General features: G+C 38.7%; 1 protein-coding gene across 1 annotated transcript; it reads right to left on the reverse strand.

Annotated features, from left to right (window-relative positions):
* Positions 1-60,481: 60,481 nt before the first annotated feature.
* PPP4R2 (protein phosphatase 4 regulatory subunit 2) lies at positions 60,482-115,241 on the reverse strand. Its single transcript, XM_072598659.1, has 9 exons — positions 114,864-115,241; positions 114,210-114,291; positions 75,673-75,843; positions 67,026-67,119; positions 66,032-66,069; positions 64,362-64,436; positions 63,987-64,130; positions 63,035-63,339; positions 60,482-62,855 (listed from the first exon to the last, which is right to left on the reverse strand). Exons 1-9 carry the CDS (start codon positions 114,895-114,897, stop codon positions 62,539-62,541), a joined length of 1,260 nt encoding a protein of 419 aa, XP_072454760.1. The 5' UTR covers positions 114,898-115,241; the 3' UTR covers positions 60,482-62,538.
* Between the last annotated feature and the right edge of the window lie 18,249 nt (positions 115,242-133,490).

The raw sequence follows: 133,490 nt of genomic DNA on the forward strand, positions 1-133,490 counted from the left end.
TCTCAAGGCGTGTAGCTGAATTAGATCTTTCCCAATCATGTCTGTCCTAGAGAAACAGTACATTGTCCGTATCTGTTAACAGATTGTTCATAACCTGGGTGCATGCCAAGACTTGGTGTTAGACAATGTCAGGTTTGTAGATAGGAGGACAAAGACATCATTGTTAGCCTGCTTTCTACAAAAGCAGATACTCTAACCCTTTCTGGGAAAGGATACTTCCCCCTGGATCAGTATCACGAAGAGCATCATAGTGTACAAAAGAGTCCTGGACTTCAAATCAGAAGACTTGGATGCAAATCCTGTCCATGGGACCTTGGGGAAGCCACTTAACCTCTGCTGTCTCAGTTTCCTCAACTGTACCATTAGGAAGTTGATCTCCATAAAAACTAAAATTTCTTCTTGCATTCTGTCCATGTTTCTATAGACTAATATGAAGAGGATTGAACTAGATGGAAGGAAAGAAACAAGCATTTATTAAGTGCCTTCTATGTCGCAGGCATTGTGCTAATCACTATACAAAACATTAGCTCATTTTATTCTCACAAGAATGCTGGGTGATCTCTCTCTCTCTCCCTCCCTCCCTCCCTCCCTTTCCCCGCCCCCCCTTTCTTTCCCTCTCTCTCTTCCCCTTTATCTCTCCCCCTCCTGCCTCCCTCTCTGTCTCTGTCTCTGTCCTTACAATCTAGATCTCTATCTAGATTTGAAGTGAGAGAGAAGGGGGGGGAGGAGGGAGAGAAAGAGAGAGAGAGAGAAGGAGGGGGGAGGGAGAGAGAGAGAGAAGGAGAGAGAGAGAGGGGGGAGAGAGAGAGAGAGAGAGAGAGAGAGAGAGAGAGAGAGAGAGAGAGCTAACATTTATATAGAGCTCACTATGTGCAAGGCACTGTACTTTACAATTATTATCTCATTTGATCCTAATAACCCTGGGAGGTAGGCACTATTATTACCCCATTTTACAAATCAGGAAACTGAGGCAAACAGAGGATAAGTGACTTACCCAGGTTTGCACAGCTACTAGTATCTGAGGCTAAATTTAAACTCAGTTTTCCTGACTTGAGATTCAGCACCCAACCCACTCCACTCCTTAGCTGTGTTTCAATCAATAATGAGGATGCCACTTTAACATCCAAAAATTTCTCAGACCATTGAATGTCAGTGTAACCTGAGACTCACCGCCCACTGGTATGAGACTCTCTCCTCACTAGTGGAGATCAATGTCCCAGGTTACAATAGTAGTTGATACTCTTGGTGTTCATTGATTGAGAAAATAACAGAGTGGTAAAAATTTGCCATGAATTCAAGAATGCTTTCAAATGAATTTTTACTTTATTAATTTTAACAGCATATATGTGTACATTAGTAGTTATGGCATATTGCAAGGTATTTTCCAATCTGCAAAACAGGAATGGAGCCCAGAACTATGATTTCATTGGTAGAAGAAACTCCTGGATGAGAAAACTCTCTTCCAATTTCTCTGAAATTTAAAGTCAGAGAACTGCGCAGATCAGTGATACTAAACTCAAACAGACCTACAAGCAGCATATTAACTTAGAAAACCACAAATGAATATTATCTGTATTGTGCCATCATCTGTTTTATATTACATTTTAATATGATTCTGTCTGCATTAGGGAGCTTTGCAGGACACTTGGGACCCTCAGACCATGAGTTTGACACCTCTGGATCACTGAGAAGTTAAGTGACTTACCCGGAATCACACGGTCAGTATGTATCAGAGATGCGATCTGAGCCCAAGTCTTCCTGTCTGTGAGGTCAGCTTGCTATTCACTATGCCATGCTACAGAAGGTATGTTTGTTTATTCTTATTTATATACTTAGTCACACTGTATATTTTGTTGATAATGACAGAGATCAAATGACAAGATCTTGTCTGCCTATGGAACTCTTGCAATAATTCCCCAGTCCACTGGCTGAGAACCTTAAAACTAAGTGACTGAGCCCCTTGAAGCTCTAACTCCTAAGACCCCTAAACACCAGACACGAGCATGACCAGAAGTGTAAACGCTCCCTGCCAACATGATGGAAAATCCTCAAAAACAGGTTGTCATCACTTTCAACCACTTCCAAGTTAAAACAAAAAATTTAGGACAGCTCTCATTTAAGTCACTAGGATGTAACTACGAAGTCACAGGCAGATCCTAGCTATGACTTGGAGTCTCCTACAAGGAACCAAACCCCAAATTTGTATCATGGACATTCAGGAAGCTAAAAGAATCGTAGAACTTTCTAGTGGAAAGGTCTTTCGTGGCATTCTAGTCCACCCCAAGAACATCCCCAAAATTAAAATAGTCAACAAGTAGACATCCAACCAGTGCTTAAAGACTGCCAATAAAGGAGAAGCCACCACTGCCTCTGAAGGTATCCCACTCCACTTCTGAACAGTTCTGATGGCTAAAAAGCTTTTTCTTAAGAAGTAGCTAGGTGATACAGTGGATAGAGCATCGGCCCTAACATCAGGACCTGAGTTCAAATCTAGTCTTAGATACTTGCTAGCTGTGTGACCCTGGACTTAACCCCACTGCCAAAAAAAACAAAAAAAAAACAACAACACCTTTTGCTTGGACTACACCTCTATTTATATCTTTACAACTCTGACCCATGTTTGTGACGGGGCCCAAGCAGAACAAATCAAATATATTCACTCAATTTGCATATGCCATAATACTGAGGCCCTCTACCATTCTGATTGCCCTCCCTGGCCATTCTGATAAGGTCCTTCCTATTCTGTGGTGTCCAGAATTTAAAATACTCCAAATATGGTCCAGCCAGAGCAAAGCACCAAGCAACTGTCACCTCCTTATTCCTACATAGTGGCTGTCAAAGGAGATCATATTTATAAAATATTTAGCATAATGCCTGGCACATTGTGGACACTTAAAAAAAAGATTATTCCCTCCCCTCCTCATATCACACCACTGTCAGACAATTTGTCAATAAACGTTTATTAAGCGCCTACTATGTGTCAGGCATTGTATTAAGTGCTAGGGATATAAGAAGAGTTCAAAGACATTCCCTGACTTTAATGAGCTCACAATGTAATGTGACTCATATTAAGCTTTCAACCTACTAGAATGACCAGACTCTTTTCACACAAACCACTGTCTAGCCTTGCCTCCTCCATCTTTCATTTGTGAAGTTGGTTTTTTAACCCATGGTAAGGTTTCACGCATTTCCATCGATAAAATTTCAACTTATTCTATTAATCCCATAGCTCAACTCTGCAGTTCTGATTTTTAATGCTTGTATTCATTGTGTTAGGTCTGTTTCCCAGCTTTGTGCCATCTGCAAGAAACGACAGAAGAATCAATCTACCATATCACGTGTATTTTTTTACTCTTAGATAAGTGATACACACCACAAACTGATTTTTCCCCACATTTTTCATTGCAAAAAATAAACATTTTTTTCACTGCAACAATGATCCCAATATATATCATGACATAGAAAAAAAAAAAGACCTTTGCTTGGAGTCAGGACATCTAGGTTCCAGACTGGGCTCTGTCATTTACCAACTAAGATCGTGAATTCCCATCTCAGAATCTTAGTTTCCTCAGAAGTAAATGAAAATGTTCTCTACAATCTTTTCCTGAGCCAGTAATTTTTATGCTTAGAGAGATGTATGTGTATTCCTATGAGTAATGCCGATCTTGATCCCCTCATGCTTTTTCACCCAGTGTGACTTTCACCCATACATTTCTTATATCTGCCACCAGGTGGGAGGACCTTCCTCTACATTCTTGACACTGAAGAGACAACCAATGGCACTTGGAGGATGTCCATGGAGTTATCCCTCCCTCTTGAGACAAGACTGGTCCATCTTCCTTTCTGTTCTGTCAGATAGAATCCTTCAATCTACTTTTCCTGCACAATGTGTGGTCAGTAACATGCTGTGGCCTCCTCAAACCTCCCATGGTCCTTTGAGTGACCCTCTACTTCAGTTCTACAGAGACTGAGGTATCATATGACTCACAAACATGATCACCTAATGTTCCAAGATTCTACTACACAGGAATGAATAACACAATTCCCCTTTCTTCTCTCATAGAATCATAGACATGGAGCTGAAAGGGGTGGTAGAGGACATCTAACCCAACCTCATCATTTTACAGATGAGGAATCAGGTGAAGAATCTAACCCAGTCATGTAGTCAGTAAGGGGCAAAACCAGGATTCAAACTCAGGTCCTCAGACACCCAGTTCTATCTGGGCTCACACATCCTCCCTAATCTGTTCCATTTATATGTTGGAAAAGGAATAATTTCATAAAATTGTGGCTAATTCCTTTTCTCCTACTCAAATCACAAATGTATTTTCTAATCTCTTAGAGTGACAGAAACTGGAGCCATTATTTTCAGCCAGTGAGTTTCAATGCTAATCCACATTGGCATCAGAAGGCCATATGTCAGATTTCAACCCACTGCAATTGAGAAAAGAAATGACTGAAGGCCAGGTGATAAATCCCTGATATATGAATTTTTAATGACAACCACAGCTGATCCTTTCCTACCTAATGTTATATTGCCCTGTCCTCTTCTCCACCCGCCCCAGCCTTCAAAGGGATGCTTTATGTGGTTCCATTGATTGCTCATCTTATTGGCACCGCAGCTGAGCCAACCCAAGTCAGCTTGGCTATGCAAAAGCCAGGTACTAACCAGTGATTTCCATCCATTTCCTGGAGATTTTGATTGATAGGCCACTGCTAAAGACAACTACATGTGGCCATTTAACATCAGTTTCATTCCCAAGATTAGATTAAGGGAGGGCTCTTGTAGGTTACGTTACAGCACTAATTTTTCATCTCTGGGGACCAGGGTTCAAACTCAACTTAAGACATAAGAGAAAATAGCTTTCGTGGTCTCAGACAATCCCATAATTTGTCAAATATTGGCAGAAGAGAAATGCTTCTTGGGAGACCTTAATCAAAGGGAGTAAGGACACTACAGCTAAGGACAAAGGTGCCTGGGAACCACAAAAGTACCCTTCTTTGTTAATACCATGATATTAGTTAGAGGTGTTTGCCTCCTTTTTAATAAATTCCTCTGGGATCAGAGTCATAATGAGCCATTTTGTCATCCGAACACAAATGCCCTCAAATCAACTTTGTAATTCATGATGTGAAAATAATACAAGTTAATTAAGACAAATTCAGTTGAGCAGGAAGGATAATTAGGTACTATTGCTGCTTCTAGCTGCTAAAGAACTGCTTGTATTCAATTTTTGCACCCTCAAAAATTCAAGGCCCTGAACAAAGACCCAGTTACTCTGACCCTGGTTTAAGCTCTATAAGGAGCAAAGTCTCAAGATGGTTCATCAAAGCGATAAAAATGGCAAGAATGTATGAATACTACTTTGCCAAACACTGCCTACAAAGGTGATCTATTAGCTCAGCAAGTGTCCTAGGTTTTTCCTCATCCCTCCCCCCAAAATAAAATAAAACACAAGCCTTTTCCCCTCAAAAAATCCTTTGAATTTTTATCTTGTATATATACTTCTTCATAAAGCTCCAAGGCATCACCCTTCGAGAGCCAGCCTCAAAGTCAGGAAAACCAGGATTCACGTTCAGTTTCTGATACATATCAGCTGTGGGACAGTTTCCTTCACCCCTCCCCACATCTGGAGCATCTCTTTTGCCCAGTTCCCCCAGATGCTATGCCTGCCCTTCTAGGCATCACTCTACCCTCTGCACTATTTCCTATAGAGACCTCCCTGTCCTGAATCCCCTTCCCAAATGACCTGGCAGATGACAGTCTGGGCACCCTGATCAATTCTTAATGCAAAATATTCATCAAAATAGTTAGCATCTATGTAATATTTTAAGGTTTGCCCTTTGGGGGAGTACCTTTTCTCATTTGATCCTCACCACAACCCTGTGATCTACGTGCTATCATTAGCCCTATTTTACAGATGAGGAATCTATGATGCTGGGAAAGTCACTTAAACCTCTCTGTGCCTCCCTCCCCTCTCTTAAGATGCAAAGTTATTGAGCAGTTATTGATGCATTGATAGAGGAAGTTTCCTCTTTGGGAGTTCCATATACCAATGAAAACACAAGTCTATGTGCTTTCAACTATGTCTTTTAAATAACAATAATACAACCGTCGGGCTACCAATGGCCATTTTACAGATGAGGAGACGTGCTGAGAAAAATAAAATGACTTTTCCAGGGTCACATTGCTAATAAGCAGCAGGTATAATATTAGAACTCAGGTTTTCTGATCCCTGGATCCCCAGTGCCTTTTCCACTAAGTCACTCTAACTCGTATGATGTCTTTTATTTGAATATTTGAAAGCATAATAGCATCAAAGCATTTTCAAATACAGCATAGGATCATAGAATTAGAAAGGACCTCAGAAGCTGTCCAATGCAACCCCCTCCTTTTACAGATGAGGAAACTGAGAAATTACATGACTTGCCTATGGCCGTATAGCTGACAAGTGTCAGGGACAGGATTTGAATCTAGGTCTCCTTAACTCCAAATCCAGAATTCTATCCATTATGCCGCACTGCCTTAACATCATCTCATTTGTTCCTCAAAACCAGTGAAAGAGTGAGGAAAGGTCTTTTCATCCATTCCCATTTTGTAAAGAGAGAAATTGCACCTTAGAGAAGTTATCACTTTACTAAGATTTCATTCCAATTGATTTGAACAAGAACTTGTCTATTGTCTACTACACTCCAGGCACTATGCTGGGTACCAGGGCTTAAAAATAAAAAATGAGTAGTCCCTGCCCCCCAAGAGTCTTCTATTGAAGACATCATAGAGCTAATAAATGGTGACACTGGTTCTCAAACTTCTGACTTTGAAGCCAGTGGTCTTGCCTCAACACACTTGTTTCCTCTATACACCATCAGGATAATGTGTTCCCAGATTTACCCAGTTTCCAAGATCATTACTATTCAAACCATCTGGGAAGGTGAAGTTTGTCCCAGATGAATTATAAAACTATCTCCAGAAGCTGGTTTCCTACCAGGACCTTGCTACCAACAGGACACTGAACAAGGTCATTAAATGAGGTTTGTCTCCCTCACTACAGTGATAGCCCGTGGCTTTATTCTATCCCTCTACTCTCTCTCTACCCCTCCCCTTTCCAATTACCTGCAGCAACTCCACTTTTTTAAATTTCCCACCACACCCCAGAAGAATTCCCCACCAATCTGAGTGTACTCTATGGCCAGGCATGCAGCTTTCTGGGAAATGGAGTCCAGGGAATTTCTTCCAATGACTGTTGATCTCTTTGTCCTAATTATCATAGGACATGAAGTCACAGAGACTTCTCCTCAAGCATCTCAGCTACATGGAAAGACTTCATGGAACAGGTAAATTGAGTTAAGGTTGTCCCCTACATACAGGAGAGATCATGCCTGGAGTGAGCTTGTGGCGGTGGCTGCATTCCCAAGAGAAGGGGACAGAGCAATCCATCAGTCCTCTCAGGCTTCTTCCTCCCTTATATTTCCTTGACTTTCTTAGCTAGGCAGATGAAAATCACACACAGCAAAATAACCCTCTTTCATGAATCCCTTAAATCACCCACAAAGTACAATAGGTAAAGAAAGCTGGTAAGCCAGAGTGTAACTTTAAGTTAGGGATTAGATATAAGGACTGGGCTTGTCAGACTGGTGGAACAAGAGAGCCTGAGCTCTACAGGCAGAGAGACAAAGGCTCCTTCTCTACGCTCCCCTTAGCCTTCCCCTGCCCCTGCGGTAAGAGGCTCTGTTGGAGTTTGGGGCACAGAACTTTAGGGACTGGTGTAGATAACCATCTCTCATCTCATGCCCACATGTGGCATGATTTCACTGAATAGTATGGAGGACAACGTTGCCCACACTCTTTAAAGTGTTCTCTCTCTGAATGTCTCTTTCTGTATCTGTCTGTGTGACTCTATCTATATTTCTCTCTGTGTGTCTTTCTGTCTCCATTTCTCTCTTTGTCTCTGTCCTGTCTGTCTCTCCTTTCTATGTGTGTGTGTGTCTTTCTCTCTCTGTCTCTCTGATTCTGTCTCTGTCTCTCTGATTCTGTCTCTGTCTCTGTCTCTCTGTGTCTGTCTCTCTCTCTCTCCCCTACATTGTTACATGCACCTCACTAAATTGCTGCATGCATACATACACATATCCCACAAAAAAATTGTCCTTACCCCTATAGTGTTGGCAAGGTAGGCTGCAAACACTAGCATAAATTCTGAGCAGCAATAAGTGAAGTGGGCAGTGGGTTTAACAATTACAGAATTGCCGAGTGAAACCCCTTACTGTCCACTCCCATGACCCAGCCCTGTCATCAACGTTTTCGTTATAGCAGAGAGTCCTACTTTAAAGGCAAAACCAACACATTTACTCCTAAGCACCTGAAGAATCGGCCAGTCCACCCACTTGTCTTTCTCCAAATCAATCCATCAAGGTTCTCCTGAAAGAGGCATAAAATGGAGCCTTGAATGTGCCACAAATGGATAGCTTGAAGCTGCTGCAGAAAGTGGGACTCTTATGGACAAACTTCAAAGGTTTGAAATGAAACACAGCCATCTCCAGAAACATACCAAGAACATATCTCTGAGTAAATGCTAGGGGGCTTCTATTCCTGGCTTAGTCTTCAGGCCAACAGCATTGTGAATCTGTAGCTTTACTTGCACTACATTAAAACATCCCTTTGGGACTGGCTTTACAGACATGCGGCCCATCAGAACTCAGACCTCATCAGTCCTTTATTTCCCAAAGACAGTGTCTACTTCATTTCCCTAGAACTCTAGCATCTCTCAATTCTCCAGTGCAGCTGGCGGCAGGAAGGCCATTTGGTGCATCTATTATCCCTCAAGGGAAAATGTGCTTCTTGACATGTTTCTCCAAATTATTTCCCCTTTAATTTCCACTTATACCATTCTATCCCATAAGCCCATTGATGACAATGGCCTTTTACCTTGAGTTTCAGGAAAGACGTTCAATTGCAATCTCCTCTTGGCTGTTTTCCACATATGCAAACGAGGAAAGCAGGGCTGTTTCACCCCCTCCTATTTGCTCCCCTACACAAATTAACTCACCAGCATCTTTTATCCCATGTCCTGCTGGGCTATTACTGTGAAGGGTTTGCATCATTCCAGTAGAGGTTGCCTTTATGGGTTTCTTTTAAACCTGGGTTTTCGGGGATTTATGCCTTGATTAAAAATGTGCTGTCGGGTGAAACATGCCAGCCAGAGGATGCTGATTTTTTAATTAGCAAAAAGAAATCAGAATGCCTCTCATAAAGTTTTTGCACTTTTTGTGATTTCAAGATGGTTTCATTTGAAACAGAAGGTTTGCTAATGTTTTTTAATAAAGTTTGACAAGCTTAACAGTAGCACTATAAAGACAATTTGTTCTTATGTGCACTTGAAAGGAGCAGGTGGGCCAGTAAGTGAGGCTCTGGCCCTGGAATCCCATGACTTAATTATTTTTACCTGAGCCAGGACTATTCGATCAGCCTCCCACACTAACTATCTTGGGCGATCTTTGGCACTTTCCTCCTCCTCACTTCTCATAGCCGATCAGTTGCTAGGTCCTGTCAATTCCATCTCTGCCATACTTCTCAAATCGATACCATGCTCTGTCATCCCACTTCATTCCTCCTATTACAGGTCTCCCTTATTCCCTGCCTAGACTATTGCAATAACCTCTAACTTAGAAATTTTTCCCCCTCTGCCCACCCCACCCCCAATAATCCATCTTTCACATTGCTGCCTGAATACCAGGAAGGAGATCTTGTCCCTTCGATTTATTACCTGTGTGACTACCTTGGCTAGGCAACTTCATCTCACTAGACTTGTCTTACCATCTGTAAAATGGGCTAGATAACCTCTAAGGTACCAGTTCTAAATCTATGAACCTAAGAGCTACAAGAGAGACCTGCTTACATCAACAATGTTCAATGGCTTCTGATTGTCTTACTGGCCAAATAGTCCTAACTCCTCTGTTTGGCAGAACAACCCAGCACCATCCTGCCTTTCCAACCCTATCTCAAAGCATTCCCCTCCAGGATTACCATGCTTCAGCCAAACTAAGCCTCTGTATCTTTGCTCAGTCTGTTTGATGTGTCTAGAAATTCCTTAGATAACATCTAAACTCCCTTGCAGTTCTAAATATGTGGATCTAGCTTAACCACCAGGGGCTATCACCCCCAACTATTCAGGTCTTAGTCAATAAGAACAATCCAACTCTGGGCCAGTCCTGTTCCCCAGCTAGTTATCATGCATTCTATCCAGCTCAGAAGGAGTTCGGGTTTAACACCAAGCTCACCTTGGTTCTCAGAGAGAGTAGCTGTTTACCTTCTATCCAGGAGTTTCTAGCAGCTAGATTGCTCAAAGTTCTGGGTCTGAAGTCAAGAAGACCTGAGTTCGAATTCAGCTTCAGACAATTACCAGCTAGGTGACCCTGGACAGTCACTTAACCTTTTGAGCCTCAGTTTCCTCATCTGCAAAATGAGGCTAATAACGGTAACTACTACCCAGAGTTGTTATGAGGATCAAATGAGATCATATTTGTAAAGCTCTTTGGATAACTGAAAGTGCTCTCTATAAATGCTAGCTATTATTGCTATTATTATCTTTAAAAATGATTATAAAGGCAGCATGACATAGTGAATGAATCACTGGGCTTAGAATTAGGAAGACTTGGGTTTCCAAATCCCACCTCTGATGCTTCTTAGTTGTATGACTTCCCCTCCGAGTCTAGGGACCCTACCAATTATTTATCTACTAAGTCACAGAAGGCATGGCTTCTAGAACCTGTATTAGGCAGAAGTTCACACACAAGAAATTCTTTACGCTAAAGAAAATCACAGATTCTTTGTGTATTTGAGCATAAAAAAGGATATTAAAAAAAAAACTTCATTGCACCTCCCTACATGCTAGACAGCTGCATATATTACCTACCCTTATTCTCGGCTTTGATGTTTCAAGTATCTTTTGGTCTAGCCGAAGAGCTCTGAGATACGAACATGAAAGATAATTTACAGCACGTATTGGCTAATGATAAAGGGCAAGATGAGTGACGCGAACAAGAAATTTTCAGAGAAAGGTGTTCAGAGAAGGCAAGTGCGGGACAAAATGATCAGGGAAAGAAAGCTTCCTAGAGAAATAGGAATTGGAACAGTCATTTGAATGTCTCAGCCCCTTAGAAAAGCAGAAATTCAAAGAAATCAAGTCACAATTCACTTAGGTGATGGGAAGTGGCAGTGAAATACAGATGAATAAGAAAGAGATGTTTTGCCAACTTTCCTTTATCTTTCCTCCCAGAGGTGCCAATCTAGGACTCTAGTACTTCTAGGGGGAGACAAGGAGCATGAAAAGGGGGTGTGGGGAATATTTAATAAGTTACTATGTTATTTTATTGTTTTAATTTTAATTCCATTTGCATACACATGGTGAGTGCTAGTATGTAATTCCTTCTATATTGAATAGTGGATACAGAAAGATTTACTGAGAATTAAGGGGTATAAGGACCAACAATGGTTGGGAACTCTTGCCTTAATGCTTAAAAAGAAAAGATCTAGTGTCTTGATCTCCCTCCAGCCCTCACCAATCCAACCACTGCTGGTCCCAAATTGCCTTGAAGCTAGGTAGACATTCAAAGACCTTCTCCCTCCCTGATAAAACATCTCATCCCTGTAAGGGCTCCCCAGGGCTCACTCTATAATATTGGGCTCGACATCCCTGCTACATGACAGGCTGTGCCAAGAGGCTCCCAAAGAGGTAGTGTGAGGATGTCAACCCCATTCCCTTGGCAGCCAGCAATACCTTTGGCAGCCGGAAACCATTTATCTTCATCTGTCTGTCAATAGGATTTGGTTGGGGAGGAGACCAGTGTGCATAGGACCAGCTGAGACCAAACTGGCAAACATCTCCCAAAGATAAAACAGGAGGGCTTTCTAGTCTATGCCAAAACATCCCTGGTATAGATGCTAGCAGCCTCCATAAAGGCCATCCAAAGCTGCCCTAAATCTCCTTACTTCACCACTGGGCTGAAAAAAACCCCCTGCATTTACAGGGTGTTTGTATTAACAAAAGTGCTTGGTTAGAGAGGACAATGTTCACTTGGTTTGGACTCCCATTTTAATTCTAGGCCATTCCCAAAATGAGTTCCTAAAGAAATGACTAATTTTTAAAAGTAGCAGTAATAATAATAGCTACTATTTACATAACACGTTAAGGCTGGCAAAGCTCTTTACATGCTATTTGATTAGCTCCTGACATCAACACCATGAGATAGGAGCTATTATGTCCATTTTACAGATGAGGAAACTGAGGCAGACAATAGTTAAGTGACTTGTCCAGGGTCATATACCTAGTAAGTATCTAAGGCAAAATTCAAACTTGCCTCATCTTGACTCCAAGTCCAGAGCTTTTATCATCCAAAATCAGTCAATGAGTCAGCAAGTGTTAACAATTCTTAATGTGAGTCAGTCACAATGCTAAGCTCTGGAAATACAAAGAAAGGCAAAAGCTGGTCCCTGTCCTCAAGGAGATCACAATCTAATGAGGGAGAGAAGAAGACGGAAAAAAAGTATATACAAGGTATTAATGGAAAGCAATCTGAGAGGAAAGGGGATACCAGGAAAGGCTCCCTTTTGAAAGTAGGGGCTGAATCTTGGAGGAAGCCGGGAGGGAGAATACTTCCAGGCACACAGGATAAATTATCATACAATATTCCATCTCCTACCTCCGTACGCTGGTTGTTCACCCCACCCCCCACCCCAGCCTGCAATGCTCTCTCTCCTCATCTCTGCCTCCTAGAACTCCCAGCACATTTTGAGGTTCAACTCAAACACCATCTCCTACAAGCATCTTTTCTTGACTTTCCCAGTAGTAGTGTTTTCCTCTGTTTGCGAGTAAATAATTTTCGTATTTACTTATCGCCTAACCCACCAATACAGCATCAGCTCCTCTGGGGCAGAGATGATTTTGTTTTTGTCATAGTATGTGTATGCCTAACGCAATGCCTTCCACTCTTGGAAAGGATCATACATTTAGAACCAGAAAGGATTTTAGAGGTCATCAAATCCACTTTTCTCATTTTCCAGATGAGGAAACTGAGACCCTGAGAAGTTAAAATAGGCACAACCTACTTTTTCTCTTTTAGGAGTTTTTGTTGGGGGGAAGAGAATGGTCCGACTTGAAATAGGAAAGAATGAGCAGCATTCTGTCAGAAGTTAGAAGATATAGCCTTGACAGATTTAAAACGGAATTCTTACATTCAGGTGCACTAAATCCCAAAGGCAAAATTGGCAGTCTTAGACTCGGTAACTATGGAAAGTGCGATGTTTTCTTTGAACAGGATCTTTCTGCTTTTCATCACCCCATGTCTGAAAATGATTTGACTTTAGAACAGTCCTTGGATTTCCAAAGAAGATTTTCAAACGAGAGGAGGTGGACAGAAAAAGGAAGAGGGAAAGAAGCCTTCCTTCTCAGTGAGATGCTGAAACCAAGCTGTGGAGTCACCTTAGGGATCAGAGAGAAGCAGGCAAGGTGCCCTTCCAACCTGGCCCTGCAGAGGTTACCCAGACTGGGCAATACCAAACCCATGCTGAATTGAGCTCCGTGCCTTGGGGCAACAAAAATAGCCTCAGAACAAAAACATCCACAGAACTGGGGGACAGATGGGATTCCCTTGAGAGTAGAGAAGGATTCTGTTTCTCACAGGACAAACTGAATCAGACCATTTCTGGCAGATCACCTGTGTGGCAGACGTTTGGTTATTGCTGGGGGCTATTCCTTGATAAGCTGAGAGGATGGAATTTCACTGTCCAGTTGGATGAGTTCTAAGCTCCTCTGACTAGTTAGGGAGCCTTCGCTTTTCCCAAATCAGCAACACTATAGGAACAGGGAATGAGAATCAGCATAACTTACTTTCAAATGTACATTCTCTGCTCTGAGACTCACCACAGTCTTGTGAGTTCGATACTAGAGGAATCGCTCTCCTCATTTTATAGATGAGGAAACTCGGAGAGATAATTCTAGTGTCTTCCCTCTATTAAGTATTTCCTCTTCATCCCATATGTAGCTTATTTTGTACATAATTGTCTGCGCGTAGTCTCCTCCATTTGACTGTAGGAGGGTAGGAACTGTCCTTTGCCTCCTTTTGTATCCCCAGGACTTAGCACACTGCAGTAGCATATAGGAGGCACTTAATAAATGTTTATTAATTGATTAATTACTCTGGTCACACTGCTAGTAAATATCCAAGGTAGGATTGGAATGTTGCTCTTCCTGAATCCGCTGTGAGTGGTGAGTTCTTGGTCTACTACATCACATCCCTGCTTCTCATGCAGATAACTAGCAGTGAGGGAAAAATAAGATGCTCTGCTTCCCTCCTGGTGGCTGAAAAATAGGGAACTGCCAGGGCAGAATGTTGTATTCCTTGCCAGATATGGTGTCCACATCAGGCATTTTTTCATAATTGTTTTTCTTTGTTATGAGGAAACTTTGATCTAGAGGAAGAGTTCGTAGCCTGGGATCTACGCACCTGTTCTTTTGATATTTTGGTCACTATATTTCAACCTAATTGGTTTCCATTGTAATCATATGTATTTTATTTAATGCAGCTAAAAATATTACTCTGAGGAGTCCACAGATTTCACCAGACTGCCAGGGAGGTAAGGCGAATATAGGACACGAAAAGGATGAAGAACCTCTAACCCAAAGGGAGATGTGTGTTTCAGAAATGACTGTGAGGTGACATCAAAGGGCATACATTGTGAAAAGAATAAGACATCCTGGTATTTTACTCTTCAAATGATTAAAATTAGACCCAACTGGCTCTTTCCAGTTTACTCAGCAGAAATTAATGCAAAGGGTACTGTGGGAAGCCTTTTCTTAGAGAAACTGTTTCTTTTTTTTCCCAGACTGAAAATGACTAAAAGTCAACAAATCAAATTTATTTCACAAATTCTACATCCCAAATAGAATTAGAGAAGCTTAGAGTTGGAAGAGACCACCCCATGGATACGTAGACCAACCATTGCCTAAAAAAGAATCCCTTCAACCAAACCAACAGATGGTTGTTCAATCTCTGCTGAGAGTCCTCATGTATTTAAAAAACGCTGAATGAATGAAGGCCTCCATTGAGAGGAAACTCATTTGCCCCCTGAGGCAGTCCATTCTACTATTCTGATAACAAGCATTTATTAAGCTCCTACTGTGTGCTAAGCTCTGAAGGTACAAAGAAAGGCAAAAGACAGTCCCTGTTCTCAAGGAGCTCACAATCCAATAAGAGATAACACACAAACAGCTATGTACCAACAAGGATACACAGGATAAATTGGAGATAATTAACACAGGCTTCTTAAAAGAAGGTAGTATTTTGTGTTCTAAATCACTATAGATTAGAGAGATGCGAATCCAAACAGCTCTGAGGTACCACATCATATCTATCAGACGACAAAACAGAAAAATGATAAATATTGAAGATATGGGAGAGTTGGAACACTAATTCATTGTTGGTGGAGCTGTGAGCTGATCTAACCTTTCTGGAGAGTGTGTAGGGTACAGAGACTCATATCAATGAATCAGAGACTCAGAGACATTAGCAAAACGAATAGTTCATTTATTGACTTTCTCGAGAAAGGGCTCCCTCAGAGCACCCCAAAGATGGCCACCAACTGAAGAGAGCGGAGGTGTGCCCAACTCACTAGATTATATAGATCCTAACTGCCATCCCCCCTCCCTAACCAACTTCCTCAGGGCTCATCGGGTGCAAGCCCTGAGGGTACAATCTATTCTAAGCTATCTACCCCAGCAACAGAGAACAAAGATAGTTTCACAAACTTGCCTGGAGACCAGGACAAGCAGGAAGTTGGGGAGGGAGGTGCTATTCCTCCCTGCTAAGTGCCTAAAAACAAGGAGGGGAAGTCTGGGAAAGTACAAAATATGCTGAAACATTTCTTTACAAAGTCAACCTGTTGCAAATGTTTCAATAAGAAACAATTAACTCTTTGAGAAGGCTTCACTCCTGAGAGATCCTCAGAGATCATCTCTCACAAGAGCAATTTGGAACTATGTCCAAAGGGCTAAAAAAATGTGAATACCCTTTGACCCAGCAATACCACTTCTAGGGCTATATTCCAAAGAGATCATAAAAATGGGAAAAGGATCAACATGTACAAAAATATTTATAGCAGATCTTTTTGTGATGGCAAATAATTGGAAATTGAGGGGATGTCTATCACTTGGGGAATGGCTGAATAAGTTGTGGTATATGAACCTAATGGATTACTACTGTGCTATAAGAAATGATGATTAGGCAGGCTTCAAAAAAACCTGGAAAGACTTAGATGAACTGATGCTGAGTGAAGTGAGCAGAACCAGGAGAATATTATACACAGTAACAGCCACAGTGTGCGGGGATTGATTTTGATAGACTTAGCTCTTCTCAGCAATGCAAGGACCTAAAATAATTTTGAAGGACTCGTGATGGAAAATGCCATCCACATCCAGAGAAAGAACTATGGAGTTGGAATGCAGAGCGAAACAGACTACTTTTTGTTTTGTTTTGTTTTTCTTTCTCATGGTTTCTCTCATTCATGATAATTCTTCTATGCAACATGACTAATGTGAAAATGCATTTGATAGGAAGGTATGTGTAGAGCCCATATAAAATTGCATGCTGTCTTGGGGAGAGAGAAAGGAAGGAGAGAGAGAAAATTTAAAACTTATGAAAATGAATTTTGAAAACTTTTAAAAATTAATGATTTTTTTAAAAAAATTTTTTTTAAGAGGTGGGGTTTTAGCTGGGGCTTGAAGGAAGTCAGGAAGCAGAGGTGGAGAGAATTCCAGGCAGAGGCATTGGGCATCTCTAATTGTTAGGAAATTTTTCCAACATGAAGCTTAAATTTCCCTCTTTGAAAGTTGTACTCATTCCTCCTTGCGCTGCCTTCTGAGACCAAGCAGAACATGTCTGATCTCTTTTCCATCCACGTAATAGTTCACATGCTTCGTGAGTCTTCTCCAGGCTAAACCCAGAGTTCCTTCAATTGCTCCTCGAGGACATGGTCTCAAACCCTTTCAGCATCCTGGCTGCCTTCTTCTGGATGGTGTCCAACTTGTCAATATCCTTGCTAAAATGTGGTTCTGAGAATCGAGGAGAAATTCCAGTTGGGGTCCAACCAAGGCAGAAGGACCAGCCCTGTCTCCTTCTTCATGGAAGCTATGATGGACTCTCCTGACAACTTAGTCACACAGTTGCTTCATTGAGTCTGCAGTCCTTTGAAAATTTCCAGCTCGGCTTCCCAGGAGTTCAGATGATTTTCTGAGCTTTGGTAAGATTCTTACCATTAACCCTATTGAAGTTCATCGTATTTGATTTGACCCTGTTGGATCTTCCTGAACCCTGCTTCTGCCACCTGGTCTTAGTGAATCTCTCTGAGCTTTGCATCATGTGGACATTTGATAGGTATGTTATCTATACTTTTACAGGAGTAAATGAAAAAAATGTTAAATAGCACAGACCAAGTACAGAGCCCTAAGGTGTTCCACTGTAGACCTTCTTCCAAATCGACAGCAAACTATTCATGACTAACTAAGACATTTAACCAAGTTCAAATCCTGTGTCTCTCCATTTTTTTCATAAGAAATCATGAGAAACTGTCAAATTTGCTAAAATCTAAGTAAACTAATGACAAACAAGTCATTTAACCTTTTGGTGCTCTAGACAGCTCTAAGACTACAAATTACAGATGAGTTGCTATCTGCATTAATGAAAGAAGTTACCACATCAGGGAATTCCCACATAGAAGAAGAAAAACAAACCAAAAAATGTAATTAAGCATGAAAAGTCACAAACTTTTTGAATCCTTTAACTCAGAGGTTCCACTAGACATATAGCCCAAGGAGATCAAAGAAAGATCACATACACACAAACAAAGAGCATATAGTTGATGAATATATTATATATGGTTGACATACATGCAAATTCATCGGAGCTCTTACTATAGGAGGGGGGGAAAGGAAATAAAATATGTGTTTATCGATTATTAGAAAGGGCTAAAGTGTACCAAAATTAAATAATATTGTGCCATAAGGAACAGAGACTATGAGGAATTCAAAGTAACATGGAAATGCTTATATAATACAGAATGAAATAAGCAAAACCAAGAGAATAAAATATACAACAGCTAAAATAATGTAAATGAAAAGAACGCTAAAAATGAGGGCCAACACTGAGTAATTGCGATTACCAGCTTAGGGACCCAAGAAGAGGTAAGAAAGCAAGAGAGAGGTGGGGATGTAAGAGTCCCCAATGTCTATGCTGCTAGGTATGGTCATTATATCATTAGTCATTCATTCCACTTCTGCTTAACTCTTCTTCTTTGTGAAACGGGAGGGCTCCTTTCCCCTGGGGGGAGAAGGAAGAGTTATGGAAATGATGGTCATGTATGAACAAAAGGTAGTAATAAGGCACTTTTTAGAATAAAACAAAACCTAGGTAAGCCATGGCTACAGCATTTACCTAATCTTCTAGTAAAGGAACCCTGTCAAAAGAGGAAATAGGTGTGTCTGATACGACCCGTTCTTGATATGGACCTGTTCTTGAAATCCATAGCTTTTCTTTGGTCAGGAAGTCCAGGAAGACGGGTTAGGGAAATCAGCTGGAGAATGTATTTTAAAAGACCGAGGCATGTTTTAGCAGCAGTAGCATCGACAATCCTAAGGCTAAATGTGCAAAGGACTTTCTCAAAACAGATGGGAGAATCAGAGGAGATGTTGAAATAAAGAGGCGTACTGGCGTCTGCGTCTTCCTTGGGGGAGCCAGGGAGTTTATCAAGGAAGAATTACATCTTAAAAAAAAAAAACCCTGAAATGATTGGAAGCCAGCCATCAGCCCATCTTGCATCTGACAGTGGCATATGTATAAGGAAGATAAACTCTGATGAGCAGGGCTTAACACTTTACACATCTTCCCATTTCACAAACTGCTGGACTGTCTCAACTGTTCTCACATCTTCAAATCATCCTCTAGTCTTAAAGTCAGCATTTGCACCCAAATCGCTGGCCTGCTGTTCAGTCCAGAATGTGTACTCTTTGCCCCTTTATGACCACTTGAGACAAAGATCATTATCTAATAAAAGCACGGTAAATTAAAATCATCATTACCCCTTTGGAAGACTTAGAGCTGAGAGGGACCTTAGAGGTGAGCAAATTCAGTCTCCTCTTTGTACAGATGAGAAAACCGAGTCCCAAAGATGGGAAGTGATTTGCCCATGGTCACCCAGCTAATAGGTGTCAGAGACAAAAGTCTAATCAGTTTCTGATCCAGTTTTTCCCCTATACCCTGCTATTTGCAACACTTATTTATAGAGAGATTCAAAAAATTTACTAGACCTACGAAGCTGTGTAGTTACTTATTCAATAAGAGCCAAATAAGTAGCCATTTCCTGAAAACTTACTGCTAAAAAACAAAAACCAAAACAGTTCCAGCCTTTACTGTACACAGGCTTGAGACGGATCACTGCTAATTATTCAGGCAACTTTAATGTAGGGACGTGTTGATGTTTTAAATTCTCAAACTTCTAAACCAAGTCGCTCTGGCTTTATCTCATTAGCTTCTCCACATGTGGATGGTAGATTACAACTTTTACATTATTCAAAGGTTTGTTTCATACATTAAATATTTTTCCAGATTCTGAGTTTCTTTCAACTAATTTAGAAAGCATGTTGCTCCCCCTCGTGACCATTGTGCACATTGCAAGCCAAGGCTTTCTCCCCCACCCCATGCACTTCACACAAGGATCTTGTTGATCTCAAAATCTGTTTCCTGAAGGAATTCCTTCACCTTCAGTACAAAGATGGTAGCTCAAGTTAGTTTCACCTGGATTATCTAGGGCGATGGTAACTTCCAGGACCGAACAGTATTCTCTAGGGGAAAGGGAGGAAAAAGAACTTTTCTCCAAATTTAAGACACACCTAAAATTTGATGGATGGCTCATATTTCAAAGCCAACTTGAACCTTGGGAAAGATGGGGAGGGAAGCTGGAGTTTGTTTGTGCTTGGAGAGAATCGACGGCTTCCTGTTTCTAAAAAGGGGGGCTTGAAAGGCCCCTCTAGATCCTCAGCCCTCCAAAAACTGTTACACAACCACACTTTGATTACTTTAGTTGTAAATGAATCGGAAACATGTGGAGTTAATTTCCCTGAAACTACACAAGGGATGAGAAGTAAAGGGGGAGAAGGGCCTGGGGCCAAAGATGGAGCTGGGGCTGTGCCAAAAAAACCTGAAACAGATAGCTTCTGATGTTGGACTAAGCCCCAAACACAGCCAGGTGGATCCTACCCTGCGCCAATTTTTATTGTTTCGGTTGCAAAAGCTCTCCCGCATCTGCTCACAGTAGGAAATCCCGAGAGGGCTCCCTCCTCTAACTGCTCATCTTCCTGGCTTTAGACTTTAGGAAGCTTCCTAACCAGGAACTGCCTGCCTCCTCTCCCACTGTCAAAGACTATTGCTTTCTTTTTCATATGTTGCTAAACGTAAGGCTGTGCCTTTGGAGCTTTGTCCCAGGGTGGCAAATTAAGAAGATGTCAGTAGTACCATCCTGGCCCAAGGAGGTAGCCACAGTGGCCTCATCCCAAAAGGCTTCTTCCCTTTCTTGGCCCCACCTTGCCAAGGTAAAGGTAGTGACCTCATCATATAATAAACTTCCTCGCCTTACTGCAGCACAGAAACTTTGTGGTGACCCAGACAATGGTCCCCCCCCTCCCTCCAGCACTGTGTCCAGGCAACTCTCTACCTCTAGTTGCCCCAAGGGGGAAATATTGCTAGTCACTACTCTGTTAAACTCTAATAAACACTCATGTAAGATATGTATGTCCCACACAGGTTATCAAAATGTATAGACATATGGTAAGTGGGTGTCAAGGATAGATATTTGTGGAATTTGGAATCTACCCACCTGCAAGGGAGATTGGGATTTCCACCTTGAGGAAAACAAGAGAGGAACTATGATTGGGTGCTTCCTCCAAGTGCCATCTCCAAGAAAGATATTGGGCTAGAGAATATCCTCAAATAGTGCTGGTTTAAGAATACAAGTCCAGTTTAAACTGAGTTGCTTCCCTGACCACTCTTAAGGGGCAGAATAGCCCTACGCTTACTTTCACCAGCTTAGTCCCTCCCTACCAAATCAGTGACACAAAAAACCATAATAGTGCATACATAGCAAGTAAACTCAAACATTTACCCAACCAAAAAGCAAACAAAAATTTAAGATGTTATGTAGATTAGAAAAATATAAAGTATGTGAGTGAAAGAGCTCTTTAGTTGGGAGCAAGATAAGACCTTAGCTCAGACCAAGCGCTTTGAGAAAAATTTTCTCTCAGAAGACTTAGGAAGGCAACCTGGAAATCAGAGATTTGATCAGGAGCCAGGTTCCCTTAAATGTCAGCACTATCCAAAGTCTTTCTACTTCTATCTCTCCCCAAATCTTAGAAGTTCTGACACCAACTGTCCTTCTCACATAGGCACATAGGATCATGTCAGGAGAGCCCAAATCTGGGTGTGTGAATCAGTGTTCCCTGAAATGTATTACCTTTGTGGAACACAGAAAACTACCAGTCTGTGCAGAAATAAACCTATGTCCAAAATAAAGTCCTTCTCTTTGCCACTTTTTTTCTTTGAATCCCGATCTTACCCTCAGCACAGAGCCACGTAGGCAAGTGGAGCACTGAGATTTGGTGTCAAAGGATCGGGGTTTGAATCCAACTCTGCTTCTTACTGTTATATACTGCAAAGAGTATGAGGACCAGTGTTCACATTCCAGCCTTGTCACTTCCTGGGTGACTTTGGACAAGTCATGTCACTTCTCTAGGACTCAATTTCCTCTTCTATAAAGTGAAGGGATTGGATTAGATAAACTCTAAGATACCTTCCAGCTGTATATGACCTTTCCCTTTGTGACCTTCAACAAGTATCTTAATGTCTCTAGACTCAGTTTCCTAAAGGGATAGGGGAGTTGGAGTAGTAGATGGTCTCCAAGGTCCCTTTGAACTCTGAATCTTATGAACACAAGTGTTTAAAGTCATCTCTGACACACACACCCCCAGCCCCCGCTTTCCTATACTTCCAGTTGCATGTTATCTTTTCTACCTGGATAATACCTCCTTCGTCTTCTCGACTCCCAATCAATCAAATGACAAGCATTTATTAATGGGTAGGTACTTATATAATTAATGGCCTTTATGTATTAGATACTGGGCTAGATGCCAGGGATATTGATAAAAAGTGAAGCAGACCCCAATCACTTTTATTCAAGCCACTGTCTCCTCTCCTTTAGACTATACACAAACATGACTCCTGCCTTAGGAACAGACTGCATGTGGGATCCCACTGGTATGGGGAATTCCCTCTACCAGTGTGGCACTTTTTCTGTAATTCCCAGTCTTAGAGAGTAGTCTGGGTCATTGATTTGTGACCTGCCCAGGGTCACCCAGTCACAATGTGTAAGAGATGAGGCTTGGACCCAGGTCTCCCAAGCTCCAAGCTCAGCTCTCCATCCACTGCTCCATGTTGTTCCAGTCATCTCCTCTCTAAATGGCACTGTCACATTCTGTCAAGTGATCTTTCCATCATACTTCTCAGATAATGCCTTTCCTTTATTCAAAAATCTTCAGTGTCTCTCTGGGGTGGAAGTGAGGGGAAGGGGAACAAGCTTCGTTAAACACCTACTTTGTGCCAGGCATTGCACTAAACATTTGACAAATATTATCTCACTTGATCTTCACAACAACCTTGGGAGGTAGGTACTGCTATTATCCACATTTTACACTTGAGGAAACTGAGGCAGGTTAAGTGACTTACCCAGGGTCATTCAGTTAGATTTGAACTCAAACCTTCCTGACTCCAGGCCCAGTGCTGTATCTACTTCACTATCTAGCTGCCTAGGACTAAGGAGTTTATACCCTAACTTGCACAGACAGTCACCACCATCACTATCTACTGAAGTCTACCCTGTCTACCAGGTCCTAATTCAGGTGCCATATCCTCTAGGGAAGATCTTGAATCTGATCTTCCTTCTGCTCTTTACAAGTACAAATGATTTCTCCTCAAATATGTCAGCATTTCATAAGATGAGAAGAGCATAGATTTAGAACTGAAAAAGGTCTTTGAGATCATCAAGTCCAAACCTCTCACTTTACAGATGGGGGGACTCAAAGCCCAGAAAGGTTAAGGAAATTCTCTAAGGTCACGCAGGGAGTAAGCATCTTTGCACACAAACTCCCTTCTATTTTACAATTTGTTATATGTGTCCTACTTATACTATGTGGCCCCAGGGCTTTACACATACACAAGAGACACTTAATAAAAGCATAAAATGAGTATAACACCCCTAACATCTCCCATCCCCTTTGCATATATCATAATGCAGAGCCATAACTAGGAATTTGTGTGCCTGGGGCAAGAGGCTCAATTCAGGCCTGGGGCAACTAGTGAAGGGTACCTTCAGGTGTAGACAGAGAGGTAAGCAATGTGGAGACAGATGAGCTGAGTTCGAACCTCACCTCTGACATTTACTGCCTATGTGATCTACAACAAGTCACTGAATCTTCTCATCTCCTTGCCTGTAAAATGAAAGGGCTAGTTCAGATGGCTTCTTATCATATGACCTAGATCCCAGGTCACCAGACAACTTCTGGAGAAGTTTAAAAATGTGTGAGGACAAGAGGGAGTCCACACTAGGAGTCCCTAGGAGCTTCTTAGCTCAACTAATTCTCATCAGCCAAGTGTCAAGGGTCTCGGTGTCTCAGGGTTTTACAGCAGTTCATTGTTTAATCTTTGATGGATTAATTCATTCATTCCTAAGGTGCTATTGTCTAGCTGTTCATAGAATCAGACTTGCAGAGCTTAAAGATGAGGGTTTGTTACTATTTCCATTCTACAGTGGGGGAACTGGAAATGTGTAAAGTTTAAGTGTATAAAGTTAGAAGCTCAGCAAGTGCTCCCTAGACTTTTGCTTACCTTTCATTAGCTGTGGGCAGTTCTTAGAAACTAAGAGACTCCTGCTTCCTGCTTCAATCCTCTCTGTGAGTAAGGTTTCATTCTACCTTGAATTGACTTGCTCCATTGATCACCTGCTCAGCTCCTTCTCCTAGCTGCACAAACAATATCTTGCTAGGTTACCTATCTCTTGGTTCTACCCCACCCTCCCAACTCAGACAGGAAGGTTACAGGTTGGATTCTCAGGGACAAGGACTACCTCAGATCTAGGGTAATTGATGGGTCAGTACTCCCAAACTAGAGATCAAAAGCCCCCATGGGTACATTCACCGAAAGAGTCAGACCATTGATTTAAGTATCAAAGCAAAGCATTTACTGAGATAGCATCACAAGAATCATAATAACCAAACAGCCCTCCTCCCCTCAAAACCTGAAGCACACTCTCCCATAAATATCCACAGCGTCATTAAGAAGAATAAGCATATACATAGAGGATTATAGTGAGCCGTACTCATTGGGAATACATGTAGTCAAGACCACTTATATCTGTTACTTGACCCATCTGTGATTTAGCCAACCAGCCAACTAATCAATAAACATTTATTAAGTGCCTACTTGTGCCAGGCACTCTGCTAAGCACAGTGGGCAGAGAGTAGAGGCGAAGAAATCAATTGATCAGTTGTGTCCTGACCAACCCTTCATGCCTCTAAAATGGGCTTATAGATTTGGGTTGTAAGGAGACTTAGAGATCAGATAGCCCTGCTCCTCATTTTACATATAGGGAAATGGGAGGCCAGAGAAGCAAAGTAATTTACCCAAAGTCGCAGAGCTTGTGATCAGAAGAGCTAATACTCAGCCTAGATCTCCTGGATATGGCTCCATTGCTTGGGCTACTTTCCTGGCTATATATAAAACAACTCTTACCCAGAAAGAGCTTAAAAAAAAGTTTGAATCAAATCTTAAAAAAAAAAAAAAAAAGAATGACCCTGTGGCAAACCTAGTTCAGGAGAGCTCTCCAAATAACAACACATACTCCAGGTACTCCCTCTACAATTTTCCAAAGAATCTGAGGGATTTCTGACACCTGATTTTAATGGTAGGGAATTAGAACCAAGAGATAAGTAACTTAGCAAGATATTACTTGTGCCACTAGGAGAGACAGCTGACCATGGAACAAACCACCTGAACAATTCAAGGAGGAATGGAAACTTACAAGCAAGGAGCCAGCAGTCTCCTGGCTTCTAAGAGCTACCCACAGCTAATGGAAGCTAAGCAGTCTACAGAGCACAGACTAGGCTTCTAATCTTTGTAAACAGACATGAATCTGAAGCTAAAGGGAATATCTCCAACCCTGGTCAGAGTCAAAAGCAGGTGATAAATATAGAGGCCATATGGTGTCTCAAAGTGTCGAACATTCCAAGAGCCAGAATCAGATTAAAATGTAATATGGGAAATATTTAGCAAAATAACATTGTTTGGTCATGTCCAACTCATCATGACCTTGTGGACCATACTGTCCATGGGGTTTTCTTGCAAAGATAATGGAATAGTTTACCATTTCCTTCTCCAGTGGATCAAGGCAAACAGAGGTTAAGTGACCTGCCCAGAGTCACACAGCTAGGATTCTGAGACTGGACTTGAATTCAGATCTTCCTGACTCCAGATCCAGTGCTCTATCTACTGAGCCACCTAACTGCCATGTTAGAACATGGATAATGTCAATATGTGGTTTTCTAAGCCAATATGTAGCAAACAGGGATCTGATTTAGAGGCCCCTATTTCTATTTGTTTGACACAAGTGTAGTAGATAAAGTCTTGGAATTAGAATCAGGAGAATCTGAGTTTGAATCTTGTTTCTACCATTTATGATCTATGCTACCCAGAGTAAATCACATTTTCTTTCAGCCTCACTTTTTTAATCTGAAAAAAAGGGGATAATATTAGCACCTTCCTCACAAGGCTGTTGTGAGACTCATCTAAGATGTATGTAAAGCACTTTAGAAATTTTAGAGAGCTCTATCAATGTGTGCTATTATTATTATTATAACCATAGCAGGACTAGAGAAGCTAGCCCACCACCCTGGATAAAAGAATACTGGAGAGACATGCATGAGAAACAGAGAAAAACACACCTTGATTAGACCAAAAAGTGCATGAAGGGTAGAGATGTCTGATACAGCTGCAAAGGAAGGTGGGAGCCTGGTTGAGAAGATTTTTGAGAAGTAAGGATCACAACTATACTACTATGAAGTCATAGCACACTTGTAGGACTCCAGTGGAAAGAAAGGATAATTTGCTTTTTGAAATTAGAATGGCATGAAGTCATGTGATGTGCTGGAACCAACTTACTAGCTCAGGAAAACAGATTGTTAAATGCTCAGTGTGAGAATTTACAACTTGGAAACTGACAAATGCTAAAAATTTAGGTACCTAGGTGGTGCCATAGTGCACAGAGCACTGGGCCTGCAGTGAGAAAGATGTTTTCCTGAGTTCAAATCCAGCTTCAGACACTTCCTAGCTATGTGACCCTGGGCAAGTCACGTGACTCTGTTTGCTTCAATTTCCTCATCTATAAAATGAACTGCAGAAGGAAATGGCAAACCACTTAGTATCATTGCTAAGAAAAGCCCAAAGGAAGTCACAAAGAGTTGGACATGACTGAATAACAACAAATCAGGGCTTTATTTATTGTTTGGTTGATTATCCAGACTTAAGAAAGTGATAGACAAAATGCAAATAATACAGATTAAATCCAGAAGGGTTTCATGGGTACGTTGTTTTCCCCAGAGTCAGTTGTTAAACATTTACCAGCACACTCCTACATCAAGTTCACATTAACATTTCACACGCAACTTTACATCTGTATAGCAATTTGAATCTTTTCAAAGATTTTTCTTGTATTTTATGGTATTTGATCCTCACAACCACCCCAAATGCAATGAGAAGATAAATATGTTAGTGCTTTATAGGTGGGTGCTCTGCATCAATCAATCAGCCATTTTGATTCAATCATTACAACAGTTTCAGAAAGCAATTTGGAATTAAGCCAATAAAGTGATTAAAATGTCCATACTCTTTGACCCAGAGGTTTCATTACTAGGTTTTTATTTTAAAATTTTTTCAAATTACATGTAAAAACAATTTTTTACTTGTTTTAACTACTGAGTTCCCCCTTCTCTCCCTCCCTCCCTGAGATGTCAAGCAATTAGATATAAATTATATATGTATACTGAAGCAAAATATATTTCATTATTAGCCATATTGAAAAAGAAAATACAGACCCCGGCAAAAAAAAAAAAGAAAGTTTTAAAAAGTATGCTTTGATCTACATTCAGACTCCCGTAGTTCTTTCTCTGGAGGTTGCTAGCATTTGTTTTTTAATAGTCTTGGATCATGTATTGCTGAGACTAATTGAGTCATTCACAGTTGATCATCATACAAATATTGATGTTACTACATACAATGTTCTCCTGGTTCTTCCCACTTCACTTTGCATCAGTTCATGTAAATCTCTAGGTTTTTCTGAAAACATCTGGCTTGTTGTTTTCCATCACAATCACATACCATAATGTCTTCAGCCATTCTATAAACATTTTTGTACAGTTGATCCTTGTCTCGTTGAGACACAGACCTTACTACTAGGCTTATACTCCAAGGAGACCATTGACAAAAAGAAATAGACATTATATATAACATATACATACATACATACATGCATGCATGCATACATACATACATACATATATACATATATATACACATGTTTTTTTTGTGATAACAAAGAATTGGAAACAAAATAGATGCCCATCAGCTGGGGAATGGCTAAGCAAATTGTGGTACATTACTGTAAGGAAATATTACTGTGCTCCAAGAAATGACAATTGTGATAAATGTAAATTGTGGAAAGATCTACATGAACTGACTCAGAGTGAAGTCAACAGAGCCAAGAAAACAATACACAATGCCTAGAATAATGTAGATGTAATGACAACAGTGACAACATAAGTAAATATTGTGAAGTTACAAAGAATAAGCAGAGAAAGAAGAGATGTGGGAAGACACCCCCACCTTACCCCACTGTGGAGGAAAGAAGTCCAACAAATGCTGGACATGGTGCATATTTTCAGACTTTTTTGATGTATTCAGTAATTACACTAATTTTTCCTCTCCTTTTTCTTTTATTTGTCTTTTTTAAAATATAATTTGTTATATCAGATGGCTCTCGGAGAGAGGGTGGGATCCTGAGGGAAAATATGGTAATATAAAAACAAAAGACATCAACCAAAACATTAAAGTGATAATAATAGCAATTACATAGCACTTTGAGATCTGCAAAGTGTTTTATGTCTTACTTCTTTTGGACCTCACAACAATCCAAGGATGGGAGTGCTATTGTTAGCCCCATTTCTTTCCTGGTCTTCCCAAGTGTCCCATAGCTAGTAAAGGCTGGAAGCAAGATTCAAACCCAGGTCTTCCTGACTCCAAGCCCCATGTCAAACTCACACAGAAACACAGCCGTTGAGCGACACCCAAGTATCCCTGCAGGCTGCATATTGATTGGCTTAGAAAACCAAATGTTCATATTACCTGTGTTCTCTTGTGTTTTTATTGATTTTGTTAAATATTTCCCAGTTCCGTTTTACTGTGGCATGTGGCTTGAATGTCGCTATTGCGTCGTTTGCCACCTCTGCCCTACGCTGTCTCCATTCATTGCCTGTTTATATTGTCATTTTTATTTTTAAAATATAAGAACATGTTATTACAGGATAATTTGAGGAAAAAGAAGAAGGAAGACCAAAAAAAAATGACTTGGCTGAGTACGTGGCACCTGAACTGAGGCTTGAACAAACATAAATCTCCTGGGAGAAGATGTTAAGGGTCCTGGAGAAACATGGACGCAGAACGTGGGAGACTGAGTTCAGTGAAAGGCTGGGAGGCCAGCTTGGGAGCATTTAGGGGAGAGAAATGAAATGGCTGAAAGGTGGGCAGGGACCCAAGGAGGGAAAGTTTCACTGTCAGGCTGAGGAAAGGAACTGAGGCAGGGAACCAGTTGAGACTCCTGAGCAGAGAAATGACATAATTAGATTTACTGGTTTGGAAGCTCTATAGAGCATGCATTAGAGGGATTTGGAGGGGTGAGGAGAAGCTAGAAGCAGGAAGACTGTTTACAACAGTCAACAGAAATCAGGAAGATGCAAGATGGGGGGAGATAATGAGTTCTGTTTTGGAATACACATACACACACACACAATTCAAAATACCTACAAGGTGGTCAGTGAAAGAGGGTACTAGCAGTTATGAGGAATCAGGAAAGCCTTCATGAACAAAATGGTGTCTTGAAGGAAGTGAGGGATTCTAGGAGATGAAGATAAAAAGGGAAGGCATTCCAGGCATGGGAAAGAACCAGAGAGAAGGCACAGAGATGGAAGATGGAAGGCTGTAGGTGAACAACAGAAAGAAAAACAGTTTGACTGAACCATAGAGTGTCAGAAAGGTAGTAATATATACTCTATCAATTGGATCCAGGGTGTAAAGGACTCAAAAATCCACAGATGAGTTTATGTTTTGCCATAGAGGGCAGCTGGATAATATAGGGAATAGCACCAGCCCTAGAGTCAGGAGGACCTGAGTTCAAATCTGACCATGGGCAAGTCATTTAACCCTGTTTGCCTCAGTTTGTTAATCTTAAAATGAGTGGGAGAAGGAAATGGCACACAACTCCAGTATCTCTGCCAAGAACATCCAGGTGAATTAGGTGGTGGCTGTGTGAGTAAAGACTAGCAGCAGAAAAAAAAGATTGGACAGCTGGTTGGACATGCGGGATAAGGGACTCTGAGGACTCAAAAATAACACTGAAGTTACAAATCTGTGAGACTGAAAGGATGAGGGTTCCAGGGAAGTTTGGAAGAAGGGTGAATTCGGGAGGAAAGATAGTGAGCTCCATTGGACATATTGAGTTTAAGATGTCTATGGGACATCTTAAATGGCTGGAAATGTCCAACAGACAGTTGTTGATGAAAGACTGGATCTCAGGGTACAGACGGGGGCTAGATGTATAGGACTATGAATCTTCTGCATAGAGAATACAACTAAACTGTGATGAAGTCACAGCAAGAGAGTGTCTATAGAGAAAAGGATGCTCAAGACTGAGCGTCAGGGGCTGGCTACTGTAACGGTGGAGACATTAGAGTGTCAGTTCGAGTGGATAAATCAAGGTTAGACTGTAACAAGGAGAAAAACATTCTCTATCCTGGTCTTCAATTCATTGCCTAATATTTTCATAATCTTTGGAAATTCTTTGCCTAAGATTTTCATCATCGGGGGGCGGAGCCAAGATGGTGGAGTAGAAACACACAAATACGCCAGCTCTGAACCCACAGCCCATGAAATATCTGTAGAAAAGAGCTGCCAATAAATTTGGGAGCAGGAGAAGCCACAGAACAGAGGAGCGGACAAGATTTCTGTTCCAGAGAGCCTGAAAACCTCTCACAAAAGGTTCTTCGTGCTGTGGATGCGGAGCAGAGCTCAGCCCTGTGTTGGCTGCCCAGCACCAAGAGGAGCAGATCCCAGCGGAGAACAGATCCGAGCAGGCTTCAGGGACAGAATCTCCAGCGGCCACGCAGGTCCCTCCACCCACAGGTGACAAGGGTCGGTGAGAGGGTCTCTTCGGCGGGTCGAGAGGGGAGTGGGGAGCCCCCATGACTCAGACCCCCTCGGGAGGCACCAGCAAAGGTGGGAGCAAACCAGGGATCTCCAAGCAGGCAGGAGCCCGGATCCATTGTTGAAGGTCTCTGCATAAACCCCCTGAGGGAACTGAGCCCAAGAGGAGGCCCTGCCCCCACCCAGGCAGCTGAACTTGATCTCACACCGAATAGCAGCCCTGCCCCTGCCCAAAGCCCTGAGGCTGGGAAGCAGCATTTGAGTCTCAGACCCCAAGCGCTGGCTGGGAAGATCCAGAGGCGAGGTGGGTGTGAGGAGAATATTCAGAGGTCAAGTCATTGGCTGGGAAAATGCCCAGAAAAGGGAAAAAACCAAGACTATAGAGGGTTACTTTCTTGGTGAACAGGTTTCTCCTCCCCTCCTTTCTGATGAGGAAGAACGGTGCTCACCATCAGGGAAAGACACGGAAGTCAGGACTTCTGTATCCCAGCCCACTCAATGGGATCAGACCATGGAAAAGCTCAAAAAGAGCTCAGAAAATTTTGAAAATTATGTTAGAGCAGTGGAGGAAAAACTGGGAAGAGCAATGAAAGACATGCAAACAAAGTATGAACAGCAGATCAGCACCCTGCTAAAAGAGACCCAAAAAAATGCTGAAGAAAATAACACCCTGAAAAATAGGCTAACTCAATTGGCAAAGGAGGTTCAAGAAGACTCAGCCTCAGGATGGGGACCACTGGATGTGGCTATTAAGAGATCCCTGATGACTTTAGAAAACAGTTCCATTCCAGAGATCAAAATGGAAGCCAATTTGAAAAGACTCTAGGCATGAGTGGAAGGACAGGAAGTGGCGACAACAGGTATAAAGAGCTGTTTCCTAGGAATTTGTGAAAGGTAGGAGAGGTATAAGATGATAGCTTGGGGGTCTGGTAAGGTCTAGTGAGGTTTTTTATTGATTTAGGAGAGATGTTTGAAGGCAATGGGGAAGGAACTAGGAGAGAATGAAGATTAGAGAAAGAGGTGTAGTGGGGGAAAATCTGCTAGAAGAATTTATAGGGGAGTGAGATCAAGGGCATGTGTAGAGAGGATTGGGTTTGACAATGAAAAAAGGCAAAGACAGGGAATAAAAGAGGAGAATAGGTGATAATGGCAAGCAACTGTGAGATGAGGAAAGAGAAAGAAGAAAAAGCTTATGGGAAATGGCCTCAGTTTTCTCTGTTTAGTAAGATGTCCTCAACCAAGAAAGGGAGGAAAGAAGAAGTATGAAAAGCTTAAGGAGAAAAAGGAAATGTTTGAAAGAGTTTCTGTAGGGAATCAATTAGGAAAGACTAAAATGATTGCCTTGTTGTAGTGAGGGCCCAGCTGAGGTTAGGTAATAAATCTGTAGAGGACTAACTCAGTACCTCAATTTTGTGATTTCTTCCAATTTCATTGAGTAACACATGAGTAGAAATAAAGGAAGTGGATGGTAGGAGTATTCCAGAATCAGGGTTCAACAAGGGATGAGTGGTGATAGGACAAGAAGACAAACAATTCTAGAGTTCATGACAGTGTAGAGTTGAACTACTTAATGATAGACAATGAAATTTAAAAGGGAGGAAAATCAAGTCAGAGAAGTTATAATGGTCTGAAAAAAGAACAAGCAGGATGGGAAGTTATGATGAGTGTTTAGTGAGCACTCATGTTTAATGGTCAGGAGATGGGTGATGATCCAACAAAAGAATGTGGATAGGAGCAGACAGAAGGAAAACCAGTGGTGAGAAGAGCCATGAAGCCAAGGCAGGAGGCAACACACACGAGGAATAAGTGGTCAGTGACATCAAAAGAAGTCCAGCAGAAGGGGGACTAAAAGACTGCCATTGGCTTTAGCTGTTGAGATCATTAGCTACTCTAGAGAGAATAGTTCCATGACAGCACAATTTAGGTGCCATCTTGTGCATGAAGCCTTACCTGATTCCCACCCTCCCCAACTGCAAATGCTTTCCATCCCAGACCATGTTGGAATCAATTGCTTTGTTAGGGTCTAGTGAAAGGAATTTTTGTGGTTATTGTTAGTTGTTTGGTTGGTTGGTTTGGTTGAAACCCTGGCATGTTTGAAGGTAACTGGGAAGGAACCAGGAGAAACTGAAGACTGGAGACAGAGAGGATGATTGAGGAGGGAATCTACTCAAAAAACCTGGAGAGGTTGAGATCAGGGGCACTAGAGAGATTGGCCTTGAAAATGAAAATAACAATAATAATAAGCTAACATTAGTGCTTACTCTGTGCCAAGCACTGTGCTAAATACTTAACAATTATTATTTCATTTGATCCTCACGACAACCCTGAGAAGTACATGCTATTATTATCCCTATTTTACAAATGAGGAAACTGAGGCAAGTAGAGATTAAATGACCTGGACAGAGTCACACAGCTAGTAAGCATCTGAGGGAAGATTTACACTCAGGCTTTCTTGACTCCAAGCCTGACCCTGCATCCACTGTGCCACCTAACTGCCGCCTCAGCCCCAGAGGGTAGAAAGGAGGCAAAAGCGGGACAGTGGATAGAGCTCTGGGCCCATAGTCAAGAAGACCTGAGTTCAAATCTGCCCTCAGATACTTAATAGCTATGTGATCCTGAGCAAGTCACTTAACCTCTGTTTGCCTCAGTTTTCTCAACTGTAAAATGGAAATAATAGCACCTATCTCACATGGTTGTTATGAGGAACAAATTATATAATATTATAAAATGCTTAGTGCAGTGCCCGTCACACAGTAGGTTAGAGCAAGCATTAATGAATGTTTATTTCCTTCCTCTCCCATTTGTATTTATTCACTTTACATTTGTGATGTATATGTAGAATGTCCCAATAGTCTTAGTGCACTTTAAAACCTTACCAGTTTAAATAGTGTGTAATACAATATGATATATTGAATATGTAACCCAAGTCCCAACATCCAATGATATGGGACTCTCTCCTCATCGATGGAAATCAATACCCTGCACCTATGTAAGGAGTGGGGTAGAGTTGGTGAGTGGGAGAGAAGAGAGCTCTTTGGGGATTTTCTTCAAGTCTTGTCTATTTTTTTTTTTTTATCTGGGGCCCTGAAGTCCCTCCAGGCACTTCTGGCTTCCAGCTTCAAGAGAGAAGATGGAAGAGGCCAACCCCACTTCAGGCTGCTGAAGGAAAAAACTCTGGGAAGAAGTCAGTACGGGAGGAGTCTCCATCGTGTCCCTGTCCCCAGCTTGCTGTGCTGTAGAATTCAGGGAATCTCCTCTTGGATGTGATTTAAGACTTTCTCTCATGATTGAGCTGAGCTCACTCACCACCAGTGGGAGATACTTTATAGTGTGTGGTGTATTGTCTCCTACGAATACTTTACCTGATTTCTGTTTGGCTGTCAAACTGGATAAATGGGTTTCTTTGCTAATTGCTCTGTGTGTTCACTGTGGAACTGGTATTTGGTGGGAAATTCTCCATTAAAGAAACAGAGATCAGAAGTTGGCTTAAACCTGAAAACCATATCCCTTAGACTTATAATATGTAAGGGAGCAGTCAATGTAGTTTTATGCCAATAGATATAATTCAGTCCATATAGAATTTAGATGGATACAATTCACCAGTCAGTGCAGACGGATCTGATTCTAGCCTTGTACCCTTCTTTCTGTGGACAACAGTGGCCAAGTTTCTGACCTCAACCTCTTGTTTCCCCTCCAGGGAAGAAATAAAGTCTCCCTTGAAGTAGGGTGGGGGAAATAAGAGGTTAGAGATGTCATTCTGTCTTCCTTTGAGACATACAATGACACCTCTAGGTTTCCATGTAAGGGACAACCATTGCTATGTATGTAATAGAATATAATATAGACCACATGCCTAGTTTTCCCAGATGATCTCTCCAAAATGGGGAATTAGACATGTAGGGAATAGACAGAGGTATCAACGAACAGTTATCCCTTCCACATCGGACTTTCCTCATCACAGCTTTGATATATCACAAGTGACCATAAGAAATTAAATGGGAATTTCGGGGGAGTTTTGCAGAAGTCACAGATGACACAGAAAGCCAGCAGACCACACAGAGCCTATGACCAAATATCCCATAAAAGAAAAAGAAAAAGAAAAATATTCAGACTTCTCTAGCATGAAAGAAAGACCAAAAAAAGGTCACAGGGATTTTCCAGATTGCTGGGTTTCCATACCCCTAAACCCCATGGTGTGGAAGGAATAACTGTATTCTGTCTGAGCTATTTGACTTCTCCACCCTCAGTGCTGACCCCATATACCCATCCCTAGAGGCACAAGCAACCTGTGAAGCAAGTTTTGGTCACCCAATTTCTGAGTCCCAGGAAATACAACTCCTTAATATACCCCTTGTTCTCTGAGGTAGATGAATTTAGACCTGGACAGGACCTAAGAAGTCAGAGAGTCCAACATTCTCATTTTATAGATGAGGAAACTGAGGCACAGAGAGGTTATATGGCTAACCATGAACCATACTGTTAGTGTCTGAGGAGGGTAGAAATTGAAAGTCAATCTTCCAACTCCAGTGCTCCCTTTCTGTAAGCTCTATAGGGCTTCTAATCCTTCTATCTCCAAGAGGTTGGGATTTCTGGTGCCTGTGGGTGATTTTCAGTATACATCCTCTTCTGCTTCTGACTTCCTAATAACTCAGAACCTCAAGCTCCTCATCTGTAAAACAAAAGGCTTGGATTTAATAATCCTTCCAATTTAACAATTCTGTCTATGGTGAGCATTTTAGGCAGACTTAGAACTTTAGATCTCCTGACCCCCAGCCAAGGACCCTTCTCCCACTATCCCATCCTGCCCCTAACAAGGCACAACTTCTAAGTTTTTACCTAGAAATAAAAAATGCTGGAGAGTATATTTGCACATGACTTCCAAAGCCAAGTTGTCAGAAAAGATCTTGCCATATTCTTTAAATGCTAAAATTCATTCTCTCCTCAAACCAATCCCCAAAGAGAAGTGTCTTCTCCTGATGGAGAGAAAAAAAGCAGAGTTTACAGACAGATACCAGACAATTGCAGAGATCAATTATCTTTTCAGTTAGCAGCCAATTATTTAGCCCACCAGCCACAGTGTGGCTGCTCTGGGGAAAATAGTACCCTCCCCAGGAGTTCTCTAATCACTGGACCAGTTATTCTGAAGAGGCCAAGGAGGGGGTTGGCATGCCTGCTGGCCTCTCTGTCCGACACTCTCAATACCCAAAGCTCAGTGCCAAGAGCCCCACGGGCAGCCAATAGTTACAGCCCCTGCCAACTGCTGGGAGGAAGCTTGTTCTTTGCTTTCTACCCGTTCTCATTTTAATCCCAAAATTTCAATATTAGGTTCCTTGCTGAGGTTCCCTCTGAACGTAAGTTCTGTACACCATTGATCTCTGTAACTATCGACTGTCTACCATGCTTACTTCCTCAGGAAACTGGGTCCTTTTAATGGTCTATATCTGGCGGGCCGTAAAGGATTTTTATTATCATTCTTTAATTTTAAAAGAACAGATGAATCTGGTATCAACTCATTTGAGCAGGAAGGAACCTAATGGCCTAAAAGACAGCAGGTATTCATAAAAGTTTGTTTATTTGATTTGACTGGATTAGAATAGGCATAGGCTGGTGCCCTATGCAAAGTGAATTAGATGAGAAAAGATGATAAGAAAAGAGATGAGAAAAACAGAAGCAAATGGCTTACATGGTCTAAATGACCATGTCTAAATACAGGGAGAAAAGACTTTAGAAGCCCTGGGTTCCGGTCTTAGCAACCTCTGGATCAATCTTAAACTATACATATATACAGAATGGTATAACGAATAGAGAGCTGGCCTCAGTGTCAGCAAGTTCTGGGTTCAAATACCTCATCAGCCATATCCTGGATGTGTGACCCTGGCCAAGTCACTTAACCTCTGAGTGCCCCAGGTAATTCACTAAAGCTATAAGATGTGGAATAAAGACCAAACTGTAGTGGTAGAAGGTACATCTTCCCTGGGAGCTCCCATTACCAATGAAATCATGGGTCTAGTCTAAATGTATACATATATTTATGTGTGTGTGTATGGAGAGAGACAAACTGAGTCAGAGAAAAAGACTCAGAGGGAGAGACAGAGATACAGAGAGACAGAGACACAGAGCGATACAGAGAAACAGAGAGAGATTGAGACAGAGAGAGGTTGAGAGATACAGAGACACGCTGAGAGACAGACAAGGAGAGATAAAGAGAGAAAGAGAAAAACAGAAATTGAAAGATAAGAAAGACAGACAGATAGACTTGGCACTCAAGATGCAGTAGGCAAGGAATATAGCAACCTTCTGTTTGATAAACCCAAGGACCCCAGCTTCTGGGATAAGAACTCATTGTTTGACAAAAATTGCTGGGAAAACTGGATAACAGTGTGGCGGAAATTAGGCATAGACCCATGCCTGACACCGTACACAAGAATAAAGTCCAAATGGGTACATGATTTAGGTATAAAGATTGATACCATGAATAAACTGGAGAAGCAAGGAATAGTGTATTTATCAGATCTATGGAGAAGGGAAGAATTCTTTACTAAAGGAGAGATAGAATGCATTATGAAATGCAAAATGGATAACTTTGATTACATTAAACTGAGAAGTTTTTGCACAACCAAACCCAATGCAACCAAAATCCGGAGGGATGTAGTAAATTGGGAAAGAATTTTTACAGCTAAGCTCGGGGATAAAGGCCTCATTTCTAGAATATATAGAGAACTGATCCAAATGTATAATCATGCAAGTCATTCCCCAATTGATAAATGGTCAAAGGATATGAACAGGCAATTTTCAGAGGAAGAGGTTAAGGCTATCTATAATCATATGAAAAAATGCTCTAAATCACTATTGGTTAGAGAGATGCAAATCAAAACAACTCTGAGGTACCACATCACACCTATAAGATTGGCAAACATGACAGAACAAGAAAATGATAAATGCTGGAGAGGATGTGGGAAAGTTGGAACACTAATTCATTGTTGGTGGAGCTGCGAGCGCATCCAACCATTCTGGAGAGCAATTTGGAACTATGCCCAAAGGGCTACAAAAATGTGCATACCCTTTGACCCAGCAATATCGCTACTAGGACTATATCCCCAAGAGATCATAAAAATGGGAAAGGGTCCCACATGTACAAAAATATTTATAGCAGCACTCTATGTAGTTGCCAAAAACTGGAAGTCAAGGGGATATCCATCAATTGGGGAATGGCTGAATAAATTATGGTATATGAATGTAATGGAGTACTATTGTGCCATAAGAAATGATGAACAAGAAGACTTCAGAGAGGCCTGGAAGGACTTATATGACCTGATGCTGAGTGAAAGGAGCAGAACCAGGAGAACTTTATGCACAGCAACAACCACAGTGTGTGAGAGTTTTTTCTGGTAGACTTAGATTTTTGTAATAACACAAGAACTTCTTACCAAAAAAAAAAAAAAATCCCAATGGAGGATCTCAAGGCAAAATGCCTGCCACACTCAGAGAGAGAAATATGGAAGTCACTCACATATTGTAGCAGATCATGTTTGTGTATGTGTATGTGTTTGTGTATCATGTTCTGATTTGTTATACGATTTCTTTCATTTATCTTAGTCTGACTACATAGCATGACTATAGTGAAAATATACTCAATAGGAAAGTATATGTAGAATCTATACAGAATTGTATGCAGTCGTGGGGAGGGAGGGGGGGAGTGGGGGGTAGGTGGGGGGGATAAAATCACAATTGTATGGCAGTGATTGTTAAACATTACAAAATAAAAAAAAAAAAAAAAGACAGACAGAGACAGGTGGGGGAGGAGAGAGACAGCAATGTATTTTGCTTTGTATGGGACAGAACAGCCAGCAGTTTAATACATCAAGTGTGTGGAGAGGAGTAATAAGGAAAGGAGACTGGAAAGGCAGATTGGAGCAGATTCTAGAGGGTTTTACAACTGTGAAGGCTATAGACAGGGGTGTGCTGGAGCCAGCTCGAACCAGATCTGAAAGCCAATTGTTAAATCTTTAGTGTGAGCATTTACACCTTGGAATTGGACAAATGAGGGCTTGATTTGTTGTTTTGATTGTCTAGACTTTAAAAAGTGATGGAGAAAATATTAATAATGCCAATTAAGCTTAAAAGTGCATCTTTATGTGCTCTTTTATCCAGAGAGACAGTTGTTAGATTCTTACCTATATACCCCTGCCTAGAGGTAAAGGCTTATCATCAAGCAAATTCCATGGTCAGACTCATGCCTTAAGAAAGTAGTTTTGGCAGCTGTCTGAAGGATGAATTAGAAAAGAAAGACACTAGAGTTAAAGAGGTCAGCAAATAAGTTCTTAAAATAGTCCAGGAGAGAGATCGTCAGCCAGTGAGGGCCTGAGTGAGGAATATCCCCAGAGACTGCCAGAACAAAACGTCAGAACGAAGCCAATAAAATACATTTGAACTGAAAGCAATCAGTTTCCTGTTCTGTAATCAATCAGCCAATCAACAAGCATTTAATAAATATCTACTCTGAATTTGTTTTGCATGATTTCTTATGCACAATGGGTACCATCATATTTCTTGACTGCTCAATGGGAAAAGAGAATTAGGAACTAAAAATTAAAATGTATTTTAAAAATTAAAATTAAATATCTACTCTGTACCATGCATTGTACTAAGCAATGCGGATACCAAGACAAATATAAAACAGCCCCTGGCCTCAAGAAGCTTATACTCTATTGGTAAGGTAAGTAGTTTGATTCTTGTGTAGGGTGTGTGTGTGCTGCCCATGTAGATGATGCTCATGCCCATATGAGTTTCTCTGAATATAGCTCACAGGGAGGCATAAATAGATTATCTCTGGAATCTTACCCACTTTTCTCCAAAGGAGAACTTGATTCTACCGTAGAGGGAGCAGAAGATCCCAGCTATGAGGCCAGCCCTTTCTACTTTCCACAGAAAAGGAATACCAGACTAGAAGTAGGTCTGTTCATTCACTAAATTTTGCCAATCAAAGAAAAATGGATTTTTAGGTGCAAGCCATTTTCTTAGTCATTATCCTTAATGGGAAAAGAATGTACTAAGCTTTATCAGAAAACTTAAGTCCCTTCCCATTAAACGCTGTTGACACTCCATAACTCTCAGCTCTGGGCATTTTCTCTGACAGTTTCTCATGCCTGGAATGCTCCTCCTCCTTATCTCTGCCTCCTGCCTTCCTTTAAGTCCCAGTTGAAGACTCACTTTCTACAAGAAAGTTTTTCCAGTCCTCAATCTTTCTCTCTCTCTCTCTCTCTCTCTCTCTCTCTCTCTCTCTCTCTCTCTCTCTCTCTGTGTGTGTGTGTGTGTGTGTGTGTGTGTGTCTCTCTTTCTCACACACACACACACACACACACACACACACTCACTCACTCTCAGATTATCTCCCATTTATCCTCTATCTATCTTGTTTGTACATAGGTCTTTTCATGATGTCTCTATCATTAGTCTGTGGGGGTTTTTTACCTCCCTTTGTATCCCCAGGGCTTAGTACAGTGCCTGGCACATAATAGGCACTGGATAAATTTCTATTGACTTACCGCTTGACAAACTCAAAGACCATCACAAAAAATGAATGGCAAATAGACTCGTTGATCCAAGTTGATAGAAAACAGAAAGCAGAGACATTGAGCAAATGAGAATATACCCAACAATACAGAGAGTGGATGAGCTCTCCCACCGGGAATAAAATACTGTTCAACCAAGAGAGAAAGTGTCCCCAGACTCACCTAATGGAAAAGTCCCCTAAGTCTCCAGAACAAGCTAGAAATCAGAAGATCATCCAGGGGCCTGTTTCACCATGGGTCAGCTTTCTCCTTTCTGCTCTTAGAGCCTCAGTCTAGAATGTTTTTTGTCTCGTCTCAAAGGAGGAACCCAGAAAGACATCTCTCCTCCTCTCCCCTCCCCTCTCACCAACTCTATCCTCCATGAAGGAGTAGAGCATTGACGGATCATTCTCTCCACCAATAAGAAGAGTCTCACACAAATGCAATAAGTTTGAACCCCAGGTTACACCTGGTTATCTTAAGCCATGCAATGATATCTCCTGCATCCACCACTTTGCTAACACTATAATATCTCTCACCTATTATCCCCTCTCTCTCTATACAAAGAATGTTATGCAATCAATTGACCTCTGTTCACCTCCTTCAGCTTACCACTTAGATGGCTCTGGAGGAGAAGTGAGGCTGGTGACCTGCACAGCCCTCCCTCACTCAAAACAAAGTCAAGTGCAAGTCATGTCATTATTTCTCTGATGGGATGGTCTTCTTCGGCAACGAAGGACAAACACAATCCTGTAAGCAGACACAGCTGGCTGAATGGGGATCCAGTTAGCTGGGTAACTCAACTCCTCCTTTCCTGTCTGCCTTCCCCTCCCCTTCCTTCTCCTCTCCAAAGGAAAGTAAATTTGGATGGCCAAAAGATGCCCAGTTGAGTTGAGTTTTACTGGCTCCTTTCCTCTCCTCTCCTCCCCTTTCCTTTCCCTTGTCCTGTCCTGTCCTTTCCCAAAACCTTAAACAGTACTGCACTCTGAAGCTGGGACACCAATAGGCCCCTGCCTAAGGGCTCCTCTGGACCGCCCTGGCTTTAGAGACATTATCAGCAGTAACTGTTGTTGTTTCCCTCACAGCCTGATGTCTTTGTTTTTCTTGGCCTCATTCTTGGCTACTTCTCAAACAGTCCTATTCAATGAATGGGCATTGCTTCACCCTAAGTGAGTACCAGCAAAGACCTGAGCCTAAAGGGCCCAAAGTCTCCCAGTGCATCCTTGGTCATCTCCAGTCATCCTGATGAATATCAGGTCACTGGATTCAGATGGCTCCTGCACAGCCCTCCCTCACTTGAAACAAAGTCAAGTGCAAGTCATGTCATCATTTCTCTGATGGCATGGTCTTCTTCAGCAACAAAGGATGAACACAAATCCTTTCCCTGTATTCTACCTTGATTAATTTTCTTTCTTTGAAGTTTGGTTTTTCTTAACTTCTTCCTTATTCTTAGCTTCTATCCTACCTTTTTTTTTTTCATTTTGGCCACTGTTCTCTGCTATGTTTCTAATAAAGTTCATTTTTACTGGTTTGTTTTTCCCAGATACAACAAGAAAATGAAAGAGTAACCAAAAAGAAGAGGAAGAAAAAACACAAGTCCATGGAGCTTGACCACAGATTACACAGAAGAGAATAAGGTACAAAAAGAACCAAAAGGGAAATATATGTTTTAAATAAAAATTTTTAAAAGGTTTGAAAGGTAAGAAGGAGACAAGTCAGGAACGTTCTTAAATGCCAGAGGACTTTATATTGAATGTCAGAAGGAAAAGGGAAGAGACTTGAGACAGAGAAAATGCCAAAAGACTATTATAGTCCAGAGGAGAAGTGATAAAGGTCTAAATTTGGGTGGTAATCAATGTAAGGAGAGGGAAAAGGGGATATAAATGTTGGGAAGGTAGAAATGAAAAGATTTGGGGGAAAGCTAGACATGTGGGGTGACAATAAGGAATTAAGGATAACACTAAGTTTCAAGACTAGATGCTCTGAGGGTGGTGACCTCAAGAGTTACAAGGAAATTAATAAGAGGGGAGGGGTTGGGAAAAAAATATAAGGAGCTCTGGTTTATGCATGTTAACTTTGAGGTGTCCACAGGAAATCATTTGAAATATCTAATAAACATTTGGCAATGTATGATTGTAGCTCAGGAGAGAGTCTAAGGCTAGATCTCTAAGAATCATCCACATAGAAATGATAAAGGGACCCATGAAAGCTGATAAGTTTACCAAATGAAATAGTATTGTGCAGGAGTCATTAACCTGGAATCCAGCATCTGTGCATAAATTTCAGAGATCTATGAACTTGGATGGACCAATGATATCACAGGGTGATTTCTTGACTTACATGGGAATGGGATTTAAGTGAGGCAGAGTTTCACAAAGTCTCTTCCAGAGTTACCAAAGTCCAGTGGCAAGATAAAAATCAAGGCAAGTGACCATGGCTCACGATGCAGTGGATGACGTTGCCATCTTTGATGTCTGACCAAGTTCCAGGTACTCCACGATGCCTGCTTCCGCCACCTCCATGGTCACTGGAACAAATTATTCTCATCTGCCCATTCCACTAGGGTAAATCTTCACATGTTTGGGGTAAACCTCAAACTTACCTACAGGTTTGAGGCCCCTCAATCTGGTTTAGCCCATCTACCAAGTCGATTTTACTGGGGTGTGGGGGCTGCGTATCCTACAGCTTCTGGATGAGCAGCCGTGAAAAGGGCTCAGAAAGCCTTCACCCCAGAGGAGTTAGTCTTCCCTGAACACCCCGTTTACCGCCTGGCTATTGGTAATCCTTTAACAATTTTCAGTTTGACTGAGGCAAGCCCAATCAATGATTAAGGGTAGGAAGGAAATGAGAAAGAGAATATCCTCTTTTACCTAATCAAAAACAAACCAACCAACCCAGAAACAATTGCTATTTACACCCAGTCTAAGCCATCAAAACCCAAACAATGTTGCCTCAGTCAAAGGGAGATCTGTTAAAAGCCCTCAGCTCAAAAAGGCTAAAAAGGTTTAAAGCGTCCCACTGCATCCAGGGCCATATCCAAGGTCCTGATCTACTGCATCCAGAGACCTACTGGCTCTGGAGGAGAAAGTGAGGCTGGTGACTTTACACAGCCCTCCCTCACTGAAATCCAATTCACTTGCAAGTCATGACATCACCTCGCTGAGGTCATGGTCCTCTTCAAGAATAAGGACAAAACATTGGTAAACCTTTGGAAAGATCATTAGAGGAAGGAAGGATTCACATTGCACACTTCCTTACATATTATATTTATGATTGGATCAGAAGGTAGTGTGTTCCCAGGAACTAAGATAGCCACAACCCACAGTTGCATGAATAAATTCTTGAACTCTAGTACATAGATTTCATAAGCCTTACATTGTCCAAGTGACCTCTTTAATAATAGACTGGTAAATAGCATACTCAGGGATTCATACCCAGGTCTTCTCACTCCAAATTCAGATCTCTTTCCACCATACTGTAATAATAGCTAAACCACTCTCCCATCAACCTTTTTTTAAGTATAGGGAGGAAATAATTCCTGGTCACCCTTTTCTTCCTCTTAATTTATCCCTCTTCATTCTCATGTGAGTCAGTGATTTAACAAGCATTTATTAGGAGCCTACTGTGTGCCAGGCACTAGGATTATAAAGCAAGGCAAAAGGCAGTCCCTGATCTCAAAGAACTTAGCCAAATAGGATAAGTGGTTTTCCTTTTGACTAGACTACAATTATTTCTTACCTAATGTATTGTCCTATTTTTATTTTTCAGTTAACAAATATCTGTCTTCATTTCCTCTTACCTCTTCCCCTCATTGGAAAAAAAGAAAGAAAGAAAAAAAGAGTAAAAAACCCCTCATTTTCATGTAAAACAAATTCCCAAATTGGCCATGTTCAAAAAATATACATCTCTACCTGCATCTTGAGTTTATCACCTCTCTCACAGGAGGTGGAATCACCATGGATCCTCTAAAAACATAACTGATCATTGAATTGATTGGAGTTTTTAAATCTTTCAGTGTTGTCTGTCTTTATAATGTTGTTATTATACACAATGTTCTCCTGGTTCTATTCACTTCACTCTGCATCAGGTCTTACAGGTCTTCTGTTTCTCTGAAACCATCCCCTTAATCTTAAAGCACAACAGTATTCCATTATATTCATATAGTATCATTTCTTCCACCATTCACTCCCCAATTGATGGACACCATCTTAGTATCCAGTTCTTTGTCACCACAAAAAGAGCTACTATAAATCATTTCGCTCCTATGGGTCATTTTCCTCTTTCTTTAATCTCTTTTGGATGCATGCATCTGCCACACTTTGTCATTTTCTATCTCGTTTTTCCCTCTGCTAACTCTCATTTCCATGTTACATCATTTGTCACTTATCACCACAAATTTAAAGCTACAATGGACCTTAGAGGTCATCTTCTTACAGATAAATTAGCAGAGCCTCAAAAAGATTGAGGGATATATCCAAGGTCACACATACAGTCAGTGGTGGCAAAGGCCATATTAGAACCTAAGTCAGGCAGGATTAGACTCCCCAAACAGTCAAAATACTTTGGCACTGACGTTTTAGATTTCGCTCCAAAGTGGTTTCTACATAATCTCTGTTGTGGTTATTTTTAAGTTTGTTGAATTATAGTTTTGACAGAATTGTCATATCTCAAAATTTGTTACTGACTAAAAACATATGTAAGGACTGACTTTTCTTCAAAAACTGAAAATCAAACAATCTACCTGTTACTAAACATATGACCACATGGTGGCACCAAAAGCTCAGTTTTGTATTCTGTGACTTTGATAGATAAATATCCTGGAAACCATTTTAAGTAATATCAAATAGGAACCGCATGGGTGCCCTTTGTACATAGAATTTCAGAGTTGTGAGCCACCTCGGAAGACATAAAGTTCTGCCCATACCTAGAAAGGAATCCCCTCTACAACATAACTGACAAGTGGTCACCCAGCCTTTGCCAATGGGTCTTTCCACGGTTTTCCAGTCTAGCCTGGAGCATAATGGGTAAGAAAGAATTCTACCCTATGGGACTGATGAGGGGTAGAAGAGTAAGGTGAAGACGTTCTTCATTCCTGATCTAAGAGTGGACAAGTATGTCTCCAGACACTCTAGAAGATGGACTCAAGACACAAGGAGAAAGACAGACTTTGGAATGTAGACTTATGGGGGAAGTTGGCAACTCAACAAGTCCCTGATTGCCAGTTTGCCTCCCTAGAGACTGTTGGAGAATTTCCCCTTAGGTGAGATTAAGGCCTCTCTTAGTTGGGCTGAAACATCTTGCTTCTATCTAAAGGACTCATTCACTCTGTGTATTTTCTGGTGTATTTCCCAGTGGAACTTTTCTGATTTCTGTTTGCTGTGTTTGGATAAATGGGTTCACTTGCTATGTACTATTTATTGTGATCTTTTGTGTAACTACTATTTAGTGGGAAGGAGTCAAGCCCACATGTGTAGTTTTGAGTTGACTCTCCTAAGAGACAGTGTCTGAGAAAGTTGTTTTTTAAACCTAAACACACACACACAAACACTGTATGTTTTTTAGGCCATCACTATTGGAGGAGGACAGCAGATAAATATAAAATTTTAGATTGATAGCATCACTCTCAGAGGAAAATGGTTCCGTCATCCTGATGGCCCCTTCTACTCTCCTCGAGGAAAAATCAGTCTCTCTCAGAGAAGGGTGGGCAAGATTCCAAAGACATATTCCCATGAGCTGCCTTTAGACAAACCAGGTGGACACATAGAACCTTTACAGAAGGACCCACTACCTCCTCATGCGGCCCATTCCTCTACTGAATGTCTTATCATGAGAGAGTTTTTATTTGGCTTCTTCTCCTGACACCTAGTCTAAATGTGCCCCTTGGAAACTTCTGCCCCCTGGCTAAAGCAGAACGACTTTAGTCCTTTCAGGTATTTAAAGACCCTTCAGAACCCTTGTCTAAAGGACATTCATACATATTTTTATTTCATAGAACTTTTACCATCTAATATTGTATTATTACGCTTAATGATGTACAAGAATGGTGGACAAGTAAGGGAGTTCAATTTTATAAAGTCTAGTTATGTCACCATATAACCAGTGATTAATATGTTTGATAGGGTTTTCATGTAATTTTTCACAAAAATATCTTCTTGAAGCATAACTGAAGAAAAAAACCTCCAAGTTATTTTTATTTTGTTGTTTTTTTAATCATGGTTTTTGCCAATAACGACATTCATATTTTCAGTGACTTCTTATCAAGGTAATGTGGCACAAACCACGAAACTACTTTTTAAATAATGGTCTAATGAGGAATTATATAACCACAATCTCAGTATTTTTTGTCAAGTAACTTTTTAACTTTTCCTCCTTTCATTGCTCAAATATGAGACTGAAATCACTCAATCTCTGGTCTTCTTTGGGCATTAAACTGACACCTTCAAAATATGGAACAATTCGCCATCCTGAGACAAAGCTTTTGAGGACAGCAGAATGTGATCTTGAAAAGGGGGATGATTTAGTGAAATATGGAATGTAAATGAATCCTGTTAACTCTTTAGTGGTCACCTGACTAATTTTGGAATCCAGGCTTCTTTATGTGCCCATTGGAAAAAAAAATAAGTTTTTGAAGACTTAGTGTGGCCTTTCATGTACATAAAAGTCATTGAAGCCAAGTTTTCTATTGATAAGTGTTCAGACCTACATGTACTACAATAACAACCCACTCCATCATTCATACTTTAATTTGATGCAGTATGCAAGAACACTAACAGTTAAAGAGTAATCCCTACAACCCACTAATCCTTCCAGCTATTCACAACACTCTTCATCAGTTATCTCAGAAAAATGGATTCCATCACTATGGTTCACCTTGCAATGTTTTTTGTTCCTATAATGATCTAGGTCCGCCAAAGTATAGACCCTCTGAAGCACGGTAACTCATGTACCACAATTTGTTCAGCCATTCCCCAATCAATTAATTACTTTCTTTCCAAGCCTTTGCCACCACAAAAAGTATTGCTGTAAATATTTTGGTGTATACAGGAACTTTCTTTTCAATCAGCAAGTTCCTTTGAGTATATGCCTAAGCCATGTAATCCTGGGTAAAAGGGTATGGGCATTTTAGCCACTTTATTTACATAATTCCAAATCTTTTAATTGCCAAATTTAAATACTTTTCCTCAAGCCTCATTCAGAAGAATGTCAAGACTGATAGGATTCCATTTCTCCCAAGGTATGTCTGCTTTCCATTACTAAGTGAGAATCTCACATTTGAGGTACCAACAGTCTGTTTATAGGCAGTCTAAAAACTGGGAATCTTGGCACCTTCAACCTGTCTTTCCACCACTCTCACCATCACTACAGAAGGAGGCTTTATAATAACTGAGGTTTATTTGGCAGTTTCCTTTTGATTCATGGACTGCTACAACCAATGCCAAGCATCCAGCTTACTGGAGATGAGTCCCTCCATACACAGGCTAATCCTCAGTAAGGAGACACAGTCAGTTGCCAAGGCCATGAAGCTTATTCAGCTTAATATTAAGAGACAGTTCAGTCATTCAGCTCAGCTTCCCCATTTTCCCCTCCCAGTTCTGTGTCCAGCCACTGTGGTCTGTGCATTTAGTTGAAATTTAACTTTCACTTCAATAAACACTTCTTAAGAACCTACAATGCACTAGACACTGGAGTTACAAATAAGAAAAAGAAAAGATCCCTGCCCTCAAGGAGCTTATAGTCTAATAGAGAAAAACAAAACACAAAAAAAGAAGCTGAATTCAGCTTCCTTTCAGAAGTGAGGGGAACTCATCAAAACTTACCCAACGCAGGTACAAGATTTTTTCAAAGAGTTGAAAGCAAACAGAGCTGCTGATAGAGAATGGAGAGTTAGTTCTGGGATTTAATCCTAGGCAGGCTACCTGTACAAGAGAGCTCCATTTTCTTCATTCTCAATAACTCTTAACAAACCCCCTCACACCTCAGCATCTCAGACACCTCACGAGTCGAGGTATTTCCCAAAGAGGAAAAATAACAGCAGGAGTCAATGTACAATATAAATCTGGCATAAAACATAATTTATTGCTACTCACAGAACAGAATGCTAAGCATAAAAGAATCACAGTGCACATTAACAGAACTAGAACAGAATTCAGTACCAACTTAAAACTGTGATTATATTGTCAAGTTTCATCAGAACATGGGCAGTTTTGTAAGAGTGCTAATTTGGGGGCCGCTAAGTGACACAGTGGATAGAGTATCAGGCTGGGAATCCAGAAGACTCATTTTCCTGAGTTCAAATCCAGCCTCAGAGACTGTGTGACCCTGGGCAAGTCACTTAACCAGTTTGCCTCAATTTCCTCATCTATAAAATGAGTTGGAGAAGGAAATGGCAAACCACTCTAATATCTTTGCCAAGAAAACTCCAAATGGGGTCATGAAGAGTCAGACACAACTGAAAAAATGACTTAATAATGAGTGCTAATTAGTTTCTATTTCATCTCAGCACCACCCCGTTTAATCATTTATAGCACATATCTGCTAACAATATGGGCCAGGCTTGAATCAATCTTGTCAGTAGCCATCTTCTCCAATATACAAATCTCCCTTGTCATCAACTACCCACATTCCAGGAACTCCTCCCTGCCATGAAGCTTCCCACACCATTGGGACTGCTAGACCTTTCAAACTCACCAAGTCCTCAGGACATATCCCTTTAGTGCAAGAATTCTTAATCTTTATGGTGTCATGGACCCCTTTGGCAGTCTGACAAAGTCTTTTCAGAATATTTTAAATGCATAAAATAAAATTCATAAGATTATAAAGATAATTAATTACATTGAAATAAACTTATATGAAATATTTTTTTAAAAACAAGTTCACAGAACACGGGGTTAAGAACCCTGCTCTCAGGGTACTCATTCACTGAAGATAAAGAAAGAATAAAGCCTGGGGACACAAGGTAAGTCTGCCTATTTGAGAATACATTTTCCTTGGGTCAGTACAGGGATGGGGAGAATCAGTTGTTAAGTTTTCAGTGTAGATATTTATACCTAAGAGACTGGAAAACACTATAAATCAGGGCTTGATTTATTATTCTGTTGATTGTCTGGTCTTAAGAAAGTAATGGAAAAAATATTTATATAACAGATTAAACTTAAAAGTGTGTGGTACGTACATTTTTCCTTAGGAGAACAGATTGTTAAATATTTACCAGCCCACCCCTGGGTGAGGTAACAATCACTACCCATTTCTCACACCCCAATTTTGGCATGTCACAGCAGAAATCCCACTTCTAGCCAGAAGTTGCTGCTTCTTTAATAGACACAGCATTCTGCTTCCCTGCTGATATCCTAGAGCACAGAATGACCAAGGTATCACTTGGGGCTTGTGCCATCATTCTAAAATGTTAAGTTCTTTCAGAAACAGGTCATCACATGACCTGAAGCAGCCCAAAAGCTCTCACACAGAGAACCAAGAAGGACAAATCTGAATATGCTGAACACCTCTGTTACATCAGCAGGATAGAAACAGAAGTTTGTGCTACACTGGCATAGACTTCAAAAACCCAACTTTATATTTATCCCAATGAAATTTCACCTTATTAGATATAGCCCTTCATTCCACTTGGTCAATTTGTTTTTGGATCCTGACTCTGTCAATGAGTGTCTCAGCTACCTCTCCCACTTTGTCATTTACTAATTTGATAAGCATTCCATCTATGCTTTTATCCACACTTCCCTGGGGCACTCCCCTGGGGAACTCCTGCCAAGTTAACATTGAACAATTAATGACTACACTATAAATCCTACCATTCAAACCAGTTCCAAATCCATCCAATCATACTTTTATGTAGTCTACATCTCTTCATCTTTTTAAAAAGCGTAGCATGAAATGCTTTATCAAGCACTTTGCTAAAAACAATATAAACCATACTTGCATTGTTTCCTTGATCTACTAGTTGGAAAATGCTTTCAAAAAGGAGGTAAGTTTATTCAGGCACTACTTGTCCTTAGTAAAGCAATGCCAGCTTTTTGAGATGACAGCTTCCTTTGCTATATGTTTACTTATCTCCTTAATATTATTTTCTAGATGTAATAAAGAAATACCAGAAACCTTTCCAATAAGATTAAGGCTAAAATAAGGATTGCATTATCACCACTATTATGTAATATAATTCTACAAATGCTAACTTTAGCAACAAGACAAAAGAAAAGAAATTAGGGGCCTATGCATGGGCAAAAAGGAAACAATCAATTGTTGCATATGATATGATGGTTTACTTAAAGAACTCTACTTATATAAGTTAAAAAAAATAATTAGTAACTTAAGTAAAATAGTAGGACATAAAATAAACCCACAAAAACCCTTAGCCTTTTTTGTATATTAACAAAAAAACCTAAAATTAAAAACTTAGGAAGATTTGTTAGAAAAGAAATTCCTTTCAAAATAACCATGTAATATTTAGAATGTCTGAGAGTCTACGTACAAAGACAAGGAAAGAAATTATACGAATAAAACTATTATTTACAGCTAACTAAAGAGAGAATGATTATTCCTGATTGAACCATGCCAATAGAATAAAAATTATAATGATGCCTAAATAAATTTATAGATGCAGTACAAGGTACTAAATGGTTACTTGATTGGATAATATAACCACAAAGTTCATCAGGAAGAATAAAAGGTCAAGAATCTCAAAGGAAATAATAACAGGGAGGTGGGTAGGGAAAAGGAAAGAGACTTAGTAGAACCAGGTATCAAGCAATATTACAAAACAGTTACAATAAAAACTATTTGTTATTAGTTTAAAAACACATAAATGTTGATCGATGCAACAGAATAGGTATAGAAGACCCAGAAGCAATCCAGCATTCCCAAGGATATCCTTACTGTGGTAAGGACTCATTCACTATTCCACAAAAATTTTTGGGAAAGCTGGAAAACAGTCTGGAAAAAGTACTAAACCAACATGTCAGATGATATTCCACTTTAGTAGGGTGCTTTGAGAGGCAACAGTCCCTCTGCAGTTGTGGGGGAAGTATCCAGAGTCTAGCTGCAAATCCTAAAGGTTTGTAATTTAAGAGAGAGTGTTCTCTTCCATCCTAGGAGACAAACTGAATTTGGGATGGGGGGGTAAATTTCTTTGGAGCAGGAGTTTTTGAACTTCTCAGTGACAAAGAGAAGGAAGAAGGACTAGGGGAGAGGAGAGGAGAGAAGAGAAAGCATTGTTGCAGAAGAAAGCAGACCCAGAAGGACACAGAGGGACAGTGTTGGAACTACCATATTAAATTTAGTATTTTTTCTTAATGCTTTCTGAAGTAGAAAGGCATAGTGTGTCATACACAACCTTCTTTTTCTGTTCTTTGTAGAGGGAAATATTCAGATTTATTAACGTTTGTTAAGCTCATAATAGCAAAGAGTTTTTTATTCAAATGAGAAGCAAAACAATTCCATTTGATATTTAAAGCTCTTCACAACCTGGCCCTAACCTACCTTTCCAGTCTTCTTATATATAACTCCCCATGCAAGTCGCATGAACTTATTTGTTGCTCCTCCCACATGATACTCCAGTTGTCCTATCTGCCTTTACGTTGTCACTTGATGCCTAGAATGCACTCCTTCCTCACCTCCACGGTTTAGAACCCCTTCAAGACTCAACTCAAAGATTACCTTCCAGTCTTTTCCTGATCATCCCAGATTCTAGTGTCCTCCCTCCTCCAACCAATTTGCATTCGTTTTGTATATGACAAATAAAAGATTTTGTATTTGGTAAGGAAAGCAAGTTAAATTAAGTAGACAATTTATGGAATAACATTGTGAATACTCAAGAGTGTAAAAACTGATCAATGCATTAAACAATCATGATTTTAGAAGACATGATAAAAGTTACCCTCCTCCTGACAAAGAGGTGATAGAATGAGAAGTATGTTTTTAGACATGGCCAACGTGGGATTTTATTTGCTTGACTATGTGTGTATGTGTTAGAAAAGCTTTGTTTTTCTTTTTGTTTTTTCTAATGGCAAGGAAAGGAAGGAAAGAAAATACATGCTTGTTAATTTAAAAAATGAATTTAATGTAATAAAAATTGACAAGTAAAACAAGCCGGTGAAACAAATAAGAGATTAGTGAGGGAAGGGAAATAGGCAAACCATAGGGATATAAATTTGTTGAGAGAACAGGAACTAGGTCTATTAAGAGGTTCATAAATGGTTGCAGAGGTTCTAAACAATATTTAAGATGAAGTGAAAATACCCACAAGTAGTTGAAAAACAAGGCTGAGAATTTTAGTCAGAATCAATCTTCTTACACTTTACTTCCCACTCTCATTCCTAGTGCTTAACACATTTACCTTCTGATTTGGTAACATTGACCTTGAACAATGCCTTGAACAAGACACCCCATCTCTTACCTGTGGTTGTCTTCTCCAGCTGTCCCCCATGCCTGGAATGTTTTCCCTCCTCATTTCCCCCTACTGGCTTTCCTGGTTTCTTTCAAGTCCCACATAAAATTCTACCTTCAACAGGAAACCTTTCCAAACCCTCTCAATTCCAATGCTTTCCCTCTCTTGGGTATTTCTATTCCAAGTGTATATAGCCGTTTGTACTGTTATTGGCATGTTCTCTCCCCCCACCCCCATTAAATTGTGAGCTCCTCTGGGCAAGAGTAGTCATTTGCCTTTTTCCCCCAGTGCTTACCATTGTGCCTAGAACAAGGCAGATGCTCAATAAATGCTTATCGATGGACTGATAAATCAGATAATAAGTGGAAGTGATCCATGGAAAAGACAAAGTGAACACTCATATTTCTGACATAAGAGGCTGGGCAGATGGCAACACAGCAAGCAGATGGCATGGTAGAAAGTGTTGGACTTCAAGTTAAGAAGACTTGCCTCAAACACTAGCTGTGTAACCCTGGGCAAGTCATTTCCCTTTTCTCAGTCTCAATTTCCTCATCTGTAAAATTAGAGGTAATAATAGCAACCACCCCACAGGACTGTTATGAAGATGAAATATATACGTAAAGCATTTCATGATGCCCAACCATGTGTATTACTGTCCATTCAAGCTGGAGAATAAGGGCAGACATGGTGGAAGTAAAAGACCTACAGAGTAGAGGACATAAGTGGGACAGCCAAGCAACATAACCTGTCAACTAAGCATAAAACTGGTATGCACATCTATAATCACTAGTTTCTTCCATCATTAGCCTTTGTGTTGATATTGATAGCAGTCCTGAAATTGTAAGAATAATTTGTGTGAATGGTATAGAAACTGGTTGCTTCACTTTGTTGTTCTATTTTCACATCTACTTGGGAGTAAGTAATACCAAGGTATTAATGCCCTGAAGTAGCTATCTTATGCAATGGGGTCGTATTATTGGCCAAACTATCAGTCATACTAGGTCCTTTGGATCAGTGATGTCAAACTCAAAAGAAACAGATCCCTGCAGATTGCATATTGACTTAGAAAAGTATAAAATTATCTGCGTTGAATTTATTTATTTTGTTAAACATTTCCAAATTACGTTATAATCTGGTTTGGTCGCACTTGAATCAGGTATATGACAGACTGCTTTTGTAATGGCTTTCCTTGTATAGCGAGTGATGAGTACTAAAGCAAGGTTGCAACGTATTCAACTTTCTGCATGGGTTCTTATAATAGCATTCTCTATTTGCATAGTACCTTAGTTTACAAAGCCCTTTCACTGACGTGATCTCAAATTTCCAGGCAGAACAATGAAGTTAAAGCTTTCCTACTTGATCAGTTACCACTCAATGTCATTCTAAAGAACCAAATGAGATCACTGTATACTCTAAGGTACCATATGAATATAAAAGCTTTTGTTATCCACATCTATCATGCACAATAGCCAAATGTGATTAAGATTGTTTGACTACTAAGGCTTCCTGGTACTAACATTTCATATGATAAAATGCAACAGAACCTATGGACCCATTGATCCTACTTCAGAGAAACACTGCTCCCCTCCTCCTTGGGAAAAAAGAGGGAAAAATATTAACTTTCTGACCCACTGGTTCCATTTTGTAGACCTTGCTCCCTCTCCTACCTCTAAGAGAGAAACAGTGAGAGACAGAGACAGAAAAGGGGGAAGAGAAAGTGAGGCACAGAGGAGGGAGGGAAGGGGGAAAGGAGGGAGAAAGATGTGATTTGTTACTGCCAATATGGAAATTAAGGAATATTGAAATAAAGCCAACCAACAATAGTAACTAGAGTAATTTAACAATACATACTCACAATTAGACATCTTGTAAAGTTAGGAAGCTATCATATTTTAGTTTCTATTTTTAAAAATTACTCAGACTCATATCACCAGATCTTTCCTTCAATAATTAATTGTCTTGGCCATATACTATTAAGATGTACCAGATCCACCTGAGTTTCAAAAGACAATTTGTGAAATTCAGTTTAATTTAGGGTATTAGTCAAGTGCTTGTTGTGATAAGGGCAACTCTAAAAGTTGCAGAGATGTGCCAATCTATCTCACCAGGAGTTCACTCCGTTGATCATAGGTCCAGTAAAAAAAAAAAAAATCCAAGAACTGTGTTCAGAGGCTACAAAAATGGAACAGCCTCTGCCTTCAGGAAAAGATAAAAAAATGAATACACAGTAATTATTTGGGGAGAAGTGAGGCAGACTTAGTTACAGAGGTAACTAAATGGATAAGAACTGAGAGGATCAAGAAAGGCTTATGTAGGTATCATCTGAGCTGAAACTTCAACAAAGCCAAGGATTCTAAGAGGCACAGGTTAAGAAAGAAAGAGAGTTCTGGACAAGGAAGCCCACCAAAAGCAGGGCAGATGGAATGTCACATAAAAGAGGGGAAATAGGCCAGTTTGGCTGTGAAGAGAAGCAGTGTGAAATCAGTCTAGACAGTTACGTTGGAGCCAGATTGCAGAAGGCTTTAAATGCCAGGGAGTGGTTTATATTTCATCCTAGAGGCAGAAGGGAATTCAGGAAGTTGAAGCAAACAGTGTAACTGTATTACGGAGGAAGAATTGGAAAGGGGAAAGACCTAAAGCTGTACAAGAACACAGCCATAACTTGAGGGGGGCTGATGAAGATAAACTAGGATGATGGCCATGTGACTAGAGAGAAGGGGGCAGGAACCAGAAAAGATGCAGGGACAGACATGACAAAAGCTTAGTAACTGAATATAGGTAATGAGGAAGAGGAAAGAGATTTTGCCTTTAGGGTTGCGAACCTAGGTGACTAGAATGGTGGTGCCTTTGACAGTGTTAAGAAAGGTAGCTTTAGGATTAGGATAAGTTCCCCTTTGCCCATGTTGAGTTGAAGATTCTTTTGGGACATCTAGGGGAGATGGACAGCGAACTGTGAGTGATGCAGAGCTGGAATTCAGGAGAGATGAGTGATAGGCATAAAGATTTTTCTCCCAAAAGCTTGAGTTGTATATAGCCTAGATATACCAAGGATGAACTTCCTTCAGTACTTAGTCTGCAGGTTCTGTTGCTGTGCTGTTTAACTATTTTTTGAAAATTTTTCTCACAAGTAGGCGAAACTATATAGCCCAAAAAGGAATAAGCAATAAAAGCTTGGGAGTCTTTTATATAGAAATGCTACATGAGTCCAAGGAAGTCAATGCGGCAGACAGGCCAAGGATGAGACCAAAGGGGGAAAAAAAGTCATTGGATTTAGCAATTAAGAGACTATTGGCATGGGAAACTTTGGGGAAGAAAAATGATATAGCAACAACAAAAAAATTTTTTAAAGAGCATCAGTAACTTTGAGGTAGGGATGAAAGCCTGGCTGCAAGAGATATGCAATGAGGCAAGTAGTGTAGACACAACAATTTGGCTGTGGAAAGGAAGAGAGCTACTGGGCAATAGCAAGAGGAAACAGCAGGGTAAAGTGAAAGTTTTTAATCTTGATATCTGTAGGCAACCCGGAGGAGCCAATTTGATTTCTGGGACATCTCCTCGAGTCACAAAAGCATTTGGAAAATATGTAAAGAAAAATTGAAAATAAGAGATAACTGAAGGGGAAAGAACCTGGAGGCAATGGAGAATAGCAATCCTAGGAAAGGGGAGCACCATATGTTCTTCAGAGAACACAGCAAAGCAGAAAGTGATGGACAACACTGAAGGGATTTGTGGCAGAGTCACACAAAAGAGAGTTCACCATAGGGTTCTATAGAAGAGTATGAAGCAAGATCTTCTGCTAAGATGTGACACCATGCTTCCTAAGCCCAAGGATCTTCACACAAATCTTCATTTTATACTTGCAAGCCAATGTAAGATAATCACTTCCTTAAAGCATAAGGTTACAATAATGTGAGGGCAAACATTAAGTGGAATAAACATTACTTGAAATGGTCTTCCAGCCTACTGATTCACTGAACATAGCTTGCACAGAAAAAATGTGAAATGGTATAACCCAATTATGAACTAGCAATATGAGTGAACTGACCAGTACTATTTGGTTTCTTTTAGCCCAAAGATTTTCATATGAACTTAAATTCACCTTGAACTACACCCTGGTAATTCTGTTTTCCAGTGAACAAAAGGCTGGAGTGGAAAGAATGCTCCATTGAGGTTGGGATAAGATACGATAGGTGTGGGTTCGAATCCCAAAGTTGCCATTTTTACTAATTGTGACCTTACTTCACCATCTCTGGACCTGTTTCCTTGACCATAAAATGAGGTGATGGTTTATACCACTACCAAGAAGTGATCATAGAAAATATCTACGCAGTAGTTGATGAGCAAAACAGATTAGGTCCAGAGATACAGAAGCAATCCAACAAAGTAGCAGTGTTCAATAAACCAAAGGACTCCCAACTATCTAGTCAAGAATTCAGCTGACAAAAACTCCTAGGGAAACTGGAAAGCAATTTGGCAGACATCAAGATTAGACCAATATCTCTAACCACATACCATAAGCTCCAAATAATAATACATGACCTAGATGTGAGATAAGATTTAACAAATTAAGAGGAGCAGGGCAGGAGGTACCTTTCGCAACTATGGTTGAGAAGGGAGATGGCTAACTGAAAAAAAAAAAATCTAGTAAATTTCTGATAAAGAATTGATATTTGAGATGAATAGGGAATTGATACAAATATAACATGATCTATTCCCCAATAATCAAAATATGAAGACAGTTAGCAAAAGGTGAACTATAAACCACCATATGACAAACGTTCCAAAACACTGAGACCAATGTCAACTAAATCAATTGAATTTCCACCTCACATTAATCATCAGATTAGCAGAAATGATCCCCTCCCCTAGAAAGAAAAGGAAAAAAGTGCTATAGGAAGACAGAAATACTAATATATTATTGGTGTAACTGTAAATGAATCAAGCCATTCTGGAAAGTAGTTTGGAACTATACCCCCCAAAAACACAAAAAAGTGCATTGTCACAACAGGCTACCAGACATCTACCCCAAAAAGATGAGTGAGAAAAGACCTATATGCACAAATATATTTCTAGCGGCACTTTATTGTCATAAAGAACTGAAAACAAAGTTGGATGACCTGGGGAATAGCTGCACAAATCATGATTTATAAACATTGTATTTATAAATGATAATAAAAGTGGATAGATTCAAAGAAACTTGGGAGGACTAGTATGAACTGGTAAGAGGGTGGTTTTAAAATCAGGCTCAATGTAATGGCCAATCACAATTCCATGAGACCAGTAATGAAATCACATTTTTCATTTCTTGTAAAGGAAGCAGACAAAACATGTAGGGGGATACATAATTTGCATACGCAGCAAATGTGTGAATTTATTTTGCTATTTATAGGTGAGGGTTTTTGTATTTACAGGGGAGGGAGAGAAATCATGTAGTTATAGAAATACCGAAAAGGGGGAAGTGGTACAAAAGATGTTTTTTAAACATCCACAGAAGTTCAGAAAAAGGACACAATGAAACAAAGCAGCATTCAAGCCACCACTTTTAATTTTAATATAATTTCTAAAAATTTGAAATTTTTAAAAATTAAAATTTTTTAAATTAAAAAATATGTAATGTTTATGGCATTACCTTTAATCTTTTTGGTTCTCTATGTTTTTTAAAGGACCATTTACTATGTGAATAAAAGACAAAATTTTAATAAAATTGTTATAAGGTAAAGAAAAGAGGTAGGGGTATGACCAGCTCACAGAATCAAGAGATTTTTAGAACTACTAGAGACCTTAGAGATCGAGCAGGCTCCTTCCAGCTCCAAATTCTACGAATCAGACTATATTTTCATTTGTTATTCTGAGCTAGCCCCTGGGGACAAAGATTAAAACTCTCCTGCTATCTACCAGTGTGAATTTATCCTTAATTTCCTTGTAGGCTGTACCTACTCCATGGAGAGAAAAACTAATTCAAGGTGGTAGCCACCTTGTAGCCTAATTGTAAACTATTATGAAAGCCAAAGGTAATAAAAATAGAAAAGTATGGGAACTTACACAAGAAACAAAATATGAAAAGAGTGGAAGACATTCAACAGGTGTCACTGATATAACTGAGGGATTTTCCACCCTCCTGAAACAGCTTGAGGAAAATACAAGATTAAAAGGTAGGAGTCAGCTGATTCCTTTGTTGATGTTAGACTAACCTTGGAAACAGTAAGGAAACAAATTTAAGTTATTGGCCTGTGAAAGAATGAGCATAATATTCTTATCTATAGGGCACTTTTTAATTCAATCGACACAGAAAAATCTTTTGGCAAAAAAAAGAAGTAATTCCACAGATGCAGAAATTTGTCTAATTTGTATTTTATTGCATTATGAAAATAATACATTTTTGGCAAAGTAAGCTGGGCTCCAAGTTCAAATAATAAGAAAATCCTGAAGGAAGTTTATTATTGGTTCACTATATTTAAATATATTCTCATCAATACACTATCATTCTTATTAGACTATTAATGCATTAAACTTAGTCTTGAACCACTTTCCCATATAAAATAATTGTTTAATGTCACTGCATTTATTCATTTTATGACTGCCATCTATCTCACAAATAGCTGAGCATCCCTTTTGCCGTGTACTTATGAAACTGTTCAGGGATCGTAATTTTAAAGCCTCCCCTAATTTAGTTCCTTTGGTTGAACAAGTTGTAAATTTGTCCCTTCTCCAATTTTTTCATAAATACTACTTTAGCAGCTTTCTTAAGACTTACTTCACACCAGCACCTTTACATGAAAACTAGTTTATACTGTATTATTTGAAAGTTAGTCTCTGACTTTAGATTAAAATGCATAAATGCATGCCTATCTACATCGGCAAAATAAAGCACTCTTAGGAACACAATGCTTTTATAAAGCCAGTGCTTATATGGCCCAGTGTTTGGGGAGGGGGAGTTCTTTTTCAAAGTAGCATGATACTGCTCCAAATTGCCAACAACAGACTTACTATTTTGCCCACTTTCAAAGGTGCAGGCAAAACTTACTGTAACTTGATTCAAACAGATCACTGGGGGGAGGGGAGAGCACTGACTGACTGTTGTTTTCTACCATATTAGAGCTGTTTTCAGCATTTTCAAAGCATTGTTTCTACTTTTAGGGGAACAAAGCAAATGAGAACTAATGCTTACTTATTCCTCAATGCCTAATCAGCACTAATTATTATTTTAAATCCAGGCAAATAGCCATCTCTAGGCTAGACAGGATAAGCAAAGAAATGGCATTTTAAACCCAAATTCTAGAATCCTGATTTAGATTTTTTGGAATTCTGTTGGCTCACCACGTCTAAGGAAAACTCTTGTCAGAATGAACATTTTTAAATGTTGGAAATGTACCAATTCCTAAAACAGATCTGTCATATTATTTAGAACTGTTATTTTTCTATCTCCTGAGTGCACCTTTTCAAACTTAAGAAAAAATCTCTCATTCCCTGATAGTTCCCAACACCCTTACAGCAGCTAGACAAGAAGCCTCTATCCAGGTTTAACCACGGAAGTATCTGTCCATCCATCCTAATAAAGAAGTACGAAATATTCCATAAGTAAACCCAGAGTATTCTTCAGTTAACCTTGTGTAAACAGCAACAAATTTGATCTATGATCAACATTTGAAAGCTAACAATAAACTAAAATTTAAAAAGCATATCTCTCATACAGAGTTAGGATAGCATTTTATACATTCATCATTATTTTACTTTATTTAATAAAGAGATGCATTTACCCTTGCAAAAACAGCAATTGCAAGTTTACAAGTTCACAGACCACAAAACCACGTTGCTAAATTTTAAAACTTAAAATTGACAAAGTAAATTGGTTATAATCATTACATTAACAAATAGTCCATGGCACTACAACTATTAAAATAAAAATATCAAAAGGTCATAGGTGCTTAAAGAATAGGTTTATTGACAATATTTTCACAAAAATCCTAAAGGAAATTCCAAAATTCCTAAACTTAAAATGTTTAAAATTTGTTCTCATTGGCAAAATATCCCTTAACAAAAAAAGTAAAATTTTACTATGAATGTCATATTTAACCTTGCTTCATTTCAACATTTTGAACGTTTATTTTTTATTAAACACATCTGCAGTTTGCAATTTTGAAAAAATAAAAAAAATTTACAAAGTTTGATTTTCTTTTCTCTCTGGGAGACACTAATCAACGTACAGTGTTTTTCTGTTTGTTTTTTTAACTATCAAACATTCTTAAATATATCCTCTGGCTGCTGTGAACCTGACAGACAAGACAGTCAGTAATAAGTACTCTACAAATATAGAAACTGAGCCAAATTATTCGGGTGTTTTTGTAAAGAAAATTTAAACAGACAAAATCCACAACCTGTGTTTTTCCCCAAATCATTCGTAAAGCTTATGATACGGTATCAGAAATTGCATCAACTTTTTAGCCCATTTGTGTATTTCAGGCATCTGAAACTAAAAAACAAAAAAACAAAAAAAAGTATTCTTTTGTTTTGATAAAAATGTACTCGAATATTTTATAACATTAATATTTATTGCTTTATATGAATACTGTATTGAAAGCCCAAGCATTCAGTTTACACACAGAAATTATACAATTATATACCGCTTCACAAAGGCAGTGAACACATTACAATCTACAAAATCTACTTTACAGAAATTTAAAAATTCTAAATATCAAAAAGGTACAGTTGAAGAAACAGGTATAAATTTGGCAGCCAGTAATTTTGACTGGGAAGTTGCAGCTTGCATGACTTTATGGGAATCTGAAAACATTTGAGTTGAGCAGTAGTTGTGCTTTGCGCTGATCTGAAAAATATAACACTGGCTGTCGACTAGCATGTTCAAAAATATTTAATTCACTTCAAAATGTCATACAAATTATGTTGGTTTCTATGCACCCCTAGAACTGTCAATCATTTAGCTCAGGTACATTACTAAGGTAATATATTAATTCCTCCAGTACAATGGTCTATCATACCAAATCCATTTGCATACTTTCAATAATTTAGAAAGAAATGTGTAATATTCACAATGTTCGTAGAAGCAAGCAAAAGGTCAAGTAACCTGCTCAGTTCTTCTGAGATGTTCTCACATCAGCTTCATAAGCATTCACCCTATAAAATATTAAGCTAATGGTTGAAGACTGTTCTTAACATAAAGCAAATTTTTTCATAAATAAATGAAGTCCTTTTAGTCAGGCACCTCAGAAGTATACAAAAGGGTTGTAGTTTGAACAGATTTCTTGGAATGTGTTTAACCTGGTATTTTCAACAGTGTTAAAGATTTCCAGGGTTTCATAGGGGCCAGATTTTATTTGAATCATTCAGAAGTGAAAGAAATTGACTTCTGAAAGAGGTGAATTCAATTATTTCCAATAGAAAAAGTATTCACTGTATTCATCTCTTATAGAAACAGAAAAATAGAACATTTTCCCCCTTAGAATAGTATATATATATATATTTATATGTATTTATGACTTAAGGTTCCATTGTACATAGTCAAACAATAAAATCTGGAAACCAGCATGAAACCCTATAATTCACATGTTAAAATGTTGAAACTATGACCAAAATATGAAAACTGCTAGAGCTGTCAGAAATAGACAAGACAAAAAGCTTTCTTGCATATGTATAAACTAAATGTGGTAATCTCCAAAAAGTTTGTCAAAATTATAATTATTACCTTCCAGTTTAAAAACTTTTATTCTAAATTAAAAAAAAATCTATACACATACCACTGATTTGACCAGACCAAAAAGTCAGCGGTAAGCAGGACCTGAAGGAGCCAATATTCACAGTTCTTACATATAAAACTCTTTCAGGATTTATTCCATGAAGAATCATATCTTACAACCTGCTTCTCTTGTAAAACTAAAGGTCCACTTTATTACATAAAAGTTTTATACAGTGGAAAATCAGGGCCTTATGTAAAATACTGCATCTAAATGGGTTTCATAGTTAGTCTTGCTCCATAGGTTCTTCTGCAATGTCTGTGGCCTCCTCACTGTTTTCCATTGGGGATTCTGATGGACTTTCTCGAGCTTCCCCAGCGCAGGTCCCTAACTCTTCAGTCTCACTGCCATCAGCACCACTGCTTACAGCTCTTGTATTTTCACTGTCTTCAGAATGCAGATCCTTGTCTTCCTGAGATAGGACAGATTCCTCCATCAGATTACTCTCCTCAGAAGTCTCTTCACTCACAGTTAAGGCCTCATCAGTCTCTTTTTCTTGATCCTTTCTCTCTGGAGTAGTTTCTTGTGAGGTCACAAAAGATTCTAAAAGTAATCAAAAGTTGCAACAGTTAAATTTGTATTTTCAAAAAATTCTACCCCAGTTAAAGTTATATTCATCTATACAATAGACCAAACAATATCCTGAAACTAACTCTGACCAGAAACACATTTAGCACCAACGCTGAAATAAAGGTATGTGAATGCCCTCCATTTCTGAATACCTTCTTCCTCCTCCTCCTCATCCTCTTCCTCCTCCTCTTCCTCTTCCTCTTCTGTACAGCGCTGTCTGCCAGAGTTGCTTCCTCGGTCTTTATCCTGAGACGCAGACAGTGTTCCTGTTTCTTCTACCACAGCTGAAGACATCTCACCAGGGGGACTCTGCTTGGCTGTGTCTCTGTCTTCATCCTCTGTGTCAAATTTGAGTCTTTTTACCTCATGTCCCTCAGCTTCCACAGGGTCCTCATCAGAGTGTTTATTTTTTACAGGACTCACTTGGGTGCTGTCCAATTCAGAGGCTGATGAATCACTGTGTAAATTTTGTAAAAGCTTTATTAGGCGATAATATATTTGCCATCTCCACCATATTCTCGTATTTAAGGTACGTCCTTTTCTACTATTCTGCTGACAAAGCTAATTTATCTGGTAACCAAGGAATCTAGAAACTCAGCATCTGAGTGACAATGGGTCCCACTTTTTTAATCACTTTCTCCCATCTACACCTGGGCCAATTATTATGGGAACTTCCTCTGCCTATTGCTCGCCTTCTTACTGTTGATTTTCTCTTTTGATATGACAAAAGATAAAGGAAGCAAGTTCTTCCTTTCTATTTCCTTTGGATATGTCAGGAAAAGTCTATCCCACATGATTTCAAGCCTTATTTGGAAAGACTGTTTTCTTTTCCAAGTATATTTTTTAAATGGCAAGTATATTTTAAACTTTATAAATACATGGAATTACTCAAAACTTGGCTCTATAGGTTACTGTCAGAATATTCATTTGCTCCAAACCCCATGTTACAGGCTCAGGTCAGACACTCAGTTCAGAGCTGATCTCTTTCCTTGTTTTGTTAACATCTTACATCTGTGCATTTAGCACTAACAACATTAAACTATACTGGAATCCAGTGGCAGATTAACTTTGGTGAAAACACAGATATATAAAATATATACAAACCTGTGGGTTTTTTCCTCAGTTAGTTGTAAATTTGACTCTTTACCTTCCGTGTTCTCAGGCAAACCATTTGTTGTCATAGGGGCTGACAAAGAAACCTTTGGTCGGTTTACTGGTCTGGGAGTTCCAGGACCATTAATGTTAGACCTATAATAGAGCATGATTATTGTTCTGATGAAAACTAATCCTTCCTCAGATATGCACAGAAACTCCCCAAAAAGTAACATGCTGAACATTTTGTCTTCCAAGTGTACATGTCAAGAAATAAGTTTTTCTGTTTGCTATTTTCCATTCCCATTAGAAGCCTATGTTTGAAAGGATAGGGCCCACTCCCAAAGTGGGAAAATGCTGTGTCTTCTGTCACTAAAACCAACTTACCTGTCAGTGTAACTTGGTGAATTTCCAGGAAACATAACACCATTCATCCGGTTTAAGCTGTTAGAACTGTTTTTCCTATGAGAAATGAAAACATTCTACTATATAACAAAATGTTGAAATTCTTTAATTTTGGTAATGAAAACTATGTTTTCTAAAAGAGGTAGAGGGTTTTTGTGTGAGTCAACATTTGGCTTTAACATACTAGGAAAAAATGTGTCCTTATTTCTCCCAAATGTAATGACATGGCTTTACAATGGTTAAGGCTAAAGGAAAGTCTTGACTAAGAGAAATAATTTAGGGAACACAGGAATGACAAGTGAAAAACTGCATAGTTTATAAGTTAAATCCTGTTTTACTAACTCTAAAGTTGAAGATTTTTTTCATATCTTCTTCCCCCCCCTTTCACAAATTCCTTTCTTTGAAAAATTATCTAATTACCCATGACAAATTCTAACCTAAAAAGTCAAACCAGCAAAATCCAAGTTACCAGAAAACTGAGCTGTCTTCAACTCTCCATCCTGGGACTTAAGGTCTTATGGTACTAGTATAATTCCATTCCAGTGTTGAAGTTTTGGAGTTAAATTAGCAATGTCATTATTATAGACTTATTCATGCCCTTACATTGCTGGAGCATTTCACTTTAAAACTGCTATGATCCAGAAAGAAGTTTGTAAAGGGTAATGAATCTATTCAATAAATCTAATCAATAAGTTTTGATCCTAAGGTAGAATATTTCATGCCAAATCTTAAAACTTTAGCAATACTTCATTCATAAAGCAGACAGCTAAGGTTTATGGTGTTCATTACCCAAACTCTAATAATCACCTGCTCTTAATCCTAGGTCAACTCACACTTTAAATATTTTAATAACTACATTTCAATATATTAAGCTTCCTTTGCAATCTTATATTTTATGTTATACATTTAAAACACAACAGATCTACATCACACAAAAAATGATAAAAGATCCTTTGAATTAAGGGGGTCCTGGAATAGGGGTGCCTGGGTTTAGGGAGGGCTAATTCTCCTCAAGTTTCACAAGCAATACTTCATCTTTCAAACCTTAAGTAAATCAAATATAGAGACTCTGTCCTTTAAGATGTACAAAGAAAACATTATTCTGCCTGCATTGGGCGTGTCTGCCAAATTACAGGCAACCCCTTATCTGTGAGACACCAGCAAACACACAACATACAAGCAGAGCAAGTGAAATACTTGATCCTCCTGGTCTTAGAACTCTTGGTTCAGAAACCAAGAAATCTTCCCTACACTAAATAAATCCTAAACTCCCATCTCCTTCAATTCCTAAATTAGAATCTTTGTAAAGTAGATGTTCATAGAATACGGTTCATATGTACTTCTATTATAAAATAAAGAGTAGTTAAAGGACCATAAGCAGCTTGGGAGCATGAAAAAAAAAAGTTTAGAAAATATATGCTAGATCAGATTTTGCTGTAATACTACATACATTCATAAGTCTGAGATTTTATATATGTTTAACCTACTGGCACTGAAAATACAATTCCAGTAATGCCTACCTTTCTGGTGGGAAACATCACAAAACAAAACAAAATCACCCAAATTTTAATGAGGCAGAGATGGGAACAGAAATTCCACAATTCTAAAAAGAAAGTACTTTTAAAGCTTACTGCAAGAATTTTTATACTTACTCTGAAGATGGATACACACAGCTAACAACCATCACATTCTGCAATAACAAAAATTGGTAATTTAGTACTAGAATAAGACCACATGATGCTGTTTACTAATTCTTATTATCACAACCATCTTGAGGTAAGGTCTTTATTCCTGCTATTTTACTAATGAAGAAAATAAGGTGATATATAAAGATATTAATCAAAACCCCAAAGTCAGGGCCAAAAATCAAGCTTTTCCCCAACCATAACAATCACTATAATTTGTTTCTTGGAAACAAAACCCATCAAATTTTCTTACCCTAAATATTGCCAATTTCTACTAAAGTTCTATTTCAATGTTCCATCATGGTGTGAAGGTGACTCTAGGTTTTCAAAGACTATGCAGTAGAAGACAATCTCTGGCAGCTCCTACATCAACCTAGAAAGGCATTGATGGAAGGAGTATTCTCAGCAGTAAATCATGGATCTTTTAATGTAATGAACACTTTGGAAAGTCTAACACTGGTGGGGGAAATGCTGGCACTGAAGTCCTAGAGTGGAAGATAGGGCCGGACAATAAATCTCCCTGACAGAAGAGGAAAACTGATAGCACTGCTGAGTATAATTCCCCTCAGTCTGGGTCTGATAAACCATGGAGAAGGAGATGGGATGTAGGGATGTAAGAGTAGGAGGGAGTAGGGTCATGATAGAAGGAACTAATAACATGGAGCCCCATAAAAAAGCCTCAAATTCTTGTTATTTTAGAGGTTCTAATGGGACTAAATTTAATTCTATGTTAATGAGAAATTTTAAAAGATCAATTCTTAATATATTTGATAATCTGTTCCCAAATAAAGTTAATATTGATAAGGATTGACATATTACTACTAGCTATAACTGAAAAGTAAAATAAAAGGATAATTTTAACAAACTCCTAACAAAACAATTAGATCAAATCTCTCTCAAGGTCCCTTGGTCAACCCTATTTTTCTACAGATATATTCCAATTCAATTAGGGAAAAAATACCTTTTCTACTCCTCTGAGAAATTTGTCTGTTCCTGTATAGTTCCTCCTTGGATCTGTTAGCAATTCACAAAGTCGCTGAATAGTAAAAGGAATACTGTAATAGAATACAATTTTATAATTAAGAAATTGTGCAGTTAATGTGTGAGAACTGTGAGCATTAACTTAAAAATTTCACTCATACAATGTCCTCAGGTAATTTAACATAGTTGTGGCTTTTAGTGATGGTATTCAAAATGATACTTGTCCTTTACTTTTTCAAAAGGTGAACAATTCCCCCACCCCATCTTCCTTACCTAAAAGGAAATACACACTTAAATTAACACAAAAATTAAAAAAGTATTCTAACTCAAAAGTAATTTCAAGACATAAGGGTAAATTTAAGGATTATTTGAAATATAAATAGTCCTGTACATACCTCACAAGGTTATTGTGAGGATCAAATGAGATAACATACGCAATTTAGCACAGTGCCTCACACAGTAGACATTTAATAAATACTTATTCCTTTCTTTTCTTTCCTTGAAGATCAAGGTACCTAGCATTAAGTTTTATATTTTCAAGTTTTAAACAAGAATTTTTAAAATTATCAAAAGTAGTCAGTCATTTCATTCTATAAATTCAACTCGCAAGAGCTCTTCTGCAAGAGTCTAAGAAAATTGTATTTTTCTATAAGATAGGCTTTAAAGGTGAATTACTCGACTGTAAAGAGTGTAATTTCAAATGGAATTATTTCTTCATACCTAAAAATGTTTTAACAGTATAATTATGGGCATATACCTCCCAAATGGAGAAGAATCTATCTGTATGCCCAAATTAGCAAATACATTCCAATATTATTTGTAAGATTACACTAAAACACCTAAGTCCTACACCAAAGACAGAACTGTCATTAAAGCACTACTTTAACACCTCACCATGGCCAGGTGATATTTCAGGCTTCCTAGGGACTATCCCTAGAAAACACAAGCTTCGGCAAATCTTATACCAAGCTGGAAAAAAATGAGCCTCCCAAATGTATTGGTTATTCTCAAGACATCAACCTAGCTAAAAGCAAGGAAAAGCTCATGACCAGAAAGATAACCAATCGGGGAGGAATTTTGGGGATAACAGCAATTCATGAAGATCATCTATTAAGGGATAAAATGATGGTAATCTGCACCAGTGGAGGAAATATCTACATTCATGAAAAAAAGCACTGATCCACAACTTACTGGAAATACAGTTATATACCAAGTTTTATTTCAACAAGAAACAAACCCCCCAGCATGAGTCCCCTACCACAATGAACTTCTGCTCAGATACTAAGATCTGTAACATGACGACATATTCAATTATATTTTGCCTAAGTACCTAGATAAAAATCATAACACTTACAAAAACCTTGTCCCTTGAAAGTATCTGCTACACACATTTCCACAATTTAACAGTACGTTATCTCATCACCATCACAACATAATGAAAACAATTTAAATCTGAATTAAGACAAGCAACTGAAATTCTGTATCAACATCGAGACACAGGTACTCATCCATACCAAACATTTTAAAGACATAATATCTACACTAATTATTCTCTGAAGGAAATCATTTCAGGTATTACACTCTACTTTTTAAAACAATACCTGACACCTAATTAACCAGACATTGGGGTCACTTCTGGTACACAGATAGGGAAATGATGCCAAGTACTTCCGTTTTCTGAATTAGCATATGCTCTGAACTCAAATACAACTAAAAACTTAACCGTAGTCCAAATGATGAGGCATTATACTGAATAAGTTGGCAATTATCCTTTTAAAATTTGTATCCCAAACATATGAACCAAAATAACAGGCATAACAAAGAGTTTCACTTTTTTGATGGTCAAGCTAATCCTTTATTTTTCTCCATTTTGTAGAAATTGAAGTAACCTTAAAAAATGAACTTAGAAGGAGGGAATGGATAATAAACAGACTAGACAGATAGGTCACTACAACATTTTCTCTCAAAGAAACATTTTAAGGACCAAAAGACAAAGAACTGTTACATTACAATTACCACAAACTGTTTTCCTATTAAAATGTTAAAAGGGGAAATGTTACTAATATTTTTTCTAGAAGTTCTCAGGTTCTGTTGTCTATTTTTCTGCTTGAAACGCACTTAACAGCACTTGCCCATCTGCCCAGAAGATGGCAGTATGTCATTTTTTTCCTTTCCCATCTGTGTCCCAGGGCCAAAAACTTTCAAAGAAGGTTCTTCTTCTACCTTTGGTGCCTTCAATAAACTGACTGAGAAAAGAATTTAAGATACAGAATTAACTATGAAATTATGACCTGCGTTCATATAGCTGGCAATCTTTTACCCAGACATTTATTTCTGCAAGTCAGTGAGCTATGTGAGCAATCCAAATATGCCAAATCTGGTTTAATTATGGAAAAGGCTTGAATACTCCATTAATCTCCATTTAAGACACTTGGCAAAATGCCCTACCCTAATAAACACATTAGATACATCTCTACAAAAAGTTAAGAATAGACTTGCTCAATAATATTAAAGTGGGGCAAAAGAACATTTAGAAAGATAAAAAAAATTTATCAAGTGCCTATTTGTTTGAGGAGGATAATCCTAAGTACTGGGGAAATACAAAGTATTTTGCATAAGAAATAACCTCAGCACTCCAACAAAATTAAAATTTTATTCAAGATTTTTTCAAATGGGGGGATTCAAATGGGGGGAGTGAGAGTATATGCAGTTACAAAAAAACTATAAATAAGAGAAATGAAATTCAAGTTAAATAGCAATTTCATTAACATCTAATTTTTGGAAAATGAATCTGATATTTAAGTCACATCAGAGAAAACAGGTGAAGTGCAAAAAGTATAAATGTAGCCAAAGTAGTATCTAGGAATAATAAGGTTTATCCTAGCATTTATGCACAAAATAGTAGTAGTTCCATCAAAAATTTTAATCAGAATAACTGAAACTTAAAATACTAACTTTGCAATCAAGAATATATAGTTCTTGTTCAACTATTTCTTTTCCACTGCCCCCTGCCAAAAAAGAAAAAAACACACAACTTTCAAATATTTGAGAAAATAATATGCCCTAATAAATTCAGTTACTTTAAATTTCCAGGAAGATTTGGTTCATATATGAAAAAAATTCCTTGGAATATTTGAGAAATTTTAAAATGAATGTTAAGGCCCTATACAAACTCTATAAAAACCCCAAGGTAATTAATTTAAAAATTATAGCTAAATTTACATCACATTAACAATAAAGATCACAGTAACTTACTGAAAAATAAATTCTACCAAACCCAACCCTAGGAAAACTCTTTGTTTGATAAAAGCTCTCCAGTGTATAATATAGAAAAATAAGTACGAGTAAAGTGAAATTCAAAATACCAGAAAACCAAATTAAACTATAAAACAGTAGTGTGGCCTTCCCCCCAAAAAAGTAATAACAGATTGCTAAGAGTTAAATGAAACCAGTCTCTAGCTGATCCCTAACAATAAGATCTCATACACACACACACAAAAAAAACTCCAACACATCTACCAATGTTCTTATGTTTTAAAACTGCAACAGAAATAGTTTCATTGAAAGATGTATTAGTTAAGTTTCAAATCCGAAGCATTCTCAATACGTATAACACGCACTCAGACTGAAAAAACTAAAGAAAAAAGTAGAAATATAAGCTCTTTGATACAGTTAAACTTTGAACTGATTTGCCACTGGGGAATACATGACTGTGCTTAAACAACTACCTTATACATAAGCTTAGCAACAGAAATCTCTTAATACTCAATATGTAACTACCGTACTCAACCAAATTAAAAACTTAAGAACACAAAGTATTTCCAAGTAGGTTATTTAGTCCCCATTATCTTTACAAAATGTAAAAATGAAAATTAGAAATGACTTTGAGGAACTTTGGTTTAGGTGATATGATAGGAGGGCAAGTCAGGAAGCCCTGAATTCAAGTCCTGCATCTGACACACACCAGGTGACATTTCACCTTTCACTGCCCCCAAGCATTCATAAGCCTCAAAGTAATAGTAGAATTGTTAACACACTGGAAATTCCTTAAACAGATAAATAAAAACACATTCTGGGCAAAGCTCCCTACAACAGAATAAAGTAGGCCCTATTATCTATGTAAGAAAGTGTGTCCCTTTCTTCTGTATGAGAGGCAGCAGACCTTCTTCAGGGCCATTAGCTCTGGTTAGCAATAAAAAGAGCAAAGGAACCTCTGGACCAAATGGGAATTCGTTCTGCTTAAATCACATCAGAGAACTTAACAAAAGCTCGTAAAAACTGGATGTGTTTCCTAATCCCTTTTTTTTTAAACCATTCCGTGGGATATTTTGGAAAATACACAAGGAATTAAGCTCCTCTAATAATCTTAGTGAATCCCGAACTCTTGACACTGACCAGCAACTATATCCTGAAAAAGCAAAAATAAAACTCCTATGACATCTGTCAAAGTTTTTCAAGTCAAGGCACTCAGGGCCTCTATGAAGCCTAATTTCTTCTTAATTTACTCTGTAAAGAAAAACATTAGCTTACTGCTAATCTCTCATCTTTCCATTTCAAGAATACTACAAGTAGAGCTAATCAACCTGCCACAATAAACTACACTAACCAACTAATTAACTTTTCCTTAGAAGACTTTATAAAAATCAAATAAAGTCAATTCTCACTTACCTAAGTTAAAGGGGGAAAAAGCACAGTGTAAATAAATGGAATACAAAGCAAACATTTTAGTTACTATTTATAATGGCTTCACTGTTAAAAGCAATTAAAGAGAAAAACAAACTGAATACAATTTCTACTTCTCTAGCTTCACCTCCCACCCAGTGTGACTAAGAAAAAGGAATAAGGAGGAGGAAATGAGAAAGATCCCAAAACAGTTTCTGGACAGGTTACAGAAATCAAGATAAAGAAATCTCACTTTTCATCTACAGTCAAATTTTCCTGTTTCATAAAAAATGTTTACTTCTGGTCATTTAAAAAAAAAACTAATAATGGCATTTTCAGTAATAGTACAAAAATCAAATGCTTTTGTGTATGCTCCAAGATAATCAGAATTCCTATTCTCAAATATGCTTTCTACAAATGCTATATATTCCTTTCATATTTTATTCAATAAACATTTACTGAGCACCTAAACGTACAAAGCATTTAGCTAGGTACTACAAATGGGCAGGTATCAGCATGTCTTAGCAAAAATATTGCCAAATCAACTAGTTGCTTAAGTATAAAAAGGATTCCTGAACCCCTACATGAAAAGAATTTTGGGGAAGAAATATAAAGTTGTAAGAATACAATAGCTACTTTTAAAACAAATCAGGATCATTCACTGAGTGCTGGGAAAGACCCTGAAGATTATCTAGTCCAACTCCATCACTTAACAGATAAGGAGACTGAGGCCAAGGGAGGATAAGTAACTTGCTCAAAGTCACTTGGGTAAAGTGGCAAAGCCAGTACTCAAACCCCAAGATCTCTGACTCCAAATCAAGCACTCTTTCCACCACTTTGCACATGCTGATTCTTGAGATGTGTAATTAGTTTATAGCTCTAAAATAACTACAGGAGAACAAAAATAAAGTACAGATTAGTGGCTCTTTAGGGATGAGCAGATTACATAAATACTATTGTTTCCCATAAAAATATGTGGAGATGCTACATGATGACTGACACGGATATATTGCAAAGAACTTCACTCTAATAGCTAAAAAGAAACTTTCTCAATAAGCAAACCAGAGTTAAGGACTGATTTAAATTGAGGAAATGTATTTTCTTTTTAACTGCTATCAACATGGTTTTCATTCTAGCCATTCAGAAAGCATCTTTCCCTTCCTGTTAATCCAACAAGTAGTATGAACTACTAGCATTTCCCAAATAAAAAACAAGTCAAGAGGCCACAAGCAGATGATTATAAAACTCCCTCAATGTCCGTGGTTTTTAACTTGAGGTCCACAAACTCAGAGTCAGGAGTCTATGAACTTGGATGGGAGTGGAGGGAATGGCATCTTTATTTCAATATAAGTGGTTTCCTAAGTACCCCTTGTTATATGGACCTGTTTTTTTTTTCTTTTGCTTAATGATCTTAAAAAGGGAGAAGAGAAAATAAAAAAGAGAAAAGAAATAGGGAGGGGGGGGAAGGAAAGGGAGAAAAGGGAGAAAGAGTATGTTTTGGGGAAAGAGCCTTTAAAAATTTATCTTACCAAAAATTTTAAAAATATTATCATTGTTGCCTTAATTTCTTTTCATTTGCAGTACTAGTGCTTCTACTTGAAGTGACAGGTAACACAATGATGAGTGCCAAGTAAAACGATTCACTTAACTGACAAATCTTTATTATATCCCAATACTTTACTCTTGTCTTATCTGTTTACTTTCTTCATTAAGAATAGTAACCGTTAGTTTCTGGAGTATGGATAATACTGTGCCTTCCTTATCAAAATTTTAGAGGTGTCCATAAATTAATTTTAAAACATAAGAAATAAAAGGCAAACTTCAGGTTAAAAAAAAAAAACATTTTGCTGTGCAACACAAGCTCACTTACATGTAAAAACAAATAAAAAGTATACATCTCATTTCCAAAGGGAAAGGAAGCATTTTTTTAAAAAACATACAAAAATCAAAGGTAAAAAAATTAATGAATAAATGAATGTGTCATTTTTGAAGAGCAGTGCAAAAACACAAGACTCAAAAACAAATCTCAAGTGTGAGATAACTAAACCACAATGATAAATTTGATTACACTAATAATGCATTAGACAAAAAAACCCTGAAATATTAAAGTCCCTGAAAAAACTTTAATGTATCAAAGATAGACTTTGGTTCTACCTAGCTAAATAGAAAACAAGAAAAAAAAAATGTTGTATCCTTCATAACTCTGAAATCAAATGAAAAGAGGCTATACATAAATCCAAAATATTTTAGAACCTGGTTATGTAGGACATTATTTTAATTAAAAGATAATTTCAGAAATTCAAAAGGTAAGCAGCATTCCTTTTTCCTCCATTATATCCCAGAATTTAACTAAATTCATCAACATTTCACAAATTTTGTGTACATCAGTCCAATTTCATAGCATATGTTGCGTACATATGTGTGTGTGTGCGTGTGTGTATACGTATATATATATACGTATCTTCCAGACATCACTTTGAAATGTTCAAAAAGCAGATTGGCAATAGCACATAACTTAAGTGTAAAGTAAAATTTAAAACATTTCATCTAATCTCAGTTTTTAAGAATCACAGTGATATAGTTTGGTGAACTTGAAGTGCTATAAAACATAAATGCTCACATTTTTTACATAGGCAGCTACTTCAGGAGAAGTTCATCTTCTAATTCATAGTTTTAGTTGGTTCCTACTTTTGAAGGTATTAAAACACTTTCTATTTTCTAATGTAAAAATTCTAGTTTAAAATTCAAGTAAGTATCCTTACTTCCAAAAGGGTTCAAGTAAACAGAGGTTTATGGACTTACAATATTATAAGTTTTCATTCTTTTTAGAGATATATTTTCAAGAGATAGGGTTTTGTATCCCTTCCCATCTCAAACACCTCTGCCCACCCAAAAGTAATCTGGAGATGGCTTTGAAACAAAAAACAAAAGATGATTAATGAAAACACATAAAACAGAAAATTTAACTAACATCATAAGAGTTCCGTGAAGGTCAGTGTTGTCTGTAGACAAACTCTCAACACTGTTTACTACCTAAAAACATTAAGGACATTTATGCTCCATCAATCGTCCTCATAGATGAAATACCTTTCAATGACTATCCTAGAGTCTGAATTTAACAGTTCTGTAACTCATCAAAACTGATATTTTAAAGATATAAAAGAACTACTTGTTTGTTAGTGGTGAATCTAGATTTGTACATTCAAATTCCTAAATATTTTTACTATTTTACAAATTCTTTTAAATTGCTATTATAGGAAATTAGTTAAAATTTCAATACCAAATAAGAGAGAAGACATCCATTTTTCAAAAATCAGCTTTATTTTAACAAAATATGGTTTCAGCGAAACTTCTCACAAATAAATAATATATGTAATGTGCTTTTTAAAAATAAGATTAAAATCTGTCACCTTCCAGCAAAGTTACTCTGGACAATTTTTAAACACAAATAAAATGTATAATATTAACTTTGTTGTAGGGAACTTTTGCAATTTACAAATATATGACTATTGTTACTAAGCTATAAGTTCTATACAAATTATAAAAGCATTAAAGAGTTACAGTACCATTTAAGAACAAAATCCTTTAAGTTAAATACAACTTTAATCCTTCTATTTATGCTGTTTCATGAATACATTTTGTAAAATCTAACTTCATAAAAAAAGGTCACGATGTGTTTTGAGTAGAAAAACAAGGTAACTGCAAATATTTTAAAATTAAACTGTACTTTAGTCAAAAACTACTTATAAGGTAAGACCCAAAAAGATGTCATTAACAGTTGTTTTTAAATCAAATTCATACATTTTGATGTTCATATCAGGCCATGTGAAGTCGCTCCAGGGAGCAAAATCTAGACTTCTAAATGGCAAGTATAATCCAGAAAAAAAAATCAGAAATAGCAAAACTTAATGAAACAGTTAACATTTTATTATGAATTCAATGTTTAAAATAGTAAAAATGCATACCCATTGAATCCAGTGACAATTTTCAGAATTCTTTCCTTCATTTCATCAAAGGGAATATATTCAACATTAGGGTTAGGAGGACCTCTTGGTTCTGGGGCTGACGTTCTGAAATCATCCATTACTTTCTCCAATTTGAAAATAAAATAGCCTTTAAATTGGGACCACTGAATCCTACAAATTTAAATAAAAAAAAAACACCAGTTAAAAATACAGTATCTTTATTTATAATTCTTTTACTCTGGATAAAACGGCATGCTCCAAGTGATTCAACACAAATGCTGACAAAATAACAAAGAGGAAATGATAAAGATATCTTCAAAGACAAGTACAATGTAGCAATTCAGTCCAAACCAATTTGATCAGGTTAGATTGTAGCCTCTAGGGTCCCTTCCAACTCTGATACTCTGAAACTCTGACTTGGTGGTCCAATTTGCTTCAAATCAGGTTCATACTGATCCAAATAATTTTTGATACTTGTAACATCACCAACACAAATGTTTAACAGTACTAAGCATGAACAAAATTAAAAATTTTAATTTAAATAAATTATTTACTATTAAATACTTTAATTAGAAATTTTAAATTTAATGTATGGTAATTAAGGTAAAATATATAATCATAAATTAACTTAGGGCCTGTTTATCACTAAAAACAAGCATGTTTTGTTTTATTCAACAAATGTTTCTCAAAATACATGCCTAACTTTCTTGCTGTCTTTTTTGGCATATAGCTTTACCTCATTTAACAGATTTTTACTTAAAAAGAGTGCACCATGTAATATGAAATCTGAAAATGCACTGAATGCTAATCTACACTGAACTCACAAATCTCCACTCAGCAACCTCACACTGCCGTATCTCTCCTAATTCTGAACCATCTTCCTCCCAACCGCCTGTCTCTCTCTCTCTCAACAATCCCTGAGAGTCTCCTATGAAAGAAGACAAGAAAACGCTGATGGTCCTTTCCTCGAACCAAACATAAAATGATTAATAAAATGAAATGTGCATAATAGAGGTTGAAAAAAATTTTATTTAAAAGTTTTACTAAGCATCTGGAGGAAAGGAATAGAAACAAACAGTTTGAGATTAAACCTATATTCAGAATGACAATATAAACAAAATCTTTCAGTTGCTTTCCAATCCACTACTGAACACTTCTCATAAAGGACAAAGTCACAATCACAACAAAAGTCCATCTGCTTCTGGGTTACCTTGGGCCAAGTCACTTGACCTCACTGTGCCTCAGTTTCATCATCTGTAAAAGAAGGGGAATTGGACTAGATAACTGATATCTTTCCAAATCTAAATTTACATCCTAAGGGCCTCTCCAGCTCTAAGTGCTTGTGAGACCTGTATTTCAATTAATTCTACTAGTTTCATACTGCATAAATCCTAGGAAGTCACTTTATAGTAAACAAGAATGAAAATCAACCAGCTGCTCCAAAAATTTTTCCTTAGCCTATTTTGAAGTCGAAAGGGCCAAAAAAAGGTAATGTAATAAAGTAGACACAGCACTGGATTTGGAGACCAAGGGCATGGATACAAAGTCCAGTTCTTCTACTTTACTCTATGTGTGCCCTTTTGGCAAGTCACCAGACCAAGCACTCTAAGCCTAAGTTGCCTTGTGTTAAAAATGAGGGATCTGGACAAGATTACCTCTAATATCCTTTATAACTCTTGAGTCAATGATACTATGAAATTCTGTAAACAAATACTAAACATATTACAATTTTTGATTAATTTTCATGTGACTACAGATCCTTAATTTTAAGCCAACTTTTGTATGCATCAAGCTTTAAAAAGACTTTTTTTAAAAGAAGAATCTTGTAAGTAAACCCCTTGTAAATGGCAGACATTTTTTATAATACAAATTAGTTTGATATGTTTTATAAATTAGGATTTTTGTATAGATTTTTTTTCATCACAAAACTATCAACCTTTGCATTAAATTATGGTGCCTTCTTTCTAAAAAGCACCAAAAAGAAATATTTATCTAACTCTAAATATCTACTCAGGTATTTTATATGAAGATCTTTCTTAGGGAATCTTACACTTAGCAATTCTCAACAAACATTAAGTTATCTATTACAAAAAGGGCATTTAAAACTAAAGCTCTTATGTCATAAATTCAATAAAAGAACATGACTTTAAAGTACCATTTGTGCATACATAAGTGTGTATGCACACACATATATCTAACTATATTCATTACACACACACACACACACACACATACACACACACATATATACACTGGATATAGTCAGAGGCAGTGTGAAGTCAAGATCTGGAACATACAAGGGATGTAGGCAAGCAATTTAAAGATCTTCATTGGTAAAGGGAATATCCATTCCTCAAGATCCTCGGCCTGAGGAGTTCCAAGGTCAACACCTTCCCCTCTGCTCTCTACCCCCAAACCCCAACTCCAAAGTATAATTAATTAGCTCATTGGACTGGAAAAGGCACCAAAGGTGGGTCTGGAGTCTCAGTCCTCTTAACTGGCTTTCTGAGACTCTCTTTTCCTTGTCCTACTTAGAGTTCCCTACACATTCCATTAGGGTCTCTGATGATACCAGTTAGAATGATTTCCCTCCTCACCTCTTAGAACTGCTAAGCACCTCCTCCTTCCTGATTCCCCCAACAATTAAATCCCCTTCCAAAAACGAGTTACTTTATGTTTATTTGTGAATATGTTGCACCTCCCCATTAACATGTAAGCTTCTTGAGGGAAGGATATTTCTCAGTTTATTTCTAGCTTCAGTACTTAGCAGTGCCAGGAAAAAAAGGCTCTTAAAAAAATTCTAATTGATTTATTTGCTACAAGAGATAGCATTTATACCACAACCCACCCAAAGAGTTGTTAGAATCCAATGAAATACTGCATGAAAATTTACTTCATAAGCATAAAGTGCTATATGAATATCAGCAATGATAATTATGATAGAGTGTCTTCTTTACAGCACGGAGCGGTATCTATGAAATTAAAACTGCTATAAATAACTGCTGGTAGTTTTCCCCAAGTAGCAGTTCCCCTTTTTGTATCTCTGACTCCTTAATCATACTGGCACGCTGTACCTAACTTTCCTCTAGCAGGACGCTCCTCTGGCTTTTGGCAAGCTGAAGGCAGAACGCCCTCATGTGCGCGCTTAACTATCTATCTTTCCTCCCATGAAGGAAAATTTTCTGCCCAAAGCTTCAATTCCTTTAAAAGTCAACCAGGGCAGTTACTCATCTTTGCCTATCTCAGAAAGACTGCATTTACTGCCTTCCAATGTCCAAGGCAACAGAAAACTATCCTGTCCAAATTTCCCTAACGGAAAAGGATACTATTTACTTCCTAAAAGGCTGCACAACCTGTACCTGATGGCTACTGACAGACCTTTGTACTAACATTTATTCTCCCAACTCCATACTGCTGACATTTTATATATATTTATTGCTTCACAAGGCTTTATGTCTGTGTGCATCAATTATCTTTCCACTTTGTAAATGTTTACCTAGGCCTTTCTATTTCCTCATTTACTCGCACTCCACACCTGGATTTATGAAGTAACGAGAAGTCACTGGGTTCTAAAGAGGAGTGCCATTTCCTTAAATCCCTAAGTCTACCACTCACCATTTTTGTTAGTAAGGATAGTAAGAGGCTGGAAGAATAAACTAAAATCAAGCAAAATTACTGTAGCAATGTTCACATCTGATATTTAAAAACAGAAGAAATATAGGCAAAGATGCCTGACTTCGTTATTTGCTTGAAATAAGAAAAACAATACATTGTCTAATCTCAACTTGAACAAGGTTTTGTATATGCAGAGAGAAGGAAAAGAATTCAGAATAGCAAGTGAGTGACAGGAAGATTTAAATTCAATAAATGTTTATTAATCATCTACTCTATGCAAGAAACCATGGTAGGTGTTGGGGATACATATAAGTCTTTTACCTCAAGGTGCTTACACTCTACTGGGGCAACAGAGACGACCTGTACAAGGATAAATATAAGAGAGAACATCAACAGCTAAAGACTTAGAGGCTTTAAGAGAGATGAGGTCCCTAGAACTGAAACTTGAAGGCAGATTTAAAACTATAAATGGCTAAGAGAAAATCCTTCTAAGTCTGGGAGCTGCGTGGAAGCAGAAGTGCAGTGCTGAGAACTAGGCATATTACATTATCACCAGCAATGTATTTATTGTGTGAAAGGGAGTAGTATGAGGTTAAGTGTGGAAAGGCTAGTGGGGCAGGGCAGGGAGGGAAGAGGGATGTGCTCAAAAGGTCTAGCAATCTCAATGACTCCAAGTGTTATGGAAGACAAAAAGACATAGGCTGCACTGAGAGCAAACCTTCAAAAACAGGGAGATATTTAGTTCCACTATAGACTCTGGTCAGACAATATCTAGAATCCTGTGTTTTGTTCTGGACACTATGGACCTACTTGGGGTCCAAGCTGTGGTAGAGCCTTCCAAACTCACAATGGTCTGATCAGTCAGTCAGACACACTGTACCTTGACCACAATGTGTGATGTCATTTTGATCTTCTTTGACTACAAAGGACAATAACCAACAATTTACAACAACGGAAATGATAAACAGTAGGATGTCCAGGAAAATCAAAGGTCTTAGTATCATATGAGGATTAATTGAATAAAAGTCTAAGAAGAAACTAAGTAGATGCCTTCAAGAAATCTAAAAGGCCATTATATGGAAAAGGGATTGGTTATACTTATTCTATTACTTCTCCTGAAGCAAAACCAGGAATAAAGAACAGAAACTGCAAAGAAGCCAATTTTAGGCTGGAAGTAAGGAAAAACTTCCTCAAAATTAGAGCTGAACAAAAGCAGAATGTAATGTAATGGAAGGTAGTGGGGGCTCTCCCTCAGTAAAGGTCTTGAAGCAGAAGTCAGATGACCAGTTAAGAGTGGGGATTCTTTCTGGGTATAGATTATAGATTAAACTAATGGATGCTGAGGCTCCTTTCCAACTCTAAAAGGTCTATGATTCTGAATTATCTTAAAGATAATAATAATCCATTGGACTGCAAGATTCTTGAGGGCAGGAAAGAAGAGAAGCATCCTTTTACTTCTTTTTGTATCCCCAACACTGGACGCAGTCCCTGGCACATAAAAAGCCCTTAATGAATGTTTATGCATTGATCTGACTGACAATAGGGAGTTGACAGTGATTTTGACATGATCAGACTTGGGTCTTCTGTTGGTTGGTTTGGCAGCCTTTAAGAATACATTGAAACTGGAAGAAATCACTAAAAAATTTTAAACTCTTTACACAAAATTTTTTAAAAGCTTTTTTCTACCACAAAAAAAAAAAAACAAACCATAGGGCAGAATAAAAGTTAATATGAAAGCATATCCATTTCAACAATTTTTTAAAAACCATGTTAGGTTAATTTTAACTAATTCTATCCAGAATTCAATTTCCCAAAAAATAAACTATTGACTGTGGTTTTTTGGTTTTTTTTGGCTGGTGCAAGGTGCAGGTCACCATCAGTCTGTAAGTTAAGTTCTCAGAGGGTTGTCTGAGGCTCAGAAAAGTTATATAATTCAGTCATGGTCACGCAGCTAGTAAATGTCAAAGGCAGATTTGAACATAGATGTTCCTTATTTCTTTTAAACAGTTTATGTATTAAATGTAATATATTTTCATAAATTCTAATCTGAGAATTATGCTCTTTACTTTGGCCAAAATCAGTCAGTTTTGAAAAGTTGTTGGATGAAAAGGGAAAAAATTGTAGCTAAAATGTTTTCAAAATTAGAATAAATACTTAAAATTTTATTAAGCTTAATTTTCACCTTAACAGTATAGTTCACTGTAATCTTAAAATTATTTTTCTGGTAACCAGCATATTTTTAACAAAGAGAATACTACAACCTCAATTAACGAGAATACACAAGGGTATTTTGCTTAAATTTACTTTTCTAATTATCTAAAACTTAACCAGAAATATCTTTATTTCAACTGTCATAATGGAAAACTTTTCTAAAATGTATCAGTATATAAGCAATTCTGTGCTTGTGTATTCCTGACTTACCAATCTCCCTTACAAACCAATAGTAAACAGACTTATGAGACACAAACTCCCCTTTCCTGCCCTACTGCTGCCAACATTGAACAGACCTCTCTCCCCTCCTAATTCTCTCAAAACCAACCCCAAAGAGGCAGGGTAAAAAGTTGGCAATTCCCTGAGCCTCAGGCACCCTCATTTATGAGTCCCCCGAGGGTGTCATTTAACCTCATAGTGGGACTAGAAACTGAGATGACTTACAGGGCAAGTGCATTCATAGAGTAAGTTTCTTCACCTTAGAGGAGTTCCCTAAACCAATAAAAATCTAAATCTACCACTACTCGCGGAAAAGCCATGCCCCTCCCCTTCCATTACTCAGGAGCCCCCACCGAGGGTTTCTCATCTTTCACCTCTGCCTCAATGACAGGGATTCATATTAAAATGATTTCAATATCATCTAGAATTAAGAAGACCCTCTCTTGTCTAATTCCACTCTGCAGCCAGCTTGAATCAAATGAGATAACACGTGTAAGAATTCTGCAAACCTTAAAGATGCTGCCTCACTTCTCCTCCAGGGCCATCTGAAGGTGGTGCAGTGGATAGAGCACCCATACAGGAGTCAGGAGGACCTGAGTGCAAATCTCACCTCAGACACTTCACACTCACTAGCTGTGTGACCTTGGGCAAGTCACTTAACCCCAACTGCCTCATCCTGGGTCATCTCCAGCCACCCTGATGAATATCTGGTCACTGGATTCAGAAGGTTCTGGAGGAGAAGCCAGGCTGGTGACCTGCACAGCCCTCCCTCACTCAAAACAAAGTCAAGTGCAAGTCATGTCATCATTTCTCTGATGGCATGGTCTTCTTTGGCAACAAAGGATGAACACACACATACAACAACAACAACAACAACAATAATAATAACAAGAATAACAACAATTATTTTTAACACTTTTACTTCAACACCCTCAATTCCTCCAGAGTTCTTCTCTGACATTCTTACTTTAACTCTGCCAAATACTGTTTCTGCTCCTTATCTCCACCTTCTACTAATTAGAACTTGTCCAGGCAAACAGGGAAGGAATCAAGGAAGGAAAAGGTCAAGCAACCTGTTCTAACTCCATGTGACTCATCATATAACTGTTCAGAATTCTTATCCCTGGTTTTTATCCCCAGAACACCATCCTCTCTTCTTACCCCATATTCTACACCCTCTCCCCTTCTAGCCCTATACTGGATTTCCCACAACACCTTCACCCCTCTTGTTATTTCCTTTCTCACAGCCTAAACCAAAAGGTACTACCACCTGTTCAGGAGAAGTACCTTCCCACTGTCAGTGAGACAAGTAACAGAGAGACAAGAGTTCTTGTTCCAGGGTGACCAGGTAAGGACAGGGGTAAGGAGGGAATGAAGGAAACCTGTAAGGAGAGCATGTGATTTTGTAGTGAAGACCTGGACTGAAACCCAGGCAGTGCTGGCAGGCAACTTCGGGTAATAAGCGCTCTCAGGGCTTTGGCTTCTTTATTTGTAAATCAAAGAGGTTGGGAGAGATGATCTCTCAGGTCCCACTGGAATTACTGACATCCAAACTTGGAACTCTAAAAGCATGTGCCCTTAGAAACAGTCTTATGAATTAATGGTTTAGATTCTATTGTATTATGTTTCAATTGCATTATGGACAGTTTGTTTTTTAACTAACAGTAAATGCTTTAGAATATTTACAGTTGAGTGAATGAGTAAAACAAAGGCTTTTCTAAGCCCTGTCCTTATCCCAAATCATTTCTTTGTGATCTGTCTTCTTACTTTCCAATCAACCTGCTAGTAAGGAAGAGACTAACTTTATTTTTCTACCTTAATAACAGACACTTTATAATAAACTTTGAATGTAAGGGGATTTTTTCTTTATCATACAGTAGTATTAGTCATTATTTTGAAGACGGAATTCTAGAACTGAAAGGCACCTTGAGGATCAAATAGCCCATTCACTTACAGATGAGGAAACTGAAGTCCAGAAAGGTTAAATGGCTTGTGCTAGGTTAAGTAATCTGCTTTGTCCATGAGTAGTTAGGAGCAAAGCTGGGACTAGGACTAGATCTTTAGATCTCTCTCCAATCATGGATACTTAAGGTACAGAATGTCAAATCACAATTTAAGAAGTGCCTACTATATACCTAGTACTACTCTAAGTGAAAAGTTTCCATACGGTACATATGGCAACAAGGAGCTTGTAATTTATTAAGGGAAAGTGAGAAACACAAAAGGAAAGAATTAGAAATAAGACATTTTCATACAACAGTTAACTCAGAAGCATGTCTTACAAGTGGGCTATTGAATATTTCATGAATAACACATAGTTTTAGGTGGGTTTTTAGGAGATGGAAAGAGAAATGAGAGCCAAGGCATGAAAATAAATATGCATGCAGAAAGGGCTATACGTATGGAGACTAGACAATAATTAGTACATAAGTGTTGTATAGATAAAGAGAAGGTGGTGCCAGAATGATACGCATGACAACCCTTCATACCTTTTCCTCTTGCAGTATTCTTGCCCACATTTTTCCATAAATTCTCCACAACGTCCAATGTTCTGGAGACCTTTCTCTGGTTCTTTTAATAACTTAGAGATGCTCAAGTATGAATCAGTTTGTTTATCTTTAATATGTAACTACCCCTTCCCTTTTTTGTCAAATACATTTGAGACTATACTTATAAGAATTCCTGATGTGCACATCGCTGGTGACATGCTGCAGAGTGAGTGCCCACCACCATCTTTCCATTCCCTTTTGGTCACTTCTAATTCTGACTGTTCCAAGATCCTAGCATTCCATAACCTGTATTCATATAAAAGCAAATGGAAAACATACATGTTTAAGAAATACAGTATGAGCAGATGGAGAGGGATTTAAAAGCTAAGCAGAACAGTTTGAACTTGATCTGGAAAGAATACGAATTAAAGAAAGAAGAATTTAGGCTGAACAAATGCTAGGAAAGTACTTCAACATATCTGCAGGAAAAGAGAAGGAAGGAACACAAATCTGAGAACCATGAAGAAAAAATGACTGGACTGGACAATAGCTATCTACAAAGAAAGAAGGGGAAGCATTAACAGGTGGCAAAGCTGTAGGGACAATCTAGCAAATGGGATAGCAGAGGTAGCTAATGAGTTTTATTTTGAAGCTGCTGAGTTTATAAGGATATATTTCAAGTGAAGGAATTCTGTAGACATTTAGAATACAGGCTGGGATCAGAGGTTAGAGATGAAGGTGCAGATTTGAAGTTATCCACAAAGAGGATAGCACAAAAAGCTATAATAAAGGATTATATCTCTAATGGAATAACTATAGAAGGCATAGGAGATAGACTAAAACATACACTACAATTGAATTTTGCTCTAGAAACTTTTTTGTTCTGTTATTAAATAAATCCATGACACAAATTTTTTGTCATTTGCCTTTTTCATAAAAATGAAGTACAGAAAAATTCTGATGGTTTAAGAAGGGTCCAGCGAAGTGAAATTTAATATTTTGTTTTCTTCTATACATTCAGATATGGATCATTTTGTTGATCAAATTCTAAAGCATTTCCATCCTTCACTTGTTTCTTTATCAAACATCATCTTCTGCAATAAAGTTCCTGATATGGAAGATAATCTTTAAATATTTGTAAAAAACTATATAAACATTATGAGGGTGTTTCAAAAAATCGTAATTAAAACTAGCCAAATTCCAACAGAGAGCAACACTATTATTGCATGCTGTCCAGGGCAAGAAGGTTGTAAAAATAAAATTGCCCACAGCACAAGTCAAAAGGTAAGTTAAGGAAATGAAGGTTCTTGTCCTAAGTAATAAAGTGCATACAAGCATACTGCCCTCTGAAACCAGGTCTCTGACCTCAAAAGACCCCTAAAAAATTAAGTGGAACTTCTACAAACTCAAGTATTTCTTGATACTGTTTGTTGTAAAGTAAATAGCACTGGCAACAATATGAAGACACACCATGATGGAGCAACTTACTGTCTTTAACGTAAGTCCTGAAGAGACAACTTCAATGCCTAGCGTAGAAAAAGTTTCTAAAATTAAAGAGAACCAATGAAGAAGCTTTTAAGTTTGACAACTTTGTCAACTTTTTAATGGTTTGGGTTTTGAGCAATTATTCAATGTTTTCAGCAATTATTCAATATCTTTTAAAATAAAAAGTTATATCTTTAACAAAATTACATAAATACCAAGATTAGTATTCATTTTTTTGCTGTCTGATTTCTGCCTTGCATGTCAATAATATTCACTATTAAATAACATGATTAATAAATCTGTACAGTAGTAAAAATGTATCTGGACAATGTGACATGTATCAGAATTCCAAAGACACCAAGTGTCACACTGCAATTTCATCCTTTTAAGATAACCAACTCTATATAGTTTTTAAAACTCAGTTTATGTGTGCTCACCTAAGTAATTTTACCAACAGCAACTCAAGTTGTCATTTTCAAATCAAATTTATATGTACGTGATTTCCAATTTTTCAGAAGAGGTGAATCAAGAGGCATCAGCCAGTTTACATAGTCTATAGAATGGGAGTAAGGGAATAAGGGAGAACAACAAATGATGGTAAATAATAAGTAAAATCCTTGATGAATATATTATGTCTAAACAAAAATATCAGTCATATTTGTAGATGCAAAAATAGGGTGAGCATAGGCATATCATTCTTTAAATCAAACCTAACATCTGAAACTCTTAGTATACCCAAGTGGGTGAAGTCAGGAACAAATTATTCAATTTGGAGAAGGCTTTTGTTTTACAAAAGGAGTCATGACCGTAGGTTTATTTTAGATCACAAATTTCCACAAGGGCATTTTAAAAGGCTAAATCTGCAATAGTATTATTTTAAATCTAAGTTTACAATTTAATAGCATAAAATGACATGATCCACAGTTAATACTAACACTTAACACTAATCAAGTGTTACAAATACCAAAATAAGTCATCTACCGTTTTCCTTTACTAATGAAGAACAATTTAAGAAATATAAATTCCAACTTTATATATCCCTTATTTCCTATGAGTCCTGTAACTACATCAATTGCTGAATAATTTTACCTGAATTCATAACATGGATACATAAATGTTGAAAGAAATTGTATGTGTTACGATGACTTTAAAAGTCTGTTTTAACTATCATATCTTTTCTATCACATTCTACAAAAAGAATATGAAGCTCAATTTAGGTTGATACAAATCATCAGATTAAAATAATTAAGTGCTCCCTCTAAAGCCTTTCCTTAATCAAGGGTAATGATCAAGTGTTTAGATTTCAAAAAACTTTCCTGCGGGAAGGAAAGCTGTATGCAAAGTATGAACAGAAAGAAGATCGTGGGAGGTGAGAGAAAAACATGAAGTCTACTCTCATCACATTCCACTAAAGGAAAGAATAAAATGCACACTCATTTTGGTAGGAAAACCTATCTCACAATACAGGAAAGTGGGGGACAAGGGGACAAGCAGGGTGGGGGTGATGATAGAAGGGAGGGCATGGGGAGGAGAATGCAATTCGAGGTCGACACTCATGGAGAGGGATAGGATCAAAAGAGAATAGAAGTAATGGGGGACAGGATAGGATGGAAGGAAATATAGTTAGTCCTATACAACACAACTATTATGGAAGTCATTTGCAAAACTACACAGATTTGGCCTATATTGAATTGCTTGCCTTCCAAAGGGAAGGGGTGGAGAGGGAGGGAGGTAAAGAAGTTGGAACTCAAAGTGTTAGGATCAAATGTAATGTTCTTACCACTAGGAAATAAGAAATACAGGTAAAGGGGTAAAGAAAGCTATCTGGCCCTACAGGACAAAAGAGAAGACGGAGACAAGGGCAGAGAGGGATGATAGAAGAAAGAGTAGATTGGTCACAGGGGCAATTAGAATGCTTGGGTTTGGGGGGGGAGGGGAGAAAAGGGGAGAAAATTTGTAACCCAAAATTTTGTGAAATAAATTGTAATAAATCGAACAGATTTCAGATAGTCAAAAAAAAAAAAAAAAAGAAAGAAGATCATGTGCCAGGACAGATAATCAAACGAAAAAGGTATAAACAGATGTGTCACAACACAAATAATTAAGATTGTGTGGTGTACAATTTGAAAGAAAGAACTGCTAAGAATAAACAGATCAGATTAAGAGTCACAAACACAAGTAACTATGTTTCCACATTAATTTATACAGCACATTTTTCTTCAAGTACTAACATTATCTTTTAATTCTGTCATATATCTCGTAAGTCAAGTACTTATTTTTCAGTCCCTCTTGTCTAGAAATGGGGGCAACTAGGATAGTGTGCCAGGCCTGGTCTCAGGAAGACTCATCTTCCTGAGTTCAAATCTGGCCTCAGGAACTTGTTAGATGTGTAGCCCTGGACAAGTCACTTAACCCTTTGGCTATTTCCTCACCTGTAAAATGAGCTGGAGGAGGAAATGAAAAATCACTGCAGTACCTTTCCTAAGAAAACCCCAAATGGGGTCACAAAAGAGTCAGACATAAATATCTAGAAATAACTCTAGAAGTAAATTTGTTCTATTAGTGAACAGATAAACAATCAGTCAATTTAATTCTTTATCATCTCTACTCAATGACAAAATTGATAGGACAATTTTTTAACTTTTCTTGAGAAGCTGTGTTTCTATGAAACCATAAGTGGGTTTTTCTGAAGGCAAGAGCAAACAACTTTAAGGTGTGTGAAATGCAGAAGGATCATACATTCCCTGAGAATCATCTAGAAAGATAAAAAGAAGTCTTCAAATGTAAGGAGAAGGGAAGAGAAGACCTGTGATTTCACTGGTCTGCCAATAAAGATATGAAACCACTCTACAACTTACAGTTTTAGGAAAATGCTGAGGCACAGCACAGTATGAGAAACACTGATCTAGACTAAAGTTACTTTTTAAAAACTAATCTGTAGGGGGCAGAACCAAGATGGCAGAGTAAAAGCCGGAACTTCCTTGAGTTCTCTCTCCAAACACCTGTAAAATATGACTAAAGAAATTCTCGAGCTGCAGAACCCACAAAATGACAAAGTGAAACAAATCTCCAAGCCTAAGACAGCTTGGCAAGTCGAAAGGAAGCATCTATCGCACTGGGCTAGGAGCAGAGCAGAGTCTGGCAATGGCCACATCAGCACAGACAGGGTTGGAGCAGGCCTCCCACGGGCAGCTATGGAAGTTTCCAGACTTTTCAACCCACAAAGGCCAAAGAGAGCATATAAGTTCAGTAGGAAAATTCTGTGGGACCTGGTTTGACTAGGGTGTAGAAACACTGGCCAGCAATGGCTGCTCCTGGAGCTCTGGGGCCACAGACCAGATGGTGGGGGATTGAGCAGCTGATACAAAACTTCTGAAGCCTGGGACAGTACACCTACCCCCACACCTATCCCCATTGGAAGCAGAATCCTACCTTGACAAAGAGGTCTGTATCTGGCTGGGAACATGAGCAAACAGTAAGAAAACTCAGACTACAGAATCTTACTTTGGTGACAAAGATCACCACATACAACCAGAAGAAGACAACAAAGTCAAAGCACCTACATCAAAAGCCTCCAAGAAAAATATGAATTGGTCACAGGTCATGGAAGAGCTCAAAAAGGATTTTAAAAATCAAGTAAGAGAAGTAGAGCAAAAATTGGGATAAGAGATGAGTGATGCAAGGAAATCATGAAAAATGAGTCACCAGCTTGCTAAAGGAGATCCAAAAAAATACTTAAGAAAATAACACATCAAAAAATAGACTGACTCCCAATGGCAAAAGAGATCCAAAAAGATAATGAGAAGAATGCCTTAAAAAGCAGGATAGGCCAAAGAGAAAAGAAGGTTCAAAAGCTCACTGAAGAAAATAATTCCTTCAAAATTAGAATGGAGTATACAGAAGCTAATGACTTTATGAGAAATCAAGAAATTATTTTTTAAAAAAAGAAATCAAGAAATTATAAAACAGAACCGAAAGAATGAAAAAAGAAACAATGCAAAATATCTCACTGGAAAAACCACTGACCTGGAAAACAGAACTAGAAGAGATAATTTAAAAACTAATGCACTACTTGAAAGCCATGATCAAAAAAAGAACCCAGACATCATCATTCAAGAAATTATCAAGGAAAATTGCCCTGATATTCTGGAACCAGAGGGTAAAATAGATATTGAAAGAATCCACCAATCGCCACTTGAAAGAGATCCCAAAGGAAAACTCCTAGGAACATTGTAGCCAAATTCCAACTTTCCCAGGTCAAGGAGAAAATATCGCAAGCAGACAAAGAATTCAAGTACTGTGGAAATACAATCAGGATAACACAAGATCTAGCAGTTTCTACATTAAGGGATGGAAGGGCTTGGAATATGATATTCCAGGTCAAAGGAGCTGGGATTAAAACCAAGAATCACCTACCCAGCAGAACTGAGTATAATACTTCAGGGAGGAAAAAATGCAGTTTCAATGAAAAAGGACTTTCAAACATTCTTGATGAAAAGACCAGAGCTGAAAAGAAAACTTGACTTTCAAACACAATAATCAAGAGAAGCATGAAAAGGTAAGCAGGAAAGAGAAATCATAAGGGACTTACTAAAGTTGAACTGTTTATATTCCTACATGGAAAGATCATATCTATAACTCCTGAGACTTTTCTCAGTATTAGGGTAGTTGGAGGGATTACATACATATAGACAGAGGGCACAGGGTGAGGTGAATAGGCAGGGATGGTATCTAAAAAAATAAAATTAAAGGGTGAGAGAGGAATATATTGGGAGGAGAAATAGGGGGCAAATTAGTTCACATAAAAGAAGCAGGAAAAAAACAATGGGGGTAAGAAGGGGGAGGTGAGAGGGAAAGAGTAAACCTTACTCTCATTGCATTTGGTTTAAGGAGGAAATAACATGCACTTAATTTGGTATGAAAATCTATCTTACAATACAGGGAAGTAGGGGGGAAGTGTTCATAAGTAGGGGCTGGTAGGATGATAGAAGGGAGGGCAAATGGTAAGAAGACATAACTAGAAGTTTTAAGGAGGGATAGGGCCAAAAGAGAGAATAGAATAAATAGGGGACAAGACAGGATGGAGGGAAATACAGTCTTTCATAATATGACTGTCATGGAAGTATTTTGCATAACTACACATGGATAACCTATACTGAATTGCTTGCCTTCTCAGTGGGGATGGGTGAGGAGAGAGGAAGGAAGAGCAGTTGGAACTCAAAATTTTAAAAACAAATGTCAAAAATTGCTTTTCCATGCAATAAGATGACATGACTTGCATTTGACTTTGTTTTGAGTGAGGGAGGGCTGTGCAGGTCACCAGCCTCACTTCTCCTCCAGAGCCATTTGAATCTAGCGACCAGATATTCATCAGGATGACTGGATATGACCCATGATGAGGCAACTGGGGTTGTGACTTGCCCAAGGTCACACAGTTAGTGAGTGTCAAGTGTCTGAGGTGAGATTTGAACTCAGGTCCTCCTGACTTCTGCGCTGGTACACTATCCACTGCACTACCTAGCTGCCCCTGAGAAATAAGATATACAGGCAATGGGGTATAGGAATCTATCTTGACCTACAAGAAAATAGAGGGGATGGGGATAAGAGATGAGAAGGGTGTGGCAGAAAGGGTCGAATGGGGGAAGGGATAATCAGAATCCACATTGTCTTGGGGTGGGTGGAGGGGAGAGAAGGGGAGAAAATTTAGAACTCAAAATCTTGTGGAAGTATCTGTTGAAAACTAAAAATAAGTAAATAAAGTTTTTTAAAGAAAGAATAATAGTGGAATTTAAAGCTTTGCTTTAAGACTTCTGGGCCAGGGCCCCTTCAGGCTAGAGTCAGAATGTGACAAGCTTTAAATGTCTACGAGAAGAGTTTGTATTTTATCCCGGAAGGTACTGGGAGACACACCAGAGCTAAAAGAAAACTACTAATGATGACAGCAACAATGTTTAACAAGGAGACACAATAAAACTAATGCCATTTTTAAAAATTCCTACTATATAGCAGACACTAGGTACAGGGAAGATCAACAGTCCCTTCTCCACTACAAGGAAGTTTTAACAGTAGGTTATAATACTAGAGCATGTACAAAGTACAAGTTGGTATGCAATCTAGAAGTCAAAAAAAGAGCAGGAGCACACTTCCTCAGGAGAAAAAAGAAAAAGGACCTAGAGGGCAAAAGGAAATTCTTGACTCATGTGGGCACGTAGAATAATGTTAGGATTTTTTTTTAAATGAGGAACATGATGACTACATAGAAATACAGAAAGATTTAGACATATATGAACTAATGCAATATGAAGTAAGTACAGCCAGGAAAACAATATAGACAATGACTACAACAACGTAAATGAAAGAAAACACGAAATAATCAGAAATGAATGTTAATAAATATAGAGCACAAGCCTGACCCCAAAGAAGATATGAGAGGGCTACTCACCCCACTCCTTTGCAGGGAGAGGGAGGAATCCTCAATAGGTGCAGAATACTGCATAGAGTCTAAGGGTTTTTTTCCTATACATTAATCAGTTTTGCTGAAATATTTTCTCATCTTTCTTTAAAAAAAATTCTAAGAGAAGGATCACTGGGAAAGTTAGGAGCAGTAACTGAGGGAAAAGTCTAGGCAACGAAAAGAAAGCCAGAGAAATCTATTTAAAAAAAAAAAAAGGAATCAAAGGACCATTGAACATTTGGGGTTTTATAGTAGGTAAAAGAGAGACTATTCCTACAGAAGAAGAAACAGAATTTCTGGACAAAGTAGGCTCCTGTGTTCCAAGGAATAATAGTGTGGTTCCTTAGGTGACACTAGTAAGAGGTCATCCAAAAATGACCAGAGGAAGTAGAAAAGTAGAAGTGGTTGGGGAATCCCTACTGAGGCAGCTGTAATGATTAAGAGGCCTGTTGTCCTCTGAGCTATGTATCTAGTACAAAACAGAGAGTCCCAAGAAGTGCCAAACTTAATAACTACTACACAGTTGTGGCAATGAATGCTGGTTTAGCAAAGGGGTAAATATTTTTTTCAATTTTTTGAAAAAGGATAGTGAATTGAATCTGCAAACTAGAGTCCAGTGAATTTAACTTCTTTCACAACAAAATTTTAAAGCTTATAGTTAAAGGATGCCGGAAGTTTTGTTCTGATGCCTTATTACTAGAATGTAAGCTCTAGTAGATTATACCGAGCTGGAGAAGTTTCAAATCGGGTCCTGGCAAAAGACCATCTTTGCTTTCTGAAGGCCATACTGTCACGTTAACCCAAGAAACAAATAAAAATACAAAATAGCGCTCAGCTGAGTTTTAAACTTCCATAGTGACCATGTTAGATAGAGCAGGAGACAAGGAGGAAGGAGGTGTTCATCATGACTCAACTACCTTCTCACCCTGGAACTTCCCTTAGCATTCTGGGCCTTCTCATCGTAGTATACTCTTTCTGGACCCTTTCTCCCACGAATAGTTCCTTCCAGTAGACTGCATTTTGGGATCTGGCTCAGGTTGCCCATACTTCATTCCCCTCTCTACTGTGACTCCAACTCTCTGGATTTTGCTCCATCTGAGCAACTTTTCCACCACACTTTTCAGCTTCCTTTACAGTTTATATTTTCCCAGAAAGTGCTCCCATGAGGGCAGGGACTGTCTTTTTGTTTATATTTGTACCCTGAGTGCTTAGCATAGTGTATATTAAGTTTTTAATAAATTTGTTGCTTGCCTGTCTTACTTGACCTAACAATTTTTCTGAAAGTATAAACTCACGTATCTATACACATATATTTAGATATTGGTATTCTACTTGTGAACTCCATGTTTACTAATTAACAGGTGGATACACTATCAGAGGAAGTGAATCTCAACCATTTTGACATTCCCAACTAAATAAAATCAAGTAACAGTTGCAACAGAATGAAAGAATGATGGTTTATGAGTTAAGCACTGAGATGCTAATAAAAGATTTAAAGTTTTATTTTGATTCCAAATGCAATGAGAAACATCATTTTATAGAACATTTGACATTAGATCATATTATGTTGCTGTGTTAATGCCAAATATTTGCAAAAAGACCCCTGTGAAAATTGCAGCTTCATGTACTAACACCTGTTGCAAAAGAAAAGACAGAAAATATGACCCCTCCACACTAAAACAATACATACTTTGATACAAAGATAGGTCAGACGTAAGAATGGTGAAAAATATGCTGGAAAATGATTCAGAAGTAAAGAATAAAAAAAAACACTAAATTACACAGAAGCATCATACCTAGACACTGTTAATACTTTGAAAAAAGTACTGTAAAGTGCTAGACATTTTGAGCATTAAATATCACAATACAGGAAGAATAACAGTAGTCACAGTAATTCAGGGACAAAATTTAGAAATAAAATCACAGATATTCTCTAATATCTACAAACAAATGCAGCAAGTGCAGGCATAAAAACGGTGAAACTAGTGATCTTAAAGCAAGGAAGCAAATATTAACTCATACATATCAACAAGTGTTAATGGCATGAAACAAACTTAGGACTAGAATACTGCTCGGGAAGGATGCACCTGATTCAAACTGAATAAAAAGTAAAGGGAAATTAGCATTGTATATTAAGAACATGTACTCCTGCGAAAATACAGGTATCTGAGGAGAAACCATAGAACACTTTTGAGTGAGGTAAAAACCGAAGTGACACTGCTATAAAGATATTCACAAAATAGATCACAAACCTGGCACCTATGAATAATACAGTAGAAATAGGCTGACTTCAATTATCTAGATATCTGTTGGAATTTTCTCTGTGTTAAAAATAAAGCATTTGATAATATGTAACTTGCTTTAATTTCATAATTTCATCCTTGAAAAGCTCAAATAGACAACTGTTGTGGTGGACCTAAGTCTGATCAATGCTGAAGTAGACCCATCAAATTTAGAGTTGGAAGAAACATGAACAGCCCATCATCCACATCCCAAAGGAATCACCATGATGACAAGTTTAGCAAATTCAGCTCCTGATTTAAAGATCTCCAAGTAGGAGGAACACCACACCACCTCTTGGGGCAACCCATTCCACTTGTGGTGGACTGTAAATGTAATTAAGTTATTCCTGAGTACCACTGAATGTACCACTTCCCAAAATCCTTTCCCTTTTTCTCCTGGTTCTGCTCTCTCAGACCAAACAAATAGAATTTTATCCGTTTTCTACATAGCAACCCTTCAAATACTTGAATACAGTTATACTGTCCCCTGAGTCTTGATAGCAGGTGACTATTCCATAACAAACTTGATAGAACAAGAGAAAAAGGTCAGGCATTATCTGAAATTTACCCTAGATTTTGGGGGAATGGATTAAGCCCTTAGAGTAAGCATGAGGAGGACCTGATGACCTAATACTTTACAGCCATCAACCCAGGTTGAATAAGAAGTTCTGAAAATGCAATTCTGAAGACATATGAATCTAAAGGAATGGAGAGAGTAGCTACTACCTAAGGAAACCAATCTACACTGGTCTTAACGACTCAATGACCAAATTAGATTTTTAAAAGACAATTATAGAGAATGGAATGGAATTATAGAGCAATGGAAAGTAAATGAGGATGTATACAAAGGAATAATAACATGGTCTTTTGAGAATTGTCAAGTTTAGTTGTTGTTTAGTCATTTATTCTCACAAGAAAAAGATAATGGAAGAACACCAGTGATAAAGGTGGACAGAGTAATAACCAGCAATAATGAAAAAGCTGAAATGCTCAACACTTATTTTGCTTCTGTTTTCTCTTCCAAGGAGGCTTGTCTGTCTTTGCACTGGGATAAATAAGACAAAAAAGGTTAGCAGGAAATGGAAAACCAAGATAAATGAGCTGATCAGGAATCATCAACCTGTGTTGTCACCCTGACAAAAGTGACAAAAGATGAATAAATGGAAAAGTGTCTAATGTACACTGTGGTAAGACGGGGATGCACATATTCTAACAGCACAATAAAAAGATATAGAAGGCTTCAGCAGCAGATGCCTGGGGTGTAACAATAAAGCAGATGGCAATGAATCCTATTTAATGCTATTTCCATTGATAAATATAAAGTCAAAGCTGGAGCACCTGAAGGAAGAAAGGAATATACAATTTTGGTAGACCCATGAACTAATACAATTACTCTGACCCAGTGCCTCAACAAAAATTAACAAAAGGTATTGAGGCCTATTAATGGGCAGGGAAGATATTTAACTCTTCCCTCCACCCCCCATTAACATTACACAGGCATAGGAATAATTGCACCACCTAGCTCATGGGGATATTGGAAAAGAGATCTGTAAACTTTAAAGTACTACAGGAACACATCACTAAATTTATAATTAATTTTTTTAATGACTCAAATCGAGTCCTTAATAAGTAAAATGTTCAGAAAGTATTTAAATTAAATTCTATTTCTTCATTTGCCTCAGTAAATATATGGGCATATTTCATCTTGACCTTAATATATAAAAACTAAAATTCACAAAAGGTAAATTAGGGACTGTTACAGAATAAAAGCATTCCTTAAAAGGGAAACTCAAATTTTCTTTAAATAACAACCTGTACTAAAGGATTAAAAAACTTAAGTTATAAATAGGTAATTTGCATGAATTCTGTATGCACTGAAAAAGATAATATGGTACAGCAGAAAAAGTAGTGGCTATGGGATCATAGGACCTAGGTACAAATCTGGTCTTTGTTCTTTACTACTTCTGTGACTTTGGGCACATCTCTTTAACTTTACCAGCCTGAATTTCCTTTCTGTGTAATACAAAAGGGTAGTAATATATGGTTACTATGGTACTTTCCAGTTTTACATTATTGATTCTACAATTCTATGAGGTACACTTGTATTTTCACCAATAATTAAAAAAAACATTGCTGATAGAAACCTTAAACAGACCAATTCTCTCATTTTATAGGATTGAGACCCACAGACTGCATTCTGCCCAAGATCAAAAGGCTACTAAATAGCAAAGCCAGATTAAGTTAGATCTCTAGTTTCAATGCTCCAGTGCCACTATGCTATGCTGCCTGTCAAAATAGGATATAATTATAACAAATACTTGCTTTATTCAACATACATATTGGATATAGTAATTATTTCACAAAACCATGAGTTTAATTTAGCAAAAATGAAACTCCTTCAACATAGAAGGCACTAAGGACACAAAGTTGAAAAGACAGTCCTTGTCCATAATACTTTTTTCTAATCTACTTAGACAGATGCAATACGTACACAGATAATTTAAGATGAAGGAGCGATCCAGGCAAATCAAATTAAAAACCTCAGAAAATACACTCCTTTATTAATAACTACATTTAAACTGAAAAAGCAAACTCCATTTCTAAATAATAGCTAACATTTATATGGCACTTATGTGCCAGGAACTATGCTAAATGCTTTCCAATTGTCTCATTTGATCCTCAAGACAACCCTGGGAAGTAAGTGCTATTATTATCCCCATTTTACAAATGAGAAAACTGAGGCAAATAAAGGTTAAATGAGTAACTGCTATTTGGCATTTCTTAAATTGCTGACAAAGTTCAACTGCAAAAATTAATCTTGTTCCTTTCATGAAAGGATACTAGGTGGAATGACATCACAAGAGTAATTTCATAGAAAAATCAAGTTTACTGCCCCCATTTGACTTATTCTTTGGGGAATGTAGCAAACAATATCACATAAGGTTTAATGACTTAATGGTGGGGTTTGTTTAAAATGTATTTTATGAAGTTGTTTCAAAACAGTGCTAATGACATGTATTATAGAAGGCAGATGCATACTATGTGATGATTGTACAGTGCTAACATCAATACCAAAGTATATAGATAACAGTATGCATCACTGGCACCTTTAAAAGTAATTTGATTTGTTGGCTCATTTTAGGATTCAGAAGCACCCATTTTTAACTTCTCAACTAAAATAGAGAACACAGACCTTCACGTGCTTGCATTCCTTTCTAACTGTAGGACAGTGGCTTTGAAAATAATGAACATTGACACTAATAAGTAATTAGTGATGACAAGAAGACTACCAATTTCAAGATAGGCTCCTTTAAAAACAGAAAAGAGATTAATGCTGAAGGTGGCTCTTCTTCCCCTATGTTCTGAGGGTTTGAATAATAGAAATGAAACTTGGTAATGTACTGACATGTCTCTGGGACATTTCCACTGTTTCTGAAAAGTACGGAAAAAAGGAAAGAAGGGAATAAACATTTGTATAGTGACTACTTTGTGACAGACATTGTTTTAATTATTTACAAATATTACTTCATTTAATCCTCACAACAACCCTGTGAGGTAGGTGCTATTATTCCCATTTTACAACAGAGGAAACTGAGACATTAAGCATTGAGAGATTAAGCAACTTGGTCAAGGCTACACAGCTATTACGTATCTAAAGCTTCATTTGAACTCCATCAGGTCTTATTGACTTTAAGACTAACACTCTATCCATAAGCCACATTAGCTGCCTCTAAAGAAGAGAATTCTTACTCAGTGCCATACCAATCAAATTACCAAAAATTATTTTACTGAGCTAGAAAAAATATCAAAATTCATCTGCAAGAAGGAAAGATACAGAATATCAAGGGAATTAATGAAAAGGAATGCTAGGGAAGGTAGCTTAGCCCTACCAGATCTTAAATTGTATTATAAAGCAGCAATGGTCAAAACACTTGGTACTGGCTAAGAAACAGAGGGGTAGATAAGTGGAATAGGTCAGGTACACAAAACACACTAGTCAATGACTATAGAAGTCCAATATTTGATAAACCCAAGGACCCCAGCTTCTGCGATAAGAACTCACTGTTTGACAAAAACTGTTGGGAAAAATGGAAAAGTGTGGTGGAAACTGGGCACAGACCAACACCTGACACTGTATACCAGAATAAAGTCCAAATGGGTACATGGTCTAGGTATAAAGGTTGATACTATAAACTAATTAGGAGAGCAAAAAATAGTTTATTTGTCAGGTTTCTGGAGAATGGAGGAATTTATGACCAAACAAGAGATAGAAAACATTATGAAATGCAAAATGGATACTTTTGATTACATTAAATTGAAAAGTTTTGCACAAAGCCAATGTAACCAAGATTAGGAGGGAAGCAGAAAACTGGGAAAGAATCTTTACAAATAGTGTCTGTGATAAAGGCCTCATTTCTAAAACATATAGCGAACTGAGTTAAATTTACAAGAACACAAATCATTCGCCAATTGATAATGGTCAAAGGATATGAACAGGCAATTTTCATAGGAAGAAATTAAAGCTATCTATAGGCATATAAAAAATGCTCTAAATCACTACTGGTTAGAGAGATGAACATCAAAATAACTCTGAGGTACCACATCACACCTACTAGATTGGCTAATATGACAAAACAAAAAGATGATAAATGTTGGAGATGTGGGAGAGGTGGAACATTAATTCATTGTTGGTGGAGCTCTGAGCTGATCCAACTATTCTGGAGAGCAGTTTGGAAACATGCCCAAAGGGTTATAAAAATGTGAATATCCTTTGACCCAGCAACACTGTTTCTAGGACTGTATCCCAAAGAGATAATAAAAATGGGAAAAAGACCCACATGTACAAAAATATTTATAGAAGCTCTTTTTGTGGTGGCCAAGAAGTGGAAATCAAGGAGATGTCCTTCAATTAGGGAATGGCTGAACAAGCTGTGGTATGTGAATGCAATGGAATGCTATTGTGCCATATAAGAAATGAACAGGAAGACTTCAGAAAAGCCTGGAAAGACTTACATGAACTGATGCTGAATGAAGAGAGCAGAACTAGGCGAACACTATACACAGTTAACAGCCACAGTGAGCAAAGACTGATTTTGACAGACTTAGCCCTTCACAGCAATGCAAGGACCTAAAACATTCCTAAAAGACTCATGATGCAAAATGCCATCCACATCCAGAGAAAGAACTATGGAGTCAGAAGGCAGAATAAAGCAGACTATTTTCTCTTTTGTCACGTTTAGTTTTTCTCATGGTTTCTCCCATTCGCTATAATTCTTCTATGCAACATGACTAAAGTGAAAATGTGTTTAATAGGAATGTATGTGTAGAGCCCATATGAGATTGCATGCCGCCTTGGGGACGGAGAAGAAGCAATTTTAAAACTTACGGAAGTGAATGCTGAAAACTGAAAAATTACTAAATTTGGGGGAGAAATTTTCAAAAAAGAATTCTTTTAGCCATCGGAAACTGAATTTTCAAAGTGCTGCATTTTACTTTTGGAAAATAAAATTTTTAGGGAAAGCACAAACAGAAAGAAAACTACAGAACAATCTCCCTAATAAATATTAAATAAACTACTAGCAAAGAGATTACAGCAATACATCATAAAGTGGTTGGATGCAGGGCTGGCTTATTATTGGAAGCACTGTAAGCGTTACATATCAAAAAAATTCTTATACATGAGTGTATCAACAGATACATCTGACAAAATACAATGCCCATTTCTATTGAAAAACACTAGGAATCATAGGAACAAATGGAGTTTTTCTTTAAGTAAGTTATATCTTTCCTAAACCAAGAACAAACATTAACTGCAATGGGAATAACTAGACGCTTTCCAGTAAGATCAGGGTGAAGTAAAGGTGCCCATTATCACCATGTTTCCAATCTGTACTAGAAATGCTAGCTATAACAGTAAGAAAAGAAAGAAATAAGCACAGAAAGCAAGGAAACAAAACGATCACTTTTGGCAGATGATATGGTCACGGACATGGAGTATTCTAGAGATTCAACTTAAAACTAACTAGAAAACAATTACAAACTACAGAAATGTTGCAGGACATAAAATGAACTCAGACAAATCAGCATTTCTATATATTGCCAATAAAACCTAGCAGGAGGAGATAGAGAAATTTCATTGAAAATAATTGCAGACAGTGTAAAATCCTGAGAAGTCCACCTGCCAAAACACACAGAGGAACTATGTGAACACAATTACAAAACACTTTTCATACAAACAAAGATAGATCTAAACAACTGGAGAAATATGAATTACTCATGGGTAGGCTAAGCCAATGTAATAAAAATGACAATTCTACCTAAATTGCTTACTCAGTGCCATGCCAATCAAACTATCAAACAGTTATTTTATAGAACAATAACAAAATTCAACTGGAAGAACAAAAGGTCAAGAATATCAAGGAAATCAATTTTTTAAAAAAGCAAAGGAAGATGGTCCAACAGGGCCAGATTTCAGATTATGCTAGAAAGCAGTATAATCATCAAAACATGGTTAATCAGTGAAACAGGTTAGGTACACAATATACAGAAATAAACTATCATAGTAAACTAGTGTTTGATAAAACCAAAAATCCAAGAAGAACTTGTCATTTGGCAAAAATTTCTGGGAAAATTAAAAATCAATTTGGCAGAGGCCAGGCATAGGTCAATATCTCACATCAGCTACCAAATCAAGTTCCAAATGGGTACATGATTTGGAAATAAAGCATGATATCATAAGCAAATTAGAAGAACACAGAAAAAATTACCTGTTAAATTTATGAATGGTAAAAAGGTTCATGATCAAACAAGAGAAAGAGGATGAGAGGTAAAATGAGTAATCCTGATTACATTAAATTAAAAAGGGTTTGCACAAACAAAAGCAACACAGCCAAAATTAGGAGGAAAACAGGAAGTTGTTCAGACAAAAATCTCCGTTCCCAAATATAGAGAGAACTGAGCCAAACTTATAAAAATAAGAGCCATTCCCAATTGATAAATGGTCAAAGGATATGAACAGGCAATTTTCAGAATAAATTAAAGCTATTAATAGTCACATGAAAAAATGCTCTAAAGCACTAATCATCAGAGAAATGCAAATTAAAACTCTAAGGTACCACCTCACACCTATCCAATTGGCTAATATGACAGGAAAGAAAAATAACAAATACTGGCAGGAATGTAAGAAAATAGGTACAATAATGAATTGCTTGTGGAATTATAAAATGGTCCAACCATTCCAGAGAACAATTCAGAACTATGTCCAAAAGTATAAAACTGTGAATAACTACTGTCCCAGCAATACTGCCACTAGAGCCTATGCCCCAAAGAGATCAAAGTAAAAGGATGTACAAAAATATTTATAGTAGCTTTCTGTGGTGGCAAAGACTTAGAAACAAGAAGATGTTCTTCAACTAGGGAATCGTGAAACCAGTCATGGAAAATGATTGTGATGTAATACCATTGTGCCATAAGAAATGATGAACAGGAAGGTTTCAAAAAAACCTGCTGAAATCCACATGAACTCATGCAAAGTGAAGTTGAAAGAGCCTGGAGAACAATGTACACAATAAGAACAATATTGTTATGATTATCAGCAGGAAAAGGCTTATTACAACTTTTAACAATGCAATGATCCATGACATCTCCAAAGGACACCTCCAGATAGAGAACTGATTAGACTGAGTGCAGACGGAAGCATATTTTTTCCTATTTATTTTTTTTCACAACAAAGATAACGTTGAAATGTTTTGCATGGCTTCCTATGTAAAATGGGTATCATATTTCTTGTCTTTTCAAAGGGTTGGGGAGGGAATGGAGGAAAAGAATTTGAAATTAAAAATAATTTTTAAAAACTTCCAATTTTTCCAAACAAGTCACAATTTGGAAAATTACACACAAAAATACAATATTATAAGATATTATCCAAGTCTACTATTGCGCTTATTTCATAGATCAATGAAAAAATCCACTTGTAAAACAATTATTTGGGGGAAATAAGAAGGGGTAGAAAATTGGAAAAGGATGTCATTTTATTCAACTCGTAAGAATAATGCACCTTTCTATCTATCAAACAAAGGAATTATATGACTACAACTACAAAACATTATAGAAACAAAGACCTAACTAACTAGAGATATTAATTGCTCATGGTTGAGTCAGGCCAAAATAACAAAAACAAGGCTACAGAAATGAATTTGCATATTTAAGTGCCATAACATGAAACAAAATTATTTTATAAAATTAGAAAAAGTAACAATGTAAGAGGTTAAAAAAAATTTGTTAACGCAAAAATGAATAAGCCTACAGTGTCACTGTATCACACAGTTTGTAGAAGAGAATAAGATGTAAGAAGAAGATAAGGAAGATCAGAAGCAGCAGGTTAGAAGGTTGGGAAGCTTGAATTCCAATTCAGAAGAAGAGGTTGGAGAACAGAAAGCACAGTATAGGCACAGCCAGAGACAAATCAATAATAAAACCCTTATTCAAAACAAAACAAAAAAGAATAAGCCAAGCATTACTAGATTTCAAATTATGCAACTCTGAAACCATCAAAAATATTTGGTACTGATTAAGAAACGAAACAAGACTGCAAAGCAAGAGAACTTAGAGTAACAGCATTCAATAAATCCAAGGAGTACCAACTACTAGGACAAGAAATCCCTATATGATAAACACTGCTGGCAAAACTAGAAAGCAATCTAACAGAAAATTAAGTTTAGACTAATATCTCACACTATATAACACAGTAATTTCCAAATAAAAACCAGACTGACGTATAAGAGGACATAATAAACAAATTAAAGGATTGAAAAAGAGATATCTTTCACAACTCTTAGATATATGGAAAGCTGTAGTTCTTAAACAGAATGAAATAAACATAAAAAATTAAATGCACAATTTTGATGACATAAATTGAAAAGTTTTTGCACAAACAAAATCAAGTTGAAAATTAAAAGGGAAATGGTGGATCAAATTTCTCTAATAAAGATCTGATATGTGAAATACGTAAGGAATAGAGACAAATTTAAAAGAATGCATGCCATTCTCTAACAGACAAGCATATGAATAGTTTTCAAAAGAAAAAATACAATTTTTAAAAAATAAGGAACGCGAAGGAGAGCTCACATAAAATAGTAACTGAATACGTACTTCAAGTCACTAATAAGAGAAAAGTAAATTTAAGCAACTCAGAAGTTCCATCTTAAATCCAAACTGGAAAGACAATTTTTCAAAAACAGAATGACAAATGGTAGAGGAGCTATATGAGGACAATCACATTACAGTGACTTCTCCAGCTGCACTCATTTTGGATTTGATTTCACCATGCCCCCCAGTAAACTCATCACTGGGAAATAAATATCCTCTAGCAAGATACAAAAAGCCTTTAATACATTCATTTCATCAGTACCCTGGTCCCTGATTGAGAAGTAAGTAGAGCCATGAACTCCTCAACTTCTATGTGAAGAGACTGAAGACGTTTCATTTCCAATCCAGCTGCACTCATTCTGAACTTGACTTCCCCATGCCACGCCCAAGTTTTCAGCTTTCTTTTGTGTATTTTCTTCCCTCATTAGATGGTAAGCTTCTTGAAAAAGAGGGAATGGCTTTTTAAAATTTATATTCCCAGCACTTAGCACAGTGCCTGGCACATAATAGGTGTTTAATAAACTATGCATATCTTCTAATCCAAAGATATTATGACTAGATATAAACTCCAAGGAGGTAAAGATACATATGCATAAAAACACAGAAACAGATTATGGGGCAGCAAAAAACTCAAAACAAAGTGTCAATCAACTGAAGAAAGGGTTGAACAAATTATGTGCATGGATTATAGAGATATTATTGCACTGCATGAAGTTACAAAAAGAACAAATTCACGTAAATCCCAAAACTTGTAACAACAGATTCATGAAGAAAATAGAACCAGCAACACAATTACAATAGGGGAAAGAAAAATATTTTCAGAGTATTAGAATTCTGATCAATGCAATAATCAACAATAACTTCAGAAGACTGATGAGGAATCATGCTTCCCATCTCCTGACACAGACGTAACGTGATGGACTAGAGGTGCAGAATGAATGAGATATAAATTTTTCAGACACAGTGTGTGAATGTGTTAATTTACTATACTTACTTGTTAAAGATAGGGTGGTGATGGGAGGGGCTTAAGCTGTGGAAGTGGAGAAATTGGTGGGTAGTTACAGTAATGCTTTACCCAACAAGAAAAAAAGTGTCAATAAAACACTAAAAAATTTAGAAGACAGAAGAAAATTCACAAAGGGACAAAGATAAGTCAGCAATTTTGCTACTATCATGTTTATGTTTTAAAAAACAATGCTTTTTCTTGACCTAACTATAATTCCACATTATGGCTGTATCTAAATGCATCAGGTACTGTGTTATTAATAAGCACTTCATAATTATCTCATGAGTATAAGGTAGGGGTTGAGGCTATTATTACCCCTATTTTAAAGATGAAGAAACGAAGGCAAACAGAGATTAAGTGACTTGCTCAAGGGTCACAAAGCTAGTAGATGAAGTCACATTTGAACTCAAGTCATCCTGACTCCAGACCTGATACTCTATTCACCAAACCACAAGTATACACATACATACAGAAAATTATATATGTCAAATTAATGCACCAAACTTCTATGAACAGGCTCCACACCCAGATTTCAGTGGTAGAGTAAACTCCCAGATGAGAAAACAATGCAGATCAACTTTTTCTGTTAAGTGACTTTCCTCAGTCACAGAGCCAAGTATATGTCAAAAGTCTTCCTGGTTTCAAGGCAATCTCTCTAAACTGTAACATGTCTACCTTACTTTATACCATGTCATCTTAAAATTTCCTTCCATTCAGTAATTTGTTTTGTTGGCATTCTTTTCTTTTTTTTTCTTGAAGGGGCAATACTATCACTACCCATGCCACACTGTCTATCATCTTAATTATAAACCATTTATCTATTTCAAGATGGTTTTGAAATAGACAAGAATGATAGTCCAGTTGTGCCTTCAGGCTTACACCTAGACTTCCAGATTGTTTAAGATCAAGTCAGAGAGAGCCTCAGTCATCTGGCCTGCTTAACACAGTTACATTCTGATAAAAATCTGGAGCTAATCCAGAATATACTGATCCATACACACATGAGATATTTTTTAAAACTTTAAAAATTTTGTACTTTAAAAAACTTTTAAAAATCACACCAACTATAAAGATCTGATAGACATATGTACTTGTATACGTATGTGTGTACACATATCTCAAAACACTGCTGAGGAAAAGGTGCCAGACCAACATTCTCACCACACCCTAAACACATGAGAATTGTCCTTTTGCAAAACCTGCTTCCACCTCTGTCCCAAACTTTAAATGTCCTTCCCTACCATTCCAAACAACTATAATTGAAAAACATTTATTAAAGGCATCAATATCACCTTATTTTGCACTTGTTTTTTCTACCAGTAAAACAGGAAGAAACAAGTAGAGAACTAATTCTGATGGTTTTCATAATTAATGAGGCAGAGAATTAAAAACAAAAACTAAACTCAATCTCTGCACACAATACAACTGGATTTTTTTACATTTGTAGACTCAAACATAAAATTATAAAGATCCAAATACCACACATTAGGCTTCTGCCAGGGAGAAAAACATTACTTACAACATTTTAATCACAATGAAATCAAAAAGGCATACTATCTTCGTCACTGGCACCATGTGCATAAATTACAATGGCAGTATTACAAGGCACAGTCCATACAAAACCCAAGTTACAGCACTTATTAGCTTACAGAGCGTGTTGTACTCCATATTTTGTGCTGCTCCTTCAGGCCCTATCAACTACCTTAATATGGATATTCAGAAGAGATGGGGATGCTAAGAGGCAGAAGGGGTTCAACCCAGTGGTCCAATGTCATTCGGAACCTAAATTATTTCTCAGAATCATTTCAGGTCAATTGAGGAGATGAAATATGTTTTGGAGTCGACCACTGTCCAGAAGAGAACAGTCTCCAAAAGGGTATAAACTATAAAATCAAGTAAACTACGAAATTCTCCTCATGTTGGTTAAAATTATACCTAGTTTTCTTTGTTTTTCTGTAGAAAAATCTAATTTCCAGGTTCACCCTCCTTACAAAATACATGGTTAGTAGAGGGAGAAAGGTAAGACAAAAAAAAAACAAAACATGGCTTGAAGATGAAGGAAGAGACACTTCACCACGCTCCTGACTCTGCCTCGGTGACTACCCCAAGCAAGTCATTTCTCACCATCCTAAGCCTCAGTTTTCTATCTGTAAAACTAGGATGACACAATCTGTGATCTTAAGCTCAGAAATGTTCTGAAGACCAAATTAAATCATGCAAAAGCATTCTGCAAACCTTAAAGTGCAATGTGTATAAATAGTTTGTTTGATGGTAAAGAATTAAATAGTAAGTTTTTGCTACTACGTAGAAATGCAGTACTCAACTTAGGTGAAAAGCTATGGGAAAGACTGACTCCTAGCAATTATTCTAAATCCAGCAAGGATGGGTTCTTTCATTTCTAAGGGACTATCCACACCTATCTACTTAATATGCCGTTATATAAAAGACACCTTTTTCCTAGACAGAAAGCAGAAATAAATCAGTTGCAAACTCATACAAATTACTTACCTCACGACACTTGCCAGAAAATGTCTTTTTCTTTTTCCTCAAAATGCACAGAGACAAAACACTGTCTAATAGTTCCTATGACATATCCTGGCTAGCATCTATGGTCAGTGATGCCAAAGCAAGAGATGTGAGAGTAACAGATATGTATGGGAGACTGAGGACAGCATTATAGAGAAACAAATAATGCAGAGTAGTCTCAAGCCTGGCTTCTATGAAAAAAGCATAATTCCAAACTGAGTTTCAAAGTATTCTGAGAGATTTATCAGGAAGTAAACATGAGAACAGAGCAAACAGGAGGAATGAAGACACCTAAGTAGACACTGGGGATTCCAAAATCAGTACTTCCACCTGGAAGTCCCCAGATAATTAAAGGCCTAGGTTAACCAATTATAGGTTACAATTTTTAAAGCAATCACTCTAGGCAGGCAGAACTGAGGATGAAACTTCTGAGAAGCTATTTGGAAAAGGTTAAACAATACCTAAGAGGCCATAGCACTGAAAGGAAACAAACCTGGAAGAATCAAAAGGAAGAGAAAGGTGGGGGGAAGGAACTCAGAGATAGATATATATGTATCTATACACACAAAAACACATATATACACACACAGACATATGTATATCGTCTTCTATATCAAAAATAGTTTCCAAATAAGAGTCTGGAAAAAAAAACTGCACTATATGAAGCATTAATAGCTCAGCATAGATATGGCAGAACACCTGATAAGATTTGAACAGGTAAGTAGTGACAATTACAGGATACAATTTAGAAGTTTTATGGTATTCATATGTATAAAATAAAGTGTTTGGTTAAATAAATGCAAATTATTCAACAATAATTGTTCTCTCTACTATGAAACATGGTATCCTTCCACCAGTTTTTTTTTAAGTCATATTTGCATTAAAGCTTATACAGGCATTTAAACACAACAAGTAATTGAGTTTTACTGCTAATCTGAGAGAAGCATGGCTTTTTAACCTTTTTTAAGTCATGGATTCCTTGGGCAACCTAATGAAGCTCACTGGCTCCTTTTCTCAGAATGATGCTTTTAAATGAAAAAAATACACAGAATTTCAAAGGAAATTAATTATACTGAAACAGCTGTCAAAACATCGAAAAAAATAGCTGGAGGACCCCAGCTTAAGAAATCTTGACCTAGAGGAAATTTCTGAAAGATTTAGAGCTAAGAAGGATCTTGAAAACTATGTGGTCCACCCCTCTTATTTTTCAGATGAGGAAACTAAGACCCAGAGATGTTTCCTAAGGTCACGGCAGGTAGCAAGCAATAGAGCAAGGATTCGTTCTATAGTCATGTTTTCCTGAATCTTTGTTGATATTAAGTTTAATAAAACAAGTGACTGTCTCAGATCTGATGCTGGAAGGGACCTCAGAAAATATGTAGACTAGCCCCCTCCTTTTACAGATGAGGCAACTAAAACTTAAGTTAGCTGGCTACAGAAACTTAGATAGTGGTACACAAGAGGTGGGAGGTGATACGAGGTTCTCTGCAGGTACAGTTCCTCATGTATCTCTTAGTGTGCTCCATCTGTTTCAGTACTAGATACGAATTAATTGAGCAACAAATATTTAAGTGCCTACACTGTGCCAGGTTCTGTGCTAGGCACTTGGTATACAAAGAAAGAAATGAAAGTTTCTGGCCTCAAGTTTATATTTTAATGAGGAAAACAAAAGCTCACCTATAGCTATACTAAACATATAAGCTAAGAGGGGAGGGACAGGTTCACACAACAGAGTAGTCCACTTGACTAAAACACTGTACATGTGTAAAAAGGAGAAGTTGTTTATCCTTCATTCTTCTCTAAGAGGACCATGACATCAGCGAAGTGATGGTGTGACATGTAAGTGAATTGGAGTTAAGTGAGGGAGGGCTGGGCAAAAGCACCAGCTTCACTTTCTCCTACTGAGCCATCTGGGTCCAGTGGCAAGACATATATCAGGATAACTGGAGATGGCCCTAGATGCAGTGGGTGACAGTGGCCTTTTTAAGCTAAGGTCTTTAACAGGTCTCAGTCTGACTGAGACAACTTCCGATCAGTGATCAAGGCTAGGTAAGAAATGAGACAGAAAATGGCCTCTTTTATCCAGTCAGAAAACAATCACCCAAAAAAACCCCACAGAAACAATTGCTATTTACACTCACCCAGAGCAATCAAAACCCAAACAATGACCAAATGAGGTTTAGGCTGGGACCTATTATTGGTCAAAGGAATGTAAATTTTGATTGAGAAAACAACTAGGGTTTACCTGGTTAGGTTTCTTTCTTAAGGACCAGTCTTAAAACCAAATCATTCTAGCTTTCAGATTGGCTAACAATAGGTCCCAGGCCAAGACCCACTTGGTCACAGTTTGGCTCAGAGAGAATGTAAAATTGCAATTGTTTCAGTTTTGGCCAGAAACACTGAGGGTCTTCCCCTCTGAGATTGACTATACCATCAAATACTTGATCAAATGTACAGCAACAAGAAATTAAATTGGAAAGAGTGAGAAACACACATTAACAATCCAGTTCAGATACACATAACAAAGGGGGTACAAATCAAATAAAATTACAAGAACTCATGGTGCAGACCCTACTGTCCTATTCCTGTCTTTTTCATAATAAGTTTTCAAAAGTAAAACTTGAACAATGTTTTTCCCCTAATTCCAATTTGAGATCCTCTCAGATTGAACCCCTGTGTTAAAATTACACTGCTCTGTTCTTTCCTTTCAAGTCAATGAATAAGCATATTTAAGATCCTGAGTATACACTACTAGGCCTTGGTAGATACAAAATGGAAAAAAAAAATCTGCACTCAAGAACATCTCAATACGTTAAAGAGATATATAGCTATGCAGAGACATAATTATATGTTGACATTCCTAAATGAGTAGTAAGAATGCACATTTTGGTCATCAGACATCACTGGTCAGCAGTTAGCCTCATTTTTGGCCTCGATAAACTTTTAAAACGCATTGTTACAATTTAACCCAGTCACTATTCACTGAAGGACTCTTATGTTGCCAGTTTCCAAGCCGATCGTTCAGAGGAGTCCTCACAATTCATCCTTAAAGAATAAGTAACCTATTCTTTAAAGTTTTTTTCCCATGTGAGTAAAAAAATATAGCAGCACTTTTTATGGTGGCAAAGAACTGGAAATTGAAGCAATATTTATCAATTGTGGAAAGGGAGAACAAGTTGTGGCATATGATTGTGATGTAAGAAATGACAAGGGGATGGTTTCAGAAAGGCCAACGAAGACTAATATAAACTGATGATAAAGAGAGGCGAGAACCAGGAGATGATGTACACACTAACAGCAATATTGTGCAATGATCAACTAGTTTTTCTGATCAATATAATGAAGGGCTTATACTGAAAATGCTATCCACCTCCAAAGAGAACTGACAGAGTCTGAGGGCAAACTGAACTATAATTTTTTCACTTTTTTTTTTTTCAAAACGTGGCTAATAGGGAAACATTTTGCATGATTTCACATATGTAACTGATACCACGTTTCTTGCCTTCTCAGTGGGTGAGGGAAGAGCAGGAGGTAGAGAGTTTAGAATTTAGAACTTAATATTGGAATTTTTTTTAAATGCTAAAAATAAATAATAATGGGGTGGGGGTGGGGTAAAAAAAAAAAAAGTCTGTCTAATCCCCAATAGCTGCTTCCACCTTCTCTCCTCTTACTCTCTCCTTAACCTTTTACAATCCAGTTTGTGACTTGATCATTCCACCAAATGTTCTCTCCAAGTTACCAATGGTCTCTTAATACACAAATCCAATGACTTCCATATTCTCTCCTCAGCTTTGACACTGTCGATCCTCCTCTCTTCCTCAACACTCTTTCTCTCTAGGTTTTGGGACAAGTTTCTCCTGGTTCTCCTCCTGTCAGACCCCTCCTCTGCTAGATGTTCAGCCAGCCAGCCCTTGCCCTCTACCAGTAAGTGTCCCACAGGGTTCTGTTCTGAGCTCTCTTCTCTTCTCCCTTTATTCTTTCTACCAGGATGAGAAATATTGTGGCTTTCTAGGTCCTTTGGTTCAGCCTTTGGATCAAGTCCAAGTTTTGCAGAATGAATACTTTGACGAAAGGGATCTGTTCTGTGAACTCCTCTACTCTGATACTGACACCACCCTGCTGCAGGCCTTCATCACTAACACCTCAACAACTTCAATGGGAAGGGGCTAGAGTCTGTGTGTTTCAAGCCTCTCCTCACTCCAATCCATCCTCCATTCAGCCACCAAAGTGGTTTTCCTAAAGTGTAGGTCTAACCATGTCATGTCCTGAACTCAATAAACTCCAGTGGCTCCTTATTACCTCTGGGATGAAATACAAATGGCTCTTTCATAACTTAGGCTTCCAGGCCTTTCCAGTCTTCTTATATCTTACTCCCTGACACATATTTTTTAATCCAGTGACACTGGCTTCCTGGCTGTATCCATCATTTTCTCTGGCTGTCCCCCATACCTGAAATGCTCATCTCATACTGGCTTCCCTGGCATCCTTCAAGTCCCAATTAAATCCCATCTTCTACAGGAGGCCTTTCCAAGCCTCTATTCTAGTAATCTTCTCTCTTTTAATTCTTTATTTATCTTGTATATAGGTTATTTGAACATATTTTGTTTGCTTGTTATCTCCCACATTTCTGAGTCCTAGAGGACAGGAATTGTCTTTTGCCCTTTATGTATCCCCAGGATTTAACATAGTGCCTGGGACATAGTAGGCACTTAATCTCCAAGACTTTGATGACTTGTAAAATGGAAAAAAGTAATACTTCACAGGCCTATTTTAAGGCTCAAAGTAAGATAATACAGATAAAGCAAACTGTAAAATACTAAAGCACAATAAAAATGTCAATAATAAGGTAACCTTTAAAAGTTGATGGAAAGTTAATCATTTCTGAATTTCATTCATAAGCTTTTTTACTTCACTTTTTTACTTTACTTTTCACTTATTTTTACTGCATCCTGCATCTTCTTATGTCTTAATGAAAATACCAATGACCAAAAGTTTGAAATTCTAACATAATATCTCACATAAATTATATTCAAAAACTAAATTGCTATTCTTACATTTTTCTTTCCCCAGCTACAGTATCAAAGACCTGACAAAACTAGACAATCATAAAATATACGGAGGAAAAGAGGTATACAAATATTTTAGTTTCTCTTTCACTACTAAAAGTTAATCCATACCCATTCTGGGAAAAAATTAAATGCTAAGCAAAAAGCATAAACATGTCTTGGTTGTGTGGTAAGAAAACAAAATGTTCCACAATCTCAGAATGAATAGCTTTAAATACTGATTGTTTTAACTCCAGATGTTGATATTTCACAAATATTTACTGTGGTAACTAAATTCATTTAAATTCCCTAATAGGGATAAAAAATAATTTCCAAATAAATAGACATATTCAAATAGTGAGTCAGTAAAAGAAATTTTCAAAGAACTGCCTATTGGCTTCTTTACCATATTTATAAATTAAAAAATCCTAAAACTAGGTATAACACCATCTTATCATTCAGACAGGTTTATTGGTCTCCTTATATATTTACTCACAGATGGTATTAGTAGTAATTATCTATTGGAAAGCTTCAGAAGTTTTGGGACCATGAACAATGCCACTGCTTTCCTTTGAAATGTCCTGCTGAGATAAAGATGTTTGGCTTAACTGATCAGTCAAACTATAAGGATTAAAAATGTGAGCCTGTATAAGTGATATTCTAGAAATCAATGTACTTAAGCAAACAAAACTTTAATAATTTTTAGGCTTGTCTTCAACTAAATAGTAAAATAACGTACCTACTGTATATTTACTTTTCATCATTTCTCAAAATTACAGTACATACACAGCCCAACATTATAGCATTTAAGGCAAATATCTTTCTCAAGCTGCATTTTTTCTAAATGGACAGTCACCTTTCAACTCACTGGTACATTTTTAGCAGAATTCTGGAAAGGTTAAAAACCTTTTAGAACAGGTTCATTAGTTTAAGCATTAAAGTTCTGTTTTTCTCTTTGAGATTAAACTTGTTAATGATACAGTATACAAGTACGAACAAATCCTGTATGAATTCAATACTTGATAAAAATAAGAACCTATCACTTGCTGAAGCTTATAATCTTGTACTAGGCCTCAAATCAAGAGTTGAGTAAGGAGCCAGAAAGAGAGCTTATTCCCTAGCATGGCACCCAAAGAAACCTTTCCCCTTCCTGCCAAAAACTGAGACAACAAGGAAGTCATCAATGCAGCTCAGCTTTCCAGAGATTAACCTAGGTAGAGCACAAAAACAAATCCTTGTGACACACACCAACATCTACACATGATATGGATAAAAACATCCTCCAACTCTTAAAATGAAGGTGACTTTCAGGTCAAGTGTCCAATAAAATGCTGAGTGTAACAAGTCAGTTATCCTAAAAAGTTTCTAGGACACATGAAAACAGGAGCAAATGTCACTAATAAAATATCTGCCTCTTTCCCTAACCCAAGAAAAATAAAAACCAACAGATACGGGGCTTCACACTTAACAACATTACACCAGATCAGACACCAGTTTGAAGAAAATGTTACCTACAAAAGACAATTTAATTACAAAATGAAAAGAAATGGTTTCTTCCCATTACGACCAAAAGAACGCGAGGGCATTTCTTCCTTTTCACTGATGCACACTTGTTTCAGGACCTCGGATTGAATCATCAGTACAAGGAATTCCTCAAGTAGAACCTCTGGAAGCCCCACCAAGACACCCCGGCCAATTCAAAGGAAAGTGCCCCGGGCACTGAGGAGTGAAGTCTCAGGCTCAGGACCACAAAGTACGAGTCTAACCAACTCTTCCCCAGACTCCTGGGGCCAGGGTCTCCCAGGCTAACCCCAAACAAACGGGACACGAGGCAGCGAACAAGAGCCCGGCTCCTAAAGGAAAGAATGAGGAACGTTACAAAGACGCTTCGCAGGGATGACAGCTCGGCCAGGCTTCCCAGGACGGGCCGCTCCACGCCAGCGGACTTGGGAGCCTAGCTGTCCAGGTCTGGCCGGTGTTGAACTCTCGCACTAACTCCAGCACAGCCTCGGACCACGAGCCCTCCTCTAGCCCCTAAAATAAAGTTCTTGAACTCACATCGTCTCCCCGGTCTTGGCGACGTGACAAAGAAACTGATCCAGCACCGGACACACTTCCTTCTTCCCCCTCTTCTCAAAGTCTGGGCAGGGGATGGAGACAGAAAAGGACCGGTTACAAGGCCGCGACCCCCGGTCTCCGCGACCCCCGCAAGCCCGGGGCCGCCCCCGTCGTCCCCCCACCCCAGGCTCCTTCCAATCGGAAACTTTCCCCGAGTCCGTCCCCCTGTCATTCAAGGGAAGCAGGAAAGCCAGGGGCAAACAGCACCCCAGGACGGACCCGGGGGCCGCCCCCTCCCCAGCCCGGGGAGCCTCTCCCTGGCAACCCGAACCCCCAGCCTGCGGCTTGGAACGCGCGAACCCCCGGCCCCAGGGCACCCCGGGCCGGGCCGGGCCGTCCGAAAACTTCCCGGCCGCCCGTCCGTCCGTCCGCGAGGAGGCCAACAAGTGGGGGGCGGGGACGGCTCCGGTTTCCCTTTTTTTTTCTTTCTTCCTCCTCCCCCCAGCCCGGGTTTCGGGGGGGAGGGGAGGGAGAGGTGCGGCGCCCCCCCAGCCCCGACGGCTCCCGGCACAAAGCTCCCGGCGGGGCGGGGCTGCCCCCGGGGCCCGGCGGGAGGGGGGGTCGGCGCCCGGAGCCCCCTCCCCCGGCCCCCACCTTTGAGCGCCTCCTGCAGTCTCTCCATGTCCATGGTGGCCCGCGTCCCCGGCCGCCGCCGCCGCCGCCTCCTTCCGCGGAGTCCCGAGTCCCCGGGCCCGGAACGCCGCCGCCCCCCCGCCGCCCTCACACGCGCGCCCCCACGCAGGCCGCACACACGCAGGCACACGCGCGCACACTCGCGCCGTCCCGGCCCCCTCTCTCTCACGCACACACACGCCCGCACACTCGCCCTCTCGAACACACACACCGCACACCCCCACGCGCACACACGCACACACACGGAGGCGACGGTGGCACCGGCAGCGAGAGGAGCGAGCGAGCGACGGAGCACCTCCCGAGCGCCCACAATCAGCTCCCCAACATGGCGCCCGGCACGTCACCGCGCGCACGCTCCCCGGGCCGCCGTCCTCGTCCCCGCCGCCGCCCAGCGCGGCCCCGCGCCCCGGCGCGCCCCCACAGGCTCTGGGCGGGGCCAGGGCCCCGGGCCGGCCGGAAGCACACCTGGGAGGCGGGGCCTCCGCGCCAAGGCCCCGCCCCCCCGGCCCAGAGCCAGGCTGCGAGCGCCGGCAGCTGCTGGGCACGTGTAGCCTGGATTCCCGCCCCCGCCCGCGATTGGGTTGGACACCTGGGGAAACTGAGGCCCAGGAGGGGAACCGCGGGAGGAAGAGCACCGGGTCTGGGGGCAGAAATCCTGGGTTCAGATCCCACCTCTGATCCAATCGAGTGTGAGCCCCTCGAGGGCCAGCGCTGTCTTTGGCCTGCAGTACAGTGCCAGGCACATAGTAGGTGCTTAATAAATGCTGATCGGGGATTGCTGCCTAACCATGTGGTTACGTTCCTTGCCACAATTTCCCCATCCATCCAATGTCGGGATTTTGGACTAGCCCCACCCTTCCTTCCTTCCCTCCTTCCTTCCTTCCTTCCTTCCTTCCTTCCTTCCTTCTTCGTTCCTTCCTTCTTCCTTCCCTCCTTCCCTCCTTCCTTCCTTCCTTCCCTCCTTCCCTCCTTCCTTCCTTCCTTCCTTCCCTCCTTCCCTCCTTCCTTCCTTCCTTCCTTCCCTCCTTCCCTCCTTCCTTCCTTTCTTCCTTCCCTCCTTCCCTCCTTCCCTCCTTCCTTCCTTCCTTCTTCCTTCCCTCCTTCCCTCCTTCCTTCCTTCCTTCCTTCCTTCCTTCCTTCCTTCCTTCCTTCTTTCCCTCCTTCCCTCCTTCCTTCTTTCCGTAAACACTAAGTGCCCTTGTGCGCTATCACAGTCTCAGAGGTGGAGCCTCCAGGAAGGGCACCCACGTTCAAATCTCCCTAGTGGGACCTCCGGCTGCTGGCTCCATCCTCCTGCCTCCCGCCGTCCACACTTCTAGGAGCTGGGGCTGCAGCAATCTGGTCCAGCTCCCTCGTCTGACCTACGGACCGCACCTCGGATGCAAACCTGATGCTAGAACTGGTTTCCTGAAACTGAGGACGTCCCGCGAGGAGCCAGAACTAATAATAACTCATTTAGTGTATCCAGATCTGCAAGCACCTTACTCAGTCTGTCTGCTAGGATTCTCCACACAGTGGAGGGAAGCGGTAGGAGTATTCCCATTTGGCTTAGAGAGGATAGGAAGCTTGCTTGGACAAGTCACTTAACGCCCCTTGCCTCAGTTTCCTCCACTGTAAAGCCCCTACCTCCTAGGGTCATTTGTGAAGACTGATAACACTGATTTTAAAAAGTGTATCCTCTGAGCCCATATCAATAGATATTTTATAACTTGGAGACTTCATTGGGAACAACAACAAGCAAACCAATCTGGCTGGAACTTGATGTGTGTGAAGGACAATACTGTGGAAGAATTCTAGAGACGCTATAACACTATAACATTTATTGAGTGCCTCCTCTTTACCCAGCGCCTCCATTATTTCCTGAGCGGATCTTCAGGACCCAGGATGACAAAGGATAGACACCTTTTTGTTACAGTTGCTGATCCTTTGTTCTTGTGACATCAGATGTCTTGATGTCTTGACTTGCAAGTGAATTAGATTTGAGGGAGACCCTTCCAAACCACTGGGCTAGGCACTGAGGGGGATAATAAAGATGGCCAAGACAGAGCTCTTCCACAGGAGGGCTTTATAATGGTTTAATTAGATGAAATATTTAACAGAAATAAAAATAATACAATAATAGCTAACATTTATATAGCACTGGCTATGTGCCAGGCACACTTTGTACAAATATTATCTCATTTGATCCTCTCAACAGCCCTAAGAGGTAGGTGCTATTATTATCCCCATTTTACAGATGAAGAAACCAAGGCAGACAGAGGTTAAGTAACTTCCCTAAGGTGACACACCTAGTGTGTATTTCAGACTGGATTTGAATTCAGGATCACAGAGATCTCCCTCCACTGAAGTCTTCTTCCAAAGATTCATTTTGGTGTGGGTTCAGACTCATAACCTCATCAACATGGCTGTTGGTGGGGAAGCATGGTATAGCTCAGTCCCTTATGCTGACATCGCCACATGGCAGAGACTAAGAATGTGCATCTGCCCTAGACCTCAGATGACAGTCAATGCACTTCGTGCTTTCCTGAAGGAAATTTTCTGGGGCAACAGACTTCCTTCTCACGTAGGCAAAAATCGGAGGCATATAGTTGGTCTCTTGTGTCTATACTACACTAATATTCCTTAGAAAGGTAAAGATTTATCTAAAATCCCACTCAGTCCAATAGGCATAGAGAACACACAAACCAAACCATAGAAGAGTCTCTTCAATGCTATAATTCTTACCATCAATCATTTTACAAGCATTTCCTGATTCTTCTCAACACTAGTGCCTTCCCTTTGTGGATAATCTCCACTTTGTTCTGTATATATCTAGTTTGTATATAGAGTTGTTTGCATGTTTTTCTCTTCCATTAGACTGTGAGCTCCTTGAAAGCAAGAACTGTTTGTTTTTTATTTCTTTGGTATCCCCAGCACTTAGCACAGTATCTGGCACATAGTAGGCACTTAATTAGATTTTTTGTGGTGGTAAAGACAAAAAAAAATGCTATATTTGATCCCAGGCAAATCAGAATTATTTTTAACTGTAAGTTTATATTAATTGCTATGAAAATTGCATCCTAGCTTAGTAGTTATCTGTTAATGCATTCTTTACAAAAGAGTGTGCTAAATTAACCCAGTGCCTATGATAATGTCTGGATGCCTGTGCTTGAACCCCAATTCTAAAATCACATTTTTCTCAAAAATCACATTTCTCCCTAGTCTCAAAACACTATCCCAGTCAGTTTCTTCCTAGCCCAAGAACAACCTACCTCAGCAAAAACTGTTACCTCCCTTCCTGCTACAGCAGCCAGTTGCACTTACAGAATTTATTAGTTTGAACCAGCTGTGTAGTGACTGAACTAGCTGTGTACTGGGTCATAATGACATTTACTACTTTCTGACCAATCATATGTATCCTAGAGTTAGACATACATATACTCCCTTACATTCATCTTGTGTAACTGCAACCGGCTGAATGAGGACTCAGCTAGTTGGATAACTTAACTCCTCCTCTCCTGTCTGCCTCCCCCTCCCCTTCCTTCTCCTCTCCAAAGGAAGGTAAATTTGGGTGGCCAAAAGATGCCCAAGTTGACTTGGGTTTTACTGGCTCCTTCCCTCCCCTCCCCTCCTCTCCCCCCTCCCCTTCCTCTCCCTTCCCCTCTTCTGTCCTCTCCCAAAACCTTAAACCTGTTACACTCTGAAGCTGGGACACCAGTGGGCCCCTGCCTAAGGGCTCCACTGGACCCTCCTAGCTTTATAGTGATTATCAATAGTAACTATTGCTGTTTCCCTCCCAGCCTGATGTCTTTTCTTGGCCTCATTAAAGGGTCCATGCCCTGGCTACTTCTTAAACAGGTCTATTCCATAAATGGGCATTGCCTCATCCTAAGTGAGCACCTACAAAGACCTTGTCCTAAAGGGCCCAAGGTCTCCCAGTGCATCCTGGGCCATCTTCAGTCATCCCGATGAATATCTGGTCACTGGATTCAGATGGCTCTGGAGGAGAAGTGAGGCTGGTGACCTGCACAGCCCTCCCTCACTCAAAACAAAGGCAAGTGCAAGTCATGTCATCATTTATCTGATGGCATGGTCTTTTTTGGCAACAAAGGACAAACGCAAACAAACAAAACTATGTGCCAGGGACTCAACTAGGTATCAGGAATGTAAAGACAAAAATAAAAGGATCCCTTCCCACAAGTTGCTTATATTCTTTCTGGGGAAACAACACTATAAACAAGACATAAGCAAAATAAATAAGAGGTAATTTGAAAAGAAGAATGATGGAGGAATGGCAGGAGAGAAGTACAGGACAATTGAGAAGTGCTAACATAATGCCTACACTGAAATTTTTACCCAAACTGATAAGTCTAATCTTTGATTTTTCATTAACTCTCCACAAAGTATTTCTCATTACCAATGACTACCTTGAAGATTTCCCAGCCTAACTTGCATATATATAGTAAGCAATATCTTGTACAAATAGGGGACCAATTTCCATTATTACCCACACCCACCCAACCAGGGAGCACTTAAAATGGGGAACGTTGTTAGAGAATAGCATTTAGAACTGGAAGAGACCCCTGAGATAATCTAATCCATAATCTCCCGCCACTCCTTTTTTTGCAGATAAAGAAACTGAGTCTCAGAGAGGTGAAATAATTTGCCCAAAGTCACATGGAGAAGACATAGCAGGGTTAGAATTCAAATTTAGGTCCTCTGACTCCAAATCGCTTTCTTCTTCTATTATACCAATGACCATATTAGCAACCAGTAGTAACCAGCAGACCTTCCTGGAAATTGGTACATAGTATGGTAACACTATAATACCATAATATGGTAACAACAGGCAATTAGGTGATGCACAGGATAGAAGGCCTGACCTGGAGTCAGGAAGATCTATCTTCCTGAGTTCAAATCTAGATTTGGACACTTACTAGCTGTGTGACCCTAAGCAAGTCACTTAACCCTGTTTGCCTCAGTTTCCTCATCTGTAAAATGAGCTAGAAAAGGAAATGTCAAACCAATGCAGTATCTTTTAAAACAAAATCCCAAGTGGGGTCACTAAGGGTTAGACACAACTGAAAAAAAAGACTGAACAAAATGGTAACAACACTGGCATTCAAGAATTAGGGTTAATAGTCTAGCAGGCCAGTTATGTCGAATGATACTGAACAGAAGAATAGGCCAAAGGTTGCTGATGGTATCCCTAAAACATCCAAATGCCCTGAAGAGAGCCTCTGGCACACTGAATGTTCCTACGTGGATGGATTATGGAAAGGCATGGAGAAGAATCACAAAAAAATTGGAGGATATTAAAAGGTTCATGGATGAGATCCTGAACTGATTGAATCACTGAAGCATAACTTATTTTGGCTTACATTTCTACTTCTGACACTTTCTTAGCCCCTCTTCAGCTCTATGATGGAGGAATTTGTTTGGACAGCTGTCCAAGGACCAGCCAAGGATGGCCGATAAGCAATGACATTGTTGGTCATAGTGTAGAAGAAACATGAACTCTTCATTTCCTCTAGTTCTTGAAACTGAGAGGACTTCTTCAATCATTAGAGGTAATTTTCCAATCACATGGTGGCATCAGTGATTATGTACCTGGTTGGGGGTGAAGAAGCCCCAGTCTGGGAGCTTTAAAAACAACATTGCTGGAGTCTTGTGAAGGAGTCTGGTGCAGGATTCCAAGATGCAGTGTCAGAAAAGATGGTGTCTATAGCACAGAGGTGGGCAAAAAGTAAACTGAGGTTGGGCATCTCATGAAGACACTGATCATGACTGAGAAAAGTTAATACTCTCTAGATGGTTGCATTGAGATGGAATGGGAGCCAATTACGTAGAGCAGCCCCCAACTCTTTTCTTCAACACCAGTGCCATGAGTGATTTGTGTCCCTCTCTAGCTTTGTTTGGGAGACAAGGGAATTAATGGGGGATGGATTGTTGCTGGAAACAATTGGAGCAACTGCAGAGAGCTACAACCTCATTCTATTCCTTGCTGTTTACTTTGGTAACCAGATTCACTGAATGTCTTTTACTCTGCATTTGGTTGTGACATGATCTGCCATGGATACACAATGGTGGGTTCTTGGAGCTCTGGATTTGAACAAGTAATAACCCAAATAGTACCATAAATTTTGTAAGGCATTTGAAGAAATGGGATACTAAAAGAACAGCTCCTGAAAGAATCAATTAAAGGGTTGGGACATGCATGAATCAAGGAGTACCCACTGAGGTAATCATTGGTCTTTTGATACACTGAAGAGGGACAATCAGATCAACTGAAATATGACTCAGTTCTTCCATGAAGCCCTTAGTGATTCCAGTGGCTAGAAGCTACAATCTTTTCCCACGTCTGAACTTCCTTAATGTTTTATTTGCACTTCTTTCAGAACACTTACACAATTCTGCCTTGCATTTGGTCATATATCATTATTTTCCCCTAAAAACAATCATAAACTCCTCCAGAAGGATGGAAAAAATTATACCTAAGGTTTCCTGTTGACTCTTCAATTTTATGATTTTGAATTAGGAAAAGTTTGAAAGGTCTTTGTTTTCAAACAGATATTCCCGCACTGGGGCACATAGAAGGCATTCTATCACCATATGTCATTGGATATTCATTTTATCAAGGTACAGCTGAAGTTTTCCCTGCTTTGTGGTGCCCTCCTCACCCTCTCTTTGAAATTCCTATTACACTTATAATTTATACTACACCATATAGCCCTTCCTTATTTATTATAGTTGGGAGATCAAGAGAGTTTCTTGCTGGCTAGAATAAAGGGCCCTGAAGACAGAGCAAACATATGGTCATTCTTTTTTAATCTGCTCTTGAAAGGCCTGGCCCACTCAGAACTTATTGTTCACTTAGAGTGGGTTCTGTATCCTGGGGGTTTTACTCTTGACAGTTATTCAGAATAAAGACAAAAATATGAACCAGCTTTGATAAGTGATGATGACCTTGACTCTATTGAGTTTTTGTTGGGGTCAAGAGGACCCTGGGAGCAAGATGTCTCTGTACCCCAGCTTTCACATGGCTCCTTTTTCAAGGCTCCAAAAGAGTTTCAGAAATACAGGATCGCAAACAGTTAATTAAGAGGAGTTAAAACAGAATTTTCTAACCCGATCAAATAGTTGTCTGGAAGCAAGGACTGTAAGTCTGCACCTGAGAAAAGCAGTCCAAAAATAGACAAGCTTAGCCTGTGGGATTCTGATAGATTTTGTTGGCCGCCTGGATCACACACTCAGCTAAGTACTAAAAGAACATTAGCACTGCCCCAGAAGCTTCCAGTCACTCCACCTCGGTAGTGAACAGTGACAGATGACGGACACCCAGCAGAGGGTAGCAAAGAGCAGCTTGGCAAGTATAATCAATCATTCAATCAATCCACAAGTATTTTTATTTATATGTACTGAGTACTATGCTTTAGACCAACAGAGGCAATATAATGAGACCCCTGGCAGAAATGAGGCAATGGCCAGTAGAAAGTTGGAGTGGGGGTGTGGCATTTGGTGAGCCTTGAATGAGGTTTGGGGTTGCTGGGAACCCCAAAATGTAAGGGTGCAGGGAGAGTTTGCCTGAAAAGAATTCAAGCACAAGCCTTCTTTCAAGTCAGAGAAGCAATGCTTATTGTAACACCAATAGGAGCAGGCAAGATTCCGAGTGAATCAGTGCCTTAATGGGGGTGAGAATGATACTTATATCCACAAAAAAGACAGTGAGAAGAACTGGATGGGATTAAGGAGTGGTAATTAGTCTGGGATGGGCCAGGTACAACGGTGAAAGGCCTATCAAGTAGTCTAATTAGGTGATCTAGATGGGATTAAGGGGTGGTAAATATATGCCAGTAAGTCTGGGGTGGGCCAAGAGGACAGTGAAAGGAATGTCAAGTAAATTAATTAAGTAAGCTAGGTGGGCTGGGATGGACCAGATGCCTTGGGCCAGAATTCAGTGATCTGAGTGACTAAAATGCATGGGAAAATTCAGAGGCTGGGTTGCTTTCAAAGACATGGTCTTTTCCTTTTAGGGGTCCAAGTCCCATCTCCCCATCACCTTGACTTGGTCACAAGTTTATCCTTGTCACAAGCTTTCCCATGTGTCCCCACTATATATGCACTCTGGTCACGTGAGTATCCAACAGAGGTGTTTTCCATATGTATGCCTGGCCACTCTATTCCCTCCATGTGTTACCACTGTTCACATATCTTCTCTCTATGTATACCCTCCTCCATCAATGACATGATTACCTGTGAAAGAATGAGCATCTTGTGTACATACATGGTAAGGGATAGGGCAGGTGGGTAGGAATCTTTTTTTAAATCACTTTAGTTGTTTTTAATTAATTTGCCAATCTCAGTCTAGCTCTCAGGTTAAACTGCTTAGTAGATACTTAACTGCTTGACTCAAACCCTGAAGATAACAAAAATCTTCAAGAAGGAGCTGAAGAGCCAGCCCTTCTACAAGAGCAATTAGAGGAAATTAGCCAGCAGGACAAAAGAGGGCTGGGCTTCTGGTCAGAAAATCACCTTCATTCTAAAAAGAAGACTTGCCCCAAATTGTCCTCCTTCTATATCTCTTCCTAAACTCAAGGTCCTTCTGTAGTCCTGAGTTCTCTAAGCCTTCCCTGTTGTTGGACTTAAGTGTTTCAGGATGATTCCATGTCATTTGCCCATCAGTTACATCCCTAGAGTGAGTGATTTTTAAAGAGGAATGGGCAAACATAAGGAAAATGGAGTATAAAAGTGGGGGAAGTTGAATAAAAATGAAACTACATTGGTATTCACAGTTTTGTTTGTAAAAGGTCATAGAATGTATCATCATTACTTATTGCCAGGCCTAGAGGCCTGTATTGGGCTACCCGAGTCTTTCTTACCTCACCTCCCGAGGTCTTCAGCTGGCCAAAACCGGATGCACATATGAGAGAAAGGACGTTCCAGAGTCGAACAAGGGTTGAGCTTTATTTCAGGGTCTAGTTACAAGTGCAGGGGGTCTTCCTTAGGAGGAAGAGGGGGAGATTTCCTAAGGAGGCTAAGCTTAAGGGATTGGAAGTAGAAGTACAAGCGGGGAGAGAGGGGGAGGGGAGAGAGGAAAGAGGAGGAGCGGAGCCTACTGTCCTCTTGGCTCCACACGTGCTAAGAGAGAACTTTCAGGCTTCCTCAATCCTACTTAACCTTCAGCCGCACAGTTTGCATCTCAATACCGTGCTGTTAGGTAACTAGGTGTGCTCCAATCCGGGACAATCTCGAGGGCAGGGAGACTCCACCCATCACGTATCTCCCGGGGAGAGGCGGAAATACCCGAGCTAGCTCGATTCACCTCGATCCCCTGCCGTTTCCTGGGGGGGTCTCGTGAGAGCTCTAAGATTTAGAAGCTCCCACCTTTACCCGCCCGAGACCATCCACACGGATTTGAGCTTCCAATCCCAACAACTTATCATATGCAAAATACTGAATTAGATGACATTTTTATTATAAACCCCTTTAGACAGGAATCATGCCTTTTATTTCCTTTGTACCTCCCCCACAGCATGATGCAGGCTCAATAAATGTTACTGACCTTGTAGAGGCAAAATGACCAAGATGGAAGAGGCAGTTCCTGCCTTCCAAAAGCTTATAGTCTTAAAGACTCAGCTGCCATAGTTAGTTGAGTTGTACCATTCTCTTATGCTATTTAGCACATTCTGCCTTGTATCAATAAATGTTTAAAGAAGAGATGGAAAGAAGAAAAGATGGAAAAAAGTTCACCAAAATAAAATGAAAGTGGTGGAAATTGTTTACTAGTGAGAGGAAAGGGAAAAAAAAGGAGAAAAATGGGAAAGAGAAAGATCACAAATGAAAAGGAAAGGGAAGGATCATAAGAGCAAATGAGGAGGAAAACAGAGACACAGAAATGTGAAGTGATTTATCCAAAGTCACAGAGATGGTAAGTAGTCAAGAAGAGAGAGGGATAGGGAAAGAGAGCAAGTGGGGAAGAAGAAGAGGAGGGAATGGAAGGAACAGAGAAGAGGAACAAAGGAGAGGAAAATGAGAAAGGAGAAGGAAGAAGAAGAAGAAAAGAGAGACGGGAAGAGAAGGGAAGGAATGAAGCAGGAGGGCAAAAGGAAGGGCTTGGGTCTTTGGCCTTTTCTTTTGCTTTTTTTTTTTTTTTCCATTTTAAGTGCAGAAAGCAGAGTTTCTGATCTGGGCCAGGAGTCCAAGCAATGCAGATCCAGGATTCCAGAAATCCAGGCCATGTGTCAGAGCCAGACCAGCAGCAATACCCTGAGGAAAAAGGGTCTAGGACTCTAGCCCAGCAGAAGCTAGTAGCCATGTTGTTGGACATGAACTTAGTTAGGTCAATGATATGTAGAAAGTAAGCTAAATTGTAAGCCTAAGTCCATCCCTAGAGACTGAAGTGATATAGAGAGGGTTATTCCCCTAAGGTGTTGAAGCAAATGTTTCTTCTTGGTCCTGGTGAGATCTCTGAAATCAATATTCCTTTTCAGGAACTGGAATGCTAGTCAATGGCCCCTTAGAAATGGGAGGAACATAGCCAGTGGGGCCTTGAGTGATGGCAAACAAGAGTGACACCCCAAACCCCTCTGGGTATCTGAGTGCCCTGAGGGAGGAGATGTCAGAGGCCTGACCCTCAGAGAGCCAGGCCAAAGTCAATTGGTGTTGCATTTGGATGCTTATAGAGGAGAGAGAGTGTGCCCAGGGTCAGAGAAAAGAATAGCCCAGTTGGAGTATAAAGTTTATATTGAAAAGTAGTGGCAGACAAGGTTGGTGGATAGGGGCCAACTTGTGCATCCTAGAGACATTGGAGATCCAGAATGAAGGAGTGGTGATAAGACAAAACTAAAATACTAAAACAGAGATGTACCCGAAAGCCAGGTCAAATTATTTGTATCATTAGTCAATAAAGATTTATTGTAACCAGGCACAAAGTATAGGGCCATGTCCCTACACGGATGGGTTGATCTCTCTGGACAACATTTCCCAGAAGGCTGTGCACAGAATCCACTGTGCCCCATCATGCATCATTGACTTAGATCATGTAGGCATTTCTCCTACCATAAAAAATTTAAAGACAAGACTGTCTCATGGTGGGCTATAGGGAAGAAGGGGTTGGTTAACAGAGAAGAGAGACTGAAATGAATGGCAGCTTCACTGAAATCTTGCTGAGATGGGTGAGAGTGGACTCAAGACCTGGGATGCCCAAAGGAATACAGCCAACGTGGAAATAGATGGAACTCTGATGGTGATTAGGGCCCAGAGTGGGAGGCACCATTAGCTGGGTTGACCAGCACTCTCTATCCTGTTGGACTAACAGTAATTAGGCAGTGAGTTAAACCACCTATGTGCTTTTTCCTTTTGTGACATTGACAAAGAGAGATGGAATGCTAGGTTGGCTTACAGCACTCCTCTAAGGAATGGGCAGTAACTATTACTGAGTGCTGGGGGCCCTGAGTACTTGCTATGTGATCTAATTGTCACTACAATGCTATTGGCTTCCTTAAATGGCTTTTACTTTGAACTCCTCTCATCTGGCTTACTCTGGCAAAGTGAATGACAGCTCATGAGCTAAGGATTTTGAAAGAGGGTAAGAGTAGCTTTCAGGGTGTCATGTTGAGGGGACCACCAGACCTAAATTTCAAATTCACTTTACACTCAAGACTAATCCTCTATCTCCTCCCTTTTTTCTCCATGCCAGGCATTCCTAGACCTAAGGGGTAATCTTCACAAAGAGGATGAAGAGAAGCCTGCCTAAGGAGACCAAGAGCTCCCTGCCATAGTTATTCTACCTCATCATCGTCCTCTGTTCCTCTGATTGGAGGGTGAGGCCATGAACTTCAAACCTCCATTTATGGAGAGTTTAGCTCAAAACATCTCATTTCTCACTTGGCTCCATTACTACCTCAGGAAGCTCTCCCTCCTCCTCTATATCATTAGATGGGAGGCTCCTGGAAGGAAGGGTCTCTCTGATTTCCTATTTGGCTCCTCAATGCCTGGCACATAGTAAACGTTTAATAAATGTTGGTTGACTGATGGACTTACTGAGCACTCTATTCCCTAGCTGGGAAAGGCACGAGAGACCAACCTCTTAAGAATTCAATTTTCTTAAATCATCTATTCATCCTTCCACCTCTGTTGATGCATTTCTAGAGAGGATTTAGAGAAAAACACTTTATCAGGTTTATGGAACTTTTTCAACAGGAAAAAAATAAAAGGAAGATCCAGCACAGTTGTTTTCATACACATGCCCAGGGAATACTCTCCTTCCTGTTTTGACACAAGCCAGCAATACTTCTAGGTTCCAGCTGGACACTCAGACAACATATTTCTTTCCAAAGTAGAGACATAATACTACAGTTACACAAAAATATCATTATGCCTGGCATCAGAGAAGAAGAAAATACTGGCCCTAAAAAATAAAATTCAATAAAGGAAAGTGTGGTTGAAAGGGTGATTTCCTCAAAGACAGATGTGTTTCTAGTTCAATTCATAGCATCATAGATCCAGAAAGGAACTCAGAGGCTATCTAATAATAACAGTAACAAAAACTAGCATGTATACGGTACTTGGTTTGCAAAGTGCTTCACATACGATCCCATTAGATGACGTTGGCATCTTCCTCCTGGGGTGGGGTTGTGAAGATGACACCCCTGGACAGTAGATGCTAATGTCATTTCTATTTTACAGATGAGGAAACTGAGGCAGAGAGAGATTAAATGATTTACTCAGGGTCACCTGTACCCATAAGTAACTGAAGCAACAATCCGACTCATTTCATTACGCTAATGATTATAACAGTGGACACTTATGCAGCACTTTAAAGTTTACAAAGAACTACAACCTTATAAGAGAGTTACTAAGGTTTTATCATCCCCATTTTTCAGATGAGCAAAAGGAAGGTGAAAAAAGTTAAATGGGAAAGGAATTACCCTTGTCCAGTTTGGTTCCAGAGGGAAATTAGAGAAACAATGGGTGGGTATGCTAAGGAGGCAGACTGAGACTGGATCTCATGAAGTTCCCTCCCAATCAAAGCTGTTCCCAAACTGAATGGGCTACTCTGGAAGGTAATGGGTTCTTTCATTGGGGATCTTAAGCAAAGGCTAGATGGACATATAGGGAGTATGTTGTAGTGGGGATACTTTTTTGGGTATGGATCCTTTCCATTTCGAAAATTCTATGATAATCTGATCATCTGTTATGTTAATATCTAGTAAGCATCAGAAATTGAGGGCTTACCAAGAATGGGAGAAGTACTATAAAAATGAAAATAATTTGGTTCCACCACCCAAAATTCATGAACATTTTCACAGGGGCTGTGATGAAATTTACCTTTGTACCATGTATTTGAGAATTTGTGAATCAAGTCAGTTATGTAAGTGAAAAGAGAAGTAATCCAGTTATTTAAGAGAACATTACTTGTTCAAAAAAATTTTTGCATCAGTGCCCCCCCAAATGATTGATAATTTTAACTTCTAGGAAGCATTCAAATGTACAGAAAAAAAGACTACCAGCAAACACACACATACACATGCACAAGCTTAAGCCTTCAAAAAACAAGGGAACCTAAACATTACAAAAAACCATTTTAAACTATTTTATACTTAATTAGGTATTTTTCCTACTTACTGATCATTAAAAGGAAAAAGCATCTGTATTAACTTTTTAAAAATTGTCTTTTGTTTTTATTATCACCTTCGTATTTCAAAAATATCATGGTGGTGATATTAACTCCTTCAGTGGTGGTACCAAGATTCCAAAATGGGGAGGAAGGTTCAGCAAATCTAACCAATCCATATTGCAGGATCATAAATTCAGAGCTAGAAGGGAGCTTAGAAGACATTTCAACCCCCTTATTGAAGAAGAAACAGAGACATAGTGATGCCCCAAAAGTAATAAATAGCAAGGAATCAACCAAGCAAATTGACAATACTTTAAATGTTTCAGACCCATTCTCTGGATCTGCAAGTAAGGGAAGGATGCACTTTTTCTCATCTCTTCTCTGGGGCCAAACCTGGTTATTATAATTTTATTATGATTTTTTAATCCTTTCCTATCCTAGAGGAAGATAAGGTGGTGCAGTAGTTAAATTGTTGGGCCTGGAAGATCTGAGTCAAAATCAGTCTCAGATAATTCCTCACTATGTGACCCTGGACAAGGTACTTGACTTATGTCGACTTTGTTTTCTCAACTGTATCTCATAGGGTTATTGTGAGGATCAAATGAGATATTTGTAAAGTGCTTAGCACAATGCCTAGCAATAGTAGGTGCTTAATAAATGCCAGTTCCCCTACTATTTACCTTGTTTTTCTGGTTTTGGTTAGGTCTTGCCATGGTTTTCTGAATTCTTCATAATAATCACTTACGATACTAAAATGTTCCATTCCGTCCACGTAACACCAATTTGTTTAGTAATGCTCTGACTGATGGGCATCCATTTTGTTTCCACCTCTTTGATACCACAAAAAATGTTGTTATAAATGGAACATATGATGGAATATATGAGACCTATCTTTTACCTCCCTGGGGTATGTGCCTACTAGGGGGATCTCTGGAGACAAAGGGTAATAACATTTTAGTCACTTTTTAAAGCAAAATTCCAAGCTGCTTCCAGAATGGTTAAACCATATAATAAACAAGGTGGTACCAATATCATCAAGTACACTGAATATGAGCTTGATGGCTGATTCACATCTTTATCTATAGAATTGTAGTGAGTGTGTAAACAGTTCTTTCTTTACTCTTCATCACTTTACATAAATTTTCCCATATTTTATCCAAGTTCTTCATATTTGTTATGACACAATCATAATTCATTATCTCCTTATGCAGAATTTAAAGTCATTTTCCAAATGTGAAGTGGTTGAGAATTTTTCACCTTATCTACAATTGTGAAAGGTATAACTTTACAAGGTCCTCTAATTTTTTTCATTATTAAGACTTGCTATATTTTGGATCATTGTGTCATAAGTTGTAATATTAGAATGACACAACTTTCCAGGACTGCAAACTACAGAGCAGTTGCTATTTGCACTAGTAAAGGAAGTTTCTTTATTGGCAGCTCCCTACTGCAATGAAATTAAAGATTTGCTCTCCTCACTTCCCCTTGGTGCAAGATACTGCATTTTCTACAAACTGTTAATTCAGTCTTCTCAAGAGTTTGTGTTGAACAATGAATCCTTTCTCTCATAATGTGTGTTCTTTTCAAAAAATATTTACCAAATGTTCATCAATGACCAATGCACGGTAGGTCCTATGGAGCTTACTGTTGGGTCAACATGTATAGGTGATTAAATGAATATCCTGGTGGAGAATGGCACTCTATGTTAGGGGACAGAAACAATCTGAATGTGGCCCTTAAACCAGTAACCCAAACTAGGTTAGTGCAAGCTTGTCCTCAGACCACTGAAAGTCAAAGAGTCAGAAGGCAGTGGGGGGAATGGGGGAGGAAATAAAAAAGGTCAGTCATAGATTGGAAGCAAAAATGCATGGAGTTCCAGGGAACTAACCATTAGGTTGGCTCATCTTGCCTCTCCAAAGCCTCAGTCCTTTTATGGTAGCTGTTTACCCTTTCCTATGCCCACCCTCATCCTCATGATGATATGCCAGGGGAAATAAGAGTCAGGTTTTTCTCTGTCCCCTCTTGACTCTTTCATGTTTATCAAGAGGTAGGATAACCCACTGTGCTTAAAACAAAGCTAGTCTGATTGCTACAAGCACTTCAGATATGGAACCAACAAACCCAGAAGGAATGTTAGAAATCACCAAGTCGAACTTGCTTATTATACAAATGAGGAAACCTAAAATCCAGTTAGGTCATACCCCAAGGGTGATACCTGGTGGGTTAGAAGCCAGCTGCCTGGTCCTCTGTTCTGGTGCCACTTTCACTGCCTCCCCATGGTCTTCTCTTCCTCCTTGGCTCTAACTAGGAAAGTGTTATTGTACTCCAACCCAAGGTCAAAAGCTTATGGATCCCTGGACTGAGTTTTACTCACATAATTGGTAAATGAGGGTTCCTGATTTCATCAACAACCATTTCAAAACAGCTTAGGAATGTAAACACTGAAACAATATTTAGTATTATAAGAAATTATTGCATTTTTCCACATACTATAAAAGTAGATGGATGAATAGGGAAAACACATTAAGTGAATGCATTTATTACATTTCACTGGTGGGAAAAATTAAAGAGGAAAAAGTGAAAAATTCAGCTTCTATAGAACCAAACAATTTACTCTGCTGAAGTCATTTAAAAAAAACAAACCTATGTTTAACAAACTATTTACCATGTGGAAAGCAGAGTCAAAGATCTGGATTTGAGTTCTGTTTAGATCTGCCTCTTACTAGCTATGGGACTGGAAAGTTACTTATTCCATCTGAGCATCAGTCATTCTTCATCCGTAAAATGGGGCTGGTTGTTGTTCTTTGTACTCAAAGAGGACCAAAATGACATCACTATGCTAGAATCAAGTTTCAGTGTGTCTGACTGTGGTTGATCAGATCAATACAAGCTTGGAATGCTCTAAGCTTTCCACAGATCACAGATCACCACAGATCGGGCACAAATAGTGCATGTGAAAATATGGGGTGAATTCTCTAAACTTGCACATCCTGCATTTCCTTCACACTGTCTCCATTCTGCTTTGCTCAGAGAATACAGCACCTTCTTTGATTTGGGCACGTCATGCTGGGCGATCCTGTGCCAGTGTCTCCCATGTCACACAATCAATTCCAAAGTTAAGAGATATCTTGAGAGTATCCTTGGATAGCTTCTTCTGACCACCATGTGAATGCCTGCCCTATGTGAGTCCTCCATAAAACAGTCTTTTTGGCAGGCATACGTTTTGCATTCAACAGCCTATCAGAGTTGCACTCTCTGAAGCAGAGTTTGAGTGCTTGTCAGTTTAGTTTGAGTAAGGACCTCAGTGTCTGGTCCCTTATCCTGCCAGGTGACCTTCAGAATCTTCCTAAGACAATTCAAATGGAAGCTCTTCAGTTTCTTGGCATGGCGCTGGAATACTGTTCAGGTTTCACAGGCATACAACAATGAGGTCAGCACAACAGCTCTGTAGACTTTGTTTGGTAGTCAGTCTAATGCCTCTTCTCTCCCATACTTTCCTTCGAAGCCTCTCAAACACTGATCTAGTTCTGGTGATGTGTGCATCAACCTTATTATCAATGTGTACATCTCTGGAAAATACACTACCAAGGTAAGTGAACTTATCCATAGCATTCAAAACTCCATTTGCTGTAACTGATGGTTGCACATACGGATGGTGTGGTGGTGACTGATGGAGTGTCTGAAGTTTCTTAGCGTTAATTATTAGGCCAAAATTAGCACAAGAAGCAGAGAAGTGATCCATATTTTGTTGCATCTCAGCTTCAGAGGCTGCATTGAGTGCACAATCATCTGCAAACAGAGAATCATGCACCAACACTCCCTCCACTTTGGTCTTAGCTTGCAGCCTTTTCCAGTTGAAGAATTTACCATCAATGCAGCAGTTGACCTTGATGTCGTGTTCATCCTCATTTAAAACATTTAAAATGGGGCTAATAACACTCTAACTAAAGACTTTATAAATTTGTTCTTTGAAAAATGTGAGCTCTCCTTGTTTTACTGGTCTCACATTTTCATTTATTATAGCAAACATAAGGATATGATGGCTCCATTTTCACTTTTTCCAAACTATTTTGCATCATAAAAAATACATTTAAAACCAAGCAACACATCTCTCCTCTACAGATCATGCAGGATACTTAAAGTATTAACATTTTTGAGTCTTTTTATTCTGAAGAGGTAGTCTGGTATGTATTGTCTGTTCTAATCTTTTTACCATATGAGATCAAATCTTATTGAATAAGAAAACAAAATAGTAAGAGAAAAAAGGGAATACATTAGTATAAGAATAATAAGTATAGTATAATATATACTATAATATAAAGTATAATTAATAAAATATAAATATAAATTTTATGAAATAAAATAAATAATAAAATATAATAATATAAATAAGTATAGATGCATATGAATGTATGTCTATGTATGACTGATTATAAATAGCTATATATGTGTATGTATGTACAGGTATGTGTATACATATGCATATCTTTGTATGTATATGTCTATCTATGTATGTGTGTGTAAATATATATCTGTCTCTGTATTTAATTGTAGCCTTGGTGGGGGATGGAGGGGAATGTAGAAGGAAAAAAGAACCAAGTAAAAAAGTGCGCAGCAGAGAACAAAAGAACTTAAAAGGAAACAAACAAACAAAAAAAAGATGGACAACTCTGAACACAACGTGTAGCATTTATTATGTAGGCTTTCTTAAAATGGACATTTATCGCTGTAAACTTTGAATCGTCTCATGTTTGGTTGTGCACACGACAATGCTTTTTTCCCCCTTATTTTGTGTTATTTTCGTTTTAGTATTTAAGCTTGTTTCTTTTTTCTTTTCTTATTTTGTATTTCATTTTTTACAAAAAGAAAAATGTTTTCACTGGTCACTTCTTTTTAGATGTAACATGGGATTTCTAGACAAGCATTCTGATTCTTTTCCATGAAGTCACTATAACACTGACTATACTCAAAGCAGTTGGAAACATTTCTCT

The sequence above is a fragment of the Notamacropus eugenii genome, chromosome 3 (assembly GCF_028372415.1).
Source record: "Notamacropus eugenii isolate mMacEug1 chromosome 3, mMacEug1.pri_v2, whole genome shotgun sequence".
NCBI lineage: Eukaryota > Metazoa > Chordata > Mammalia > Diprotodontia > Macropodidae > Notamacropus > Notamacropus eugenii.

Coding starts and splice junctions, on each gene's coding strand:
- PPP4R2 (XM_072598659.1), bottom strand. CDS start 114,897: ATGGACATGGAGAGACTGCAGGAGGCGCTCAAAG. Junction 67,120..75,672: donor ATTGTCACTGGATTCAATGG/GTATGCATTTTT, acceptor ATTCTATTACAG/TATTCCTTTTACTATTCAGC. Junction 64,437..66,031: donor TGTGTGTATCCATCTTCAGA/GTAAGTATAAAA, acceptor CATTTCTCATAG/GAAAAACAGTTCTAACAGCT.